Source organism: Mytilus galloprovincialis, chromosome 2 (genome assembly GCF_965363235.1).
Source record: "Mytilus galloprovincialis chromosome 2, xbMytGall1.hap1.1, whole genome shotgun sequence".
Classification (NCBI taxonomy): domain Eukaryota; kingdom Metazoa; phylum Mollusca; class Bivalvia; order Mytilida; family Mytilidae; genus Mytilus; species Mytilus galloprovincialis.
Window position 1 is genome coordinate 33,840,018 of NC_134839.1, and position 144,179 is coordinate 33,984,196.

Sequence of the window (144,179 nt, forward strand, 5' to 3'; positions counted from 1 at the left end):
CTATTTTCCATTTCAGTAATTAATTGGAACAAAGGTATTTAATTGTTTTATTTAAAAACAGGTATGAATGCAAGTTTAATTTACAAAGACAAAAAATTAAAGATTAACGGCATTTCAGTGTTACGGATAATAAACGTCACTATTACAAATTGAATATGAATAGAGCAACTAACACTTTACACTTTATTACTTTTTTCGAGCTATTTATTGACACGACTTTCGCTAGTTGAAACATGAATATAGATCAGCATAAATAAGTTATATAGTAACCAATATCACAGGGACTCGGTTTTAAGTAATGCAAATAGACAGGAAATGATAAAAAAAAATAGATTAAAAACATTGATTTACAAAATTTTAATCTGCTAACCGAGTCCCTGTGACCAATATGCCAACATAATGATAAAATCACGAAGGGTTTCAATTGTGAAGCTGGATGTGACTTAATTGCTTACTTCGCTAGAGCACATGATAGTCAACACATACAAAATATTGCTAGCACTATAAAACAGTCCATCTCATAACTTTAAACCTTTCTAAGGGGATGCTGATTATTTTTTAGCTGTAATTAAAAAAGAGTAATTATTTCATTTTCCTTTCAGTGTTCAATTATTTTCTTTTAGTATCAGTAAATATTGTTCATGAACTATTTGTAGCTGCACGTGTCGAGTGCACCCGGTGAAGCTTAAGCTTGATCCGCGTGTTGTGCGTTAACGTCGCAGTATTTCTTTACGTTTATCAGGTTATGTCGATGTTTTATCTTGGATTCATTAGTAAACATGACCATTTATTTACATTGTTGTGTTCTTTAATCTATTACAGGTTTATATATAGGATAATTTATTTAATCGACAATTCTACTGAAACATCCCTTTAGTATAACATCACCAGATCAGAGGGACCATACACACATAGACAACAAAAGTGTTCTTTTGATAAATAAACAACTGAAGCAGAATAAAGGTAGTAACATTGCAATACTGATATTTAAATGAAGAAATAAAACAAAAGTAAGTTAGAGCACATATTTTGCGCTCGAGTTGAATTATAGGTTGCATTTCTTTGATATAGACAATGCATTTCTCGTAGGCCTTGCCCTCCCTTTGCGGCTAAAAAATGAGTTATTGTAAAAAATATATATCCTAGTATGGAAAGCTGACATATGCGCAACTTTTATTTCAAGTTCAAAGCATAGGGCTGTGCGGAATATTTTCAACATTTATATACCCTGAACTTGTTAGAGTTTAAACTTATACTAAAATTCTGTACTACCCCTACCTCCACATTTTGTCTACTTCAGAAATCACTTTACACTGCAACAATGTGTGTATATACTGGTGACAGTCACAAATGCTGTCTCTATTAGATAAAACATAGAGATCATATCCGGGAACCAGAACGTAAATAAATCAAGTTATCTATGAATAGTTTCCCCAAAAGAGGCGTGGTTTGAGAAACAGCTGTATTGACAAAGTGCAACCTATATATAGTTCCTAAATTATACTTAATTTGTCTGACAAAATTTAAACTCATCTATAACAGATTAAGAAAATAAAAAAAACAACATACGAAAAATATTACACAGAAACTAAGATATTGAATAAATAAAACTAACCAAACTAAATAGCAAAATGAAACTTTGGTGTTTCAGTTCTTACTCCACCACCACTTGTGACAACCGTTATGAGACTCGTAAAGTAGACTTCGGGTGACATATAACGTATGACAATTATTTCATTATGTACGCTAGCGACAAAAACCTCTTGGAACCCAAATAAATCACATTTGTTGATGCCATGCACGAACAAAGATGACGGATTTTCGCCTGTGATGTAACTGTTGACATCTATGAAACATATTAATATATATTCACAAAGAGAAAACATTTGGAGTCCTTGTTGGCGTTCTTTCGAAAACAATCATATAAATGCTAACTACCCTGCGATGACCTATAGTTGTCCACATCTTTTTATTCTTAAGTTATTGTCTCGCCTCGTAACAAAATTTGCAGAATTAGAGAAACATACTCCATAAGGGACAAACGAGAGAACAGCGAATATAACAAGAGATTATTTAAAGAGTTCAGGGCGATTACAAGATACACTAAGCCCTGCTGAAATCCGATCCTGCGACTAAACAATTTAACCAAAGTATACAATGTGACAATACCTAGAGAAACTATAACTTACCAAGTAAAAACAAGAAAGCACATACAGACCAGTTGTGTCAAAATAAATACAACAATGTATTGACCTTCGGATCAGGATCATAACATATGGATTATTATTCCGTGGCGGCGGTGGCGGCGTTAACTATTTTGCATACAGCTTAAGAAGGTAGATGAGGCCAGGCCAATGGATTGTAACTCTTTGCTAGCGAAGATGGGTTATCGCAGACTTCTTTACACTTAAGCTGTTGGATGTGTTCTAATTTTAGTTTGAGAGAACATGGCTGTGTAGTTTGAAACGCTTTGAACTACGGTGGCATTCAGTTATTGAGACTACTCCGAGAAAGGAACGTTTTCTTTAAATTTATTTTGTTGCTTAGTACCGATTTGACAAGTCAACCTATGAATATACACTCAGTTGTTATGTTGTGTTGGTTCACCACTGTCCGAGATTTGGGGGTGAGTGATGTTATTACTCACAAAGGGGGACAAAAGATACCAGAGGGACAGTAAACAAACATAGATCCAATCTTCAAAAGTGCCTGTTACATTCAGGGGGGATGCAGTTGGTTGATTTCTGTCATATTCGTTGGTTACTCATTGGTGTAATTTAAATTTTGCTGGTGGTGCCCTCTGTTGAATTGATATTTACTTTTACAGGTCTGGGCCTTTCATAGCTTACTATACGGGTTCGGTTTAGATTGTTGTTGAAAACCGTAATGTGTATGACCACTAACTTTTCAAATCTTTTTTGTTCGGTATTATTGGGTTTTTGTCTCATTGGAAATCATATCACTTCTCTTAAGTTATTTTATTCGGTCTTTTGGGCATATTGTGGTTGCATTTTCACTTTGTTATTTTAACACTGATTATAAATTTTCTCTTTCTGCAAGAAAATATGATTAGAAGGAAAAACATAAAAGAGTAAAATAACTGTTTTATAGCAAATACATATTCAGTCTTACAAGTTATGAACATACTGAAAAAAGAATTGTAAAGAGAAGACAAATTTTTAAATCTCAATATACGTGTAACTCCGCAATGTGAACGTCCAAATATCCTATTGCTGTGATATTCGTGGAGATATGTTGAACTTTACACCCGCACGAGGCGATGACATTTTTGACAAAACGCTCATTTGACGTGATGGCGACTGGGAATTACGTAATCTGGAATATTTAGGCGCAACTACTCCTATCTTGAAAATGTTCTTAAAAGTCTCGTGACTAAGACTAACTTGAATGGCAATCTTTTGAAGTTTATATTTATCTAGTCTTAACTCATCTTCCAATCGGTGCGCATTGTGTCGGATATCCGCCAGATTAGAAAGCGATTGTATGTTGGAAGCATCTTTCAGAACAACAGAAAGCATGGTTTTATACATCAAAGACGTTTGGTGTTTCATGTCAACTATATGGGCTTCGCGCTCCAGTTCCTTTAATTTCTCACTGTGCACGTTGTCTACCTCGTTACAAAGTTTTTGTTCTAGATCATCTAATTGTTTGTTGATCTGAATACGGAACTCTTTGATGTTTTCTTTCTCCAAACTCACTTGTTTGTTCATGGTTTCAATATTGCTTAATATGTCCTGCCTCATCTTCTCTGTATGTGTCGATATGGATTCTAGTTTTCTTTTCAAGTTAGTAATCTCGCTGTGAGTTTTGATTGTTGATGTGTCGTGTTCGATCAGACAAGTGTTGCACATTCCGTGGAGTCGTTTGGAGCATATATTGCAACAAATGTTCCAATGGTCATTACAAAATAATTTCATGTCCTCTTTTTCATGATATTTACACTTCTTAGATGCAAATCCAATATCCGGGTTCTTAATTACTTCATCGACATCAAAGACGGGATGTCGGTTGCTAGTCAACGAAAGGTGGTATTCTAAATGTTCATCGCAGAGAGTCTGCGCACAATACGCACACCAGTTATCGGCCGTAGTATCACGTCCGTGTTGTTTGCAGCGTTTACACTTTTTCTGGAGTAAATCTTTCTTACTTAGAAGTGACGAAACTAACGTACTGACAGGTAAACTTTCCGCAAAGGTTTTTGTTTCGTCTGAAGCCCTTGGTACTGATATATGGTACTCACATGTTGGACATACCACGTGCATGTTGGTCGATTGCGCCTTTTCTTGTTTTATGTGCTTTGTAATACATGTTTCACAAAACGTATGAAGACAGGGCAAATGCTTCGGCGAGCACATGTCTTGCTTGCAAAGGTTACATACCACAAGGTCATTCACCTCTGCAGGATCCATGTTGTCACCTTCAGATGCAGTCGATTTCTTTCTCGAATCCTTTTTCTTTCCTTTCCCCAGATCTTGTGCTTTAGCTGATCCTTTTTCCAATTTAGTAGTCTTTGGCAACTTTTCACTCTGTTTGATAACGTCATTCTTCTTAACAGAAGACATCTTTCTGATGGCATTAATATAAACAGCCAGAAAATGCGTACTATTGAATACCAGTACTGTTATAAAATCACTATACTGCTTTGAAGTGAAAGTGATACATTACTTTGTCGCCAATGATTTACAAAGTATCTTAATACATTAATGTCTTTACTTAATACTTATGTATTGTTCTTAGCCATATACACTGGATGCCTCATTTCATTTGAATACACAATAAACAATAGACAACTTTCTGTGTATATAATGACTATAACAAAAGTAATGTATAGAAAGGTCATGGTGTCCTATCGGTTTTAAGCATTGACCGTGTCGTTAAACATGATGTATTCAATTGTTCCAAACAAGCCTTCTCTCGTCATTCATTATAAAAGAAAGAAATATTTGTTGAAATGTGAGATGCGTGAATAAGATTGATAAAGAATATATTAAAGTTCTTCTATTTAGGAATTATGTGTAAGAAACGTAATGTTCTAGTATTGCAATATAAGAAAATTAAATTAAAACGGCTCTTTCTTTTTTAGGTTTCACGTGAGTCTCTCTCAGACTAAACGAAATAATAAATTTCTAAATTTTATAAATAGTACAAGTTTTTGTTTGTCCTGTTTATATTGTGGATTTGACATGTTTAGTGGAAGCACCTGCAATCATTTCGTTTTTTTATGTCCTGTTTATATTGTGGATTTGACATGTATAGTGGATGCACCTGCAATCATTTTGGTTTTTTTTATGTCCTGTTTATATTGTGGATTTGACATGTATAGTGGATGCACCTGCAATCATTTCGTTTTTCTATGTCCTGTTTATATTGTGGATTTGACATGTATAGTGGATGCACCTGCAATCATTTCGTTTTTTTTATGTCCTGTTTATATTGTGGATTTGACATGTATAGGGACATTTCGTTTTTTTTTTGTCCTGTTTGAATTGTGGATTTGACATGTATAGTGGATGCACCTGCAATCATTTCGTTTTTTTTATGTCCTGTTTATATTTTGGATTTGACATGCATAATGGATGCACCTGCAATCATTTCGTTTTTTTATGTCCTGTTTATATTTTGGATTTGACATGTATAGTGGATGCACCTGCAATCATTTCGCTTTTTTTGTCCTGTTTGAATTGTGGATTTGACATGTATAGTGGATGCACCTGCAATCATTTCGTTTATTTTTTGTCCTGTTTGAATTGTGGATTTGACATGTATAGTGGATGCACCTGCAATCATTTCGGTTTTTTTTTTGTGTCCTGTTTGAATTGTGGATTTGACATGTATAGTGGATGCAATCATTTCGTTTTTTTTTATGGGATTCGTGTAGCTCAGTCTTTTCTTTTCAATGTTTTTTTGTCCTTTCGTCGTCTTTGGTTGTCTTTATATTATAGGTTTTATTATTTCTTTGATATCTTCCACCCGTTTCCTATATTAATCCTGTATGTAACTATGAATATTTTGTGAAGTGAAGTTGTCCTTGTTTATTTCTTGTCCTGTGGTCTTAGGTAGAAACAAATTAACTAAAATACCGAATTCCGAGGATAATTCGAAATGAAAAGTCCGTTATCAAACGGCAAAGTTGTCTTGTTTGCAGTCATATCATATCTCTTTGTTTACCAATTACCACATTTTTCATGTTATTTCGAAAAGACAATTTTTTTACAACATTCATGACTGCATGTACTTCATCGCTTCATACAAAATTAACGTACATTTGTCAAAAATGTTTTAACACATCAAAATACTGAAAGAAGCAATTCCTAAATAAAAGCAATATACATAGTTTTATTTGGATCTTATCTAACAAGCAAACATATCCTAGATCTACAGTTAAGAACAGCGATAAAAACTAACTTTTTAAAATTTTCAAACAAAATCAATTATTTATAACAAGAGACTGCAACACATCTTAGAAATGTTATAGCAATGTTATGGCATTATTTTCATATGACACGAACATCTTTCCAGCGTTCGGAATTAATGCAATTGGCTTCCGGAAATGTGGGTCCTCGGGTGTCATTATTTCTAACAGGTTTGCCTCGGGGGATACTTGATGAACATTGTTTGAATGAAATCCACAGACATACACGTGACCTTTAGAATCGATAGCAACACCCATAGGAAGTTTGAGATGTTTGTGTGAGTATTGGAAAATATTGACTCCGTCCATATTGACACAATTGAGAGTTCCGCGTTCGGATGAGTCGGTGTAGTAGATACGACTGTCGTCTGCCACGGCAACATACTTTACTTTATCTCCCTTTGTAGGTATTGACTTTTCGTGCATAAGTTTATGCTCTTCTGTGATATCCCATATGTCTAGCTTGGACTTGCAAGCCACGATTAACTTTGTTCCTGTACTTGCGAGACCATATCCTTTATCCGTTGTTTTATAGAAATGCTTTAACTGCTTTTCTAAGGAAATGTTTCCTATTTCAATAAGTTGAATTTGATTGTCCTTCGGAAAAGTAATAGCTACGACATCACGATTCTTCTTTTGGGGAAGTAGTGCCACGTCAAAAGGATTACCTGGAAGTGAAAATGTCAAAGTGGTGTCTCTCTTTCCGTATTCTGTATAGGAACGAAGTTCTTTTCCCCTGTTGTCAACCAAGAACAAGTTGGAATTTAAACTTATTCCTCCAGAAATGAAACTACATTGGAATTTCAGAGCTAAAAACTTGTTTCGTCTTTCTCTTTCAATTATTGTACTATGTGCAGTATGTACACTAACCTTGCTTTCTTCTTTGCCTTCGATTTTAGGTTTTGTTTGCCTCACTTTCACCTCGGCAAGCTGGGTGATATTACCTGTCACGTCGAGTGGAATTATATCCACCTCACTTTTGGAAAGCATTGATTTTTTATGGTAAACATGTTCATCTAATATTTTGACCTGCTCAATAAGTTTTTCTACTTGATGATAAGCTTGTGCATCGGTTGTCGATCTACCAACAGCTTCGGCTAGAATTTTGTAATGGTCGAGTGTTGCGTCTTTGTCTTTAAAACTTTTGATATCTTTATTCATATCTTCTATCTCAGCCGCATGTGCTTTACTAAGCTCTTCCTTCAGTGTAACCTCTAAACTGTCAAGATGTTGATTAATTACGTCTCGCAGTGTCTTGATCGCGGCCTCTTTTTGTGTCTTTTGATTGTTTAGATCTGTTATATTTTGCTCTCTATTCTTGATAATATTGGCTACTTCCATTTTCATCTTGTCAACTGCCGTGACACCGAATGTATTCTTCATTGCATCTACAGCATGTTTAATGTCTGCTACCCGACACTCACTATGGTGTAAAGAACGACAGTCACTACAGAGAAGTTTTTTATGATCCATGCAATATTTCTCCAATTTTTTACGTCCATGTTTTTGTTTGGTGCAAAAAGTTGGGGGATACACTAACGACGGGTCTTTCTCAATTTCCGAAATCGCGTTCACTTTGTGCGTATCACGTGGTGTCATTGCATTATGGCGGACAGCATGCTCCTCGCACATGGCCTCTGCACAATAAGCACACCATGATGCAGCGTCTGTCTTTTTATTGTTTATCTGGCAAGTTTTACAAACCTTTGTTTTCAGTACATCCTGTACCATTAATGCCGATATAAAGTGATCCGTGGGAAGTTTGTTGACCAAACTGTTGACATCCTTAGTACGAGCGTCAGGAAGTGGAGCTATACAGATAGGGCATTTCAGCTGCGCCGTAGAATCTGTATCTAAAGCTGATTTCAGATTCTTAATAATACAGTCTTCACAGTAGGAATGTAGGCATGGCAGCTGTTTCGGAGCTGTGTACGTGTTTTTGCAAAGATGACATTTGGTCAAGTCTACTCCCTGTCCTGCTTTTGACTTCGAACCATTCACAGAAACAGTAGTTGGTCTTGACACATCAGCTGCCATTTTGAAAATACCAGGTTCAAAATACAATTTGGTATTTTACCTAAGTCATTATATGAAGTTAAATTCTTCGTTGTAATTTAGTATATATACAATAACAATAGTTTAAACAATCAGCTCCCGTTTTATCTACGTCATCTTATACATTTTGAATACGTTTTGATTCAATATCATCTCCTTTATTGAGGGTCTATATGAGCCGATTCAATATATCAATGCAGGGCAGTACATAGTCGCCTAACTGTGTAAAGACTCATCATAGATACCAGGATTAAATTTTCTATCCTCGTCAAACGCGCGTTTCGTAGCTACTATTATAATAAGTTAATAAAAAGTAAAATTGCAAAAATACCTAACTCCGATGAAATTTTTTAATCATAGTTGATATAAATCAAGACAACAATAGTATACCGCTGTTCAAAAGTTATAAAACGATTGTGAGAGAAAAAAATACGGGTTACAATCTAAAACCGAGGGGAACACATGAACTATAAGAGGAAAACAACGAAATAATAAAACACAAAAGTGAAACAAAAACAAACAATAATGCAACTACCATTTACTTATTTGAAGGATTCATACAAATATTTTCAACGGTATTCCAATTGAATTTACTTAATCGATAAATCTGTATCGACATACAGATCCCCTCTAATGCAGCCAAGCCTGGAAGATATATAACAAACATTTGCCATGCAACAGTTATAGATGGAACCTTAACGGAGTATAGCATTGTTGATCTGTCATTCAGATCTTTAAATTTAAAGTACAGTTAATGTTGTGATGAGAAGATAGCATGTATTATTTTTGAAAGGCTTGGTAATATAATACCTATTGTATATACCATTAAAATGATTAAAATGTAGTTTGACAGACGACTAATCTTGTAAAAGGTCTATCGTGACTTCAATTCCCTCTAACCTTAAACATTTAAACATTTAATTTATATACAAATTTATATACTGGTCATAAACATAAATGTATTGTATTGTTTCATGAAAGAAAGATAAAAAACAACGTCTTATTGATTATTTCATAGTTTCTCACAATAAACAAAATATTTCATACCATACAGCATATTTTAATGTGAAAATGTCCCAAACAACTAATTAATCAATCATCGTGCACACTTTATTTTATCTTTGTTTATTATTTAAAAACAAATAAACTAAGAGATTAAGCATTAAGAAAACCCACAAAACACTTAAAATAAACTCATGTCCTTCGGAATTGTAGGTGATCCTAATCCACTTACTTTCAAGTGAAAAAGTCCCCAAGAACGAATTTTGCACATCCGTGGATTTATTTTTGTTTCTGTTATGGTTTCGTTTTGGATAATCTGTTTTGTGTTATAGTTTGTAGTTCAAATAATTATAAAATTTATTTTCCATGCTATCATTGTCATGAAAAATTTTTTGTACAAAAATTGTAAAATTAATTGTATAAAGTTCGAGATTGCATGTTAGTTATGTAAGCGCATACTGTTTTTGATATCCTGAGGTGTTTGTCGTTGGTGGAATATGTTCGTTGTTGTTCTGCAGTTTTCATGATGTTTCGACTATTATATATGATTTGTTTGTGCGCTTCTCTGTTATGAATGTTCTTGCGTGTGTTTGTGCTGTATTTCTGATACGTAGTGTTTCAGCAGTATGTTTTTAACATTGTCATAAAGCGGGAGGTTTGGCATGTCATTACACCAGGTTGAAACATCCTGTACCAAGTCAGGAGTATGGTAGTTGTTATCAAATTGGTCGTGTCTATGTGTGTTGGTGTTTGTTTTTGTTGCATTTCGATGTTTTTGTTCCATTAACCTCGGTTTTTGTTTGTAACCCGGATTTGTGTTTTTCTCAATCGATCTATGACTTTTGAACACCGGTATACTAGTACACCTTGCAAGTCTAGAGATCATAACTTTAATTGTCCTTGATGTGTTTATGGGGAATATGTTGACCCATCGTCTACACAAATTAGAAATCAGCTGACAGAACTATGGTTCAACAGCAACTATCGTGTTGTTATAAAGTTGATAGTTCTGCGATTAATTTATACTGTGAACTATAATAAGAGTTGTCTCATTTGCACTCATACCACATCTTCTTATATCTTTTTAACAATACCATACTCGTAGAATAAAAAAAGAACAATACACATTAATGAGCAACATCCAGGTGACGAGATAAAGTTTGTGGATTGTCCTATACTGTCAATTACCAACAGCTAAATATACCCACCAGAATATAACATCTATCACAAGGACACAAAGAAAGAGAAAACTAGATGTAAAGTCTTTATGACCATACACAACACATTTGTAAGCTCTGAAATACAGAACTAAACACCAGCTATGAACTAAACTGAACACAAATCCAACAAAAAAAGGTACATATGCTCATACGTAATCCCCCAAAAAAAAACAGAACAAAGAGAGTATCGCTGAATTCAAAACAGTGTCAGTAGAGCTTCACAAAACAATACATGCTTAATGATCGGGATGTCTTCAAACTAACATGATAGAATTGGACAAACAAAACAGTCTACCAAGGAACCAAACATGCAGAAGAATATTATATTCTTGGTGAAAATGGATTAACTCAATTAATACAAGAACGAACTAGAAATAAAAATGCATTGGACTTTCTTATTACTAACTGGCCAAGTAAAATGATGAGCTTATATGTCAAACCAAAAATTCAGACCATGATATACACCTCTCCTTGCCAACCTTTTCTTATATCATACGAGTCTACCATGATATGCACCTCTCCTTGCCAACCTTTTCTTATATCATACGAGTTTATTCCGACACTTGTCAAAAACAAGAAGATTAAAGAATTCAGATCATTTAATTTCACATTCTGATATATTGACGTTGTTCAATCCAAACTGTTCTGATTGGATTCCAATATCATGTCCTCCAGAATTAGAATTAAAGAAACAACAGACGACACCATCTGTCTCAATTTTAGACTTATACCTCGAATTTGACAGAAGCGGTCATCTCTACCAACATTTACGACATACGACATAGGAGACGATTTTAATTTTGAAATTATTAATATTCCCCACTTTAGTAGCAATATGCCAACTTTACCTGCATATGGGATATACATTTCCAACTCATTCAGTATTCAAGACCTTACAGCTGCTACTCGGACTTTGTAAAAGGTCTCCAGTTTTTGAGCAAAAAGTTGATGAACCAGTGTAATGTCAAAGAACGAGACGTCCTTTTTCTAAAAAGGTACATCGGAAGATAGCAAAACCTTGTTGTTAATTCCTTTTAACTTCACAAATAATACACGGTGGCATTGCAGTCTTGAGGTTCTGATGTTGTTTATCATCTTAATTACGTATTAAAGTGTTCTTTTATTTATTTTTGTAAATTAGTATTTTTACTTTTTAGTCTATTTTTGATTATATCCATTTGACGTGGCTCGGTAATTATGCATCGCGTCATTGTGTTATTGTGCTATGGTATATTTTTGTATTATTTTTTGCTAGTGTGCTTTTGTCTATATGCTTTGTTGGTTTTCTTTGTTGAGATATTTGTTTTGTTTTATAGTGATTAAGATTATAACACAATGTTGACTGCTGTATCCCTATTTTTGACACTTTTACCTATTATGTCTGGTTGTTTTGTTCACACATCGTTGTCAATATAATGGAATTTAATGCGACTGACATACAAGTGAGAGGTTTAGCTAGCTATAAAACTAGGTTTATTCCACCATTTGGTACATAAAGAAATGACCGTACCAAGTCATGAATATGACAGTTATATTCTATTCATTTGATGTGTTTGAGTTTTTGATTTTATAAATGACTCTCCGTTTTGAAGTTTACTTGAATCTCGGTATTTTTGTGGTTTTAGGTTTTACCGATGTAACTATTATATCGAATGAGAACAGAACAAATCATTGAAAAAAAGAAGAACAGTCTCAGTAAAAATTGATAACAAAAATAAATAGCAGTCAGAGTTTAAATCCAGTATTTCAACCATTAAAATACGTGAAGAATTTTTTGTTCTAGTAGTATATGAACTAGGTAAGTCCGAGTCTGAACATTCGTGGCTGCATGTAATGGATTTAGCTAACATATGAACTGAAGCATAACTGATGCAACAAACATAATATCCTTTCATTTAAACCAAGATACCTATACGCTTCGCCCTTCAAACCAAAACATTAAATTATTCACTTTCAGAGAAAAGTTGGACACACAATTTTAATGTATAATGAATGTAAGTTGAAAAGTTGGACACACAATTTTAATGTATAATGAATGTAAGTTTTCTAACTATTGGCAAATAGAAAGACGCTTCGAAGCAGATCTACACTCAAATTTATAACATGCATAACATTACCAAGCTGCAGACCAAATTCAAAAATCATTCCCTTTAAAAGAAGCCATGAAAACTTTGACGACAATTTTTCTACCCAAGGTCTTTCTGACGGACAGAATGGCAGAGTTTATAAAGAGTTTAGAGCTAACGGCGACGGTAATATCATGATATATGATGTACATCTATATATATATGCTTAGGTCTACACTTGATTTTGTAATCTTTTTATTTGAACATATATACACAGCACACCAATCGAGAGAGTACAGTATCAATGTAATGACGTAATTTTGTGTTTGTCATATGTCACAAAGATTTTACCATCTATTTCAATGAGAAATAATGGTTTATTAAAGTGCGAATCTTTAGGCGTTGTCACTTTCATAAGAACACCCTCGGGACTTATCAGATGTATATTATTTGAGTAGTATGCAGCGACATACACATTCCCACTTTGATCTAAGACTAGCCCCATTGGCATCCGCAGATTATGATGACTATAAGCAAATATATTGGTGCCATCTAAAGTTGTACAAACAACAGAACCTTTGTCTGCTGAATCAGAATAATAAATCCTGTTGTCTGCTGCACAGACGTAGTTCACGTGATCCCCTTTGGTCAAAATGCTTCTCTCGAACATCAAATTATAGTCCTCGTCCATTCGCCATATTTCTAGCTTTGTATGACATGCAACTATGATATATCCATCCATATAAGATATTCCGTAACATTTTCCATTGGTCTTGTAATAAGCTCCTTTTGTATTGTGGTCATCCCCGAATTCCAGAACTTGCAATCGATTTTTCAGAGGAATCGTGGCGATCACCATGATAGTCGAGCGTCGTGGTGGCAGAACCGTGACGTCAAACGGATTTCCTTCCTGTTCCGCTTTAAACGAGAAAACCTGTTTTTCTTCTCTGTGACCTTCTATTGAATAACCGCGTATTTCTTTCCCGCGATTATCAACCAGAAGAAGTGACGACTTCAATGAACACCCTCCTGTTATTTTACTGCTGGAATATCTTAGAACAAGAAAGGTACTGCCCTTTTCCCGCCGCGGATGGAGAAGTTTAGATCTTGGTGTTAGGATTCCGCTGTGTTTTGGTCTTGCTTCAAATGCTGGTGGAGGAGTAATAGGCCTTTGATTGATTTCTACCTCTGCGAGCTTTCCCATGTTTCCAGCTAAATTGTTGGAAACAACAACAAAATCTGTGCGTTTGAGTTTCGATATTCTATGATGCAAATTTTCGTCCAGGATTTTACACTGGTGTCTAATTTTAGCAAGCTCCGTCAACGCTAAGACATCTGATGAGTTCTTTAAGACACTCTCCAATAATAGCTTATAAAAGGAAACACTTTGTTGTTTATGTTCAAAAAGTTGGACTTCCTTTTCAATCTCTTTTGTCTTTTGACGATGAATTTTATCAAGATCATCCATCATGCTAGTCTCGAGTTTGTCCAGATGTTCATTTATTTGTTCGCGCATATTTTTAACAGCTTTTTTCTCTTCTGATTTCTGGTGCTCAAGATCATCTATATTTCTCCTCCTGTCTTGGAGAATATGTTCTGAATGTGATCCCATAATTTCTAAGTCCCCAATCAGCCTGGTTGTTTCGGGTTTGTTCTTTACGCTAGATGCGGCCAATTCCAAAGATTCGACATCGCATATCTCGTGACTTGATTTCCAACAGATCTCACAACAAGGATACTTATGATCTTGACAAAAATATTTAATTCTTTCGTATTCATGGACATTACATTTCCCGGAAGTTTCCGCTATCTGAGGATTTTTCTCAATTTGTGACATCTTAAACACATGATGTATTGAAGGTGACGTCAGAGCGTTGTGGTAAGACAAATGTTCAGGGCACAAAGTTTCTGCGCAGTAAGAGCACCATGAGTCGGCTGATGTTCTCTTCCCAGTATTGTTACAAGGTTTACATTGCTTTTGTTTTATCTGTTTCTGTACCAACAAAGACGAAATGAAAAGACTCGGTGGTAAACTTTCAGCAAAAACTTTGGCGTCAACGTTATTGCGCGAATTTGAAACCGGAATTTCGCAAACTGGACATCGAATTTGACAATGGGGATCCTCATCTTTTAAGTTAGCCACATTGGAGGAAATGCAACCCTCGCAAAACGCGTGAAGGCATGGAAATTGCTTTGGCGCAGTCATCTCCTTGTCACATATTGGACAAACCATTAAATCTGATTTTAAAACGTCGGCCATTGATTTTGCAGAAATTGGCCTCACTGGTCTGTTTGTCCTATTATCGTGTTGTGGACTGATACCTCCTATTGGATATGAAACTGATTTAGATCCATTTGGTGTCATTTTGTCGGGAGTGTGTCCTGGTTTCTCTTCAAATGATGGTTTTAAATCCATACTTCCTGTGGTTTCCCCTACACTTGTTGGCATGTTCGTTGCCGATCCTGTCTCATTCTGTTTCGTCCCATTAACAGACATAGTTCCATTTGTTTGGTTACTCATACTGTTCGTGCTATTTTCTGATGTCTTTAACACGTTCCCAGGATTCGCAGGGAAAGGCGCAGGACCACTAATTCCTGTCTTATCTGGAGGACGAATGCTGGCAGACATATTGGAACATGGAAACAGTAACTAATTGGCGATCAAATATGTGTGTACCTTAGATTGATTTTAAAGGCGACATTTGACAAATATATTGTCATACATAGAGCAAATTAGATTACTATCACGATGTATTGTTCTATACTTTAATCGTGATCAATCAAACCTGATCGTTCCGTTTGTACCAACGTTGATCCAATAACAATTAACAACGTAAAAGGAGACGAACAAAACACACACACACAAGCATATAAAAGCCATTTTATAGTATGAAAATACTGTGAATTTATTTTCGTGAATTGGAGAAAAATTGTTAAAATAGTAGATATTTGATTTTGTTGTTTTTTAAAAGTCTGCATACAAGAAATATTTTAATTCGTGGTTCAGCTAGACTCATGAAATACATTGAATTAAGTTAATTAATCTATCGGTATAATCTATCAGTGACCACTGTATTAAAAGAGGGACGAAAGATACCAAAGGGACAGTCAAACTCATAAATCTAAAACAAACTGACAACGCCATGGCTAAAAATGAAAAAGACAAACAGAAAAACAATAGTACACATGACACAACATAGAAAACTAAAGAATAAACAACACGAACCCCACCAAAAACTAGGGGTGATCTCAGGTGCTCCGGAAGGGTAAGCAGATCCTGCTCCACATGCGGCACCCGTCGTGTTGCTTATGTGATTACAAATCCGGTAAATAGTCTAATTAGGTAGGTCAAATTCATGAAAGGGAAGGGGATTGTAGTTACGACGTGAGGAACATATCCGATATCATTTGTGAAATGGTTATTCCATAACGGTCAACCAACTCGTGATGGCGTCCGTAAAATTTACGAAGGGATGATTTCAACTTCACCATTTGGAACTCTTGATTTAATAGCTTCCTTGTGAGCAGTAACCCTCTATCAAGAAAATCATGATAGGAAATGCAAGCACGGGAATATCGTATCAATTGAGAGATATATACCCCGTATGCAGGTGTTGCTGGAATGTTGCTACTTAGAAATGGAAAGTTCACAATTGGAAAGCTGAAATCATCTCTTTTGTCGTAAAGTTTTGTCTTCAACCGACCCTCATTGTCAATTTCTAGATGTAAGTCAAGATATGAAGCTGACTTAACTGTATCTGTAGTATCCTTTATCTCCAATTCGATGGGATAGATGCGTTCCACATAGTCACCAAATTTTGAATTGTTTAGTGAAAGAACGTCATCTATATAGCGGAAAGTAGAGTTAAAGGATATTGCTAACTTCTTATCTTTCTTCCTAAGAAGTTCCTGCATGAAGTCAGCCTCATAATAATAAAGAAACAAGTCAGCAAGTAGAGGGGCACAGTTTGTTCCCATTGGTATGCCGACAGTCTGTTGAAAAACACGTCCTCCGAACGTAACAAATATGTTGTCAATCAAGAAATCAAGCATCTTGATAATATCGATTTCAGAGAATTTTTTGTTTGATTCAGAGTGATTCTTTACAAAGTAGGATTTATCCCTCCCTAAGACAAGATACTTGTATCTACGTTGGCCATTCTTTTTTATGAAGCAAAGTAATACCAACTCTTTTAATTTGTCTTTAAGTTTGGAATGTGGAATACTTGTGTAAAGAGTAGAGAAGTCAAATGTTTTAATACTGTTACAAGATGAAAGAGAGTTAGATTGTATGTACTCTAAAAGATCTTTGGAATTTTTAAGTATCCACATCTGATTCACGCCACCTCTAGAATAGGCAGTTTCACAATAACTTTGAAGCCCGTCTTTGATTGCTGATAAAATGGATGTTAATAATTTAGAAAGAGGTTTTGTGGAGCATTTGGAAGACCCAGCAGTATACCGCTGTTTGTAAGGACACTTATGTAGTTTAGGTATCCAATACAGTGATGGAAGATCCAGTTCTTCATCTTTGGTTGAAATACCAAAGGAACAAAGAACAGACCTATGATTATCCAGGATTTCCTCTTTGTATTAAGTTAATTAATCTATCGGTATAATCTATCAGTGACCACTGTATTAAGTTAATTAATCTATCGGTATAATCTATCAGTGACCACTGTATTTAGTAAACTGGGAACCGGTAGTAAATAGTAAATACGTGTTATTTTATGTATATTTATGTTGATACATCACAGAAAAACGCAAAAATGAAGGAAAAAAAAAGAAAAAAAGGAAACAAAAATAAAAATATATAATGGATTTCGGGGAAAAAAATGAGGTATAGAAAAGTGTCAGGTCCCCAAAGCACCTATGTTTTACCCCAGTGAGCTGGCAGTAATCATATAGACTGAAATGAATAGATCATATCTAGATATTTCCAAGACAAAAAGGAAAGGCTAATTTGATTTGACTTCAGTTAACTTTCTTCATATGCTAGATAATGTCATTATTTCCGTTCTAAATAACTCTATTTAGAATATTTACGGCTTATTTATCGTGCACATTTTTATCCCCAAAGTCGATCTATTTTTTTTTAATTTAAAACGTGAGACCATCGTTAAGTTTGTCATTGGATACAAAATACAGATTGGACCTCTTTAAGCCAGATTGTGCAAATTAATCTAGATCATCATGTGTCTATTGTTTTGATATAATTCAATGTTACTGCGTATTACTAATCAAGATTTAAAATTTATAATAAAAGAAGTAATATATTTAACACTTGAAAAAAAATATATACTATAACTACCCTCTCTTGAATAAAACCATTCTCATAAGGCAATTTTAAATATAAAAAAAGAGAAAATTTTACTATTTCCTGTTTTTAAATGAAACTCGCTGTTGTAAGACTTCACAAATATATTTTTGTTTATTGTAAATTAATTCTTTAATTTTCAATTATTTTTTTTATTCTTGCTCATGTTTTAATATATATGGAAGTTTTTAACGACTTTGACGGGCTATACAGTGATTTTATCATTGTTTTCAGACTTTTATCAGGTAAGGAATAGAACAAAATGGTCACTTTTTAAAATTTATATTGGAGTTCAATCAGACAAAGAATGGAACATGAAGATGAATTTATCACCGTTATCGGAGTTTTATCAGAAAGATAATGGAACAAGACAATTAAAATCATCTTCCGTCTTGTCTTCGAAACATCGGACAAAGCACTATGTATCGAAAAGTCCTCGCAAATCGTCCCGAATATGTTTTAACTATTTTTCACTGGACGTTGAGCAAACAATAAACAACCCAACCCACTGTTCAGATAAATTCAAACAGACATGGAATTAAGACAAAAATGAACAGCAAACAGAGTATTACCATATCTTCTAACAAAATATAAATCATCGGAAAACGTTGTATTACCATATCTTTTGAAAAATTGCTATGCATTCACCAACTGTCATCCGAGTATAAAAAAATAATAAATTGCTTCGCTGAGCGCAGCTGGATACGACCGCAGAGCTCAAACCCTAAACATTTGTGGCAAAAATGGACACAATAATAGCACTTGATACAGGTCTTTATTTGTATTGTAATTAAATATTTGACACATAATAGGTTTCTGACACAGAATAACTGTAGTCAAAGAACTTAGAATTGAATTTATATTCAACTATTTGCTTTTGTGCACTACACTATGCCGTTTCAAATTGTTTCCCTCAAGTTATGGTCATATTACATAATCTCAAATTTCTAATGAAGTTTGCAACCATAAATACCCATTTAAATACATTGTACTTTAAATGAGATTGGATTACCTCCCTTAGACTGCTTTAACATTGTCTTGATTGTCCATTAACCAGGAAACCCTTGTTTCCCCCCTTTTTTGCCTCCAATTCCTAAATGGTTTGAGCCATATTCCCCCAAGGTCATTCCTAACCATCCCTTTGTGGTATGGAAACTTGTGGTATAATTTCAGAGAGATTCATACACTTAAACATAGATAAGACGTGGCACGGTACTTATCTATCCCAAATTCTTGTATTTGGTTTTGATGTTATATTTGTTATTCTCGTGGTGTTTTGTGTGTTGCTTTTCGGTGTTGTGTCGTTGTTCTCCTCTTATATTAAATGCGTTTCCCTCGGTTTTAGTTTGTTACCCCGATTTTGTTTTTTGTCCATGGATTTATGAGTTTTGAACAGCGGTATACTACTGTTGCCTTTATTAAACATAAGTTATTGTCTGGAAACTACTATAATGCTTATTTGGGCCCCTTTTTTGGTCCCCAATTCCTAAACTGCTGGGACAATAACCCCCAGATCAATCCCAACATTCCTTTTGAAGTTATGAACCTTGTGTTTAACAAATTAAATAAAGAAAATAAGTAAAAATGGTAAAAAAAAATTAAAGAATCCAGACCCTCATAAATTGTGTGTTTTTGTATAACCAGTGTGCTATATTATTTGATAATATTCAGTATAAAAAATGATTGAAGGTTATATCCAACCATTTCAGATGTGATAATAACTGGAACCCTGCTTTTAAGTAATAATTCTATTTATAGCAGTTTTGACATGTGACACATGGGTGAAAAAGGGGAGGGGGAGATGCTTGTGTGCCTTTTGAGCTGGTTAAATTCAACATATTTCTTGCCTATATAAAGTCATGCATACAGGAGCCCATTTTGTTTTTTAATATTTGACTTTCTTTATACATCCATTTCTGTGAGGAGCTGGTTATTATTTGGGGATGACAACTGTTGTACAACCTTTTTCTCGAGCCTGCAACTTTTCCTTGTCATTGATGCTGGCAGCATTCACAAATATTCACTCTGTGGTTAAACTTTCTTACTTAAACTGTTCTAGATTTTGGACAAACTTGGACAGAAGCTCTACCATACTCTGACAGAAGCTTATTTAGGATCATAAGATAGTATACAGAAGTAAATAGATTTCTACCATCTATCATACTGAAAACATAGACAACAGCAAAAGAAAGCAAGACACTGGGTTCCGTGGAACCCTTACAAATTTTCGTGTATTACTATCAGCTTATCAAATGTCTAAAACATTTAACTTCTTGTTAATATGAAGAAAAGAAAAGAAGGTACATAAAAAGAGAAAAAAAGACATTATAAATTTCATGTGGCTTATGGAACTGGTAGTAGGCCTTTCCTCCACACTGAACCACTGACTAATACTCATAGATGAAAAACAGCAATAAAAAACTTTTATGTTGCTTTTTGATACTGTCAAGTGCAGTAGAAATTTTGTGTCAAGACTAAATACGCTTTATTCTTTTCTTTTCCATTCAACCGGGAAAGTATTGATAAAAAGACATGAACTGTGTTTACATAATGTTTAATCATACTTAAGACAATTAATGACTGTATCTCATCAGTAATTAAAGACTTGAGTCCAACAATCTTGAAATAATGGTGACACAGTTACCAACATTTAGAAATAATGAATAATATCTGTGTTTGTTGAATAAGAAACAACATTTTTAGATATAAAGGAGATGAAATAACTTCCACTGATTCAATGTCTACACAGTTATCTCCCTTGGTTGAATTATAAACAAATCTGTCAATCCTCCTCTTCTGGCGCTAATCCACCAAAAACTTCTTTCAATCCTCCTCTTCTGGTGCTAATCCACCAAAAACTTCTGTCAATCCTCCTCTTCTGGTGCCAATCCACCAAAAACTTCTGTGGGTACATGTTGCACTTGTACTTCTGTTAAACAAAAGATAGTAGAAGCCTTCATTTTACATGTAGTTTATAAATAGACTTTGTCAAATAAAAGATAGTAGAAGCCTTTATCTTACATGTAGTTTATAAATAGACTGTAGAAGCCTTTATTTTACATGTAGTTTATAAATAGACTGTAGAAGCCTTTATTTTACATGTAGTTTATAAATAGATAGTAGAAGCCTTTATTTTACATGTATTTTATAAATAGATAGTAGAAGCCTTTATTTTACATGTAGTATATAAATAGACTGTAGAAGCCTTTATTTTACATGTATTTTATAAATAGATAGTAGAAGCCTTTATTTTACATGTAGTTTATAAATAGATAGTAGAAGCCTTTATTTTACATGTATTTTATAAATAGATAGTAGAAGCCTTCATCTTACATGTAGTTTATAAATAGATAGTAGAAGCCTTCATCTTACATGTAGTTTATAAATAGACTTTGTCAAATTTATGCTCTTAGATTAAAAATGAATTTCTAATGTCTCTTATCTAAACCTATATGGTAAAATGTATGCATAATTCAGTGGTTGTGGTTTGTTTTTGTGTTACATATTTGTTTTTCGTTCATTTTTTAATTTAAATAAGGCTGTTTGTTTTCTCATTTGAATTGTTTCACATTGTCATATCTGGGCCTTTTATAGCTGACTATGTGGTATGGGCCTTGCTCATTGTTAAAGGCCGTACGGTGACCTATAGTTGTTAATGTCTGTGTTGTTTTGGTCTCTTGTGGATAGTTGTCTCATTGGCAATCATACCACATCTTCTTTTTTATATGTAATTCAAACTATGATTATTGCAATCACTTAAAAATTCATAATTTATATTAAAAAATTATGTACAGAAAGTTGTAATTCTTTTACAAAGGTAAAGACAAAGAAAGCTGACGGTGGTACTAAACACTTGGACTTAAATAGATTTGGCTAGTTTAATTTTCATAAAAATTAATAACAAAATAATTACTTTCACCTGTTGACAAGAAATTTGAACTACACAATAAACAGAAATCATTTCAAAAGAAATATAGCAGTTTTTAACAAACAAAAAAATTGATCATTGAGAAGCTTGATTTCACTTTTGTTATAATATGTGATTATTCAAAATGTTCATCTGATTTTTACTTTAACACGGTTATTTTTTTCTTTTCTGCTTTGTATGAAGTTGTGTACAATAATAGTCTACCTTCAACATTTTCATCCTCATCACTAGAGAAATCAGAATCAATGTTGATTTCATCAGGATTTGTTGTTTTAGTCATCTCTCCTAACTCTTCGTCTGTAGTATTACTCCTAAGACACAAAAAACTTTCCAATTAATTGTGTTCCATTAAATAATTGACTAACAGGATTTCTCTTATAATATTTTAGTTGTTTTTGGTTTTAACTAACTGTCAGGAACTGAGAAATGCTTCTAGTCAATGGCAACTACATTGCAATATTGAATTTGGAATTTCAGGGATAATTCAGATTGAAATAAACAATTAATTTCCCAAAAGGCGACAATGGTAGCCTTTTTCGAGATACAGACTTTAGAAAGTAGATTTTTTTTAACGAAATCTTGCTAGAATCAAAGAAAAGTTATTAGGACAGTATTTTTTGGTCCAAAAAATATAGGTTCGGGTTGCTTTTCTTAGTGTATTTTGTACTTATTTCCCATGCCTATCAATTTTGCCCTTAAAAATATGTCTTGTCCTAGCGTTGAAAAGTCATCTCAGTGCCTTTAGGGCTACGGAATAATTTTTATTTTGCCTTTTGTATAAAGCAGAGTGCACAAAGTCTCTAATAATAATAAATAATGGGCGCACATATCGACCAATCAGGATTAGCCATACTCTTAATTCTGAATACCATGTTATGCTTATAAAATGGCTGTGCCCATAAAATCTAATGGTGTATTGTAACCTTCAAGTGCTTTAATTTAACATTGTACTAGACTTCAAGTACATGTTTAACATCAGAATAGGAATTTTTATTTAAGAATTGAATGCTTCTTTTTGTAACTTCATTGGGGTGTAAAAGCGTTGACCGAAGTACATTTTGTTTGAAGCGCAGAAGCGCTTCATTCAAAAAATGTGTGCACAGTCAACACTTTTACACCCCTTTGAAGTTACAAAAAGAAGCATTCAATACTTATAATTACATTATTTAGCTAGGATCATGAAAACACGATTTTTATCAATGTTTTATTTAATTTGCTTTATTGTGGGACCTCGTGTTATCATGAATGATAAGTTTTGTTGTGTAATGCAATAGCTTAAGGAATAACATGTGATGTGCAGATAGCTAATCAGAATAAAGTATTATAATGAAACATACATCTAATATAATTATTAATTGATAAAAAGTGTCTGATCTCTATCAGAGTTCTAAATGGGGGACAGAAAAACATGCTAATCTGGTTTTCATATACAAATCCCTGCTAATCTGTTTTCATATACAAATCCCTAAGTAGAATAATAATACCTGACAAATAGAATATTTTTATCTGGTTTGGGTTGATCTCGTAAGGATTCCTCTGCCAATTGTTTAGCTTTCTCTTCTAATCTCTTCATGTCATCTGTTGATTCTATAAATAGAAAAACACATGCCAATATCTGAATACCCATTGTATCACAAACTATCATGTGACAATATCTGAATACCCATAATATCACAAACTATCATGCGACAATATCTGAATACCCATTATATCACAAACTATCATGTGACAATATCTGAATACCCATTATATAACAAACTATCATGTGACAATATCTGAATACCCATTATATCACAAACTATCATGTGACAATATCTGAATACCCATTGTATCACAAACTATCATGCGACAATATCTGAATACCCATTATATCACAAACTATCATGTGACAATATCTGAATACCCATTATATAACAAACTATCATGTGACAATATCTGAATACCCATTATATAACAAACTATCATGCGACAATATCTGAATACCCATGTATCACAAACTATCATGTGACAATATCTGAATACCCATTATATAACAAACTATCATGCGACAATATCTGAATACCCATGTATCACAAACTATCATGTGACAATATCTGAATACCCATTATATAACAAACTATCATGTGACAATATCTGAATACCCATTATATCACAAACTATCATGTGACAATATCTGAATACCCATTATATAACAAACTATAACTATCATGTGACAATATCTGAATACCCATTATATAACAAACTATCATGTGACAATATCTGAATACCCATTGTATAACAAACTATCATGTGACAATATCTGAATACCCATTGTATCACAAACTATCATGTGACAATATCTGAATACCCATTGTATCACAAACTATCATGTGACAATATCTGAATACCCATTGTATCACAAACTATCATGTGACAATATCTGAATACCCATTGTATAACAAACTATCATGTGACAATATCTGAATACCCATTGTATCACAAACAGTTGTCTGTCTATCATGGTTAGTAAAGGGTATACTTAAGATTAAGTATCCTCCATTAGATACAAATTTTCCTTGATTTTGTGGTCAAATTTAGTTTTCTATGTTGGTTTCTTTAGCCATGTGATTGTCAGTCTATATTATGAGATATCCCTTTGGTATCTTTTTTCTCTCTTTTAAATGATCAACCAAGTACAAAATGTATGCTGTCTTTGGCAAAACTAACCTGGATTATCTCCCTTGGACCCTGCTGCTGCAGCTAACATCTGAGATGACATGAAGTTCACCTAAAAAATCATAGAATTATTATTAGATCATCTTTTAAACAATTTGTAAACAAGAATATGTAACACAAGAAATTATATTTATTTGCACTGTAATAAAGTTAACACAACAAATTTCATTTAATTACACTGTAATAAAGTTAACACAAACAATTATATTTAATTACAACACAAACAATTATATTTAATTACACTGTAATAAAGTTAACACAACAACAAAGAACCTAATACACCACTGCATCTTAGGTAGATTATGACAATGTCTCTTTGACAAAGTTTGTATGTTCAACTTTTGTGTAAAAGACAAATTGTCTTACTATTTACTAACCATGATTGATTTTATGCTGATAGTCCTTAAGATAAAGTTTTAATACAAGGATGAAAATGTGGACAAGGACAACAGACATATGACAGACAAAAAATTTGTAACATAAGGCATTGGTATACTAGATATGAAGCATCCAGGTCTTCTACCCTCTGAAAAGCTTAATAGAAATAGTTTATACAAATGCAAACAATGAACAAGAGTGCACACGCTGAAATGTCTCGCCTTCTATACTAATCATTGATATTATGTTGATAGTCCTAAGTATAAAGCTTAGTTTTATTACAACTGTCTCATAAACTTAACATTAACCAAGATAACTAAACAAAGACCAATGAACCTTGAAAATGAGGTCAAGGTCAAATGAACCATGCCAGGCAGACATGTACAATGCTTCTATACAACATATATAGTTGACCCATTACTTATAGTTTAAGAAAAATAGACCAAAACACAAAAACTTAACACTGTGCAATGAACCGTGAAAATGATGTCAAGGTCAAATAAAACCTGCGCGACTGACATAAAGATCATAAAATATTTCCATACACCAAATATAGTTGACCTATGGCATACAGTATTAGATAAAAAGACCAAAACTCAAAAACTTAACTTTGACCGCTGAACCATGAAAATGAGGTCAAGGTCACATGACATCTGCCCGCTAGACATGTACACCTTACAATCATTCCATACAACAAATATAGTATACCTATTGCATATAGTATGAGAAAAACAGACCAAAACACAAAAATTTAACTATAACCACTGAACCATGAAAATGAGGTCAAGGTCAGATGACACCTGCCAGTTGGACATGTACACCTTACAGTCCTTCCATACACCGAATATACTAGCCCTATTGCTTATAGTATCTGAGATATGGACTTGACCACCAAAACTTAACCTTGATCACTGATCCATGAAATGAGGTCGAGGTCAAGTGAAAACTGTCTGACAGACATGAGGACCTTGCAAGGTACTCACATACCAAATATAGTTATCCTATTACTTATAATAAGAGAGAATTCAACATTACAAAAAATTTGAACTTTTTTTTCAAGTGGTCACTGAACCATGAAAATGAGGTCAAGGACATTGGACATGTGACTGACGGAAACTTCGTAACATGAAGCATCTATATACAAAGTATGAAGCATCCAGGTCTTCCACCTTCTGAAATATAAAGCTTTTAAGAAGTGAGCTAACACCGCCGCCGTAGCCGCCGTAGCCGCCGCCGGATCACTATCCCTATGTCGAGCTTTCTGCAACAAAAGTTGCAGGCTCGACAAAAACGAAGTGATGTATTTTAATTTATCAGATATAATTTACAATCAGAGAGAACTTTTACATGCAAAATATCGGACGTCAAAAGTCATTAACTTCCGGTCAAAACAGAAACCTGAATAAACCAGCTCACCGTCTAAACCGGCCCTTTTTCATAGTCCCGTAGCCGGCCGGTTTATACAGGTTTTACTGTATTAAACCCATCACTCACCTGTGTATTATACATAGCTTACAAACTTCTCTTTATACGCAACATTTCCCTGACGGTATCTAACCTGTCTATTAAACACACCACTCACCTGTGTATTATACATAGCTTTTACACTTCTCTTTATACGTAACATTTCCCTGACCGTATCTAACCTGTCTATTAAACACATCACTTACCTGTGTATTATACATAGCTTGTACACTTCTTTTTATACGTAACATTTCCCTGACGGTATCTAACCTGTCTATTAAACCCATCACTCACCTGTGTATTATACATAGCTTGTACACTTCTTTTTATACGTAACATTTCCCTGACGGTATCTAACCTGTCTATTAAACCCATCACTCACCTGTGTATTATACATAGCTTGTACACTTCTTTTTATACGTAACATTTCCCTGACGGTATCTAACCTGTCTATTAAACCCATCACTCACCTGTGTATTATACATAGCTTTTACACTTCTCTTTATACGTAACATTTCCCTGACCGTATCTAACCTGTCTATTAAACACACCACTCACCTGTGTATTATACATAGCTTTTACACTTCTCTTTATACGTAACATTTCCCTGACCGTATCTAACCTGTCTATTAAACACATCACTTACCTGTGTATTATACATAGCTTGTACACTTCTTTTTATACGTAACATTTCCCTGACGGTATCTAACCTGTCTATTAAACCCATCACTCACCTGTGTATTATACATAGCTTGTACACTTCTCTTTATACGTAACATTTCCCTGACAGTATCTTCATTACCATGTTTAATCTCAAACTCTTTCCACACTTGCCAGAAGTTAGGAGCTACCTATAAAATACATAATTACAAACTAATAATATGAAATATCATGTATGAGAATAAATTGAAATAGCAAAACAAATGAAGTGTATACATTTTTTTGTTTTTGTTGTTTTATTATTTAATTTTTGTGTACTTGGATGTAAAGCAGAAAATTATCTTGTCTAATTTCAAGCCAATATTGAAAATTGTATTTCATAAATAAATTCGTTTTTTGTTGTTGTAAAAAGTTTATTTACTCAGAATACAAATTTCTAGCTATATTATAGTACTTACTCGAGGATCACAGATTTGTGATGCATGGGAATATATAGCTCTAGCTCTGTCAATCTCCCCTAACTTCCTCTCCAAATCAGCAAATCTTATACACATCTCTCTGTAAACAGTTAAATATAAAGTATATAATACCATATTACAAGTTACCACTTCACACTGTCTATCAATACAATGTGAAGATTTAAGAGGTGTGCAATGTTACTATAGATGCTTTCATAATCATAGTTACAAATGTCCAATATGTTAAGTCCTAAGTCCTGAAACTGGACATCAATGACGGGAACTATTGGATAACCATATTGCAGAAATTTTCACTATTTACAATGTAGAATTTTCTTATACTTTCCTTAAAAAAAGATACATTGTGTAATATTCTATTTACCATTTACATTACGTGATCACTCCATGTATATAGGAATAATTGTCACTTGCTTAAATTATAATGAAATTAGCACTGATTGCTTCCTATTACTAGTTTGTTAAAAGAATAAAATATTTCAATAGTCAATTTTTGATAACCTTTTTAACAAGAGATTAATCATTTTCAAATAAGAGAAACAATACAATATGCACAGCATAATTTGAATGATTTTAGTGTGGACTTATCAATTAAAGATAAAAAAACAACAGTTTTCAGGAAATTTTTCGTACAAAAAGGCTATCAAAAATTTAAAATGTGTGCTTTTTGTTTTTTGGAAACTTATCCCATTTGCAAATTTTGAAATAATAATAAAAGCATCACAAAAAAATCTGAATTTACAGAATTAAATCTTAAAATTAATTAATTCTTCGAGTGCAAAAAATAATTGATTATTAAAAACAATGTGCATGTAATATTCTTCCTGTTGAAGAGTTTAGAATATAGACCTGTTACTTACCTTGCTTGTTCATCAGGTAACACTTCCAAAGCTTTTTCATAAATAGGTCGTGTATAAGTTACACCATAAATCTCAGCTGCTCTTTTTATATACACATTAAACATCTATAAATAGAAATGTTATCATGTTTTAAAGGTAATGGTATATATTCTGCATAGTAAATACAAGTTTTAAATCATTAAAATGTCAAGTTATCTTGCTGTTTAAGACTCTTTCATTCCAATAGCCATGGATAGAAAAAATATTATTCAAGGATAAGGCTATGGTATAACAAAAATTATTGTAAATGCAAAATTTGTGCTTCAAACACCAAATACAGTATTTTGATTTTGTTGATTTCTGAGTGAGTAAGATAATCATGTGCACAAGGTTGAGTGGGGATGAAGAAAAGGTAAAGAAATTCTAATAGGCTTTCATTGGTTTTACATTTTAGTTTGAAGCCTATACATGTACCCTAGTTCAACCATGCTTAAACCAAGTATGACATTTTATCATTCCTTGCCAAAACTAAATTGATGAGTAAATGTCTTGTAGATCTTGTTACCTCATATCTTTCCTCTGGCAGTACAGCTTTTGTAGCTCTGTCATACACCGCCATTGCATGTCTGGCTAACCCGTGTTCCTCCTCTAACTTGGCATATAATAAAAAGATAGCTACAACGGGGAAAAAAAAGAAATAATCAATAGTGAAGACACAACACCATATATTGAGTATTTTTAAGGCTGTGTCTTAAATTTTATTCTTCTACAATTACTACGCCCATAGATTACCCAACTCTAAGCACATAAGACTTATAAAAAACCAAACTAAAGTTCAAATAGAATACCTACACGACAGTGCCATGTGCTGATTTTAATTGCACATTATGATACATAATATCATGTCGACAAAATATAGTCAAGTAATTTATAATTACTACTAAAAATCAAAACATTTCATATAACATCAAATAAATTCACATAAGCAAGATAAAAAATTTCAACTGAGGAACACATCTAGCTGAGACTGCCCTGTCGTGCTGAATGGCTATATCCCATGAAGCGCGGGAACACAAATAACGGTCTATGGGAGACAACCAGAAGAAATTAATTTCAATCTGATTCAGTTCCTTGAAATGGTTGAAATTACATGTATAGATGCCAGGCATATTTCAATGGGAAAAATGTACTTGTGGCAAATCCACCATCTCTGTTCATGGCATTGTTAATCTTTTGTAATTGTGAATTATAAACTCAGCTTAAAAATATGGCCTAAATATTTAATGTCAATATATGTCAATAAAAGCCTATACAAAAATAATCCAATGTATAGTATGATATTCCAATACACATCTGTACAAAAAAAACTCTGTATACTAATATATGTTTGTATTTCAGTACAGCAAAATTGATAAATTTTCTTGAAAATAATCAATTCTATTTATCAATAAAAAAGATGAAACATAAATCCATGAACAAACCAGATGCTCCCCAGGGCGCAGCTATATATGACCGCAGAGGTTGAACCCTGAACAGTTGGGGCAAGTATGGACACAACATTTAAGCTGGATTCAGCTCTAAATTTGGATTGTGATTAAATAGTTGACACAGCATAGGTTTCTGACACAGAATGAATGTGGTCTAATGAACTTAAAATATTTTTTTTGCCTTTGAGCAATTCACTATGCTGTTGAATATTAATCCTCTCAAAAAAATATTTGAAGAAATTTTCTTTTTATTTATGAAATCTGAAATGAGACCAGATGCTCCGCAGGGCGTAGCTTTATACGACCGCAGAGGTTGAACCCTGAACGGTTGGGGCAAGTATGGACACAACATTCAAGCTGGATTCAGCTCTAAATTTGGATTGTGATTAAATAGTTGACACAGCATAGGTTTCTGACACAGAATGAATGTGTTCTAATGAACTTAAAATTTTTGTTTTCTCTTAGACCAATTCACTTTGCTGTTGAATATTAATCCTCTCAAAAAAATGTTTGAAGAAATTTTCTTTTTTATTTATGAAATTTCAAATGAGAAAAATTGAACCCAATTTTTTTAATCACATCCCCCTTTCCCTTATTCCAAAACTAATCTCAATTAAAATTTCTAATGGAGTTTGCAACAATAACTACTCATTTAAATACATCATAAAATATTAAGATGTAAAAAAACTGCTTGTTATCACTGAATGGTAAAGATTATTTTAATTTATCAGTTGGTAGTAAAAAGTGAATATACATTGTATATTGTATATAACAAAGATTTAAGTTGATTCTGGACAAAGAAAGATAACTCCAATTAAAAAAAAATCTTGCTATTGCACAATATTTTGCAATTAGATATTTCTTGCTTACTATTCTGGACAAAGAAAGATAACTCTAATTAAAAAAAAATTTGCTATTTCACAATATTGTGCAATTAGATATTTCTTGCCATTGCGCAATACTGTGCAATTGAAAAGACTTGCTATTGCACAATACTTAATATAATAATTTTAGATCCTGATTTGGACCAACTTGAAAACTTGGCCCATAATAAAAAATCTAAGTACATTTGTGGATTCAGCATATCAAAGAACCCCAAGATTTCATTTTTGTTAAAATCCGACTAAGTATAATTTTGGACCCTTTGGACTTTAGTGTAGACCAATTTGAAAACAGGACCAAAAATGAAGAATCTACATACACAGTTAGATTTGGTATATCAAAGAACCCCATTTATTCAATTTTTGATGAAATCAAACAAAGTTTAATTTTGGACCCCGATTTGGACCAACTTGAAAACTGGGCCAATAATCAAGAATCTAAGTACATTTTTAGATTCAGCATATCAAAGAACCTAACTGATTCATTTTTTGTCAAAATCAAACTAAGTTTAATTTTGGACCCTTTGGACCTTAATGTAGACCAATTTGAAAACGGGACCAAAAGTTAAGAATCTACATACACAGTCATGACAGTTAGATTCGGCATATCAAAGAACCCCAATTATTCAATTTTGATGAAATCAAACAAAGTTTGGGCCCCTTATTCTGTTGGGACCAAAACTCCCAAAATCAATACCAACCTTCCTTTTATGGTCATAAACCTTGTGTTTAAATTTCATAGATTTCTATTTACTTATACTAACGTTATGGTCCGAAAACCAAGAAAAATGCTTATTTGGGTCCCTTTTTGGCCCCTTATTCCTAAACTGTTGGGACCTTAACTCCCAAAATCAATACCAACCTTTCTTTTGTAGTCATTAACATTGTGTTTAAATTTCATTGATTTCTATTTACTTAAACTAAAGTTATTGTGCGAAAACCAAGAATAATGCTTATTTGGGCCCTTTTTTGGCCCCTAATTCCTAAACTGTTGAAACCAAAACTCCCAAAATCAATCCCAACCGTTCTTTTGTGGTCATAAACCTTGTGTCAAAATTTCATAGATTTCTATTAACTTAAACTAAAGTTATAGTGCGAAAACCAAGAAAATGCTTATTTGGGCCCTTTTTGGCCCCCAATTCCTAAAATGTTGGGACCAAAACTCCCAAAATCAATACCAACCTTCCTTTTATGGTCATAAACCTTGTGTTAAAATTTCATAGATTTCCATTCACTTTTACTAAAGTTAGAGTGCGAAAACAAAGTATTCGGACGACGACGACGACGCAGACGACGACGACGACGACGCAGGCGACGACGCAGACGCAGGCGACGACGCAGACGACGACGCCAACGTGATAGCAATATACGACGAAAAATTTTTCAAATTTTGCGGTCGTATAAAAAATTTAACCCCCCCCCCATATTTTTTTTCCAAAACTGATCTCAATTCAAATTCCTAATGGAGTTTGCAACAATAACTACTCATTTAAATACATCATAAAATATTAAAATGTAAAATAAAGTGCTTGTTATCACTGAATGGTAAAGATTGTTTTAATTTATCAGTTGGTAGTAAATGTGAATATACATTGTATATTGTATAAAACAATGATTTAAGTTGATTCAACTACTATTCTGGACAAAGAAAGATAACTCCAATTGAAAATTTCTTGCTATTGCACAATATTGTGCAATTAGATATTTCTTGCTATTGCGCAATACTGTGCAATTGAAAATATTTGCTATTGCACAATACTGTGCAATTGAAGATTTCTTGCTATTGCGCAATACTGAGATATTGAAAATTGCTTGCTATTGCACAATACTGTGCAATTGAAGATTTCTTGCTATTGCTGAATACTTAATATAATAATTTTGGACCCCGATTTGGACCAACTTGAAAACTGGGCCAATAATCAAAAATCTAAGTACATTTTTAGATTCAGCATATCAAAGAACCCCAAGGATTCAATTTTTGTTAAAATCAAACTAAGTTTAATTTTGGACCCTTTGGACCTTAGTGTAGACCAATTTGAAAACGGGACCAAAAATTAAGAATCTACATACAGTTAGATTCTGCATATCAAAGAACCCCAATTATTCAATTTTTGTTGAAATCAAACAAAGTTAAATTTTGGACCCTTTGGGCCCCTTATTCCTAAACTGTTGGGACCAAACCTCCCAAAATCAAACCCAACCTTCCTTTTATGGTCATAAACCTTGTGTTTAAATTTCATAGATTTCTATTTACTTATACTAAAGTTATGGTGCGAAAACCAAGAATAATGCTTATTTGGGCCCCTTTTTGGCCCCTAACTCCTAAACTGTTAGGACCAAAACTCCAAAAATCAATCCCAACCTTCCTTTTGTGTTCATAAACCTTGTGTTTAAATTTCATTGATTTCTATTTACTTATACTAAAGTTATTGTACGAAAACCAAGAATAATGCTTATTTGGGCCCTTTTTTGGCCCCTAACTCCTAAACTGTTGGAACCAAAACTCCCAAAATCAATCCCAACCTTTCTTTTGTGGTCATAAACCTTGTGTCAAAATTTCATAGATTTCAATTTACTTAAACTAAAGTTATAGTGCGAAAACCAAGAAAATGCTTATTTGGGCCCTTTTTGGCCCCTAATTCCTAAAATATTGGGACCAAAACTCCCAGAATCAATCCCAACCTTCCTTCTGTGGTCATAAACCTTGTGTTAAAATTTCATAGATTTCTATTCACTGTTACTAAAGTTAGAGTGCGAAAACTAAAAGTATTCGGACGACGACAACGTGATAGCAATATACGACGAAAAATTAAATTTTTTGCGGTCGTATAAAAAGATGAAACATAAATCCATGAACAAACCAAATGCTCCCCAGGGCACAGCTTTATAGGACCACAGAGATCAAAACCTGAACAGTTGGGGCAAGTATAGACACAACATTCAAGCTTGATACAGCTCTGAATTTGGATTGTGATTAAAAAGTTGACACAGAAAAGGTTTCTTACACAGAATGAATTAGGTCTATTGAACTTAATTTTTTTTTTTTGCTTAATTTGAGGAATACACTTTGCTGTTGAATAATAATCCCCTAAAAAAAAAATCTTTTTAATTTCTGAAATCTGAACTGAGAAAAATTTTATTTGAAGACACTTGTGCCTCTTATTCCTAAACCGTTGGGACCATAACCCCAAAATTCCATCCCAACCTTACTTTTGCAGCTATAAACAGTGTGTTAAAATTTTATTGATTTCTATTTACTTATACTAAAGTTATTATCCGGAAACCATCCGTCTTCGGACGACGCAGACGCAGACGTGATACCATTATACGACAATTTTTTTTTTATTTTAGCGGTCGTTTAAAAGTGAAAGTCATCTAGGGGTCAACATTTATCTTTATTCTGATACAAGTGTCAGCACAATAGTCAAAGCTTTAAATCAAGTCTCAAAAAAGGTATATATATAAAGCAAGTATAGAATAGAATAGAATAGAATATTTACCAAATTAGGGCCTCAGGAGGGTATATAACATACAGACAATATTATTATAAACAATAACATATGCAATACACAAACAATAAAAAATATGTAACAAGTGTAGAATAACAACAAAGTAGTGGTTCATACCTTTAGCAAACTTCTCTGGACAGTTTTCCAAGCATTGTTCAAACAAATCTCGGGCTCTTTCTAATTTAGTTCCTCCCTAAAAAAAAAATGTATGAAATTCCAATGATTCTTTTATACTCTAGCTTCTGTTAAAAAAAAATTCTATAAAAAATACAATACATTTGTCTCTATACAAATACAAATGCAAAATAAACAAATCAGTCCATATTATTTATCATTTCAGTATAAAATATCATAAAAAAATCAACAAAATTATATTATTGTAATTTGTGAATAAACAAGTTGGCATTGAGTAACATAACATTGAGTAACATAATGTTATTTATATCATTATATTGTGAGTAAATGGATCAGTCAAAACAGTATTACCGTAACATGTCTTTCATGGTTGACAAAATTACTGCATGTGTCCTATTCGATTCAAAATAATTCATAGAAGCTGTAGAGAAGATTTTATGAGATTCAAGAACAGATGGGTCTGATGCAGTAACCCGGAAATTCTATGGAAAACTGTGACGTCCACAAATTGTCAACTTATATATGTCACTTAAAACATGTCACGTGCATCCATTTCTTATAAAGGTCATAGAAAGCATGGACTATTGTCAAATTGTTTAAATCTATAGTGAAGAACAAAATAAAGCATCAGTTTTTGTTTTTAAAAGCAGTGTAGTTAAGCATTGGTGCAATCTAGCTTCTCCTCATTTATACAGAATCTTTCTGGGATTAAGGATGGACTAAAAATGACAAATAGGTAAATAGTATACAATTTACAAACTAAACACATAATTGAAACTTTTGTCTGTTTCTTTAATAAAGGCAGTTAAAAAAACTGTCAAAATAGGTGTAATATGGGTACCCTCATGTTACATTCATTCCACTTATGTTTTTTTAAACCAGTCTTGGATGATTCTTTTAACATGATTTTGTGAAGACAACCTATATACCTGCAACAAACTAACATTGACTTACATATCGTTCTATAAACTTAACCAAGTAAGTGTTCCATATGTCGTACACATTTGGCCATTTAAATAGAGCAATTCCTTTCTCATAGCCTTTGAAAGCCTCTTCAAAATAATTATTTTCTTCTAAAAACAATCCATAGTTGATTATGATCTGTGGTGTGGCTATCCGTAGTTCTATAATTCTGTCATAAACAGCTTTACACGTCTGAAAAAATACACATACATATATTGTCAAGAAGAAAGATGTAATTATATACAGGTGACTCTCATTAACTCAAATCTGACGAGACAGTGACAAAAAATTTGAAGAAACTGAAGTTTGACTGGAGGGAATCTGGTTGGATATCATGGGGAGACAATATGAATTTTCACATAGTAAAACCATTATTGAGTACTGTGGATTCATTACTATTCATTGGATACCAATTTTTGTGGTTTTTGTGGGTACAGGTGAACAACAAAATTAAATGTTCAACAAATAACAGATTAAATTTAGGCTTATATGCAAATTTCAGCAAAACCAGGAATTTAAATATCCACATACATGCAAGTTATCCTCAATCCACAAAAATTGATATCCACAAAAATATATGCAACCACAGTATCCTGTTGATCTGATCTGTACAATATTCTAGTGGACATCCACTCAAATTATGTTTTTCATTTCAGGAGGCATTTTTTAAATTTGTTTTCAATATTTTGTAATTTGGTCAGAAGTCGGTATGACTCAGTAAGCTTTTGAAAGTGACTAATTCCCTTGTTACATATGGTTATTGAATCATTAGTTCTTTTCATGTAACTTGTTTATAAAAGTAATCTCTGATGTTAACGGGTTTTATTGTAACTGATCAAATTAACATAAGATAAGTACTTTTCCCGCACTTTTCTTTGACTTTTTTCATGAACTAATGTTGTTCCATTTCAGAAGATTAAAAGGATTTGGTTATTGAAGGAAGATCAGGGGTAACATGTGCCTGACTGAATTTGAAGTCTCATTGATGTCCGTGTTCAAGGTTATATCTTATAGTGTTTGTCCTCCAGGAAATGTCGTGTTTAAGGTAGATCTTTGATAGTCTCTTTAAATTCAGTCACAATTTTTTAAACTCTAGGCAAATAACAGTGAATGGTGTTGTATTTACCTTTCCCCTTTATAAATTTACCTTAAATGTACCAAAACTCTCCTCTAAATCAGCATATAATGACCAGACTTTCAAAGATTTATGTACTCTGTCTTGCACGGTTTCTGACTGAAAAATAAAATATTGTAAATAATTGAAAAACTTCTGATGTTGTTTCAATATATTGCAATGTTATGTAAATAATGTAAATATTGATCCACATTTACATATCTTAAGGAGGTACCCAACACTTTAACTAAAATTAATTTGGCTCGTTTAATTTTCATAAAATTTTGACAAAGTATTTAGTTTGACCCTTTGACATAAATATAAAAATTTTAAAAAATTTGAACTAACCGTTTTATCAGAAAAATTACACTGGTTATATAGCAGTTTGACAAACACTTATTTTGATCATTGAGAAGCTTAATATTCCCTTAACAACACAACGTAATTAAAATGTTTAGCTGATTTCACAGAGTTATCTCCCTGTAGTGTTAGGTACCACTTTAAATTGGAAGTTGACAATAGACAACCAAATCTACTTCAATGATCATGAAAATTCCCCTTTTTCAATGAAAAATACCATGTAACTCAGAAACATTAAAATTTAAAATTTATAAAAATCTTAAGGGAGCTCACTTCAATAAATATAAACAATTCACCAAAGTTTCATACAAATTGGTAAAGGCGTTTTTGAGTTATTGTCTGACAAGTTGATGACGACAGGACTAACGGACAACGGTATATCATTTTACTTCCTGTAAACAGATGTATAAAAATTAGGCTGAAAGATGTGTAATATGTGGAAACATTTTGAATACAGAAGTGATTACCTCGTCATGATAAGAAACTTTACGTGTAGGAGGTGCTGTTACTTTCTGCATCAACTTCAGTGCTTCATCAAAATGGCTGAAATAAAATAAAAAAGTTTCAAATTGAGATAACTATTTATTATTCTACATAGATATCCAGATATTATTTTGCAAAGTTTTGTGTTCCTTATATCTGTATTTAAAAACTTCATTGCATAAGTTAAAAATTTAAGATTGAAATCACTTTAAATATGCATTATTTAACAAATTCTCTAAAATTACCCAAAAAACCTCAATTTCTGACCCATTAAACTAGATTATATCCAAATATAAGGATATGGACTGAAATACAGAAAATAACGTTACCATTACCACCTATGGAGAAACAATTGTGCATATTGCCCCAGTTGTAACACCCAATACTAAAACCAGTCCTCAAACAAGGCTGTTGAAAATAATTTTAATGTGCCTTTACAGCTGTGTACTCTCAATCTTATAAATAGCCTAAATTATCTATGTGTTTGAATCAATGCAAGAATAAACAGGTTATACAAACATTTTAATGACTTACTCATGTCTGATTTCCATTTCGGCCCATTCACACCATACTGATGCTAAATCGTCCACATGTTTATACGGAACCTTTACTGCTTTATCAAATATAACTCTGGCCTAAAATGAGTCGTCAAAAGGTAAAATATTATATATCTATAAAAGTAATCACTGAAATCATTTCAAAAGTATCAAATCATTATATAGATCAGTTAAAAAAAAAAACCTGTTACATATTTTATTGTGGAAGGCATCACAAACTCCAGATAAGCAACAAACCATAAGTTTTGTACATCACATTATAGAGAATATTCATCCTTTATTTGATTAGATAAAAACATTTTTCATTAATCATTCACTCATGTTCTAATAATTTATGGAGAAAAATCTGCTCTTTTTCAATTTTCATTTTGTAAATCTGGGGCCATTTTAGGCCATTATAGTGCCTACTCATTAAAATAGTCACAAAAACATGCTCAGGATTAGTCCATTCATTTATATGCAATGTAAATATTGTTTCACTTAACTAAATATATAAAATATACTTACATCTTCAATTTGCCCAGCTTTTTCATAAAATTTAGCAAAATCCACCCACAAGGTATGTGGCTTCCCGGTGGCTAATTTTGGATCCACTGTCTGCACTGCCTCAGTGTAGGTGTTTATAATCTGTAAAAGTCAAATGATAAATATACTGAACTACAAAGAAACTAAAATAGAAAATCCTTCATCAAGTGACAAAATCAAAAACTGAAACACAACAAATGAAAGGAAAACAACTTTCCTATTCCTGACTTGTTACAGGCGTTTCATCAAACAGAATGATAACTCAACCTGATGTACTTTAGGTGTCAGACCACCAATTACTCCCTTCAATTTAGAATGTATACATGTGAAAGTAGCCCTACTCTGACACAAAATAGTGCTTTTGGTGTCCTTGTTTACTTAAACTAACCAACAAATTTGCAGAAATGAAACTTTTGGTGAAAGAGAAATATATCTAGATCATTTTGAGCCAAAATTTACTTGTCTATGAGTTTGCATTAAAAATTGAGGATTAATGCGCTCCATAGTATACTAATTATAGATTTCCAGAAAACCAGGTTTTTTTTTTTTGAGTACCTCCGTTTGAAGGTCAGTTATTTTGTTAGAGGGCTTTAAAGGTATGGTGAAAATTGGCATGTAGAAAGCTGATACATGTACAATTAAGGATATACCTGGTTTCTATGAAGTTAAACTTAAGGCAAAATATTTAGAAAGCTGTGAAAATTGCAAAATTTGGTTGAACAGATAGGGATTTTTAATTGGTGGTCTGACACCTTTAAATCATAAAAGCAATTCATTACGATTCAGAGTAATATTATTATGATAAAGAGGTTTTAATATGAGATAGATAATTAAAACGATAAAGAGGTTTTATGTGAATAAGTTAAATATACTTGCCTGATACATTTACATTATAGAATACGTTCCGCGTATTAGAATACTCTCATCGCAAACACCCGGTGATCCGGAATTTAAAATACCGTATCCGCTTCCGGGTGTAAACCCCACAAACTAACCTGAGTAGAATTCACCAGGTAAGAATTAGTTTTAATTTTTGCGTTGAATTGAACGGATGCTCTCATTCAAGTCTTAAAATTAGTAATAGTTTATAACTTCGTCGATATTCATTCGACTTTTGGGCTGTGTCTGTTGTTATTTCATATTTATATATCGTCGTTATGGATGGCGATGACTACAGGCTTGATTCTGACAGCAGAGAGGCGCCGGAATTTTCTTTTTTGACCGCCGATACTGCAGGTGGCAAACTCAAGAAATCTGGTAGTAAGTCCAGTGCTAGAACTTCCAGTTTGGATAAAGTAAGTAAAAAGAAACGTACATCAAAGAAAGATGCATTACAGGCAGTCTATGATGAGAAATTGACTAATATGGAAAATAACTTTAATGTGAAGTTGGATAGACTTTTTCAGTTATTTACCAATTCTGTTGACAATGATCAGAGTAGGGAAAGTTTTGCTTTGCCCGGATCTGGTGGTCACAGTGTGGATAACCTCCCATCTGGGGAGCGTAGACCACCACTTGTCAGTCTAGAACCAAACTTGGACCAAGATTTGGGGTCTCCACATGTTTCTAGAAACAGAGATCTAGATGTACGTTCAGAAATATCTATCAGTATAGGCGATAGAGAACGTAATGAATTAGACATTCATTCAGATGTAGATGATTATAGTGTGTCTGGAAACAGTCCAGTTAAAGGTAACACTAATCAAATGTCAAAAGGTGACAGATTTTTGAAACATGTAAATGTACGTAATGAACAGGTACAGGTACAAGATCTTGAACAAGTTAAGTCTGATGAGAGGCAGACAACAACATGAACAACTAATGTTTTGTCACAAATATTTAGTGAAGATCTGAGCAAAGAAAAGTCTTCAATAGGACTTATATTAGATCAAGCACAGGTTAATATATTAGAGAGTTCTTGGCGTTGTAAGATCCCAGAACATTTATCTGCTTACAAAGAGGAATACAAAAGTTGTTTTCCAATTAATGATGATTCAGCAAGCTTTTTACAGGTGCCCAAACTTGATGATTTGTTGGAGCCAATGATTAGACAAACTCATGGTCAAAAATTAATGAGGTCTTGGGATAATCATAGACAATTATATAGTCAACCTTATAAGCAAATTGAGAAACTTGGGTTTCAAGGTCAATTGGCATCAAGAATGAACATTAATTCTATAACATACATGCAACAGGCACTAGGCTCTTTATTGAAAGATCTAGAAGAAGATGATGTTGACAAAAGCACAGCATGTCAGACCGTCAAAGACATTTTTGCTATGTCAACTAAGTCATTAGACCAAGCTGGCCGATCTGGTGCATTTTTTCATCTTATACGCCGAAAAGCGGCTGCTCATGACTCAGGGCTATCAAACATTAAGGACTTGAGTTCAAGATGTCAGTATTTACCTTTGTCTGAAGAGGGAGTCTTCGGTAAAGGACTTGAAACTAGTTTAGAGAAAAGGAAAGAGCAGAAAGATCAATTAAGTGATCTCTTGCCCGAGTTTAGTAAAAAGAGGAAGTTTGAAGATTCTAGATCATCTTCAAACAAGTCAGCTAAATTTTCTGATCAAGGGGCTAGGCCTACACGTTTTCAGAATAATTCCAGCGGCTATAACTCTAGTAGCTATAGGAAACCTGTTTCAACTTACAATAGTTACAACAATGCCAAAGATAAAGCTGCAGGTTCTAACCGACAAGAGGGAAACAAGAAAGACTTTAAAGTCGGCAAGACCACTACTAAGAGTTCCTGGGGTTCATTTCGGATCCCCAAACGGAATGATAGTTGACTCAGAAGTAAGTCTAGTTATGTGTCCAGAAATTCCAGTAGGGGGTCGCTTAACAAAATTTCTTCAAAATTGGGAACAAATTACAACAGACAAATGGGTTCTTTCAATAATAAAAGAAGGGTACAAATTGGAATTTATTCAGAAACCGTCTTGGACGGGAATAAAGAAAACAATAATTTTTCAAGAAAATTTGGATATTTTCATGGAAGAAATAAATACTTTGCTGGAAAAAGATGTTATAGAAAAAGTACACAATCCTCAAACTCTAGGAGGTTTTTACAGTACATTATTTCTGGTTCCCAAGAAAAACGGGAAACTAAGAATGGTAACAAATTTAAAACCCCTCAACGGTTATTTGAAGAAAATACACTTCAAAATGGACACAATGCAAAAAGTGATAAACTTAGTGAAACTGAAAGATTGGGCAATTTCTCTCGATCTGTCAGATGCATATTTTCATCTCCCAATATTTCCAAATCACAGAAAATACATGAGATTTTATGTGCAAAATCAGAGTTATCAGTGGAAAGCAATGTGCTTTGGTCCAACTTGTGCTCCAAGAGTATTTACAAAAGTTGTATCAGTAGCGGCAGCTTATCTACGAACTCAAAACATCAGACTAGTGATTTATCTAGACGACTGGTTAATAGTAAATCAAGACAAGAATCAGTTGTTACAAGATCGACAGAAATGTCTAAATCTGATAGTTTCACTAGGTTTCATCATAAACAAAGAGAAATCAAATCTTATTCCAAGTCAGGAAATCACTTACCTCGGGGGAGTATTTCATTTGGACAAGGGTTTAGTATTCCCAACAAGGGAGAGAACACAAAATTTACATATGTTGATACAGAACATGTTTCAAGGTCAATCAACAGCTTTGGATTTTTTGAAAATTCTAGGCACAATGGCGTCCTGCATCGAATTGATTCCGAATGCTCGTCTTTACATGAGACCCATTCAGTTACATCTTTTGAGTTTTTGGAATCCAATGTGCAGGGATATGAATATAAAGATCCCATTTACACAACATCTAAAATCCCATCTTTTATGGTGGAAAAATTCAGCCAACACGCAGAAAGGCCAATTTTAAGTATGTCCAAATACCACTGCTACAATCACGACAGATGCTTCGAAAAGCGGTTTTGGGGGTTATATTTCCCAAGACCAGATTTTTCAAGGGGAATGGACAGCAACTCAAAAAACTTGGCACATAAATTGTTTAGAAATGAAAGCTGTGATTTTGACACTGAAACATTTTCTGAATCACCTGAAAAACAATTGGGTTTTAGTCAGATGCGACAATACCAGTGTAGTACAGTATATCAATCGCCAAGGGGGGACAAAGTCTCCAAATCTCTGCTATTTGACATGGGAATTATGGCAAATAGCAATCCAAAACAACATTGTTTTGAAAGCAGCCCACATTATGGGGAAGAAAAACATTTTGGCAGATCAGTTGAGTCGAGTAAGAATTCGACCAACAGAATGGACTTTGAACAACACAGTGGTGAATCAAATTTTTGTTCAATGGGGGAATCCTCTGATAGATCTCTTTGCATCATGGGAGAACAGACAGACGGAAATATTCTGTACATGGATTCCACATCCAAATGCTTTTGCAGTGGATGCTCTAACGATTTCATGGGAGAACATGTATGCCTACATATTTCCTCCAATTTGTCTGATACCGAAGATATTAAAATATATGAGGCAGTTCCGGTGTCAGATTATCCTAATTGCTCCCCAATGGCCAAGGAGGGTTTGGTATCCCGAGATTCTGGAATTATTGGTTGCACTTCCAATAAGATTACCAATGTTAGAAAATCTATTGAGTCAACCCAAAACAAAGATTTATCATCCAAATCCTCAGATGTTAAGTCTAAATGCATGGCTTCTCTCGACCGAAATTTCGAAACAGAGGGCTTTTCAAAGTCAGCTAGAACCCTGCTCAATGCATCTTGGCGAGCGGGAACGCAGAAAGATTATTCTGCCAAATTCGAAAAGTACTGTAGTTGGTGTGATACAAAACAAATTGATCCCTATACAGCTACTTTAAATCAGGTTGCTGATTTTTTAGCATTTTTATTTGAATCAGGGTTGCAATATCGTACAATATCTGGTTATCGGTCAATGTTGTCAGCCGTACTACCTCCAGTTCAAAATTGTCCAGTTGGTCAACATCCTTACATTTCTAGACTGATTAAGGGTGTTTTCCATTCTAGACCACCTAAAGTTAAATTATTTCCAGAATGGAATTTAGAAGTTGTTTTATTAGCTTTAGAAAAACAACCTTTTGAACCTCTGAATGATGTACCACTCAAATTTTTAACTTTGAAAACAGTCTTTCTTATTGCAATAACAACTTTCAGAAGGTGCAGTGATTTACAGAATCTTAGGATTGACCCAGAGTCAATGAATATACAAGATAAGGGTATCACTTTTATTAGACCTGGTTTAGCAAAACAGGATAGACAAAGTCATTTTGGGGCTAAAATTCATGTACCACATTTCAAAGATAGACCTTTATTAGATCCTAAAAGGTCCATTTCTGTATACTTAGAAAGAACAAAAGTTATTAGACAGAGATTACAATTAGCAGACAAAGTCAAACTTTTTATTGCTATGAAAGAACCTCACAAGCCAGTAGGTACAGCTACAATTTCTAGTTGGATTGTTCAAGCAATAAAAGAATCGTATTCAAATGAAAATTTAAAAGTTAATGCTCATTCTACTCGTGCAATTGCTCCAAGTTGGGCATTATACAAAGGGGCATCCACTCAATCTATTTTGGATGCTGCAGATTGGTCATCTGAATCTACTTTTGTTAAGTTTTATTTGAGGGATTTAGATACCCACAAATTTTTAGAATAAAATATATATGTTTTATTTCAGAATGATGATTAGTACAGTTGTAAATACCAATATTTGACTTGTATATATGTTAGTTACTGTTATGATGTTATTGGTAATGGATTTTAAAAAGTATAGAAGAAATTTATCCACCTTCCAAAGACCAGTCACTGCTTTGTAATCAGTGAGTATTCTATAATGTAAATGTATCAGGCAAGTATATTTAACTTATTCACATAAAATGGATATTTTTGAATATCAAGAAGAGATTTTATGTGAATATATTAGTTAAATATACTTGCCTGAATCCACCTCCACCCCTTCATAAATTTCTTGTGTTGTATGATTGATAATTTATATTATCAATTAAACGCAACATTAAAACTAATTCTTACCTGGTGATTTCTACTCAGGTTAGTTTGTGGGGTTTACACCCGGAAGCGGATACGGTATTTTAAATTCCGGATCACCCGGGTGTTTGCGATGAGAGTATTCTAATACGCGGAACGTATTCTATAATGTAAATGTATCAGGCAAGTATATTTAACTAATATATTCACATAAAATCTCTTCTTGATATTCAAAAATATCCATTTTAATATGAGATAGATAATTAAGACGATAAAGAGGTTTTAATATGAGATAGATAATTAAAACGATAAAGAGGTTTTAATTATGAGATAGATAATTAAAACGATAAAGAGATAGATAATTAAACGATAAAGAAGTTTTAATTATGAGATAGATAATTAAAACGATAAAGAGGTTTTAATATGAGATAGATAATAAAAACGATAAAGAGGTTTTAATATGAGATAGATAATAAAAACGATAAAGAGGTTTTAATATGAGATAGATAATAAAAACGATAAAGAGGTTTTAATATGAGATAGATAATTAAAACGATAAAGAGGTTTTAATATGAGATAGATAATTAAAACAATAAAGAGGTTCTAATTATGAGATAGATAATTAAAACGATAAAGAGGTTTTAATTATGAGATAAATAATTAAAACGATAAAGAGGTTTTAATATGAGATAGATAATTAAAACAATAAAGAGGTTTTAATATGAGATAGATAATTAAAACGATAAAGAGGTTTTAATATGAGATAGATAATTATAACGATAAAGAGGTTTTAATATGAGATAGATAATTAAAACAATAAAGAGGTTTTAATATGAGATAGATAATTAAAACAATAAAGAGGTTATAATATGAGATAGATAATTAAAACAATAAAGAGGTTTTAATATGAGATAGATAATTAAAACGATAAAGAGGTTTTAATATGAGATAGATAATTATAACGATAAAGAGGTTTTAATATGAGATAGATAATTAAAACGATAAAGAGGTTTTAATATGAGATAGATAATTAAAACGATAAAGAGGTTTTAATATGAGATAGATAATTAAAACGATAAAGAGGTTTTAATATGAGATAGATAATAAAAACGATAAAGAGGTTTTAATATGAGATAGATAATTAAAACGATAAAGAGGTTTTAATTATGAGATAAATAATTAAAACGATAAAGAGATAGATTATTAAACGATAAAGAAGTTTTATTATGAGATAGATAATTAAAACGATAAAGAGGTTTTAATATGAGATAGATAATTAAACGATAAAGAAGTTTTATTATGAGATAGATAATTAAAACGATAAAGAGGTTTTAATATGAGATAGATAATTAAAACGATAAAGAGGTTTTAATTATGAGATAAATAATTAAAACGATAAAGAGATAGATTATTAAACGATAAAGAAGTTTTATTATGAGATAGATAATTAAAACGATAAAGAGGTTTTAATATGAGATAGATAATTAAACGATAAAGAAGTTTTATTATGAGATAGATAATTAAAACGATAAAGAGGTTTTAATATGAGATAGATAATTAAAACGATAAAGAGGTTTTAATATGAGATAGATAATTAAAACGATAAAGAGGTTTTAAATATGAGATAGATTATTAAAACGATAAAGAGGTTTTAATATGAGATAGATTATTAAAACGATAAAGAGGTTTTAATTATGAGATAGATTATTAATAATAATAATAATAATAATAATTCTTTATTTAAAGAGGGTTACACAGTTAGCTGTAAAGCTAATCTTCCCTGAGGCCCTCATAAAATACAATGAAATATAACAAACAATTACGAAATATCAAACAGACACACATACATGAATAATGAAATAAAAAATTGTTATGAAATATACAATTTTCAAAACAGGTAAAAGTTACAAATTCATATATGACATGTATAGTATTGGCATTAACAATATCATAAGTTTGAGTAAGTGTGTGAAAATTATTATGCATATAAAAAATGCACAGCTTCTTAATGTTCCATCAAGTAATTTTTTAAATCTTTTTTGAATGAGCTTGTACTTGAGGTTGATTTTTTCAGGGATATTGGTAAGTTATTCCATAAAATAGATCCTGAATATATAAAAGATTTCTTATAAAGCTCTGTTTTGGCTTTTGGAACTTGTAAATGTTTGCAAGAGGCATTTCTCAAACAATATTGGTTTATTTCTGGCATTTCTTTAAACTTTTCAGTGAGATATACAGGGGCTTCATTCTTAAGGCATTTATGCATCAAAACTGATTTGTGGTATGAGATTCTGTTCTCTACTGTCATCCATCCAAGCTGTTTAAACAGTGGAGCTGATGATGAAAGTGGATCAGCATCTAAAATAAGTCTTGCAGCCCTTTTTTGCAATTTTATTATTCTGACTAGCTCATTTTTAGCACAACCACTCCAAATAATACAACAATAATCTATCAGTGGGAGAATATAACCATTATAAAATAATTTTCTTAGATCAATATTTAGAAATTTCTTGATTTTAGAGAGTAAAAAAATTCTTGATGAAATTGATGAACATAAGTAATTAATATGGCCTGTCCAGGACAGATTAGAGTCAATTCTAACACCTAAAAGTTTTTCAATTGATGATTTTTGAAGAATATTATTCTCAATAGTTAGAACTGGATCTGCTTGATTTAAACGCAGCCTTTGTCTTGTACCTATAACCATTCATTTCGTCTTATCTGAATTTATGAACATGCTATTTTCATGACACCATTTTTCAACACATTGGAGATCATCTTGTACTTTTAATTGCATGTCACCAATAGTCTTTCCTGATGTATACATAGTTGTGTCATCAGCATACAAGTCTGTATGGCAGTTTTTGATGTGTAATGGAAGGTCATTTATGAACAAAACAAACAAAATGGGACCAAGTATTGAGCCCTGTGGAACACCAAAATTTATAAACTTTTTATTAGAAAACTGATTATTTATATGGACTTGCTGTGCTCTTTCATTCAAATATGATTTTAAAAAATCAACAGTATCTTTATGGAAGCCATAAATTAGAAGTTTTTTACATAGAATTTCATGATCAACAACATCAAAAGCTTTCTTAAAATCCAAGAGGACTGCCAAATTGATATTTCCATTATTCATTTCGTGTAGCCATTTATCAATAATATTAATGAGGGCAGTTTGACATGAATGGTTGGGTCTAAAACCAGACTGGGAAGGGTGTAAAATATCAAACTTTGTCAAATATTTATACAGATGTTTTGATACATGTCTCTCAATTAATTTTGATAATGTTGGCAAAACGATAAAGAGGTTTTAATTATGAGATAGATTATTAAAACGATAAAGAGATTTTAATTATGAGATAGATAATTAAAACGATAAAGAGGTTTTAATATGAGATAGATAATTAAAACGATAAAGAGGTTTTAATATGAGATAGATAATTAAAACGATAAAGAGGTTTTAATTATGAGATAGATAATTAAAACGATAAAGAGGTTTTAATATGAGATAGATAATTAAAACATTAAAAAGGTTTTAATTATGAGAAAGATAATTAAAAGGATAAAAAGGTTTTAATTATGAGATAGATAATTGAAACGATAAAGAGGTTTTAATTTTAATATGAGATAGATAATAAAAACGATAAAGAGGTTTTAATATGAGATAGATAATTTAAACGATAAAGAGGTTTTAATATGAGATAGATAATTAAAACGATAAAAAGGTTTTAATTATGAGATAGATAATTAACACGATAAAGAGGTTTTAATATGAGATAGATAATTAAAACGATAAAAAGGTTTTAATTATGAGATAGATAATTAAAACGATAAAGAGGTTTTAATATGAGATAGATAATTAAAACGATAAAAAGGTTTTAATTATGAGATAGATAATTAAAACGATAAAGAGGTTTTAATTACGATATAGATAATTAAAACGATAAAGAGGTTTTAATTATGAGATAGATAATTATAACGATAAAGAGGTTTTAATATGAGATAGATAATTAAAACGATAAAGAGGTTTTAATATGAGATAGATAATTAAAACGATAAAAAGGTTTTAATTATGAGAAAGATAATTAAAATGATAAAGAGGTTTTAATATGAGATAGATAATTAAAACGATAAAAAGGTTTTAATATGAGATAGATAATTTAAACGATAAAGAGGTTTAATATGAGATAGATAATTAAAACGATAAAGAGGTTTTAATATGATATAGATAATAACCAGATGCTCCGCAGGGCGTAGCTTTATACGACCGCAGAGGTTGAACCCTGAACGGTTGGGGCAAGTATGGACACAACATTCAAGCTGGATTCAGCTCTAAATTTGGATTGTGATTAAATAGTTGACACAGCATAGGTTTCTGACACAGAATGAATGTGTTCAAATGAACTTAAAATTTTTGTTTTCTCTAAGAGCAATTCACTATGCTGTTGAATATTAATCCTCTCAAAAAAATGTTTGAAGAAATTTTCTTTTTTATTTTTGAAATTTCAAATGAGAACCAGATGCTCCGCAGGGCGCAGCTTTATACGACCGCAGAGGTTGAACCCTGAACGGTTGGGGCAAGTATGGACACAACATTCAAGCTGGATTCAGCTCTAAATTTGGATTGTGATTAAATAGTTGACACAGCATAGGTTTCTGACACAGAATGAATGTGGTCTAATGAACTTGAAAAAAAATGTTTGCCTTTGAGCAATTCACTATGCTGTTGAATATTAATCCTCTCAAAAAAATGTTTGAAGAAATTTTCTTTTTATTTATGAAATCTGAAATGAAAAAAAATTGACCCTCCAATTTTTTTTTCACATCCCCCTTTCCCTTATTTCAAAACTGATCTCAATTCAAATTTCTAATGAAGTTTGCAACAATAACTACTCATTTAAATACATCATAAAATATTAAAATGTAAAAAAAGTGCTTGTTATCACTGAATGGTAAAGATTGTTTTAATCTATCAGTTGGTAGTAAAAGTGAATATACATTGTATATTGTATAAAACAATGATTTAAGTTGATTCAACTACTATTCTGGACAAAGAAAGATAACTCCAATTGAAATCCAATTGGAATTTCTTGCTATTGCACAATATTGTGCAATTAGATATTTCTTGCTATTGTGGAACACTGTGCAATTGAAAATATTTGCTATTGCACAATACTGTGCAATTGAAGATTTCTTGCTATTGCACAATACTGTGCAATTGAAGATTTCTTGCTATTGCTGAATACTGTGCAATTGAAAATTTCTTGCTATTGCACAATACTTAATATAATAATTTTGGATCCTGATTTGGACCAAGTTGAAAACTGGGCCCATAATCAAAAATCTAAGTACATGTTTAGATTCAGCATATCACAGAGGCCCAATAATTCAATTTTTGTTAAAATCAAACTTAGTTTAATTTTGGACCCTTTGGACGTTAATGTAAACCAATTTTAAAACGGGACCAAAAATTAAGAATCTACATACACAGTTAGATTCGGCATATCAAAGAACCCCAATTATTCAATTTTTGATGAAATCAAACAAAGTTTAATTTTGAACCCTGATTTGGACCAACTTGAAAACTGGGCCAATAATAAAAAATCTAAGTACATTTTTAGATTCAGCATATCAAAGAACCCAAAGGATTCAATTTTTGTTAAAATCAAACTAAGTTTAATTTTGGACCCTTTGGACCTTTGTAAACCAATTTTAAAACGGGACCAAAAATTAAGAATCTACATACACAGTTAGATTTGGCATATCAAAGAACCCCAATTATTCAATTTTTGATGAAATCAAACAAAGTTTAATTTTGGACCCTGATTTGGACCAACTTGAAAACTGGGCCAATAATAAAAAATCTAAGTACATTTTTAGATTCAGCATATCAAAGAACCCAAAGGAACCCCAATTATTCAATTTTTGATAAAATCAAACAAAGTTTAAATCTGGACCCTTTGGGCCCTTTATTCCTAAACTGTTGGGACAAAAACTCCCAAAATCAATACCAACCTTCCTTTTATGGTCATAAACCTTGTGTTTAAATTTCATAGATTTCTATTTACTTATACTAAAGTTATGGTGCGAAAACCAAAAAAAATGCTTATTTGGGTCCCTTTTTGGCCCCTAATTCCTAAACTGTTGGGACCTAAACTCCCAAAATCAATATCAACCTTCCTTTTGTGGTCATAAACATTGTGTTTAAATTTCATTGATTTCTATTTACTTAAACTAAAGTTATTGTGTGAAAACCAAGAATAATGCTTATTTGGGCCCTTTTTTGGCCCCTAATTCCTAAACTGTTGGAACCAAAACTCCCAAAATCAATCCCAACCTTTCTTTTGTGGTCATAAACCTTATGTCAAAATTTCATAGATTTCTATTTACTTAAACTAAAGTTATAGTGCGAAAACCAAGAAAATGCTTATTTGGGCCCTTTTTGGCCCCTAATTCCTAAAATGTTGGGACTAAAACTCCCTTAATCAATCCCAACCTTCCTTTTGTGGTCATAAACCTTGTGTTAAAATTTCATAGATTTCTATTCACTTTTACTAAAGTTAGAGTGCGAAAACTAAAAGTATTCGGACGACGACGACGACGACGCAGACGCCAACGTGATAGCAATATACGACGAAAAATTTTTCAAATTTTGCGGTCGTATAAAAATTGAACCCAATTTTTTTAATCACATCCCCCTTTCCCTTATTCCAAAACTAATCTCAATTAAAATTTCTAATGGAGTTTGCAACAATAACTACTCATTTAAATAAATCATAAAATATTAAGATGTAAAAAAACTGCTTGTTATCACTGAATGGTAAAGATTATTCTAATTTATCAGTTGGTAGTAAAAAGTGAATATACATTGTATATAACAAAGATTTAAGTTGATTCTGGACAAAGAAAGATAACTCCAATTAAAAAAAAATCTTGCTATTGCACAATATTTTGCAATTAGATATTTCTTGCTTACTATTCTGGACAAAGAAAGATAACTCTAATTTAAAAAAAATTTGCTATTTCACAATATTGTGCAATTAGATATTTCTTGCCATTGCGCAATACTGTGCAATTGAAAAGACTTGCTATTGCACAATACTTAATATAATAATTTTAGATCCTGATTTGGACCAACTTGAAAACTGGGCCCATAATAAAAAATCTAAGTACATTTTTGGATTCAGCATATCAAAGAACCCCAAGATTTCAATTTTTGTTAAAATCAGACTAAGTTTAATTTTTTACCCTTTGGACTTTAGTGTAGACCAATTTGAAAACAGGACCAAAAATGAAGAATCTACATACACAGTTAGATTTGGTATATCAAAGAACCCCATTTATTCAATTTTTGATGAAATCAAACAAAGTTTAATTTTGGACCCCGATTTGGACCAACTTGAAAACTGGGCCAATAATCAAGAATCTAAGTACATTTTTAGATTCAGCATATCAAAGAACCTAACTGATTCATTTTTTGTCAAAATCAAACTAAGTTTAATTTTGGACCCTTTGGACCTTAATGTAGACCAATTTGAAAACGGGACCAAAAGTTAAGAATCTACATACACAGTCATGACAGTTAGATTAGGCATATCAAAGAACCCCAATTATTCAATTTTGATGAAATCAAACAAAGTTTAATTTTGGACCCTTTGGGCCCCTTATTCTGTTGGGACCAAAACTCCCAAAATCAATACCAACCTTCCTTTTATGGTCATAAACCTTGTGTTTAAATTTCATAGATTTCTATTTACTTATACTAACGTTATGGTGCGAAAACAAAGAAAAATGCTTATTTGGGTCCCTTTTTGGCCCCTAATTCCTAAACTGTTGGGACCTAAACTCCCAAAATCAATACCAACCTTCCTTTTGTAGTCATTAACATTGTGTTTAAATTTCATTGATTTCTATTTACTTAAACTAAAGTTATTGTGCGAAAACCAAGAATAATGCTTATTTGGGCCCTTTTTTGGCCCCTAATTCCTCAACTGTTGAAACCAAAACTCCCAAAATCAATCCCAACCGTTCTTTTGTGGTCATAAACCTTGTGTCAAAATTTCACAGATTTCTATTAACTTAAACTAAAGTTATAGTGCGAAAACCAAGAAAATGCTTATTTGGGCCCTTTTTGGCCACTAATTCCTAAAATGATGGGACCAAAACTCCCAAAATCAATACCAACCTTCCTTTTGTGGTCATAAACCTTGTGTTAAAATTTCATAGATTTCCATTCACTTTTACTAAAGTTAGAGTGCGAAAACTAAAAGTATTCGGACGACGACGCAGACGACAACGACGACGACGACGACGACGACGCAGACGACGACGCCAACGTGATAGCAATATACGACGAAAAATTTTTCAAATTTTGCGGTCGTATAAAAACGATAAAGAGGTTTTAATATGAGATAGATAATTAAAACGATAAAGAGGTTTTAATATGAGATAGATAATTAAAACGATAAAGAGGTTTTAATATGAGATAGATAATTAAAACGATAAAGAGGTTTTAATATGAGATAGATAATTATAACGATAAAAAGGTTTTAATTATGAGATAGATAATTAAAACGATAAAGAGGTTTTAATATGAGATAGATAATAAAAATGATAAAAAAGTTTTAATTACGAGATAGATAATTATAACGATAAAGAGGTTTTAATATGAGATAGATAATTAAACCGATAAAGAGGTTTTAATATGAGATAGATATTTAAAACGATAAAAAGGTTTTAATTATGAGATAGATAATTAAAACGATAAAGAGGTTTTAATATGAGATAGATAATTAAAACGATAAAATGGTTTTAATTATGAGATAGATAATTAAAACGATAAAGAGGTTTTAATATGAGATAGATAATAAAAACGATAAAGAGGTTTTAATATGAGATAGATAATTTAAACGATAAAGAGGTTTTAATATGAGATAGATAATTAAAACGATAAAGAGGTTTTAATATGAGATAGATAATTAAAACGATAAAAAGGTTTTAATTATGAGGTAGATAATTAAAACGATAAAAAGGTTTTAATTACGAGATAGATAATTATAACGATAAATAGGTTTTAATATGAGATAGATAATTAAACCGATAAAGAGGTTTTAATATGAGATAGATATTTAAAACGATAAAAAGGTTTAAATTATGAGATAGATAATTAAAACGATAAAGAGGTTTTAATATGAGATAGATAATTAAAACGATAAAAAGGTTTTAATTATGAGATAGATAATTAAAACGATAAAGAGGTTTTAATATGAGATAGATATTTAAAACGATAAAGAGGTTTTAATTATGAGATAGATAATTAAAACGATAAAGAGGTTTTAATTATGAGATAGATTATTAAAACGATAAAGAGGTTTTAATTATGAGATAGATAATTAAAACGATAAAGAGGTTTTAATATGAGATAGATAATTAAAACGATAAAAAGGTTTTAATTATGAGATAGATAATTAAAACGATAAAGAGGTTTTAATATGAGATAGATAATTAAAACGATAAAGAGGTTTTAATTATGAGATAGATAATTAAAACGATAAAGAGGTTTTAATATGAGATAGATAATTAAAACGATAAAGAGGTTTTAATATGAGATAGATAATTAAAACGATAAAGAGGTTTTAATTACGAGATAGATAAACGATAAAGAGGTTTTAATTACGAGATAGATAAACGATAAAGAATATTTATTGAGTTGTTTACCTCTCTTGGTTTGTCTTTAAATAAAGTTACTCTTTTGTGCCATTCATGTACATTATGTGGATTTTGTCGTAATAACACACTGTCAATAAAAAAACAGTATAAATATGAATAATATGGCTAGATTATATTGTAATATTTATGTACATTGCGTGGATCAAGTCTTAATAAAACATTGTTATTCATAAACAGATTTACTTGTAAATAAAATGACTTGCTTGTGCCATTTGTGTACAAAGTGTGGATTCTGTCTCATTAGCATACTATCGTTCATTTTGAAGTGTAAATTATGTTACTCTTTTGTGCTATTTCTATATTGTGATGGTTGTGTCTTCGTAACAGCTATTACTAGTTGCACTTATGTTACAATTAAGCATACACTGTTTGTTCAATGTAGTTTTTTGTGAAATACATCCAACATATTTTTTTTAACCACTAACTAATCAATGTTGTTCTTTTATATATTTCCCAATTGATACGATATTTCCCTTATATCTCCCAATTGATACAATATTTCCCTTATATCTCCCAATTGATACTATATTTCCCTTTTATATATCTCCCAATTGATACGATATTTCCGTGCTAGCATTTCCTATCATGATTTTCTTGATAGAGGGTTGCTGCTCATAAGGTAGCAAGAGTTCCAAATGGTGAAGTTGAAATCATCTCTTCGTAAATTTTACAGACGCCACAGAGTTGGTTGAGCGTTATGGAATAACTGTTTCTCAAATGATATTGAATATGTTCCTTATGACGTAACTACAATCCCCTTCCCTTTCATGAATGTTACCTATCGAATTAGACTATTTACCGGATTTGTTATAACATAAGCAACACGACGGGTGCCACATGTGGAGCAGGATCTGCTTACCCTTCCGGAGCACCTGAGATCACCCCTAGTTTTTGGTGGGTTTCCTGTTGCTTATTCTTTAGTTTTCTAAGTTGTGTCATGTGTACTAATTTTTGTCTGTTTGTCTTTTTCATTTTTAGCCAAGGCGTTGTAAATTTATTTTCGATTTATGAGTTTGACTGTCCCTCTGGTATCTTTTGTCCCTTTTTTATACATACACATATAAACTTGTGATTTTTGTTGTTGCTATTTATACCTATGAGAAATACACACAACAAAATAACTAGACTCACAGACAGAATTAGACCATCAAATTTAACTTTTTATTATTTCAACAACAACATGTTTTTCATGCAGTGTTTCTTTTCTGAAAACCATTAAACAGGCCAAAAAATAGATAAGAAGTAGATAAGCAAAAAACACCATACCTGTTTAATAGAAGTAATCGTCTGTCCATTAAATTTTCTAATCTTGCTAATCTAAGTTCAAGGTCAAGATCATCTGAAAATGAGAAACATCATTTGGTCAGAAGTATGTCATCCAATTCCCAATTATAATGTAAATACATATTAAATTTTCACATTAAAAATTATATTTGTGTGGAAAAATAATTGCAAAACTTGAAATCAGAATTGGTCTGGTACTAAATGAAGAAAAGACGAAAAGTTATGTGTTTAAAATATGTTACCATTTTATTGTTTCGAGTAAACCTGAGGATTTTGTTCCATTGACTTTTGATTGGATGAATCAAATTTATAAGAGATATGGTATATGGACCTTAAATTCATTTCCACTAACAGAACTAACAGGCAATAGATAAGATATAGTATCTGTTTATTCTATTCAAAGTATTTTTCTACTTGGGTGTACCTCAAATTCAAAATTCATTTACAATCGCTAATTGTAAGAAGACATACCTGTTATTAAACTTTTTTCAGACTTGAGACTCTTTAGAGCTTTACATACATTGATAAGGTACTGTTTAATGTTGAAGACTGTATGTTGATGTGTCTCGGTTAATATTGTTGCTAGTTGTTGCCTCTTTATGTATACCCAACATCTTTTCTAATTGATTTACATTATTGGAATATGATATGTATGGTAAATATAACCAGTGATCTATAGTTATTAACTTCTATGTGATTCAGTCTCTGGTGGAGAGTTGCCTCATTGGTAATCATACCACATCATCTTATTTTTATACAGCTGTAACAAATACCTTCCTCCGAAGCTCCAGTTTCTTCCATGGTCTGAATTTTAGCACCAATTACATTTTTCTCAAACTCTGCGTATGCATCAAAAACTTGTGTGAAATCTCTGACTGTTAAAACTGTCTCTATAGCTTCTTCATATATATCTCTAGCCTGTAATATTATCATTGATTAATTAATTGATGCATATTACAATATTATTAGATATGATAGTTACATACATTAAACTATAAAAATAAAAATGGATTACTTATCTCAATGACAGATCATTTTTTTATAGAGCTGAGCAATTAAGATGATGCAAATTCTGCAGACACCTGCCTATTGTTGAAGAAAGTAAGGTGACCCTCATGTCTTTTGGTTCATTTGTATGATTAGATTTTTATCATTTTGATGAGTATCTTCACTTTGATTCAACAGATTCATTATAGTATATGCCCTTATTTGGTAAGAATTATAGATTATAGATGGCCCTGAAATGAGATGTGGCAGAGAAACATCCTAGAGTTTGATGACCATTGATAATCTGTTTATTGCTATATTGCTTATGACATCGTTGATGTTAACATTGACAAGTTCACAAGTGCCTTTAGTTTCTGAGGATAATTTTCTATCTCAAGCAAGTAGCATGATATAAAAATTATCATAAAGAAAGATCAAAGGAAATCTACACATCTGCCATTTTCTACATTTGAAAATGCCTGTCAGGAATATGACAGTTCTTGTCCATTTGTTTTTGATGTGTTTTGATATTTGATTTTGCCATGTGATTATGGACTTTCCAAATTGATTTTCCTCTAAGTTCAGTATTTTTGTGATATTACTTTTTATACACGAAATAGCCATGACAACAACTATCATAGTTACCCTTTCAAAATGTCCTCCTCTAATGTAATAATCAGCCATAGAATTCCATAATACACCAATCTGATCAGTGTAGCGTTTCAATCCCTGTCTTATGATTGGTTCAATTTTCAATGATGTCACTTTGTCTGGATTCTTGGCAACCAGTTCACAGAGTTCATTCCAAAGCTGAAATAAATAAATAAACAAGTGAATCTGCGAGATACTGTTCACTGTCAAGCATTTGGAAAAAAAGTCTGTATAACTGTGATTTTCAACAATTTATCAAAATCCATAGCCCATAATTTCGTCAAAAATCAGCCGAGCGGAACAAAACTTAAACTTGATCTGTAACTCATCTTTGTTAACTCACATGCCAAAATTCATCCCAATATCTGAAAACGTTTAGAAAAAAAGTCCGTATAACTGTGATTTTCAACAATTTATCAAAGTCCAAAGCCCATAATTTCGGCAAAAATTAACGGAGCGGAACAAAACTTAAACTTGATCTGTAACTCATCATTGTTAACTCACATACCAAAAATCTGTTTAGAAAAAAACTCTGTATAATGGTTTGTTGCGGAATGACGGAATGACAGAATGACGGAATTTCTGAATGAAGAACAAGGGTAAAACTATATGGCACCGACAACTTCGTTGCGGGGCCATAATGCGGGGCCATAAAAACATTTTAACATAAAATTTTATTCAATAGATATAATAAGATGTGGTATGAGTGCCAATGAGACAACTTTCCTTCAAAGTCATGATAACTAAAAAGTAAAATATTATAAATTAAAGTATGGCGTTCAACTAGGAGCATTGGCTCACACTGAACACATAATAAACCAAGGCTACATGCAGAAAACCGTACTTTGACCAATAATGGTAAACTTTTACAAATTGTGACTGTTGTGTCTCAATTGCAGTCATATTACCTCTTCTTATATCTACTTATTTAATAAAATACAAAAATACCCAGATGGAGACAGGAAATGTAATTGATAGGTGCATGGCAGTTGATTCTGATAGTACAATAGAAATGGGCCCAGTCATAAATCTGATAGAATAATAAAGAATTTTTCTCAGTGACAATTCAGTATAATAGAAATTGGCCCCAGTGACATTTTTGATGACACTGACGTTAAAAACATACACCAATCAGAACTTGCTATGGTGGATATTTTATTATATCAACCCCAGATGTCTTTCCATCTTAAACATGTTTCTTTCTATGTACAGTCGACTCTCGTTATGTCGAAGTCAGCCGGACCAGAGAAATATTTCGAGATACACGTAGTTCGACTCAAACGAACACCGGAAGTTCGACAATCTAAGGGACACAACTCTTGCTTAGCTTGATAAAGCTAAAATAAATCCGGGTGAATATATGGCAAGGAGATCGATATTCTAGTATCAGATCGATGTATTTGTATGTCACAGTCTTTTATTATTATAATGACATAATTTTTACTTATTCAATTGTTTCAATTTAAAACAAATCCTATAGCTTTTCCAAGAGAGTAATTTCCAATCGATAGTTTCGTTATTCAGTTCGGTTTTCGCTGACAAAATTGTTTATTCTCGGATACAAGAGATTTAAGAAAATTTAGATTTCTATTCATTTTGTTTTATCTCACTTTTTCTTTTCAAAAGAAAATATGAAAAGATTAAAGACGCCGTTTGAGTAGTTTATAGGTGATCATCAACGGAAGCCATAATCCTCACTTTATACACACCCAAGCTCATTAGTGTAAATAACAAATTAATTGTTTTGTAAACATTTTAAATACTTTTTCATGAACATTAACAATGTATCACTAATTATTTATCAAAATTCTATAAAAGATAATCTTAGGTAAACACTCATGGAAATAGCATGTCATAAATCAATACAGTGGTCAGTGACCGGAAATTTAATTACACGTGCATTGTCAGATAAACTATTCAATCCATTTAAATCCCGGAGGTCATGTTTTGACATATGTGTATTAATTTCGAGATAAAAAATGAATTTTGAATGCTTTTGTTAACCTTGGGACCGTAAATTTAGTTCGACTCATCCAATTTCGACTCATCAGGAGTCGAATTACATACCTTTGTATGGAATAAAGTTCGGGACCACACGAAAACTTCGACTCATCCGAAATTTCGAGTCAACCGAGTTCGAGACAACGAGAGTTAACTGTATATGTGCTAGCTGTTTTATTTGGTTTATTCACTGAGAAGAAATTGTACATTTAATTTGTGTCCCGTTTTAAACATTCTGTCAGTTTTGTATTTTCTCAACTTATATAAACTGCAGCTGGTATCACTACTTGGACAGTAACTATAAACTTTCTGGATCCAATATGACCAGGTTTATAGAGTGGTTTAATGACGGAGACCACATTCAACTTACATTTACAAATAATTCTGCAACATCAAATAAATAAATGACAATGTTATACTGCACTTGCCAGCATAAGCATACAGAACAATTAGGCCAAAACAAAGATAGTGTCAAGCTGCATTGACGTAAGAAAACGGATATGTGTATTCACTCATCAACTAAAATGAAAAAATAATATTATAAACTAAAATTATACTTGAATGTTTTTGTTTAATTTAATCAACATAAATCTGGGTTAAGTTGTCCCTTATTAGAACTTTCGGTTTTCAATGCTTTCCAACTACATATTATGTCATAATTGATTGCCTTACACTTTTTTCAACTGATTTCATTCTTGACGAAACCCCATGTTTATCGTTCTAGATAGCAATGTTCTTGTTAAGGTACGCAAACACACCCCTGCATTCGATTGACACTTCCTAAACACTAGCTGAGTCTTGTTATCCTCCAAACTTTCCCTCAGCTACCGAAAAGAAGCTGAAAACATGCTTCTATTTAATATTTTTATCGGATATTTACTTTCGTTTCAATTCATTGTATGTTAAAATAAATCCTGAGCAATTCAAAAAAATATGACAACATGACAAACGCTAATTGGATAAACGCAGAGAAGATCGAAATGTTTTCATAAACACTTGTACCTTTTGAGTAACGGAAAATTCCAACAGGGATCCATTTCAGCCACCTGATGCAGGGCTCTATTTTTAGAAGGAAAGGACATTTCTAATAATAAATATTATAAAAAAATATTTATGCGACGACCGTGATCAAATAAGGGTAAATAACGCAAACGATAGCGAATCAAAGCGTGAAAAACTCATGGTTTTGGCATAGGGTTTTCCTTTGAATTACTTGGGTTTTTGAACCCTGCAATGGACAATTGCATTGGGTTTTTAATTATTTGTATTGCATGATCACGCAAATACGCAGCTTATCTGGAGCTCTGAAAATATCGCCCCTACCTGATCTAAAGGTTTTTCCCTCTGCCAGGTGTGCAGATTACCCTCTATCTGATTGAAGGAAAAAAAAATGGCACATGTGCAGATTATCTATAGCTGAGTTTTTTTTTCAACTGCCAGGTGTGCAGTTAATTATTCCCCCTACCAGATGTAAAGTTTTTTCCTCTCCCTAATGTAGATTGTTTGTCATACCTGATGTTTTGATTTTCCTTCTTTAGAGATGTAACTGTCATCGTCAATGATGTTAACTAATCGTTTAGCTGCCTCATCTAACCAGTCAATGGATTTTAAGTATTCTATATAATCTTCTGTATTCTCCTTTTGTAACTAAAAACAAAAAGAAATATATAAACAAAGCGTTAACAATCAAAGTGCTTGTGAGAACTGAAGAGAAAAGATTGCATTCATTCATTTTGCAATGGGATCTAAAACTAAACATTGCATTGTATTAAGTATTGGAAGCCAATTTTATGAATTGGAGGAACAATGCTAAATGTTCATGGTTCAACTACAATTATGGACATAAAAAAAAATCCCCCCCCCCCATTTGGAATATCACTTTTACAATGAAATCAATGATATTCAAAAAATATATTCTAGATTCATGCACCATGAGCTATTTATGTATATATTTTACAAGTATGGTCATACACAGCTCTTTTTAGCTTGTCTACTAACAGATTAAAATCTACGTACATTTTCTAAACAAATTTGGTCCAAATAAAAAATTATGTAAAACCAAAGGACCTATTTATACTAGTTGATTTCTTAAAAAATAAATGTTAAATAAATATACCTTTAAATTTCTCCTGTATATTCTTACTGCACTCTCTGGCAGATCATACATTTTTGCAAACTTCAAATATAAAGGCCAGATCCTGTAGTGTTGTGTTATGGGTAAAGCTCTGAGGGCTTTGTCACAAGTACGTCTTGTCTTAGTTATTCTACACTGGTCCATTAAAAACTGACAATAGTCCAACCATATTCTGGGCATCTGTAATGAAAAGTATGAACTTGTAAATATGGGAAAGATTTGAGGGTTGTCTCAAAGGTTAAACTATAGCTGGCCAATTAAAAACTGACAATAGTCCAACCATATTCTGGGCATCTGTAAATTCATGGCAGCTTTTATACATGTGTAATTATTATTATTAAATTGAACGACATCAGTCAATGATATATATGTAGTAAATTCAACAGAAAACAAGATCTATTTTGGTAGATGGATTAAAAAAAACATTTTGAAAGGAGCTAATAGTTTAACATTACTGTTTGTTCATCTTTCTACGAACATCAAAGTTACCAGTAAATTTTTAAAGTCTCAAATAAAAACTGGGATGAAAAATATTTATATACCACCATACAAAGCCCTGTTTGTTTTTGATGCAGTTGTAATTATCTGGATTTCACTGTGTAGGGAGATAATTGTGTCTTTACAATCTGATGAAGATTTGATTTAGCTTTTGAATGATCTGAGTTGACCTAATGTTTGTTTGATTGATTTATTGATTGATTGGTGTTCAACACAATTTTAAACTCTATTGTTCTATTTCTTGGTGGTCAGTTTTTATTGGCCGAGGAAGCCAGAGCACCCATAGAGAACTTGGGACCTTCAGAAGAAAATCCTAGTCAATTGAATGCACCTGCCATGTGTTCAATTCGAACTGACAAGCTCAGTGTTAGCTGACAGTGATACAGTAGTTCGACTTAGAACACTCGGTCATTGAGGCCATAAGTTTCTTTGAACCTTTTATATTGATTTATGAGTTGTTTGCAAAGACCTATCTTTTTCAACCGTTAAGTGTTTTGTTAGAACAAGAATGATTAGAACTGTCATTCAAATGTAAAATGAAATAAATAAATAATTGTCAAGGTCTAGGTCAGTGTGAACGTATATTCAGTTATTGATTGTTAAAAGTAAAATCACAAAAATACTGAGCTCCAAGGAAAATTCAAAATAGAAGTCCCTAATCAAATGCCAAAATCAAAAGCTCAACCACATCAAACGAATGCATATGGAGAACAGCTGTCACATACCCGACTTCGTACAGGCATTTTCTTAAGTAAAAAATGGTGGATTTAATCTGGTTTAAAGTTAGCTTAACCTCTCACATAAATTGTTTGCATGGTGTTGCATTCAGTAATTATCAAAGAATAAACTGCTTTGTTATTCTAATTTCATTGGCCTAATTTTACACAGCGATTTTAGGCATTTTGTAAAATGTCTATCACTTTTTCTAGACATTTTGTAAAATGCTGAAAACTATTTGTTAATTCATAAACATGATAAAAGCCTGAATCATACATGGAGGCATTTTTTTTCCCGTGGCATTTCACTAAATGCCCAAATTCATAAAATGCCAGTAACTTATAGATTCTTATATTGATATCAATAGATTATCAGATTTATCTAAGCGAGATAGTTAAATTATCAATTTTAAAGTCAAACCCTGGCGAGGACTTTAAACAGTGTTCTCCCCAGGCCGTTTTAGCGCCGCGATTTTCAGCGCTATTTCAATTTCCCGCTGTCCTATTGCACTTACCGCAGCGCTATCCCACTCAACCGCCTCGCTATATTTTTTTTCGCATTTTTTCAAATTTCCCGCTTATTTTACTCTTCGGATCACGTGATTGACTGGTTTACGATTTTTGAATGAATTATTTCTGTTGTATTAAAGTAACTCCGCTGGACCAGTCTAATAAAAATGGCGTCTTTGAAAGATCAAAATAAACAAAGATTTCGACATTGACATCTATTTTTTCAATTAAAAGAATATATAGAGGCATATATGAATGAAATGAGATGAAATGAATTGACCGCATTTCCCGACGACACTCACAAACTTGTTTTACGAACTTTGAACAAACGATGATTTTAAAAACGATCAAACACCGGGGTTTGTTACAAATTATTTGCCGGGGTTTACTATGCATACGAACCCCGAAAATGAGCAAGTCTTTGAAGTATTAATTATCACCTATTCAAACTTATAATTGTTTAGTCAGAAATTCTACCATTTGAAAACAATTGAGAGGATATGATTAGAAAAACAAACCCCAAGCTGATACGACTTGAGAAATTTCACTTTCTCGATGTTCAGCTTGGATGAGGCCATTTAAATATTATAAAACTTTAAGGTCAGACAAATGAGAAATCTTTATGCTAAAAAAATGTCAATTCCTGTCAAACGTCGTAAGGTAAACTGTACACTGCTACAGTGGGTTACAAAACCAAACAGAAGCTGACAATGACTTTATTGTTGGTCCTACATGTTCTGCAACATTACCTGTTAGTGCTAAGAAATCTTCACATAGGTAGTCTGGTGTAGACCCATCATGGAAAAAGACTTCTCCTTCAGTTTTATACACTGATAGTATGAGGATTTAATATATGAATTTACAATGGAGGAAAAAAAAGACTCTTCTTCTATATCATGTGTATCCAGACAAAAACATTAACAAACAAAGGGGTACATTGTAACTATCATGAGCATGATGAGGACATCATTACAAGAGAAAACATCAATAGCATAATATAATAAAAACACATCAAATCAATTACAAACAAAACGCGCGCCGCAATAAAGTTACTGAGAATTGTCGAAAATTACGCGCTTACCACAGCGCTATCCAAAAATCCTGGGGAGAACACTGCAGTTTAAAATTTATAATTTAACTATCAAGATTGGATATATCCAATAATCCACGAGTAACTATGTAAGAATCTTTTTCTCTAATGTTTAAAAAAATAATTTTCTTTTTTTGTTAAATAAAAATCCTCTTTGAGTGCTTTCTACATTCAATAAAGTTGTCAATTTCATTAACACCAGTTAGCATACCTTATGCATGAACACTAGCGCCCTCTCGTGGGCATTACATACATCCTCTACGGCTGGGTCATTTATACACTTCCCTTTCACTTGTCGTCTCCGTAGTTTTAAATAATTGTACCATAATTTGTAGCTACAATGTAAATAAACAATGACAAAGGTAGTCATAAAGAGTCATACAAATATCTGAAAAGCTAAACAATGAAGAGTATACAGTACATGTCAAATTGTCCATTTACAGTTATTTCTCAGTAACAAAATATCATAAGAGACTGTTACAACTGAATTTTTCTTGGGAGGTCTAATAAGTTGAAGTCTTGCTTAGAGATTATGTACTTTTTTTATAATTTTTAAGTAGATGAACAAAATAATTTATTCATTCTTTTTGCTAAGGAAAATATATCAAACTTCTTATTGAGAAATCAACCATCAAATTAGCTAAAAAAACGAATGAAAAAATTGCCTGTTATCCAAAATGATTTGGGTATGAAGTAAGATATATAAGTAATTAGTAATTAATGATATTATTAATTGTTAATCATTTACCTTCCTGGCAATTCTTTCAGAGCTCTTTCATATATCATATTAACAACATTTCTTGAAGCTAGTTTCTTAAACTCTAAGTAACGAAGCCAACATTTAACAGAATATGGGTTTCGTAAAATATCTTCTTCATATGGTAGATCATCTTCTTCCTAGAAAAAAAACCAAACTAAAACATTTGCAATTTTTGATATTATATTATCAGTCAGGGGACTTACTTAAATGAGTGATTTTCTAAATCACTGGTTCAAGTAACATTATTTCCATAAAGGTTGGAAGCAAGAGTTGTCTTTCTTTAATAATCACCTATTTAAGTAGTACAAAATAATCACTAGAAGAAGTGAATTAATTTTACTGTAGCTTTAAATATAGAATACTAATGATCCAGGGACTAATTATGTTTCTAAACTTATCAGAACAAACATCTGTGCTGTCTAGGATGATCAGGTCATTTCAGGTGATGACCTTGTACTGAATCTAGGATAATGACATAAAAATCATCTGTTTAAGTATCATACCTCAATTTTCTTCCCAAAAATCATATTTTGATAACCCCACTAATTTCAACACCTCTGAACAGTGAAATTTTTATCGCGAACAGTAGAATTTTATTACATAATCTGAAAGATGAAACCTTGAACTTTACAGGAAAAATACTCCCACTGCTGGGAAAAATCTGTTAAGAAAGTATCAGTTCATTATTTAAAGCAGTCATTATAGCATTTTTTTCAACTAAAATAGAATTTGCAACTAAATGATAGCATCAAAGGCATAAACCTTGCTACTAAAAAGAAGCAAAAAATTCATGTTTTTCAATTTTACTAATGAAAAGATATTATTTAAACCTATGTGTTAAAAATTTTGGTAAAACTACAAAATCACAATTTGTGACAAAATTTTGAATTTGCTACTCAAATAAGTGATTTAAAAATAAAAAAAAATTTTTATTCTGTTATTACACACTTTTTTGTATATATATTGTGTAAATGTATGCCTATCGTTGTGTCTGTTATAAAAGCTTTAATTTTAACACATTCGTGTGATGAGTCAACCAACTCTTTACGGATTACCCATGTAGATGTAGATGTCAAGGCTGTAGCGCCTGTCTATTTAAAGTGAGGCAAATCGCCTAGCGGAGCGAGGTGACCAATTTTTTTGCCTTTTTTAAGGGGCATTCTGGGTGCCTGAAACGGGAGAAGCTTATTTCAGCATTACTATTTATAATAAAAAAACAAAAAAAAAATAACAAAAATGCGGGTTTGTTTTATATTAGCTAGCCTAGTAAGTAACAAAACAAGTTTCAATATTAAAGTTAATCTATGTTGGTCAATCAAAACTTTCCGATTCTCCTGTGACCTGTACTATCGAAAAGCTTCAACACACGTTCTTATGTATATATATTTATTTATGTCCAACAGCAAGTTATAAGCTTCTAAAAGACTAGAACATGTTATAAGCATCAATTAGGATATATTTATTATACATAATCATTAACCATAAGAATAGGTAGAGAAGACTAGATCAACATTGTTACTTAACCGGATTTTTGACGTTCTAATGTCACAAGTGATCACAAGTTATCTGTAAACATTCCGCTGGAAGACATATCAACCTATATGTACATTTTAACCTGGCCACATTATTCTACCAATTTATAAGTCATTGGTTTGACCTACCGGGGTTTGAACCCACGACCTACCGCAGTAGCACGCTAGCAAACAACAAGACAATGCTGATCATAATCAGAAAAAGAACCACGAAAAAATATTTTCAAACAATACCAAAAATATATTTCATACTTTTATTAAAGATAAATAAAAATCATGAATTGCCTTATTCATTAAAGACTTCCATAGAAAACGTGCTTCATGATTTTGTTTAAATTAATTATAAATAATTATTATTTTTTTGGTCAATGAATTATTTTATCGATTAACATTTGTTGTTCAGTGAGTTGATAGTGTAAACATTGGTAACTATAGCTTTATCGATTCAAAAATAAACCAAGTAATAAGCCAGCATACTTATAGGGGGTGTTTATACTCATGAGTTACCCTTTTTATTTTTTTTTCTCTTTAAAGAACCCGTCTTCCAACAGTTTTGTAACAACATTAAAATTTGTTTCAATTTTTTTATTTTGATTTGTATTCGGAACACTTATTTTTTTTACCGTCACCGCTATGGTAAAAGCTGCAATCGCTGCTGCCGATTTGACACACTGTATGTAGTGTGCCAGTAGATAATTTGTAACTCGAAACTCGCATAGATAATGTAAAATACATAATTAAAAAAAAAGACACTTCTAAAGTTTGGTCGTCGTTTCAAAAGTGAGGCATTTGCCTCATTTGCCTCCATTACGCTACGGCCCTGGATGTAAAGAGGGTAAGTTAATGTTAGGTGACATGATGACTTTCAATAAAACTTTTGAACTGATTTATCACAAATGCAGAAATATAACACTTCAAAAAGAGAAAAATATATCCAAAGGCAAAGTTCTAGCGGTTGTACATTGCCAACAACCGCTTATAACTTGAAAAGGGTTATTTACAAAGAAAATATCTTTCTGTTTTTCCATCAGTACTGGCATCCTTTCTTTTAATGTCTTAAGTTGAATAATATTTTCTCAGTATTTCTTTTCTCTTAGGTTTTCATGGGCGCTGACATATTGGATCGTATAAAATGCGTTGTGTGAAATTTTAAAGGGGTGTATCAATTTGTGAGGCAAAATATTTAAAAAAAAATATCGAGACCAAATTGATATACAAGCAAATATTTGTTTAATAATGAAAACAAACTGTATCTTACAATTACATTTTCCTAATTCTAAAGATAAGCATTAAAATTAAGAATTTAATATAGGAACCTAGCCCCCCTTAGTATCATATGGAATATCCCATCTACATTAATCTCGTTTGTTACGAGAAATGATTAAACTTCCCTCCATCTAAACAATTCTGGAATAAAAGACTAAGAGGATTAGGAGATTGTCGGTAAAAATATAAATGGTAGGTATTTAGGTGTTGTCATTCCCAAATTGCAGATGTCTTTGTTTTTTATGTGTGTCACAATTTGACAGTTACGCTTCATTATAGTATATTTAATTTATAGATCAATATATATTGCAATTGATATTTTTGTCTGTTTTTTTGTTGTGAAATTGAAATCCAAATTTGCATACAGCTGCATTTTGATATCTGTGGGTTACAGTGATGACTGGCCCGATTGACAGAACAATGAACGAACCAAAATGAAAAAAACTATATGCTAATAACAAATTTGAAATATAATGATAATAAGTCAAAGATTCTCTCATAATTTTATACTTGAGAAAAAAATATAGAAGAAAAAAATAAATACATGCTTTTGAAAAAACATGACCTGACCAAAGCCGACAATAGAAATATTTACACTCATATACTAATTTGTCCCCCATTATGTAAAACCACACAGGTTCCCGTAAACTTTGACATCACAATTCAAAAGATTTGACGTCAAAATGTAATTTGGAGCAGATCTAAGCTTAATAAGCTTAAGCAGATCAGAGCACCTGAGATCACCCCTAGTTTTTGATGGGGTTTGTGTTGCTTATTCTTTAGTTTTCTATGTTGTGTCATGTACTCTATTGTTTGTCTTCTTTTATTTTAAGCAAGGCATAGTCAGTCCTATAACATATGACTTCTTATTCAAATTTTAACGTTTTTATACTGATATTTTCATATTTTTTTTTTAATGTGAAAAATATCAAAACAGTAAATAGAAATAGTAAATAATGCCCCAGAGGTCATATGTTATAGGACTAAGCCAGGCGTTGTCAGTTTATTTTCAATTTATGAGTTTGACTGTCCCTCTGGTATCTTTCTCCCTCTTCCTTAATATGGTCATTCGAAGACAAAATTTAGCTGAATACCAAAAGTGAAAATAAAGTTCTGACAGGACCAAATGAAAATGCTAACTTTTTTTGTATTTCAGAAAGGATTTGTCTCGAATTTAAAATCTAATAACTAGATTTCATCATTTAATACATAAACATAAGACTTATAAGAGAAAATACACAGTGGTCTCGTTAGCCCAAAATAGAAGGACGCCATGCCCTTGGTGCCCTAAGCCGTGCCCTGTGTGCCCTCAGTCGCGCCCTTCTGCCCTGACGCCGTTTTCTGAAAAACCCTTGTGCCGTTTTGGTAAAATTGCCTTTTGTTTCATCGATTTCTTATCAGAAGTTTTAAATTACATATATGACACCTGGTGATTGCCCCCAGGTAACGAGGTTAATCATGTCATTACAATCAATTATTGTGGATAAGACTTCAAAGGTGTTAATTACTAGGTAATTTAATTAAGACAATGTACCTTTTTGTCATAAATATGATGAATGTGTCGGCATTTTCTTTTCGATCTCCAAGTCACAATGGAAGAGTGTATGAATGAAGATTTTCATGAATTTAGAATTGAATTGAAGTAATCAACTTTGCCTTCACAGAAACATCATCCATCTCAACTTGTGAGCCACAAGAAGACGTAAACATGTTGGAAATTAATTTTGGAGTTACTTCCCCTGAAAAAGCTTATTACAAAATTGTGCTCCTAAAATAGTATTTAGCACTAAAAATAGGAAAAAATAACCAATTGAATACAAAATTATATAAGAATGTTACCTTAAGGATACTAACTGTCCTTGAACATACAAAAAAAATATATTGCAATTTATTTTTGATAATCATACTTTTGGCAATCCATGTTTTATACATTCTCAAGTAAGAAATATGTATTAATATAATGCATTGTTAGAATGGTGTCAAGCTATCAACTTACAAAAATGGAAGTGTGTAGTTAAACTCTCATCACAAATCAACATGATGAAGCTACACTAAATAATATATTCCTAAACACAAACATTAAAAAAAGGTTTGAGGGCCAAGCTCTAGATGAAAATTTTGAAATACAACTACTCTGTCATGTACATGTATGGTAAACTATGAGATGTTCAGTTTATGTTTTTTTTTTTTGGAAGGAGAGGGGGTGGGGGAGAATAGTAAGTTTATTTTGCCTCTTTTGGTTAATAGTATGAATGTGTATTGCCATGTTATATGAACATGTAGTATGAATGACTTTTCTTATGCAAATTTTATAGAATAAATAATCATAACAACAACTTATGCATTTTTATTGACAATATATACAGTAAAAAAATATGTGAACTCGTGATACACGCAGGGAAGTAGACAAAAGAAATGAGCAGTGCCTTCTCCTATCATAAAAAAGTGCCCTGGCCTCCACTGGCACCCTGCCCCTTTTGTATTCTAGCTAGAGCACTGATATAGAACCAACAATTCAAAAGCTTGTGAAAACAAGAGAATAAGGGTACATGTATATTAGATAGGGACAGAACTTTTGCTTTGCAACAGGCAATCTATAGCTACAGACCCCCTAATACAGACTAGGGGAATAGCTCTGGTAGCATGGACAGAGGCGATTACATACAGACACATAAAAACACATCTGCTTCCATTTCTACATTTTAATCAGGCAAAGATGATATCACAAACAAAAATACCCGGGTCCTCCACCATATTACAGACTAGGGGAATACTGTAGCTCTGGTAGCATGGATGGAGGCAATTACATCAGGACACATAAAAACAAATCTGCTTACATTTCTACATTTTAATCAGACAAAGATGACGTCACAAACAAAAATACAAATTACTGACAAAAGGGGAACAACTCTCTCTTACACACAGAAACATACTCTGACCATACATACTGATATATAACACCCCTCAAAGAGTTGTTGCAAGGGTTCTTAACGTGCAAAGAGCGTAGCACTCTCTTTGCACGAGACATCAGATTTAACATCCCAATTCTGACCGGACGTGGCTGCACAGCTAAACGGACGCCCCACTAATGACAGTGGCAAGCGTTATACTGCTGGTCGGAAGAAGACCAAGTGACCATATTTCCTATCCACAGTCACCCTTGGGGGCCAGAATAATTGGATGGTGCACATGTCTGTCATCACCTGACCTTGACCACCTTTTAATGGTTCATCAGCAAATTCATTGGTCAATGTGAAGTTTTCTTGGTTTGGTTTGTATCTTTGATACAATACACAAAAGAAAAAACTATATTAAGAGTATGGAATTATTGTAACCATGGTAACCTGTCTGTCTTTCATGGTTTATTTGACTTTGACCTTACTGTCATAGATCATTGATTATGTTAAGTTTATGTCATACTTGTAGTAAAACCTTTATTGTTTCTATTTTTCAACATTAAATTAATCTTGGTCAGTAAAGCTGGCTAGACACTTCCACTGGTGTACTCCTTATTGGGTCTACAAACCCCTTTTTCAGACAAGATGCAGCACTATTGTGTTCAATCTGCCCTTAAACCCTTGCTGTTTATTTTGTTGAATTTTTGTCTCATTGACTATTCCCAATTTCTAAATCACTCTAATCTACAGGACAGACAGACTGACTACACACATATACTGTGGATTCATTTATTTTTCCAGGGATACTAATTTTCCTGATTGAAAGAAAAATTGTAGTTTCGTGTATTATACACTTGTATATATTCATGTCTTCCCTAGAAATTTTTTGATGCATGGTGGGTCTAATGTGAATTTGCAATGTGGAGTGCAGCGTTGTTTTATAGAATTGTTATTTTACACTAGTGAAATGAATTTTGCATGTCAGTTTAAAAACTTAACCATAAATCTGCAACAGGAACAATAGTTAACCTTTTCTCCAAAGGCCAGCTTGGATCCCAAAAGTTTTTTCCAAGGCCCAGTAGACATTTTTTAGGCTCTACCAGGTTATTTTTACTACAGGTACATACTTATAAATAGTCTTGAATGTTTTAATAAAGGCAATGCTATATGTTTGAAATACCTTATACATGTAGCTTGTTTCTGATTATGATGGATATAATAAAGGAATTAATAAACCACATTGACAGCCCTCAAAGTAGCAGCTGAAATGAAGTTGCCAATTGGCCGCCAGACATGAAAATTTAGTGGCCAACTCAAAATTTCAGTCGCTAGGAAATGATTTCAGGTTGCCTACATTTTTTTGTCTAGCTAAATAACTCTTGTGAAATAAATGTTTTTGTTGTGTTTTTATGCTGCAACATATATATAACCACATGATTTATTTAATTTTTTTTTTATTATATTGTACATGTTTATTGACAATTTGTGACCTTTAGCGGTAGTCCGGAGCCCAAGTCAAGAAAAATTCTCATCACACTTGTGCAGAAGCACTGGTGATTGCCCCATCAGTCAACATGAACACCTGAAATCGTTAGCGAAATTGTTGCCGGTATTTTATTGAATCGTTGAGAACAAATTACAAAATTGTCGCCGACCTTGTTTTATCTGTTTATTGACCAAATCCAGAATGAAGCTCGGCAATGTGCTTTCAATAAACATAAGCTATAAATGACAATGGTCATGATGGTTTTCTTTCTAAGGCCAACTAAAATTAATTAGTAGATTTTCATCCAAATTTTTGAAAAAAAATGGGGCGGGTGGGAGGATTTTATTTTTTAAATTTTATTTCATATGAAACTCTCGTCACAAGTTCTTCATACCGCGGGGTATAAACTAGTGGAAAACAAGCTTGTATAATGTATATACATGCTGTATGAGGAATCCTACACTATTTTTTAAACTCTTAAATAAAAATCCCTGATTGGCAACCATTGTTATACATGTAATTGCCGCTTCAGAAACCTATTTATAGTATACATCAAAAAGTTGGACTATACCTACACCAAATTTATTTTGCTTTCTAAGCAATGGTTTGTAGTCCCCATAAAATCAATAAAATGTATTGGTACAATTGTATGCAACACAAGTATTATGAGTACAGAATAAAATGTAAACTCAGTATTGTAAAACATGAACTTAACCAAAAAGTAGTTGTTGTTTAATGACTAAATTGAGGGTATTGGGACAGTTGACAGTTACAGAGGGTGTTTGCTGTTTGTCAACAAAAACAACAGCCATGGGTATTATAATTAAAATGCGTGTTTGTTGACTTTTTTTTCTCAATATATGGTCATAAATCAAACAAGTTCGTGCTTGTGTCAATGTCTTTAATCCAGTCATGTTTTTTTGTACCAATTTGTTCTACGATTTTTGCGCTTTGGATATCATTCACAGTCCAAATTTCCTGACACAAAGTCATTGTATAAATACAGAAGAAACACGGTTTTCGAATCACTTGTGACTACCGCAATTTGCGTTCAAGGACAAGGCGTTTTACTCGTAACTCGAATATTTCATGCCCTTCTCGTTATCAATCTCTATTCTCGGTAGATGATGTTGTCATCATAGAGCTGCTCAGAATATGTTACCTTAATCATTTTCGTTAGATTACTGTGAAGGTACTTTAATTCGTGGGTATCAATTTTCGTGGTTTTAGCAATATTTATGATGTTCGTGTGTTTTTAAATTCGTGGATTTTCGTTTTCAAAAAACAATAATTGAAAAGTTATAGAAACGAAGGTTACAAATAGTCTGTATTGAAGGAAATTGCAAAGTAAACATTGGCCGTGTAAATCGTTGTGATAACACTAATTAATCAATGATAAAGTGATCAACAGATAAAAGACCCTCAAAGGTGTTAACTAGGCCATAAAAATGTCACCTTAAGAAAACAGTAACATAAACAAATGCTATAAACGTATCTTGAATTGTCAATTGATGTGGACAATGGTTGTTTAAACTATTTCGTTGGACACTTAAATTCGTGGATAGAGTCATCCACGAAAACCACGAAAATTGGTACCCCACGAATAAAAGTACTTTTACAGTACTCGAAGAAATACAAAAACGAAATTTGAAACAGGAAGTTTTGAATGAAAAGAAGTTATCGATGGTTCCCGGTAACGGACATGAAGAAAATCCGGAAATTGTATTTTTGTTAAATAAAAAAAATCGGGGCGGGACGATTTCAGAGGGGCGGGCGGGGATGAAAATCTAGCAATTAATTTTAATTGGCCTAACATCACTTAATAGTCATAGTTGTGACTGAGTAGGCTAAAACACAATGACAGATAGATCTGGGCCATTAGCTTTAATACAAATGACCTACAATTACCTGATGTAATAAAGCGCTGACAAGATCAAGCTTAAATATAAACGGCACTTGAAAAAGAATATAAATTTGTGTTACTGTTAAGTGCTTCACAATTTTTTTAAACCTGACTCAAGTCAGGGCAAAATTTCCACAAATTTACGGTCGCCAGGACTTCATTTTTCTTTTAGCCCAATTGGCGAACAGTTATGAATGTTAAGTCGCCAATCAGCTTTTAAAGTCGCCTAGGCGACCATTTCAGAAAGCTGCATTGAGGGCTGATTGAGCTTTTCAGAATTAAAATCCATATAACCATGTCTTTTCAGACTGGTTAACTTATAAATATATTTGTTATGTTATGGAAAAAATGTTTACATTTGGCTTTGCGAATGATGCATTTGGTAGTCTGGGGAGAGAAACTAATACATAATTGTGATATATATGTCAATTTGTCCCAAGAGTTCTCGTCCCATATTGAATATTACATTTTTTCCTTATAAACTTGATTTCAGCTAATTTTTGAACAGTATATATATGCACATATATTGACTTATATATATGCACATAAAAAGATTGCAAAGACAGTCTGTAGAAAGTTTTGTTGGGGGAAAATGAATTTTGTCCCAAAATTTTCTTATTTTCTTGTGCCCTGTAAGCCAACTTACAAATTTCAAATGGTCAAATTCGATACAAGTTTGTGATTTTCAAGACTTATAATATAACCAAAAAATGTTTTAGCAATTTTTTACTGGCAAAATTTAAAAAATAAATGTGTTATCAGAGCTTGCCAGAATTTTTGCCTTATCAATAATAAAATTATTTTTTACATTCTGGCTATTACATGTATTAGTCATGTTAGTAATACCATGATACATGTATTTTAGATTTATTTTAAAATATGTTTCTTCTATGCATTTTCAGAGTCATGGGTATTCTGATTACATGTATGCAAAAATACACAGTGCTATATATACATACTACTAGTGTATTCAATTGTTGTTTATGTCACATCAAAACTGGTCATATTCAACATACTCTACACACAAAATGAAACCGTGAATTTCACCAAGACTTCGGCAGATGATGCATGGACCTCTACCTTTTCAATGATGTAAATAAAAGAAAAATTAAACGAGAGGAAAATTTTTGTGTTATCAAGGTTACCCCCATAAAACAACAGATGATTTGATATATAATGCGAATATTCAGTGACCCATACATTTTTTGAACTCAGCTATAAGTTGACTAAAAACATGAAACATTTTTAAATTTTGACATCATACCGAAATCTGAATGAAACTGATTTTGTTTTAGCCAAAACAGAAAGATAATATCTTGTACACATTATGTTTTTCTGTCTTTATAAAATAAAAACAATGTCACTATTTAACATGTATATTAAAGGAAGTGCTATGAAAATATATAGACCATAGCAATCTATAATATTGATTGGTTCTTTGTAGGATATCTGAAATGACTGGAAGAGAACTAAACAAACAGGGATAGAGTCCATGGAATCTAAAATGGTAAGTGCTTTCTTTTACAAATAGATTGTAAAGGTTTCTTATTTTATCCAATAAGATTCATGCATTTATATTCAGAGATAATTTGGATCAAGATAGTGAAAAGAATCATTACAAATAACAAGCGGAAACTTATTTATACATGTATATAAGTAAAAGTGTTATCTGTATACATGTTATACTATATTGTATGAAAAAAATGATTCTGAAAGGACATCAAAAGTTTTTTTGCCAACCCAAATCATTGATTCCCCAATTGTTTCATCTTGGCAAAGGTCAGACAAGAATGATGTGGTGATTGTTGTACAGTACAGGTATACAAATATACTTGCTTCATACTGAAAAGATCATGTATCATCAAATCCAAATTTTTTTACACAGAAATTTTACACAATATATTACTATGTCCTTTAAGCACCTGCCCTTGGTGGCTCCTGTATTTGGATAACTACATATTAATCTTATTTATGTGCTTCAGCCACAAGGAGGACTATAATATAGTAATTCTTTTTTAAGTATTAGTTTATGCTTGTGTTGTAAAATGTTTAAATTTTTTAGATTTCTGTGAAGAGGCTTGAGTGTCCTTAAAGCACCTGCCCTTGGTGACTCCTGCATATGAACAACAATACTATTTGTTCATATGCATCAGCTACGAGGAAGGACTTAACTCAAAGTTTTTTTTTTTTTTTTGAGGTTTTGATATGTGACTACATGTATTATTAACTCAATTTATATTTCATGTTTTTTTGTCAAACGTATTTCTATTTTTATTTTTGTTTATTGTCTTAGACTCTATTGCAATTGTGTGATAAAAAATCAATGTACTGATTATGCCTGTAATGGGTCCTCTATTGGAAATAACATATATCTTATCTATCTATCTGTATGAACTTAGGATGATAGAAATCATCCTTATACATATATATGTTCATGTAGAAAACTGATTTTGGAACATTGAAATACAATATAAGGAATATTGGTCTGTTTGAAAATCTTATGATACTGACTGTTCATAACATGAGACAATTAAAAACTTATGATACTGACTGTTTATAACATGAGACAATTAAAAACTTATGATACTGACTGTTCATAACATGAGACAATTAAAAACTTATGATACTGACTGTTTATAACATTAAACAATTAAAAACGTATGATACTGACTGTTTATAACATGAGACAATTAAAAACTTATGATACTGACTGTTTATAACATGAGACAATTAAAAACTTATGATACTGACTGTTTATATAATACCAAAACCAAATTGTTTATTATAGTAACATGTGTTTAATGACAATATACAATATTTCAATAAGCAGTTGTAATTACATGTATCAACACCCGGGCCCTTTGGACTTATAAGTCACTTTATACATTTATACATAAAAAATAATAATCATTTAACAGCAGACAAAGTTAGACTTTATGTTTGATTGTTCCTATACAAAAAGTTTTTTCTTTTATTAAATGCATTGTTAAAAAATTTAGCAGTTTTTCTAGGATATTTGCAGATAAGCAGTTTAAATTATTCATCTTTAGAAATGTCTTCAAAAGAGTGTTCTATATCCAATATAAGTTGATTTCTTAGGTAAAAAGCACAGTCCATCAGGAAGTGGCGTTAATTTTTAACATCACGTGAGTCACACATTTTACAAATGCAGTCAGCTTCTGCTTCTCCAACAAACCGTCCAGTTTCGATCCTCAAAGGAAGTATGCCGCATCTAAATTGTGCCAGTATAGAACGCCCAGCACGAGTGAGGTTCAGTCCAACATATGTTTCACATGTATATTCTGATTTGAATGTTTTATATGTCTGCAATTTCGGAAAGTTTGTAATAGAGTTTTCCCATGCAGTGGAACACAACATGAAAAGTCTGTCTTTAACAAGAGAAATATCACAAGTTTGTTTTGGTGGAAATAATCTTCCAAGTCAATGTGTGACAAAATAAGTTTTATATCTGATGACCAATTGCTCAAACACCTTTCAAGATCCCAGTTGAAAACCTGTTTACATACGCGTGAATCGTCCATTCGAATAAGCTGGTTCCATAGTCTAATTTTATTGTACCAGTGTCTTTCTTTACATGGCAGCAATCCAACATCACCATTTGTAGCAACTTTCGGGGCAAATTTATGAACACCTAAGAAATAACGAATGGCTTTGTTTTGTACCAAGTTAACACATGCATAGTCTTTAAAACCCCAGACAGATGAGTTATTGTCTAAAATCGATACGACACAAGATGTAAACAGCTTTACAAATGTCTTTATTCCAAAATTCTTAAGATTATGAATTTTTGAAATAATTCCACCAAGTGCTCGCCCTCCAGCTTCCGATAATATCTCAGCATCATTTTTGTAGTCTCTAAATTCATGGAACATAACACCAAGATATTTGTACTTGTCGACAGTCTGTAATGAATTTCCTCCAATTTTAAACTTGTATTCTGATCGTTTTATACGAGATTGGCGCAAATGAACAACTTTCCATTTCTCAGTGTTGATAAGTACTCGCCATTGCTTACACCAGTCATGGACTTTGTTCAACATCGCTTGCATGTCATTTTCATTTGGTGAAATTAACACTATATCGTCAGCATACAACAGTATCGATACATTTGAGTTTCCTATGCTAACACAAAGGTCAAGGTCTTTAACTTCCTGCACTAAATCATAAATGAAAATGGAGAAAAGTGTCGGCGAAAGATTATCGCCTTGTCAAACACTGGAATTACAACTAAACCAATCCTTCAAAGTATTATTCAATCAAATACAAGCGGTAGTATTAACGTATATGCTTTTAGACTGTTAATAACATGGGACAATTTAAAGCTCATGATACTGACTATGACATGGGACAATTTTTAAAAAGCTCACAATACTGACTATGACATGGGACAATTTAAAACTTATAATAATGACAAAGGACAATTTATAACTTATTTTACTGACTGTTAATATCAAGGGGCAATTTAGAGCTTGACATATTGTTCAGTCAGCTGTTGATTGTTGAAGAATATTTGTTGATCTTTATGTTTGTTTGTGTCATCAGGTTGCCGTCATTGATAATTAATACCCGACATCTTTTATTCATATATAAAATACTAAAGAATATCTGGTTGACAACACAAAGGAAGCTTGATTCTCCCTGGAATGATTACGATTTAAATTTGATGTATGTGAACATGGTGAAGGGACTGTTATTGATTTTGCTGTCGCCAATTGATTAAAACAAACTCTACTAATGGAATCTTCATCTATTTCTGCAACAGTGTGTTCTTAAAGGCTTTTCGTTGTTTGACGATTTTGGAGATGTATTTACATTTTTGATATTAACATTTTGTGACGAACATCAGATTGTTGTAATTAAGCATACAGTCTAATTAAACAGTGGTATTGATTGGTTGACAGAGATTTTGGGGGGAACGAACAGCAATGGAATAAATTCTATACCAGATATGATTGCCTAATAAATCAATATCATCATCTTCTACGATGCAGGATTTTGGTTACTTATATGTCAGTCATGTAAGTTATTTTCTCTACAATATCTGCTTTATACTCGACATGCGACCATTTATCAATTTAAGGAATTTATCATCTTTGTATCTTTGTCTACTTTGAAAACTGTCTAGAACAACTGAGCAAATAGATGTTAAAAATGAAAAAAAATATTTCGAAAGCTACTTAAAAAAACCCAGATATTTATAAATGTCACAAGAAGCTTGTCTTTCAAGTCCCCAGTTCATAGGATAAAACATTTACTGAAAGTGGAACATGAAATCTTTAGCAGTGAGCTTAAATGTAAACTGCTTTGCTTTAGCATTCAATTCAATGTTTTTATTAACAGTGTTTAATATTTTTAATTATACATGATTTTCTAAAATTTAAAAAATGTTTAAAAAAATACAGATTTTTTTATTTATTTATTTTCACATTTTAAATTGGTTGCATAAACTCTAAGAAAAAGTGTTTTTGAAAAAACTTTAAATATCATGCTACAATATAAATTTTTGTTACAGTGTCAACACTCTTGTAGAGACCTTTTCATTATTCCTCCTTAAATATGGACTCATTAAATAATCAATTGAGTGGATTGTAAAAAGAATTTCAATGTGTTTTATTTTCTTTATAACAAATGGTTTTATCTCTTGTATAGTGATTTTGTGTACTGGTTTTGAAAGCTATAGTTTTATAAATGTTTACAGCACATAGAAAATAGAATCATTTTGATTGAGACCTAGCAGAATCAATCCCATGCTATAATATAGTGCTATATAAACTGTCTGACAAATAAATGAAATGTTTGATGTCCTTTGGTTGGTATTGTACTGTTCAATGTTCTCCCCAGAGTCTTTTATTATCATGGTAATGTGATGCTATGTGAAATGATTTTCTTATAGATTGTGTTATGGATGTGATGCTATAATTTTGAGAAACATGATGGTATTTCAAGTCTCATTTTTTACCAAGATGCTTTATGAAATGTCTAGTGAGTACACTGACTGTTAGATTGCTGTCACATAAACTTTAACCTGATATTTCCTTTTATAATACAGTCCTCTGAAGTGGAGGGGTTACTGGTTTACATTTTGCTCAGGCACTGTAAAGACCTTCCTGATATTTGGTAAGAAATATAAAACATGTATATGATATAGTTCTTATGTTATAATAACAGATTGACATTAGATTTCTTCGGCAGACTTTTGGATACAATATGATTGATGGAACAGATAAAAATTCTGTGAGGCCAATAGTTAATTGACTTTAATACAAAATTAGGATTAGTTTCATGTCATCTGTCTAACAAGAAAGTCAGATCAATACTCAGTCATAACACAGGAAATGGACATTTATAAAGATTGTTATACAATCTGTCCTCACTTTAAGTATGACACTATGCCAGATAAGATTCTAGATAAGAAAGTTCCACTCTCAAAGTGTTTATGCAATATTTTGGTCATTTGGGAATAAAAATAAATGTTGTAATGATTAATTTGGAAATTTATTTGTTTGGCTAACATTGGTTGATAAACCTCATAGAAGTGATGATTGATTCTATAGGAGTTGTTGCCCTTAAATGATGATTGATCCTATACATGAGTTATTGCCCCTAAATGATGATTGATCCTGTGGGGTTTAATGCCCTTAAATGATGATTGAACATGTAGGAGTTATTGTCCTTAAATGATAATTAATCCTAAAGGAGTTATTGTCCTTAAATGAATATGATGATTGATCCTATATATGAGTTATTGCCCCTAAAAATGATTGATCCTATAGGAGTTATTTCCCCTAAATGATAATTGATCCTATAGGAGTTATTGCCTATAAATGATGATTGATCCTATGGGAGTTATTGCCCTTAAATGATGATTGATCTTATGGGAGTTATTGCCCTTAAATGATGATTGATCCTATAGGAGTTATTGCCCCGAAATTATGATTGATCCTATAGGAGTTATTGCCCCGAAATAATGATTGATCCTATAGGAGTTATTGCCCTCAAATGTTGATCCTTATAGGAGTTATTGCCCTTAAATGATGATTGATACAATAATACACATATAAAGCAATATATATGGTGTATGAATAGAGGGTATACTTACTTCCAAATTGATCAGCTGATTATTCAAGATAAAATCAACTATTTCCCTTTAAACAAAGACAGAGTTCATCTGAGTAGGTAATTAATATTTGTTTATTTAGAATTGCAGTCTGAAATATTCCTCTGGGTATTTACTCTAAAAAGTAATCTCACTAACAAATGAAATATGTCTTTTTGATAAATGGAACAGAACAGAGCAAAGTAGTAGAATAGTCTAGATTCTGAAAAAAACAATAAATGAACAAAAATGTCCCAATGGACAAGCAGGAATTGTCATTGTCTGGGAAACTTTAATGGAATTTAGCAGTCATTTTATTGATGCAGTCTTTTTGAATTCAGTTAGAACAGATTGCTGTACATCATAAAATAATAGCTAATTTACATAACTGTAGTTATTGATTTTAAAGGCCAAGGCAACTTAGATTTCTGTTTCTATCAAAGTTATTGACAAATGATTGAGAGAAACTTAAAGGCCAAGAAAACCTAGACCTTTGGTTCTGAATGATTAATTATGGAAAATAGAGGCCAAGACTCCTTGCAAACATGATCAGGATCACCAATGTCTACTTTGATCTGAGGCATATCTTAACTAAATAGACGTTTCAAGTTAAATTCTGATGGTTTAGACATCAATGTGTACCGGATAACCCCCATATATTTGATTGTATAATCTGAACTTTCTTCTGATAAGATGGATCTTTCTTCCTTATTTCCTGAGTCCTGAGGTCCTTTTTAATGTGGAACCAATTGAGAGTTGTTGGTAATATACATTGCCATGGAGATGTTTTTTAGTAATCTCCCTTAATTTTTTTTTTTTCATGTGACTTGAAGTTCATTAACAACAAACAATTTAGTCATCCTAGAATGTTTGAAATGATCTAAACTTGCATATAAACGTGATGAAACAGATTTATAATTTTGTTGGGTTGGGTTGCTGTCTAAATTTTATTATGATGTGTATGTTCCTATATCCATATTATTTAAAAGTTTTTCTGTATCAAATTAGTCATACAAAAAATGGATATTAAAAAAAATTAATATTGTATGATATAATTCAAAAATTTTAAAAGTTTACAAAAAAAGCAATTTAGTTTTGAAATATCAGGAAATTCCAATAAAATATAAACAATTACAAGAACTTTGTACTTCATGAAAAGTTAAATATTAGGATTAAAATTTATACATAGGAAATAACAAACTGTATGCATTAAAATGTTAGATGCTGATTCAGACAGCAGCAGTGAAGAGGTATTTAATATTTACATGTTATGCCACAGTAAATCATAATATTTGTCTTTGCAAGAATAATATTCAGTTTCTAGGAAAATCTAATCATAAAGATATGTATCAGTTATCAGCATTTTTGATAAAAAAAGAAAGAGAAAACCTTGCTGAAGACACAATAATTTCTGAATTTATAGTATTTCTCTACTTTTGGAAAATGACTTTTGCTGAAAACTAAACATAAATTATAGGTAGCTGCATTTTTAAGTTTAAGAAAATGTATGTAGAATTTTGTTGAGTTTCAAAAGTGTACAAAATTCTATAACAAAGTTTGTTGATATCACATGCACTAGGGCTTGAATTATTTGTTGAAATCTCATATGTAAATTGAAATAAGGAAATAGATAAAATGGTTTTAGAGAGTTTATATATAAAAAGAATGGTCCATGTTATTGAAGGAGAAATCAGGCTGCTCTGTTCAATTGTTCCCTTGAAGGCCATGGCAGTCTCCTATGGTTGGTTACATGTTTGTCCTATAGTCTCTGGTGGAGAAATGTCTAATTGACAATCAAACAACATCTCCTTTTATATTTAAAATGCAAGACAATATGATAAATTTATAAATTCTACTCATACTACTTATACATTGTCATGAGCAGAATTGTGTGTTTATATATAATGAAACAGCAAACCAACAACTCAACCAAAAGTCTTAGGGTGGCTGGCATAATCTTTGATAGTCAATGATATTGATTTTTTATAACAAAAATAAACAAGTCAATTTATTTAATGAATAATATGATAAAAACTTTTATTGGAGTTTTGAAGTTCAATACTTCTTAGGAAATAACATATCTAATATAAATAGATAATTAGAACCTAAAGTTTTGTATTGATTGAAGTACTTAATTAAATGTATTTTATCAGGTGCACACTTTGGTATTGATTTAGTTACAGTTTTAATGATCATCTTAAGGTTTTGAAGTTTGCTGATGAGAATATATGTTTCCAGATTATAAAGGTATGATGATCAAAATTATTTAAAAAATTCTTCAGAATTGTAATTAAACTGAAAACTGAAAACTGATGTGGTCAACTGATTAATTGATTTGCTGCAATTTAATATGACATCAGAAGACCCGTAGACTGACTATAGGTGGGGTAATGTCAAACAAAATTTAAAGTTTAATTAAAATATTGAACAGAATTCCCAAGATGTTGCTTAAAGTTGTTACTGGAAACTATGTGAAAAATAAGAGAAAACGAAATTATCGTCTATTTTCATCTATATTTTTGTCGAGCCTGCAACTTTTGTTGCAGAAAGCTCGACATAGGGATAGTGATACGGCGGCGGCGGCAGTGTTAGGTCACTTCTTAAAAGCTTTATATTTTAGAAGGTGGAAGACCTGGATGCTTCATACTTTGTATATAGATGCTTCATGTTACGAAGTTTCCGTCAGTCACATGTCCAATGTCCTTGACCTCATTTTCATGGTTCAGTGACCACTTGAAAAAAAAGTTCAAATTTTTTGTAATGTTGAATTCTCTCTTATTATTAGTAATAGGATAACTATATTTGATATTTGCATACCTTGCAAGGTCCTCATGTCTGTCAGACAGTTTTCACTTGACCTCAACCTCGTTTCATGGATCAGTGAACAAGGTTAAGTTTTGGTGGTCAAGTCCATATCTCAGATACTATAAGCATTAGGGCTAGTATATTTGGTGTATGGAAGGACTGTAAGGTGCACATGTCCAACTGGCAGGAGTCATCTGACCTTAACCTCATTTTCATGGTTCAGTGGTTATAGTTAAATTTTTCTGTTTTGGTCTGTTTTTCTCATACTATATGCAATAGGTCTACTATATTTGTTGTTTGGAATGATTGTAAGGTGTACATGTCTAGCGGGCAGATGTCATGTAACCTTGACCTCATTTTCATGGTTCAGTGGTCAAAGTTAAGTTTTTGAGTTTTGGTCTTTTTATCTAATACTATATGCCATAGGTCAACTATATTTGGTGTATGGAAATATTTTATGATCTTTATGTCAGTTGCGCAGGTTTCATTTGACCGTGACCTCATTTTCACGGTTCATTGCACAGTGTTATGTTTTTGTGTTTTGGTCTATTTTTCTTAAACTATAAGTAAATGGTCAACTATATATGTTGTATAAAAGCATTGTTAGCTGAACATGTCTGCCTGGCATGGTTCATCTGACCTTGACCTCATTTTCAAGGTTCATTGGCCTTTGTTTAGTTATCTTGGTTAATGTTAAGTTTATGTGACAGTTGTAATAAAACTTAGCTTTACACTTAAGACTATCAACATAATATCAATGATTAGTATAGAAGGCGAGACATTTCAGCGTGTGCACTCTTGTAATTAGATTGTGATCGTTAGTGTGAGAAATATATTCAGAACACATGTCTATGATTGTGAACCTTAGATTTTTGATTATGGGCCCAGTTTTCAAGTTGGTTCAAATCAGGATCAAAAATTATTGTATTAAGTATTGTGCAATAGCAAGAAATTTTTAATTGAATAGTATTCCGCAATAGCAAGAAATCCTCAATTGCACAGTATTGTGCAATAGCAAGAAATTTTCAATTGCACAGTATTGTACAATAGCAAGAAATTTTCAATTGCACAGTATTGCCCAAAAGCAAGAAATCTTCAATTGCACAGTATTGTGCAATAGCAAGAAATCTCTAATTGCACAATATTGCGCAATAGCAAGAAATTTTCAATATCACAGTTTTGCGCAATAGTAAGAAATATTCAATTGTACAGTAGTGTCTTGTTTTCAAATTGGTCTATATTAAGGTCCAAAGGTACAAAAATTGAATATATGGGGTTCTTCAATATGCTGAATCCCATGTATTTAGATTTTTAATATTTGGGTCTGGTTATCAAATTGGTCCACATTGAGGTCTAAAGGGTTTAAAATTGAACTTTATTTTATTTCATCAAAAATTGAATTCTTGGGGTTCTATGATATGCTGAATCTTACCATGTATTTAGATTTTGGATATTGGACCATGATAAGTAAATGACCAATTTAAAATTTTTAAGTTTTTAAGTTTAAGTTCTTAGACCACCTTCATTCTGTGTCTGAAACCTATGTTGTGTCAACTATTTAATCACAATCCAAATTCAGAGCTGTATCAAGCTTAAATGTTGTGTCCATACTTGCCCCAACTGTTCAGGGTTCGACCTCTGCGGTCGTATAATGCTGTGCCCTGCGGAGCATCTGGTTTAAATATTAATTACTCCATATAAATCTTTCAATAGTCTGCGGCATAGGATGAGATTTTTGCTATAAAAATGACAGTAAACCCCATTGATTATATTACAGTATAACCCATTGATTGTATTAAACCCATTGATTATATTACAGTAAAACCCATTGATTGTATTAAACCCGTTGATTATATTACAGTAAAACCCATTGATTGTATTACAGTAAAACCTATTGATTGTATTACAGTAAACTCAATTAATTATATTATTATACGACCGCAAAATTTGAAAAATTTTTCGTCGTATATTGCTATCACGTTGGCGTCGTCGTCGTCGTCGTCGTCGTCCGAATACTTTTAGTTTTCGCACTCTAACTTGAGTAAAAGTGAATAGAAATCTATGAAATTTTAACACAAGGTTTATGACCACAAAAGGAAGGTTGGGATTGATTTTGGGAGTTTTGGTCCCAACATTTTAGGAATAAGGGGCCAAAAAGGGCCCAAATAAGCATTTTCTTGGTTATCGCACTATAACTTTAGTTTAAGTTAATAGAAATCTATGAAATTTTGACACAAGGTTTATGACCTTAAAAGAAAGGTTGGGATTGATTTTGGGAGTTTTGGTTCCAACAGTTTAGGAATTAGGGGCCAAAAAAGGGCCCAAATAAGCATTATTCTTGGTTTTCACACAATAACTTTAGTTTAACTAAATAGAAATCAATGAAATTTAAACACAATGTTTATGACCACAAAAGGAAGGTTGGTATTGATTTTGGGAGTTTAGGTCTCAACAGTTTAGGAATTAGGGGCCAAAAAGGGACCCAAATAAGCATTTTTCTTGGTTTTCGCACCATAACTTTAGTATAAGTAAATAGAAATCTATGAAATTTAAACACAAGGTTTATGACCATACAAGGAAGGTTGGTATTGATTTTGGGAGTTTTTGTCCCAACAGTTTAGGAATAAAGGGCCCAAAGGGTCCAAAATTAAACTTTGTTTGATTTCATCAAAAATTGAATAATTGGGGTTCTTTGATATGCCGAATCTAACTGTGTATGTAGATTCTGAATTTTTGGTCCCGTTTTCAAATTGGTCTACATTAAGGTCCAAAGGGTCCAAAATTAAACTTAGTTTGATTTTAACAAAAATTGAATCCTTGGGGTTCTTTGATATGCTGAATCTAAAAATGTACTTAGATTTTTTATTATTGGCCCAGTTTTCAAGTTGGTCCAAATCAGGATCCAAAATTATTATATTAAGTATTGTGCAATAGCAAGAAATTTTCAATTGCACAGTATTCAGCAATAGCAAGAAATCTTCAATTGCACAGTATTGTGCAATAGCAAGAAATCTTTAATTGCACAGTATTGTGCAATAGCAAATATTTTCAATTGCACAGTATTGCACAATAGCAAGAAATATCTAATCAATATTGTGCAATAGCAAGAAATTCTAATTGGATTTCAATTGGAGTTATCTTTCTTTGTCCAGAATAGTAGTTGAATCAACTTAAATCATTGTTTTATACAATATACAATGTATATTCACTTTTACTACCAACTGATAGATTAAAACAATCTTTACCATTCAGTGATAACAAGCACTTTTTTTACATTTTAATATTTTATGATGTATTTAAATGAGTAGTTATTGTTGCAAACTTCACAGGGGCGGATGCAGGAATTTTCGAAAGTGGGGGTGCTAACCCAGGGCAAAGGGGGGGGTGCAGGGGGGGTGCAAAAAATATGTCTCGATACAAATGCATTGATCGGCAAAAATAAAGGGGGGGTGCGCACCCCCGGAACCCCCCCCCCCTGGATCCGCCACTGCTTCATTAGAAATTTGAATTGAGATCAGTTTTGAAATAAGGGAAAGGGGGATGTGAAAAAAAAATTGGGGGGTCAATTTTTTTCATTTCAGATTTCATAAATAAAAAGAAAATTTCTTCAAACATTTTTGTGAGGGGATTAATATTCAACAGCATGAATTGCTCAAAGGCAAACATTTTTTTTTAAGTTCATTAGACCACATTCATTCTGTGTCAGAAACCTATTCTGTGTCAACTATTTAATCACAATCCAAATTTAGAGCTGAATCCAGCTTGAATGTTGTGTCCATACTTGCCCCAACCGTTCAGGGTTCAGCCTCTGCGGTCGTATAAAGCTACGCCCTGCGGAGCATCTGGTTTTGCAATTTACACCCATTTAACGTACTTATTTTGAGTGTAAATACCTGCTAATATTATTGAGAATTATTTGGATCAATTTGTATAATTGTTAATGGATCCATGACATCAACTACGAGTACATGTGATCTTTGGTCAGTGTTGTAGACATATATTCACTGTTTATTGCCTGTACATGTGAGTTCACATTTTAGTTTTGGTATTTTACATTTTCATTTTCACTAAGTAACTTACCAAGCTGTAAAAACACTCATGGGTAACATTTCCAAGTTTTGACTGAAATTGGTTTCGAAGGGATTAAATTTTGTAGATAGAAGTAATGTTATTTTTTAGGGGAGCAGGGCTATTTTGTGCATAATATATATAAAAATGAATAAAAATGAAAAAAAAAATTTTGGAATTATCTGAAGGATAATTATAAGTATTCAGATGGCTCATGTTTAGAACTTGTCCTCCTTCATTATATCAGAATGTTATGAGCAGATTATTTTCTGAAAGTAGACTGAAAGCTAAACCAACAAAACTTTGGAAGAATGTGAATGTATTGGTATGCACTAAAACTTGTGATGAAATCTTATCTAAATATTACATTACAATGCAAGGTCCATTACATAATAGATAAGTTTTGATTCTTAAGTGTGAAATTCAGTGAAATCTAAAAATCAAGAATTTAGAATTGATACTATGAAATGGTAGAGCATATGTTAAAGGGGCACTAGCTGTCAAAATTATGCAAATGCATATATACTAGATAATATATATCAGAATTTCGTGCTTATTTCAGTCTAGGCACCATCTAATTAACTATCAAGATGACCTACCAAAACTACCAACAGTCACATAGCGCAATATAAACATACACATGAATATAATAAATATCTTGTGCAATTGGATTTTTCTATGTCTATTTAATTTCATGTTATTTTAACATGAAAAAATAGTTAATTATAGTTTTTAATAGAAGGAGTTTTTATGGATCATGTCAGTCAATAAATGATTGCACAACAACAACAAAAATCACATTTTAAATTGTTTGTAATGATATCATAGCTAGTGCCCCTTTTAAGGAAATAAATAAGCTAAAAATAAAATATTATTGTTTGATTTATATTTTTATTCAAAATAGGAAATGTTTGTACTTCTGTTGCCAAAATCTGCCATAATGTTTTATTGCGACGAAATAGTATCTTATATATATTATTGAATTTTGAAGATGATATTTTTATGTAGATGTATCATGATTGTTATCCTTGAACAACCATGGAGATATTTCACTTTTGTGTTTTGTGTAAATATCAAAACTGTGTTTCATTATGTTTTGATATTGTATATAAAAGTCTCTTATAGTTCTTTAAGAATCACACATTCATTCTAAATTTTATATTGTGTATTATATGTCATATTGTGTTTATTTTTGTATGTTACATAGTGGTAAGATTAGAATAAACTTGAACTTGGTTATGGAGCTCCTTTTCGAGCTATTTTATTTTTTAAAAATAACTGGATAATTCAGACCTATACTGCAGTGTTCTTCCCTGAATTTTCAAATAGCACCCTGGAAATTCAAAAAATAACGCACCATGGCCCCTTTACATTCTATTATACTATCTTCCAAGATAGAACCACCTAAGGATGTACTTAGGTGAGGTTTGGTGAAAATTAATAAATCAAGAATTTAAAATTGAATATATTAGCTGTTAGAGCATTCTTTTAGGACAAGAATAAGCTAAAAATATTGATAGGTCATGGACCTCCTTTTCAAGATATTTGAGATTTAAAATATGGCAGGAAAAGGCTGACTCGGACTTTTATCTTATATTTGTATTGGTATTATTTGGGTCTCAAAACAAAAGAAAGAAAATCAAGAATCTTCTAAAATTTTGGTAAAGATCTTTCATGAGCTATTAAGTCTTATATGAAAAAATAAATGGGTGTTATGGGGCAAAATATTTTACCTTGTAATGTATGGAAAAACACCAATGAGTCTGAACATTTAACACGAATTCCAAAACCTCACCTAAGTACATCCTTAAGAGAATATAGCATCAGGGTACTTATGGTGTGTATAGCAGGGGATGCTTTCCCGATCAACACATCAAGTTTTTAGCTCACCGGGGCCCATGTGAGCTTATGCCATCACTTGGCATCCGTCTTCTGTTTTCCTCATAAGCTATTTCAAAAATCTTCTCCTGAAACTACTGGGCCAAATACCTTTAAACTTTAACTGAATGTTACTTATGGTATCTAGTTTATAAATTGTATCACAAGTTTTGATCCGTTTACAAACATGGCCGCCATGTCTAACGTTTATTAAAGGGGCATTAGCTTGCATATTTTAGTTTAGATGCCATCTAAATAACTAATGAGATGACCTCCTGAAGACTGCCTTAGGTGACAACCCAATATAAACATTTATAAGCATTAATATGAAAATAAAGCAACATCATGCAATTGGACTTTTCATTTCTGTTTGATTTCATGTTTTTGGTTAAAAAAAAAGCTAAGTAAATCATCATTTTTACCTGTATATGTACTATATTAGAATGAAATTTTATTGATGGAATTGGTAAACAAAATGGTCACCTTTATTTCACTTCCAATATTGACATGTTTTTCCTTTAAATGGCCGAACATGGAACATGACAAAAGCATGCATAACCAACCCCTAGCTAATAGGTTAAATTGAAGGTCATTTTGTGGTAGGTTTGTTTGTTATTCTGTATAAACTAATTTTCTGAATGCTATATTTGTTGTGTTAATTTTTACTTGCTTCTGTTTGAGGTTCAATTTTGCAAATTGATAAGATAATATTCTATTTTTATTAAAGGATATATTTCATTACATTTCAGTTCTTTGACCCTATTTATTTTGTGTCATGAACCTATTCTTTATCAAATATTCAATCCCAATCCCAATTCAGTGTTGTTTTACGCTTAGATGTTGTGTCCTTACTTGCTCAACTGTTCAGTGTTCATTACCTCTGCAGGAAATCTGGTTTTCTGTCTCTCTGACAGCCTCTTGTTGTCATTCATATCAACTACATGTAGACACTGGCACAGTCTTTTGCTTCACTTGTATCATCCATCATCTGGAAAGCTATATTAGTTGTTGTTTAGAAAAAAATAATTGATTGTGACTTTTTTCAAGTATGTTGGTGTCATAAAAGTCTTTCCTATTTAAATGATCTCGTAAAAGCCTTGATAACAGCTGTGACCTTTGTTCACATGATGTAAAGCCATCTAAATGGTGATAACAAAGGTATCGCAGAGTATGTGCAAAAAGTACAGGAGGACTGTAAAAAGGAAGAGGAGGAAAATTTAAGTTCTTGCACTGCTGGTGGTGCCTAAAATTTAGTTCTTGTGGAAAAAATGATGAATTTGAAATAAATTTAACCCATCACACTGTTATTAATTTCATTGCTGTGAAATAGTTGCCTTGATTCATGAAATTGAACACAGATATCTGGTTTTGATTTAACTGGATTTCTTTGACTGGAACAAGTTCTTTATCATCAATGCATTTGCTTAAAGCATAATAAATGATATCTAATGATGTCAAGTAATGTTTATGACTATAGAAGAAGGAAGCTAACATCAGCCATCCTGATAATGCATCTGATTGTGTTCCTATCACCAGATGACTGAGGTCACGTCTGTACTTGTAGTACTTCTCTTTGTTGTTTGATACAAGTTGGTTTTGTGACTTTTGTGGAACAATCTGGTGTGCCCTGGGCAGATGTATTGTAAATATATCTCGTGAAAGAACAGTTTTACAATGATGTAGCAAGTTATATAGCAGGCTATGATAATTAGAAAGGAAAACCCATTGTGGTGTTTCGTATATTATTCTAAAATTTCCTTTCATTAAATCAATTTTTTTAGTTGTCCTTTATAATCGTTCAGAGTCTGTGAATATTTAAAACACTGAGTTCCTTGTTTATATAAATTACTCAGGATTCCAATCAATTTGTCTTTGTTAGTCGTATTGAATCTTAAATAAAACAAATTATTGTGAGGCATGAAATAATGTAATAGTGTCTCATATTCAACACAGTATAATAGTCTCTTAAAATAAGCCATGAAGCATGGTATGATGTTGTCTGGTCTCCATATTGACTGGTCTGATTCTTCTGATATCCAAAACATCAAAGTTTTTAGAAAATAGGAACGCAATAAAGCTTTCAAATCCTCACATTTATCCACAATTTCTTTGAGCAAGATTTTCAATAAAGCATACCATAACAACTGGGTATGGCTGAAAGAAAATATGAGAAATTTTTCAGCTACCGAAAACGAAATTCTCCATTGCAGACTTTCATTGCAGGATCCTTTCAAGCCAATTGGAACAAATAATACACCACATGAGGTTATTTTTGAAATGATGTCTGCTGGTTGCCATGTTGTACGTGGTCTGTACATCCATGGCTGAGCTTCAGATATCCATTGGTTACATTTTAGGCAAAATGCAAGATCATACATATCCTTTTTGTCTGATAAATAAGGCCCATGAATTTTACATGGTACATGTACATTAAAAATAGACATTTTGTATAGTTCATTTGAAAGTAGACTTCCCTGAGATGTATCTTCTACCATTTTTTGGATTCCAGTATATTGCTCATAAATATTATTGAAAAGTCGTAACAATGTGAAACAGGATGTAGTGTCATCTGTATCCATAATCAGAGGAATGGTATTATGATTGGAACTAACCTCTCTATAATGTCTATCAGACTCGTAAACTTTAAAATCATTATCAACAAACATTATATCTAAATCACTGCCACTAAGATTAAGTCCTTCACCTTTACTACCACTAGTTATACAGTTCTCTGTTCCAATGTCTTGTATTATGTAAGCCAATCTCCTGACTTTTACATCCTCCTCAGATCCAATCTTTTGACAGAGGTACTTGTAGTAATTAGTTGATAGATTTTTATCTGTGGACATTTTTATTCTGAAATAGAAAAGTTTACTGACATTTAATTTTTTTTATACGACCGCAAAAATTTTAATTTTTCGGTCGTATATTGCTATCACGTTGGCGTCGTTGTCTGCGTCTGCGTCGTCGTCGTCGTCGTCGTCCGAATACTTTTAGTTTTCGCACTCTAACTTTAGTAAAAGTGAATAGAAATCAATGAAATTTTAACACAAGGTTTATGACCACAAAAGGAAGGTTGGGATTGATTTTGGGAGTTTTGGTCTCAACATTTTAGGAATTAGGGGCCAAAAAGGGCCCAAATAAGCATTTTCTTGGTTTTTCGCACTATAACTTTAGTTTAAGTAAATAGAAATCTATGAAATTTTGACACAAGGTTTATGACCACAAAAGGAAGGATGGGATTGATTTTGAGAGTTTTGGTTCCAACAGTTTAGGAATTAAGGGCCAAAAAAGGGCCCAAATAAGCATTATTTTTGGTTTTCGCACAATAACTTTAGTATAAGTAAATAGAAATCAATGAAATTTAAACACAAGGTTTATGATCATAAAAGGAAGGTTGGGTTTGATTTTGGGAGTTTTGGTCCTAACAGTTTAGGAATAAGGGTCCCTAAGGGTCCAAAATTGAACTTTGTGTGGTTTCATCAAAAATTGAATAATTGGGGTTCTTTGATATGACGAATCTAACTATGTATATAGATTCTTAATTTTTGGTCCCGTTTTCAAATTGGTCTACATTAAGGTCCAAAGGGTCCAAAATTAAACTTAGTTTGATTTTAACAAAAATTGAATCCTTGGGGTTCTTTGATATGCTGAATTTAAAAATGTACTTAGATTTTTAATTATTGGCCTAGTTTTCAAGTTGGTCCAAATGGGGGTCCAAAATTAAACTTTGTTTGATTTCATCAAAAATTGAATAAATGGGTTCTTTGATATGCCAAATCTAACTGTGTATGTAGATTCTTAATTTTTGGTCCAGTTTTCAAATTGGTCTACATTAAGGTCCAAAGGGTCCAAAATTAAACTAAGTTTGATTTTAACAAAAATTAAATTCTTGGGCTTATTTGATATGCTTTTTCTAAATATGTACTTTGATTTTTGATTATGGGCCCAGTTTTCAAGTTGGTCCAAATCAGGATTCCATATCAAGTATTGTGCAATAGCAAGACATTTTCAATTGCACAGTATTGCACAATAGCAAGAAATATCTAATTGCACAATATTGTGCAATAGCAATTAATTTTCAATTGGAGTTATCTTTCTTTGTATAGAATAGTAGTTAATAATATATGTTGGAAATTTGCCAGACATGACTATGATGTCATTTTCTATTTTTATTTGCCAATAACTTTATGTAAATAACTTCATTGGAAATTTGCCAATATAAAATGTTGCTGATGAAGCTTTTTTTCCTTATCTTATCTAAAATGTTTTTAGATAATGTATGTTGGACATTTGCCAGACATGACTATGATGTCATTTTCTATTTTTATTTGCCAATAACTTTATGTAAATAACTTCATTGGAAATTTGCCAATATAAAATGTTGCTGATGAAGTTTTTTTTATTGTTTTATACAATAAACAATGTATATTCACTTTTACTACCAACCAATCTTTACCATTCAGTGATAACAAGCACTTTATTTTACATTTTAATATTTTATGATGTATTTAAAAGAGTAGTTATTGTTGCAAACTCCATTAGAAATTTGAATTGATATCAGTTTTGGAAAAAGGGAAACGGGGATGTGAAAAAAAAGGGGGGGGGGGTTTAAATTTTTCTCATTTCAGATTTCATAAATAAAAAGAAAATTTCTTCAAATATTTTTTTGAGAGGATTAATATTCAACAGCATAGTGAATTGCTCAAAGGCAAAAAAAAACTTTTAAGTTCATTAGACCACATTCATTCTGTGTCAGAAACCTATGCTGTGTCAACTATTTAATTTTAGATTTAAAAAGTTTGAAGAAGAAATCTTTAATTGATTTGTAAAATCTTGACATTTGTTTTGTGTAAAAAAAAACCATGTAATGTCAAAAATTTGATCACAATCCAAATTCAGAGCTGTATCACGCTTGAATGTTTTTTTCCATACTTGCCCCAACTGTTCAGGGTTCGACCTCTGCTGTGGTATAAAGCTGCGCCCTGTGGAGCACCTGGTTTTACTTATGAACAAAGTGAGATTAAATAAGAGTATTCTTCAGTATGACACCAACCTAATGTCAATACACCAAAAACCAAGACATACAAGAGGACTTTTATTGTTAGTTCTCTGAGTTGGTTCCTTAAATACAACATCCAGTTAAAGATAAGATGAACTTTCAAATGCAGTCTTTTCAATCTACAAAAATGCCAATATATATGAAACCAAATATTTACCCCTTACTAGGGCAAAAATGCCATGCATGTGTCATGCATGTTCACATGTGTGGCATTTTTGTCAGTGTATAGTTTAAGTCCCTTTAGTGATGAAAAATAAAATAACAAAAATAACAAACTACTAGATAAACTGAAAGTTCCCAAGCAAATGGCATAATCAAAAGCTCAAACACATCAAATGAATAGATAACAACTGTCATATTCCTGACTTTGTACAGGCATTTTCTTATGTAGGAAATGGTGGACCTAACCTTGTTTTTATACGACCGCAAAATTCGAAAAATTTTTCGTCATATATTGCTATCACGTTGGCGTCGTCGTCTGCGTCGTCGTCGTAGTCGTCGTCGTCCGAATACTTTTAGTTTTCGCTCTCTAACTTTAGTAAAAGTGAATGGAAATCTATGAAATTTTAACACAAGGTTTATGACCACAAAAGGAAGGTTGGTATTGATTTTGGGAGTTTTGGTCCCAACATTTTAGGAATTAAGGGCCAAAAAGGGCCCAAATAAGCATTTTCTTGGTTTTCGCACTATAACTTTAGTTTAAGTGAATAGAAATCTATGAAATTTTGACACAAGGTTTATGACCACAAAAGAACGGTTGGGATTGATTTTGGGAGTTTTGGTTTCAACAGTTTAGGAATTAGGGGCCAAAAAAGGGCCCAAATAAGCATTATTCTTGGTTTTGGCACAATAACTTTAGTTTAAGTAAATAGAAATCAATGAAATTTAAACACAATGTTAATGACTACAAAAGGAAGGTTGGTATTGATTTTGAGAGTTTAGGTCCCAACAGTTTAGGAATTAGGGGCCAAAAAGGGACCCAAATAAGCATTTTTCTTGGTTTTCGCACCATAACTTTAGTATAAGTAAATAGAAATCTATGAAATTTAAACACAAGGTTTATGACCATAAAAGAAAGGTTGGTATTGATTTTGGGAGTATTGGTCCCAACAGAATAAGGGGCCCAAAGGGTCCAAAATTAAACTTTGTTTGATTTCATCAAAATTGAATAATTTGGGTTCTTTGATATGCCGAATCTAACTGTCATGAATGTATATGTAGATTCTTAACTTTTGGTCCCGTTTTCAAATTGGTCTACATTAAGGTCCAAAGGGTCCAAAATTAAACTTAGTTTGATTTTGACAAAAAATGAATCAGTTAGGTTCTTTGATATGCTGAATCTAAAAATGTACTTAGATTCTTGATTATTGGCCCAGTTTTCAAGTTGGTCCAAATCGGGGTCCAAAATTAAACTTTGTTTGATTTCATCAAAAATTGAATAAATGGGGTTCTTTGATATACCAAATCTAACTGTGTATGTAGATTCTTCATTTTTGGTCCTGTTTTCAAATTGGTCTACACTAAAGTCCAAAGGGTCCAAAATTAAACTTAGTCTGATTTTAACAAAAATTGAAATCTTGGGGTTCTTTGATATGCTGAATCCAAAAAATGTACATAGATTTTTTATTATGGGCCCAGTTTTCAAGTTGGTCCAAATCAGGGTCTAAAATTATTATATTAAGTATTGTGCAATAGCAAGTCTTTTCAATTGCACAGTATTGCGCAATGGCAAGAAATATCTAATTGCACAATATTGTGAAATAGCAAATTTTTTTTTAATTAGAGTTATCTTTCTTTGTCCAGAATAGTAAGCAAGAAATATCTAATTGCAAAATATTGTGCAATAGCAAGATTTTTTTTAAATTGGAGTTATCTTTCTTTGTCCAGAATTTACTTAAATCTTTGTTATATACAATATACAATGTATATTCACTTTTTACTACCAACTGATAAATTAAAATAATCTTTACCATTTAGTGATAACAAGCAGTTTTTTTACACCTTAATATTTTAAGATGTATTTAAATGAGTAGTTATTGTTGCAAACTCCATTAGAAATTTTAATTGAGATTAGTTTTGGAATAAGGGAAAGGGGGATGTGATTAAAAAAATTGAACCCAATTTTTATACGACCGCAAAATTTGAAAAATTTTTCGTCGTATATTGCTATCACGTTGGCGTCGGCGTCGTCGTCGTCCGGCGTCCGAATACTTTTAGTTTTCGCACTCTAACTTTAGTAAAAGTGAATGGAAATCTATGAAATTTTAACACAAGGTTTATGACCACAAAAGGAAGGTTGGTATTGATTTTGGGAGTTTTGGTCCCAACATTTTAGGAATTAGGGGCCAAAAAGGGCCCAAATAAGCATTTTCTTGGTTTTCGCACTATAACTTTAGTTTAAGTGAATAGAAATCTATGAAATTTTGACACAAGGTTTATGACCACAAAAGAACGGTTGGGTTGATTTTGGGAGTTTAGGTTTCAACAGTTTAGGAATTAGGGGCCAAAAAAGGGCCCAAATAAGCATTATTCTTGGTTTTCGCACAATAACTTTAGTTTAAGTAAATAGAAATCAATGAAATTTAAACACAATGTTAATGACTACAAAAGGAAGGTTGGTATTGATTTTGGGAGTTTAGGTCCCAACAGTTTAGGAATTAGGGGCCAAAAAGGGACCCAAATAAGCATTTTTCTTGGTTTTCGCACCATAACGTTAGTATAAGTAAATAGAAATCTATGAAATTTAAACACAAGGTTTATGACCATAGAAGGAAGGTTGGTATTGATTTTGGGAGTTTTGGTCCCAACAGAATAAGGGGCCCAAAGGGTCCAAAATTAAACTTTGTTTGATTTCATCAAAATTGAATAATTGGGGTTCTTTGATATGCCGAATCTAACTGTCATGACTGTGTATGTAGATTCTTAACTTTTGGTCCCGTTTTCAAATTGGTCCAAATCAGGATCTAAAATTATTATATTAAGTGTTGTGCAATAGCAAGTCTTTTCAATTGCACAGTATTGCGCAATGGCAAGAAATATCTAATTGCACAATATTGTGAAATAGCAAATTTTTTTTTAATTAGAGTTATCTTTCTTTGTCCAGAATAGTAAGCAAGAAATATCTAATTGCAAAATATTGCACAATAGCAAGATTTTTTTTTAATTGGAGTTATCTTTCTTTGTCCAGAATCAACTTAAATCTTTGTTATATACAATATACAATGTATATTCACTTTTTACTACCAACTGATAAATTATAATAAATAACATTCAGTGATAACAAGCAGTTTTTTTTACATCTTAATATTTTATGATGTATTTAAATGAGTAGTTATTGTTGCAAACTCCATTAGAAATTTTAATTGAGATTAGTTTTGGAATAAGGGAAAGGGGGATGTGATTAAAAAAATTGGGTTCAATTTTTCTCATTTGAAATTTCATAAATAAAGAAGAAAATTTCTTCAAACATTTTTATGCCCCACCTACGATAGTAGAGGGGCATTATGTTTTCTGGTCTGTGCGTCCGTCCGTCTGTCCGTTCGTTCGTCCGTCCGTTCGTCCGTCCGTCTGTCCCGCTTCAGGTTAAAGTTTTTGGTCAAGGTAGTTTTTGATGAAGTTTAAGTCCAATCGACTTCAAACTTAGTACACATGTCCCCTATGATATGATCTTTCTAATTTTAATGCCAAATTAGAGTTTTTACCCCAATTTCACGGTCCACTGAACATGGAAAATGATAGTGCGAGTGGGGCATTCGTGTACTGAGGACACATTCTTGTTTTGAGAGGATTAATATTCAACAGCATAGTGAATTGCTCTAAGAGAAAACAAAAATTTTAAGTTCATTAGAACACATTCATTCTGTGTCAGAAACCTATGCTGTGTCAACTATTTAATCACAATCCAAATTTAGAGCTGAATCCAGCTTGAATGTTGTGTCCATACTTGCCCCAACCGTTCAGGGTTCAACCTCTGCGGTCGTTACAAAAAAAGCTACGCCCTGCGGAGCATCTGGTTCTCATTTGAAATTTCATAAATAAAAAAGAAAATTTCTTCAAACATTTTTTTGAGAGGATTAATATTCAACAGCATAAATAAGTGCTCTAAAAGAAAACAAAAATTTTAAGTTCATTAGAACACATTCATTCTGTGTCAGAAACCTATGCTGTGTCAACTATTTAATCACAATCCAAATTTAGAGCTGAATCCAGCTTGAATGTTGTGTCCATACTTGCCCCAACCGTTTAGGGTTCAACCTCTGCGGTCGTATAAAGCTACGCCCTGCGGAGCATCTGGTTATAACTAGCTTAAAGCCTCTCTTAATGTTGAATAACATAAACTGACAATATCTGTGATCCAAAGGGATGGGGTGGAGGCTTTAAAGATTTTGTTTATCATTTTCCCCTTGAATTACCAGTAAACTTGATTATCAATATGGGTAATTATGTTTACCGGATTAACAATTCAGGCTTCATGTAGCCTTTATCAGTTTATACACACAAAATTTAATGTAGGACAAAGATATTGGAGAAATACAAGTCTCCTTTTGTTCCCATACAAATTTTTCTCAACTTTCCTGTACTGAGTTGTTGAAATATTTTTTCCCATTTTCCCATTTTATATTTCCATATACAGATATCATTGTGTGCATTAATTATTGCGATATTTTAAGAATGGTCACATACAATGCAAGATTAATTTTTGTGACTTCAGAAAAAGTGTCATACAGATATATGCAACAAATGTGAGAATGTGAGTTCTCGCCTAGTTGCATTTTTCGCATTACAAAAAACCTCGCAATAATTTCAGAACTTACAGTATTTTTTTTTTTTAATTTTCATTATGTACAATTCACTGTTGTTTACAGAAATATTTTTTGCAACCCTCCTATTTGTTCTTTGTTCCAATTTCTGTATATATAAGATACTAGCCCTGAAAAAAATCATCCTTTTCTTTAAGACAACAAAGTAATACATATTTCTCTAAAGTTTGTTATATATACATGATATAGAAATAAGGAGATGTGGTATGGTTGCCAATGAGACAACTATCCGACAGACACCATATGAAGTGGATGCAAGTAATTATACAGTAAGGAGATGTGGTATGGTTGGCAATGAGACAACTATCCACCAGACACCACATGAAGTGAATGTAAGTAATTATACAAGATCATTGTGTTGTCAAGAAGTGCTTGAATGTGAATAATGTAAAAGGATTCAGTTATAAATGTTAATTTTCACAAATTCTTCTTTTATAGATGGACTGTTCCTGTATGGAACTAGCCCTGGAGGGAGAGAGGCTATGTAAGGCTGGAGACTGTCAGACCGGGGTCCAGTTTTTCGAAGCAGCCGTCCAGGCAGGAACAGATGATCTGAAAACTCTCAGTGCCATATACAGTCAGCTTGGCAATGCTTATTTCTACCTCCAGGAGTATGGAAAGGCACTGGATTACCACAAATTAGATCTCACTTTAGCAAGGTAAGCCAGGAGTATGGAAAGGCACTGGATTACCACAAATTAGATCTCACTTTAGCAAGGTAAGCCAGGAGTATGGAAAGGCACTGGATTACCACAAATTAGATCTCACTTTGGCCATGTAAGTCAGGAGTATGGAAAGGCACTGGATTACTACAAATTAGATGTCACTTTGGCCAGGTAAGTCAAGAGTATGGAAAGGCACTGGATTACCACAAATTAGATCTCACTTTGGCCAGGTAAGTCAGGAGTATGGCAAGGCACTGGATTATCACAAATTAGATCTCACTTTGGCCAGGTAAGCGAAAGGTATAAAGTTGTATTTTGTAGGAGAGGATGAATTTGAGAAGAATTTCAGACAAATGAGCAACTGTCGTTAAGTGAGGGCAATAGCTCACACTTACCCTGTAGACCATGCAGGTACCTATAGCTAGAAATAGTAATATTACACTTACTAATTTTAGGGAACGCAAGGAAACTTGAAGGTCCTGCCAAAATGACATGTATTTACCAACGTATAATTCAAAACTGGGCATTAAACATGCAACAATCAATCAATCAATGAAAACATGTCAAGAAATGTGCAGACAAAAACAATGATAAGTGTATAATTTGGTAGATACATGGTACAATGTAGGCACATTAAGTGTATAATTTGGTAGAGACATGGTACAATGTAGGCACATTTAGTGTATAATTTGGTCGATACATGGTACAATGTAGGCACATTTAGTGTATCATTTGGTCGATACATGGTACAATGTAGGCACATTTAGTGTATAATTTGGTCGATACATGGTACAATGTAGGCACATTTAGTGTATAATTTGGTCGATACATGGTACAATGTAGGCACATTCAGTGTATAATTTGGTCGATACATGGTACAATGTAGGCACATTCAGTGTATAATTTGGTCGATACATGGTACAATGTAGACACATTCAGTGTATAATTTGGTCGATACATGATACATGGTACAATGTAGGCACATTCAGTGTATAATTTGGTCGATACATGGTACAGTGTAGGCACATTCAGTGTATAATTTGGTCGATACATGGTACAATGTAGGCACATTCAGTGTATGATTTGGTCGATACATGGTACAATGTAGGCACATTAAGTGTATAATTTGGTAGATACATGGTATAATGTAGGCACATTTAGTGTATAATTTGGTCGATACATGGTACAATGTAGGCACATTTAGTGTATAATTTGGTCGATACATGATACATGGTACAATGTAGGCACATTCAGTGTATAATTTGGTCGATACATGGTACAATGTAGACACATTCAGTGTATAATTTGGTCGATACATGGTACAATGTAGGCACATTCAGAGTATGATTTGGTCGATACATGGTACAATGTAGGCACATTAAGTGTATAATTTGGTCGATACATGGTACAATGTAGGCACATTCAGAGTATGATTTGGTCGATACATGGTACAATGTAGGCACATTAAGTGTATAATTTGGTCGATACATGGTACAATGTAGGCACATTCAGTGTATAATTTGGTCGATACATGGTACAATGTAGGCACAAACAGTGTATAATTTGGTCGATACATGGTACAATGTAGGCACATTTAGTGTATAATTTGGTCGATACATGGTACAATGAAGGCACATTTAGTGCATAATTTGGTCGATACATGGTACAATGTAGGCACATTCAGTGCATAATTTGGTCGATACATGGTACAATGTAGGCACATTCAGTGCATAATTTGGTCGATACATGGTACAATGTAGGCACATTCAGTGCATAATTTGGTCGATACATGGTACAATGTAGGCACATTCAGTGCATAATTTGGTCGATACATGGTACAATGTAGGCACATTCAGTGCATAATTTGGTCGATACATGGTACAATGTAGGCACATTCAGTGTATAATTTGGTCGATACATGGTACAATGTAGGCACAAACAGTGTATAATTTGGTCGATACATGGTACAATGTAGGCACAAACAGTGTATAATTTGGTAGATACATGGCTCAATGTAGGCACATTCAGTGTATAACTTGGTAGATACATGGTATAACGTAGGCACATTTAGATGATTGAACTATGTGGAACACATATCCTTGTCCCATTTCTGTGATCATATTTGTTTATAATAGAAAAGGTTGATCACATTGAATCTGTCAAGTAAGCAGATTTAAATCTTTTTAGTAATCTGTGATGCATAAAAAGAGTTTCTGAGAATAAGCCCTTGAAAGGGTACATATTGTTAAAAATGGATGACCTATAGATAAACATTATTAAGAAAATCACCAACAGAATTAATTAGCAAAAATATACTCAGTTTTCAATGAAAAGTTTGTCATTTTAAATATGCATGTTAGAAGTATGTAACAAACAATAAAAAGAGTAAAGCAAGCAGAAAGAAAAGAAGATAGCTATGAATAAGATTAATTTTGAATCTTTATGTGTGATTATGCCGTAATAAGTGATGTTCTACATATTATATCAGATACTGGTAGTTGAATAATGGAAAGGAAAAAAAATAACTATGAAATTTTATGCTAAAAAAAAGACCCAAATTCTTGGCCCCTGTCGTGACCCAGGCAGGGCATTAAGTTTAATCATTGTCTGTCTATATGGTGGTCTCAAAATTCATTTCCGTTCTCTTAACTTTAATTTGCCTTATCCATATGTTATGAAACTTATACACAATGCTTATTACCACAAATCACACAGATCAAGTTTGATTTTTGGTGGTGTCACTTATACATTCTGAAGTGATGCTCCTTTATAATGTTTTATGCAAGCCAGGCATCATATGTGAACACATTTATTTATTTTGAATCAACTGAAGGGCTCTTTGTTATTTTTAGAACCTTAGGAGATATGATTGGTGAGGCCAAAGCCAGTGGCAATTTAGGCAACACGCTCAAAGTTCTACAAAAGTTTGATGAAGCTATAGCATGCTGTAACAGGCACCTAGAAATATCCAGACAGCTTTTAGATAAGGTAAGTCTTATGAAGACATCACCTGCTGTAACAGACACTTAGAAATATCCAGACAGCTTTCAGATAAGGTAAGTCTTATGAAGACATCACCTGCTGTAACAGACACCTAGAAATATCCAGACAGCTTTCAGATAAGGTAAGTCTTATGAAGACATCACCTGCTGTAACAGACACCTAGAAATATCCAGACAGCTTTCAGATAAGGTAAGTCTTATGAAGACATCACCTGCTGTAACAGACACCTAGAAATATCCAGACAGCTTTCAGATAAGGTAAGTCTTATGAAGACATCACCTGCTGTAACAGACACCTAGAAATATCCAGACAGCTTTCAGATAAGGTAAGTCTTATGAAGACATCACCTGCTTAAACAGACACGAAATAACTTGACAATGATAATTCTATTGCAATGTTTTTGTATCAATAGATCTGATTGGATGACAATCATCAATCAATTTTCATGATATGCAATTTTTGTCAGGCTGCGACATTTATGTTGGGAAAGTAAGACATAGCTTAGATTCTGTCATTGGCTTCATGTTAAAGTTTAATTACACATCAATAACTTTGTCAAACCTTCATGGAATTTCATTAGATTTGGAAGAAAGCTTGTTTATAACCAAAATACTGAATAAGGAGAAATATTTTGAAATATTTTTTTTTGGTAATTTACTGATAAATGGACTTTTTTTTTTTCTTTTTTTTTTTTTTTTTAAAGTTTTTAACATTCAAATTCAGTCTGTGGTTTAAGTTTTTTTGTCATCAATAACTTTGTCCAACATCAGGGGATTTTATAAAATTTGGACAAGCTTTTATATGATCAAACGACAATAAGTAACTCGGCTGGTGATACCGTAATGTTTATCTAATTACAGGTAGGAGAAGCAAGGGCTTTGTACAACCTTGGTAATGTTTATCATGCAAAAGGCAAACATATGGGGAAGTGTGGAGATCAAGATCCAGGGGAATTCCCGCTAGAGGTCAAGGAAGCCTTACAAAAAGCTGCTGAATACTATGAGTAAATGAATTTTGACCTTTATTTTTTTTCTCACTTGTCACCATAGACTTGTGTAGGATTCTAACCTAGATGTGACCCAGTAAACTAATCCTATTATACAAATCAAGAAGTCATTTACTGTGCTTATACAAATAGCTTTGACTCTTCAGAATACAAATATGGTAAATTAGATCTACAGTAGTTTGTTAACACATGTTCAAATCTCATCCATAAGGAAGAGACAATGCATTGTAACAAAAAATATAGAAAATGAGTGAATTGCAAGAACTCTAAAAGGAGCAAAACCAGTTACATTGACAGGGTAAGCATCCTGCTCCATCACCCACATGCCATTTCACATTCTAGAGTTTTTCCCCTTTACAAATGGGAAAAATTGCTGAATTTTTCGTTTCCATTCTCTAACTTAAATTTTATACATCAACCAAATTTTATGCACAATGCTTATAAAAACAAAACAAAGATCAAGTGAAAATTTTGGTGGTGTCAATTAAACTGTTTTAGAGTGTAATGCCCTGTCTTAACATAGAAAATGCTGAATTATTTTGTTTCCATTCTCAAACTTAAGTTTGCCTCAACAAACTACATGTTATGTGTTATGTATCGACTACAAGTTATGTGCAAAATGTTTTTTTAAGGTTAACATTTCAGATTATGTATATCTATTTCAGAGAAAACCTACGGTTAGTTAAAGAACTTAGTGATAAAGCTGCTCAAGGTCGAGCATGTGGTAACCTTGGTAACACACATTACCTGCTGGGTAACTTTAAATTAGCAATCCGCTACCATGAAGAAGTAAGTATATGTATTTCTTGTTTTATAATTTTTTCATTCTGCGTGTCCGTTTGTTCATTTTTCTGTCTGTCTGTCCTGCTTCAGGTTTAAGTTTTTGGTCAAGGTAGTTTTTGATGAAGTTTAAGTCCAATCAACTTGAAACTTAGTACACATGTTTCCTATGATATGATCTTTCTAATTTTAATGCCAAATTAGAGTTATGACTTCAATTGACGGTCCATTGAACATAGAAAATGATAGTAAGAGTGGGGCATCCGTGTACTATAGACATTTTCTTGTTACTCAATATGTACACTAACAAATAAACAAATATGGTTTTGTGTGCAAGTTTGAATATTAGGTTCTCAACACTAATTAAACAAGCAATCACTGTATCGTTCCTAAATAGATATAGAAAACAAGAAATGATTGAACATATTTTAAATTCCTTGTATTTATCGTAACTATAACAATGACATGTTTCCCTATTTTCTTCCTTTCAATTTTTCAACTTTTAAAAAGCAATCAATTGAACGATTTCAGTATCTGCCAAGCTATTTAATTTGAAATGAAGAATTTGGCCAAAATAAAAATGGTGAAACTCCCTCCCCAAAAAAATACTTTTATACAACATAATCATAAATTGTGAATAAAGAGTGGTGTGGGGTTTACATCAATGATACAGAAACCAAACAACAAATAAACAAAAATATAAGAGATTGAGTCAGTTAACTAATTATATTCATTATTTAGCAAACTTAATATTTCAGAGATTGTCCATAGCTAAAGAGTTTGGAGACAAGTCTGCAGAGAGAAGGGCTTACAGTAATTTAGGAAATGCTCACATATTTCTCAATGAATTTGAGACTGCCTGCGATGATTATAGGTATAAGTAATTTATTTGTATGGGTACCAATTTTCGTGGATAGAATAGCATCTGAGTTATGATCATTATGTGTATTAATGAAAGGCATATAATTTGATACACCAGACATAAGACTCATCAGTGACGCTCAGATAAAAAAAAGTTAGAAATACAAAGATGAAGAGCATTGAGGACCTAAAATTCCAAAAAGTTGTGCCAAATCATAGCTATATTCAGGCATTTTTTTTCAATGATACAGCCAGTTAAGTGAAAACTTTCTAGCATTTAGACTACAGGAGAGTTATGTAGAATAACTATAAACCCATAATTGGACGAACAGGGGTAAAACAATATGCCACCTAACTTTAAGTTAGGGGAGCTTATATAATATTTAGTTAAAAGAGGTCCCTTTAAACAGCTTTCATTGTACTTTTCATTAAAGTAAAAAAAAATTGGATAAAAATGTTTTAACTAGTGCAACACTATCTATATATTTTGACTGATCTGTTGTGCCATTTTGCAACTTTTAAATGCTAACATCTAGATTATTAAACACAGTCTATCCTAAATTTGTTTCTACAACAAGAACACAAATCATTAGTTTTGAACCTTTATCTCAAAGAAACTATTGGACTTGTAAACTAATATATTTGAATATGTTTCAGGAAATCCTTACAGATAGCCAAACAATTAGGAGACAAAGCTTTAGAAGCCCAAGCTTGTTACAGTTTAGGCAATACTTATACATTACTAAGAGACTATGAAAAAGCTATTGAATATCATTTAAGACATTTAGAAATAGCACGCGAGTTAGAGGACAGAGTAGGAGAAGGTCGTGCATGCTGGAGTCTAGGGAATGCACACAAGGCATTGGGGCACCATGAGGAGGCATTACCATATGCAAATAAACACTTACAGATATCAAGGGAGGTAAGTCTAAAGTAGAAATAGCACGTGAGTTAGAGGACAGAGTAGGAGAAGGTCGTGCATGCTGGAGTCTTGGAAATGCACACAAGGCATTGGGGCACCATGAGGAGGCATTACCATATGCAAATAAACACTTACAGATATCAAGGGAGGTAAGTCTAAAGTAGAAATAGCACGCGAGTTAGAGGACAGAGTAGGAGAAGGTCGTGCATGCTGGAGTCTTGGAAATGCACACAAGGCATTGGGGCACCATGAGGAGGCATTACCATATGCAAATAAACACTTACAGATATCAAGGGAGGTAAGTCTAAAGTAGAAATAGCACGTGAGTTAGAGGACAGAGTAGGAGAAGGTCGTGCATGCTGGAGTCTAGGGAATGCACACAAGGCATTGGGGCACCATGAGGAGGCATTACCATATGCAAATAAACACTTACAGATATCAAGGGAGGTAAGTCTACAGTAGAAATAGCACGCGAGTTAGAGGACAAAGTAGGAGAAGGTCGTGCATGCTGGAGTCTAGGGAATGCACACAAGGCATTGGGGCACCATGAGGAGGCATTACCATATGCAAATAAACACTTACAGATATCAAGGGAGGTAAGTCTAAAGTAGAAATAGCACGCGAGCATTTGTTAGATTATTGATGAATGGTAATGAAATACAAAATTAATTAATATGTGTTCTGGTAATTTACATATTAATTTTGATGTTTAATTTAAAATATGAGTTTTTATACAATTAATGTCATTTTAATAGTGCAACAAAAAGATAATGACAAAAAATTTGTGAATTAAAAGGTTATGTACAATGATATGATTGTAGATAGGAGATGAAACTGGACAGTTAACAGCAGAAATGAATTTAGTTGACTTACAAACAGCTTTAGGTATCACTGATTTACATGATATGTGAGTGTTTACTTTACTAAAAGGATTCAGTTTAAAGCTATTTCAAATAAATAAAAAAAAAAAATACAAATCCACAATAAATACAGCAAAAACTGCATGAAGTGCAACAAATGGTGTATAGATTATACAAAGGATAATCTTTGTATATTGTATTACAAAGATAAGGTATTCAAAATCAGAAAAGCTTTTTTATAACTAAGATTAAGATTCATTGTATCCTGTTTTTAATGTAACTCTTTTAAAGGCTTTGATATTATAAAAAATAATCCTTTTCTCAAATTGATATTAAATATCTTTTATTTTTTTTATGCATTGTAAAGCGCTTAAGCGCTATATAAGCACTGTAAATAATAATGATAATATTAATAAGCATTCTAATGTAGCATAGTTAACCTCGAACATTTTTTTTAATTTTCCCCATGTTAAAATGAAGATTTTTCCCTTGCAAAAATTTCAAAATATCAAGTTTTTACCAGATCTTAAAGATAATAAACATTTCTTTGTCAGAATCTGCATTAGTCAGTTGCAAAGTGATGTAACACTAGTACTAGTAAATGTTTGAAAAAAAATCTGAGTTATCTCCCTTCAGCCTTTCAGATTATTTGGATGAATCAACATCAACAAGTTAGAAGTATAGATCTATCTGTTCATTTTTTACCACAGAATGATCTGATAAAAATGTTGTCTAGAAACAATCACCATACATTCTTGTCCCCTTACACTTCAATTATAATTAGTCTTTAAGTTTGTACTCCATCAGTCTGTCCATCCGTCAGTCCGGCAATTCAGTTTTCCACACTTTTTTCTTCATGCTTAGAGATTTTGATTTAAAAATGAGTATATAGTGTTATCATGCTAAGTTACAGATCAAGTGTGAATTTTTTTCCGGTCTGATGATTTTGTGTAGAATTATGGTCCTTGAACTTAAAAAATTCACTTAAATAATTAGTTTTCAATGCATTTTGTTGGTCATGCTTGAAGATATTGACTTGATAGTTTATGCTATAACATGTCATAGATCAAGTTTGAGTTTTGTTCCAATACAATTTATTTATTTATAACCAGTAGGGGACCATGTATTGCCATGCTGACAGAATTCTTGTTACATCACAGACTGTTCAGATACCAATGCCAAAACTAAATATTCTGAACTGCTATGACAAGACCATTTGTCACTATAGATTTTGTAGGTTGTGGGGGTTGAGGCAAGGATCATACCCTCTCCCCTCATATCATAGATACTAGAAATTAAGCAATTAAATGATCCTTCCCACCTATCGTCTATATTAGTAATATATTCCTACCCTAAATATGATATATGAATTATTTTTAGTTGCTACATAATACCTATCTAGGACTTAATGTGTTTGACCTTTCCTTCACTTAAGTGATGTCTAGAAATAAAAGGGATACACATGTTCTAGTCCTTAAATAGTTCCATTTAGTTTTTGTCGAGCCTGCAACTTTTGTTGCAGAAAGCTCGACATAGGGATAGTGATCCGGCGGCGGCGGCGGCGGCTACGGCGGCGGCGTTAGCTAATTTCTTAAAAGCTTTATATTTTAGAAGGTGGAAGACCTGGATGCTTCATACTTTGTATATAGATGCCTCATGTTACGAAGTTTCCGTCAGTCACATGTCCAATGTCCTTGACCTCATTTTCATGGTTCAGTGAACACTTGAAAAAAAAGTTCAAATTTTTTGTAATGTTGAATTCTCTCTTATTATAAGTAATAGGATAACTATATTTGATATGTGCGTACCTTGCAAGGTCCTCATGCCCGTCAGACAGTTTTCACTTGACCTCGACCTCATTTCATGGATCAGTGAACAAGGTTAAGTTTTGGTGGTCAAGTTCATATCTCAGATACTATAAGCAATAGGGCTAGTATATTCGGTGTATGGAAGGACTGTAAGGTGTACATGTCCAACTGGCAGGTGTCATCTGACCTTGACCTCATTTTCATGGTTCAGTGGTTATAGTTAAGTTTTTGTGTTTTGGTCTGTTGTTCTCATACTATATGCAATAGGTCTACTATATTTGTTGTATGGAATGATTGTAAGGTGTACATGTCTAGCGGGCAGATGTCATGTGACCTTGACCTCATTTTCATGGTTCAGTGGTCAAAGTTAAGTTTTTGAGTTTTGGTCTTTTTATCTAATACTATATGCCATAGGTCAACTATATTTGGTGTATGGAAATATTTAATGATCTTAATGTCAGTCGCGCAGGTTTTACTTGACCGTGACCTCATTTTCACGGTTCATTGCACAGTGTTAAGTGTTGTGTTTTGGTCTATTTTTCTTAAACTATAAGTAATAGGTCAACTATATATGTTGTATAGAAGCATTGTTAGCTGTACATGTCTGCCTGGCATGGTTCATCTGACCTTGACCTCATTTTCAAGGTTCATTGATCTTTGTTTAGTTATCTTGGTTAATGTTAAGTTTATGGTACAGTTGTTATAAAGCTTAGCTTTTTACTTAGGACTATCAACATAATATCAATGATTAGTATAGAAGGCGAGACATTTCAGCATGTGCACTCTTGTTAAATCTAGATTTAATTTTACTTAATTACATTTCTTATGAAGTGCAGAAGTGTTTCATTATAGAATGTGCACATGGTCAATGCTTTTGTAACTCTATGAAATTACTAAAGAAGCATTCAATACTTATTATTACATTTTTTCGCTACACGATTTCTATCAAATTTTTCTTTTATTTACCTGTGCACTTTACTGCAGAAGCTCATGTCATCATGAATGTTACAATTCATTTTGAAATGAAGATTTATTTAAGCAAGCCGTGAGATGCTGTTAACCAATCAGAATAACGTATTATAATACAATATACATCTAATGTAATTATAAACAAATGAATTAACGTAAACCAGTAATAATTTGCCTGTCAAGAAGCTGTTTAATATGTTTGCCATGATTTATACCTGTATAGGAGATTGAGTGATAGAGAAATAACCTAATTATCTTTTTTTCAGCAAACTACAAACCAAAGACGAAACAGACTTACCACTTTGTGAGTATTGTTCAACATTATTTTGATTTTGGATAAATATAAAGATTCCAAAATCTTCTAGGAAGTTGGTCTGTGTCTGGCAAGAACAAATTTGTTTTATTTCATTCTATCAAAGTTAAAATACTTTAATGAACTCAAAAAGTCAATATATGTATTTTTGTGCTACTTCAATGCTCAAACTATCTGACCCAAAGTTGGCAAACCTGGTAGAATTATTTGATTATTATGGCTATTACTTGACCAGACTTTAGGGTTAGTTTTATTTGACAATTTTTATGGAGTTATGGGTTTTGACCCATTTTTGTGGCCTCTTTTGAAAGCAGAAAAATATTGGCCCTGAAAAGTTGTACCATCCATTAGGAAAAGACATAAAGCTACATGCTTACTATAAAATGACATAAAATTGTGAAAAATTTATATGCTATACATATATTTACAGCAAGAAGGCCATTTAGACGACACAGTATGGAAAATATGGAGTTGATGAAATTGACTCCAGACAAGAAGGTGGGATTTAGATATTTTCCTTTATTTTCATATTTCTAGATGAAAAGTTCTCCAGAACTCTCTTCTATGAGTATGTTAAACTTAATGATATGGAATTGCTTTAAACAAAAGTCTTGCTGAACCTAGAGAGCTGTTACTGAGGTTAAATGAAACAGGCACATGATTGTTGAATACCCATTATTTCAAAAACAACTAACTAATTAAACTTAAAAGGCAATCATTTACTTGTAAAACTTACAAATATATGAAATCTGCAAGATCTGGGATCTTTTGAAAGATTTGTCTGACATGAGACAAAGGGGGGTAATCTGGTTTGTTATTGTCTGTTGAATACTTCCTAGGAAAATATAATAAAATGACAACCTACTCTTTAAAGGGGCACTAGCTGTCAAATTCATGGTCAATGATTTGACTTAAATTCTCATATTTGATTTATAACAATGTAAACCATTTATCCAAACTATCAAAAGTCTAAAATAAACAGTTTACAGAGCATGGGGTAGATAATATGTAGGTTCGTTTCATGTGTATTTTAGTCCAGACGCCATCTAATTACCTATCGATTTGACCTCAGATGACTATATAAGCGATGTAAACATAAATAAAGATATGAATAGATTAAACCAACACGTGCAATTGGATTTTTATAGGTCTGTTTGATTTTATTTTATAGATTAAAAATAGATGTTTCTCATTGCTTTTAATCATATAATAATGATTTTATGTGCATCAAATTAGTAATCAAATGATTTACCGTAGTTTCACTTTCATTGTTGACATTCTTTTTCTTTAAACAATCAGTACACGTACAATGCATGCGTTGTCAATCTCTAGCTAAGGGTTAAATTGAAGTTCACATGAATAAGGATTTAAAGAGGTTGACTCATTCACTTGCAAGTGAATAACTAATTTTTAATGTTTCTTAGCGCAATTTGACAAAATTTAACCTTTTTGGCTGCAAAAAGCTAATTGTTATTTCACTATTTCACTTTCATTATTGATAGAACAAAAAAAAATCAAACTTTATATCTTGTAGCTAGTGCCCCTTTAACATAAGTTACATCAAACTAATTTTATTCAATGACATATACTAACTTGATTTTCTTTTTAGGCGGAGTTAATGAATGGTGGAGCAAGACCAAAAGTCCCTAAATTTCAGAAGGCTGCAAGTGTAGCCACTGAGTCTGATTTGTCACTTAACAACAGAAATAAAGAGAAACTTCAGTCAATACAACAAGTAAGGCTTCCTAGTTATCTGACAAAAATAGACCATGTCTTTTATTTACTATCTGACAAAAATAGTCCATGTCTGATATTTACTGACAAAAATAGTCCATGTCTTTTATTTACTATCTGACAAAAATAGACCATGTCTGATATTTACTATCTGACAAAAATATCCCATGTCTGATATTTACTGACAAAAATAGTCCATGTCAATTTGAAGGATCATGAAAAGGCCTGTTGTATGGTAAAATTTAGGCTCTTACTGAAAGTTACCTCTTTTTAAAGAAGAAACTGAATATTCTCAAGTCAGCATCCTTGCTATTGACTTTATTATCAATGATTTGAGTATGCATGAAATAGCAGTGACAGTTAGCAAGCAAAATTCAAATAATCACTACAAAAAATGGATATGAGTACAAGATTCAAGTATGCATGAAATGTTTGCCGCTAAACAGTTAGCAAGCAAAATTGAAATAATCACTCCCCAATAAATGGATATGAGATCAATGCTTAGATAAAGCTACATTAGCTTTTTATCCATTACTACCACAGCCAATGAAAAGGACCCTCTGAGGTGGTATATTATTTTTACGAGTTTTCATTTTCTTCAGGTATCTTTTGATGATGAAAGTTTCTTTGATTTGTTGTCAAAATTCCAAAGCAGACGACTCGATGACCAACGATGTTCAATCCAAGTAGAACCTGTTACCCCGAGAACTGGTACAGATAACAGTAAACGTGTAACAGGTATGGTCTAAATAATTAGTACTAATATAAATATTATAAATAAATAGTATGGTAAAAAATATAAAGGTGGTGATAAATAAAGGCAACAGTATTATACTGCTGTTCAATAGTCATAATTTGATTATGCATAAACAAATCTGGGGGAATAAAGACTCTCTGCAATTTTTTATTAGTGCGAACAATGTCACAATAATAAATGCATATAGTTGTTAATACAAAATGATTTAAAAAAAAATTAGAATACAATTTTGTTAATGTGTCTAGATAATGACTATTGTAATAATTACTTCGTCGAATTTTTTTTTTTTATATTTCTCGTCTAGAAATGTTAAAACTAATAAGACAACTAAAAGGTAAAAATAAATGTTCCATTTAGATGTCACTCAAATTATTAACAAGTAATTGATGTAAAACCAAGCTTCCTTGACACTTGAACTTGTGTTCACAATACATGTAGAATATTTTCCTGCAATCAACTTCACAGTAGTTTCATATTGATATTCACAGCACTTATTCTAATATTAAGACGTTAATTTTATCAAGGTTCTGTTGTATAACCAAATAGTGTCGAGGGATAAAGGCAGCTAGTCACATATACACAATTTAAATATCAGCCTATCAGCTGTGGTCAGTTTGACCCTCGGTTTGGTCATATTCTCAGGTGTCACACCACCGATTCAAATCCTTATATATTTAATCAAACTTTTTCAATTTTCACAGCTCTCTAAGTCTTTCTTAATAAGTTTAACTTCTTGAGAATCATGTTTATAACTTGAATTGTACAATTTATACTTCTCTGGGCAAATTTTAAACCAATATTGAAAGTCTTTTAGCGAGACGAGACCTTATGGAAGTAACCTATGTCTAAAGATAGCACTTAAGTCTTAATCAGCATACTATGTACTACATCTACACTAAAATTGAAATGCTAATTCATGCACAGGTAAATTTTGGGTCAAGCTATATTTCTCTTTCAGCAAAAGCTTCATCATTCATATAAATTCATTCACTAATTAAAGTAAACAATCAAATAAAAAAAACTATTTGAATGCCACTGACGTTGGCAACAGGGGCATCAAAGTGCCCCTTGACTGTTCATTTGTCAGTTTTTCTTGTTTCTGCACTCTTAATTTAAATTTCCCTGGTCAAAATTTTATGAACCCATACTCAATGCCGAAAACCAAAACACACAGACAGGGTATAAAATTTGGCAGTAGGTCATTGATTTGTTCTAGTGTTCTGCCCCTTTATCAGTTTCAGAATTCTAACTGATTTTCTGATGTTTGTCTGTAACAAAATAAAATCTAAAATTTAGTGATAAAACACTTATTTTATAGAAATGTTAATTCAGGAAAGAAACTTTTCAAAATAAAATGAATTACTTTTAAAATGTTATTCTTAAATTGACATTTGATAAGAAAGAACAAGACAGGATAATAACTTTCCAGGCTGAAAAATAGAATTGCTTCTACGAAATTGATTTATAGACTCATTTTTTTAAATTGTTTTTATTGACTATGTTTATAGTGTCCTCACCTGGTGCTCAAGAGTTTTTAGATATGGTAGCTGGGATCCAGAGTTCTCGAATGGATGATCAGCGAGCAGATTTACGATTCCCAGGATTAAATTCTCAGGATGTGATTGATCAAATTCTACAACAAAAAGAAGAAAATGTCCCTGATGATAACTTCTTTGAAATGTTAATGCGATGTCAGGTAAATTTAAGTCATTAATTAAAATTTCAAAATGAAACAACACCTTTTGAAATTGTTAATGCGATATCAGGTAAATTTTAGTCATAAATTAAGATTTCAAAATAAAACAACACGTTTTGGAATTGTTAATGTGATATCTGGTAAATGTTAGTCATAAATTAAGATTTCAAAATAAAACAACACTTTTTGGAATTGTTAATGCGATATCAGGTAAATTTTAGTCATAAATTAAGATTTCAAAATAAAACAACACCTTTTGGAAATGTTGATGCAATATCAGGTAAATATTAGTCATAAATTAAGATTTCAAAATAAAACAACACCTTTTGGAAATGTTAATGCACTAATAGGTAAATATTAGTCATAAATTAAGATTTCAAAATAAAACAACACCTTTTGGAAATGTTAATGCACTTATAGGTAAAAAAAATTGCATTAAGAATTGAAAATTAAGACACCTCTCAGAAATGTTTATGCGATGTCATGTAAATTTAAGTCATAAATGAAGAATTCAAAATCAAATTGAAAACATACAGAAATGTAAATTTGATTTCAGGTCACAATTTAAGAGTCGATGGTTTCCAGAATAAGAATAATATTTAAATATATGAATATATCATAATAAGTTGTCAGTGTTCTATATCTCGGTGAGGAATTTGAAATTGAAGTTGTTATTTAGAGTACCCTATCAGAATAAAGAAATAGAAAACCCAGGATGTAATTACTTGAGTGACTAGAAAATCAAAGTACTGTCATCATGTATACTCTGTCAGAGTCGGTCAATAAGTCAGTGCATGAACAAATATATACAAATACTATTTATTAATTTAAATAGTCAATTCAAGGTGTACTACACAACTAAAAGGTTCAGCAACTGCCAAAGCCAATAATATACACAGTATTAAAGGAGCAGTTAATATTTTAAGCAAATACTAGAAATTGGAGATAAATTAAAAAAAATAATGTATACAATTTTGGCCTCTGTGAAAATGTTATTTTTGGGTTTGATAAAAATCATTGTAGCAATCTCATCAAAACTTAATTATTGTATCATAATATATAGCAATATGAAACTACAATCATAATATATAGCAATATGAAACTACAATCATAATATATAGCAATATGAATTACAATCATAACATATAGCAATATGAAATTACAATCATAACATATAGCAATATGAAATTACAATCACTACATATTTCTTAACAGGGAACTAGAATGGAGGATCAGAGAAGCTCAATCCCTGTTTCAAGGCCTGCTCCTACAGTACCAGATGAAGACTTTTTCAGTTTAATTCAGAAAGTACAATCCAGTAGATTAGACGAACAAAGGACTCAAGCACCAAAACAACCACCCGATCCAGGGAAGAAAAATAGGAAAAAATAATTTATTTTTATATGATTTGTTATCATCTCTTCATTTGTTATTTTGTTGATTTCATCTTTGAAAATGTATCATTGTAACAAGGGCTTTGATATACTTCAAGGTTCCTTTAACGAAGGTGGTATTCAGTGCTAGAAATAATCATGTATCATTGTATTATAATATTGTTCCAAATATTTTTAAAAGTAAACAAAGACCATGTCAAGACCTAGGAATATGTAACATTGTATCAAAAGCCTACATATTGTTCTGGATTTCTTTAAAAGTAAATGTAGGTCATGTTAAGACCTGGAAACATGGAACATTGTATCAAGGGCCTTCATAAATTTCTTGGTCCTCTAAAAGTAAACCATGGCCATATCAAGTGCTAGCATTTAATAAGACCAACATGATACACTAAGACATGTGCAGTATTGTAGCTAGCACATGGTCTCACAAAAGTTATTTAACATTTTAACTTGCAGTTCACCAATTACCAAAAAATAAAAATAAAAATAGTACCCTAGGAATGATTTTTCAGTGTTACATAGTTAGTTCTATTTTTAACCTGGGATGACTTTTCTAATTTTAAAAATGCTAGAAGTAAGGTTATGATTCTGCAACAACTGGAAGAAACCTATCAATTCCATTTTCTGTGTTTTAGATTGTTAGTGCTTTCTGCTTCAGGGTATGTAAAAGTTCTGTCTCATTAAGTAATATATAACACTTACATTTTACACAAGTACTTCAAGAAAAAGAATAAAAAACATTTACAAACTCATGAAGTGTATTGTAACTTTTGAAGATAATTTTTTAACTTTTACATTTTATTCCGAATTGTATAAAAAAGTGGACATTTTGTTTGTAGAATAAGTTGTAACATTGAGTATCTTGACATCTTGTGATTGGGTAAAAAAAAACAGTTTCCTGCTTTAATATCCAATCAAGGAGATTATTTGCTGCTTTTGCTTAAGAGGGTTAGTTGTGTTTGTTTAGAGATATAATGAATGTTTTGGGTTATCAGATGAGGGATTTTAAACACAAGAGGTCCTAATTATCTACCCTTGTCATTCGTGTACCTAATCAGAACATCCATGGTTTTCATTCAGTATGCATGTGTCTGAATGTGTTTGTACTATTCTGAATTCCTTTTTTTGAAATATTTAGTCTAAATAATTGAGTTTTATAAGGGTCAGGTCAACATCTCTCATTTGGGATATCCTCCATAGAGGGAAGTGTGCCAGATCTGACAATGTATTTCTACACAAATGAAAATTCTACAAATAAGGATTGAATCTCACAAATATATATGTATGAGGGTTGAGATCTCATAAACATGTTTAACCCCGCCGCATTTTTGCGCCTATCCCAAGTCAGGAGCCTCTGGCCTTTGTTAGTCTTGTATTTTTTTAATTTTAGTTTCTTGTGTACAATTTGGAAATTAGTATGGCGTTCATTATCACTGAACTAGCATATATTTGTTTAGGGGCCAGCTGAAGGACGCCTCCGGGTGCAGGAATGTCTCGCTACATTGAAGACCTGTTAGTGACTTTCTGCTGTTGTTTTTTCTATGGTCGGGTTGTTGTCTCTTTGACACATTCCCCATTTCCATTCTCAATTTTATGTAACAGGAAGGAATTGTTTTGTTCAATAAATCTATATCTATTTTGTATGTTTTAATAAGTACGTGATTGATAAGTAGTTATATAAATCTCTGCAACTCTCAACATGGCGATTAATAGTTGTATTGCTAAATCACAAGATACAGAAATGAAAAAAAAGTTAGTTAAATTAGTTTGAATTAGCATTAAAACTGCATGGTAAATTATGTTTGGATGTTTTATGTTTACTTGTTTATTTTATAACATTGATTTCACAGTTTGTATATTTTCACATGTATTAAATGTTAAGTCACAAAATATTAAATGTAGTCTTCATGGAAACACATATAATAAACTAGTAAAAATAGGATTTTAGATCATACTGTTCAGGATGTTGACAATCATTGTACATTAAGCAATAAGTTTTTAATTGATTTTTGAAACAGAGCTAAACTTTGACATTTAAAATCAAATGGAGGAACAAAATCACACTAATGACAATACTTAAGTTATGACAGGCACAATAATAAAATATCTGCTGCATGTTGTTTTTTTCTGTCTCTATATAAATACAGGTAATAATTTAAAATACTTGAGGGAGTTGTAAAAAAAAATAGATGTATCTTCTCTCAATTGATAAAATTAAGGTATCAAGTCAAATTAGATAATAAAAAAAATTCTCAAGTAGTGATGAATCTGAACGTTTATACAAGGATGAACTATATACTTTTAACACTTCAAATTACATTGTTGTATTTTGATTGCCTTTAGAACATTGTAACAATTGAATACTTTTGTTGATTCTCTTTATATAGAAATACTTACATGGTAATTTTAAAACCCCAGGAATTATAATGTAAGGGCTGTTTCATTAAAATACATGGTACCTAGGGAAGACACTATGAAAATGGGGTTGGAAATAAAACAGGCAATTTTATATTTCACTCGTATTTCTATTACCTGGTATTCAAAAAGAATTTGACATCTACCTATAAATAAAAGGACTTTCATGGATCACATGCATGATTTTATGGAACAGCCTTGGGCCTCTTTTAATATTTATATTGTTTAATATTATACACTCATCTTTGAATTTTTAAATGTTATATTTAAACATGTAATGATTGAAGATTAGAAAATAATAATTTATTGTTATCAAAATTCCAGGAAAGGAGTAATACTTAATAAAACTTTGTGTTCAGTACTTAAATTGAATTAATCATGTAAAACACTCTTATCAGTCAAAAGTTCATGTTATGTGCAATATTCACGGTAGAAATTTTTATGAATTGTAAATATGTATTTCCTACTTATTGTGTTAAGTAAGTAAAACAAAATAGACATTTTAGTGTTTTAGTGAATTATGACTTCAAGTAAACTTATTAGAGATCTGTTGCATACTCCCTTTTTTCTTTACATCTAGAATGATTGATTATTCAATGCATTCTGGTCAGAAAGCGTATTTAGAAATATATATAAATATATACTTTTATGTTTCCAAGCAATAAAATTCATGTACCAGTAATAGTGTGAATAATAAAATGAACCATATCCCCTTTCTAAATTGGGTAACCTTTGATGGTTTTGTTGTACTGTTTACCATGTTTGTTTGATAACAAACCAGTCAATTGGTGTGACGAATTGTCATCTCATTGCCCATTATAACGTGGTTTTATTGTTTAATTTTGAGACTACACGTGTGCTTCAGTTCTTTGCATGGATCACTCCCACAAGTTAAGTTTTTAACTAGGCTTGGGACACCATGAACTAGGACATATTTTTTATGTCAGAATATTTGGCCTGATTAGTAATTTTTGCAATGATCATAAAAGGCAGTGATGAAAAGGATGACTGGTTCTTAGCAAATACAATTTAAAACAAGAGACCAGATTATGAACCACAGGACCACAATTAACTTGGAACTATTAGTTTTTGTAGCATGTTGAAAATAAATAATTACAAAAAACTTCAAATTGTATGTCTGTACACCTAAATGAATACAGAAAAGATGTAGATATATTTGTTTATTTATCCTTCTGATTAGAAGGATATTGTAAAACTAAGAATTGTTTCATTGTTATAGTAGAAGTACATTATGTAAACAAACTACATAAAGATTTAAAACATTAATTTCTTGTTATCTGTTGAAGTTAGCCTTGTACGGTTTATAATCTGTGTAATTCTAATACACAGAGAATGTGTTGGAAGGGCCTCTTTTTTCTCTAAAAATATGTTTCCATAATTTATTTATTGAAAGATAACATGCATTATGTTATTGAGGAATGACACAAAAATGATAAAAGGGCTTATTGAGATCATGAAATTAACCAACATATTAAATGAGTGGTTCATCTAGACATATCTGACAAAATATTAAGAAGGTAATAAAATGGTTGATATTTTCAAACCAACTGTACGGTCTTCTGCTTATATATTCTGTTCAAAGGTTGGGGTCTAAGCCTTAGTCTTGAGTAATTGTTTGGGTTGCTACCCAATGAGAAGTTAAGCATGAGATTAAAGACGATTCAGCTACAAATACACACTAATGGACGACATCAAAAGTTAAATGTAGGATAAAAAAACTTAATTAATATAGTTTTCTCATTGACCTCCCCTACCCCCTCTTAAATTGATTAATTTTAGAAAAATTGATTGACCATTAAGGATATTTATAAAATTGATGTCAATTAAACAAAACTTGCAGCAATTTTGACCCCCCACCCCAAACTATTTGAATTAAGTTTTTTATCCTTCATTGATTTTTTTATGTCGACCCTTTAAATGTAAATCTTCCACACACTTAAAAGGCTGAAGATACTATGGGAAAATTCAAAACTCCATGACGTAGAACAAAAAGTAAAATAATAAAAATACTGAATTCCAAGGAAAATTAAAAACGGTTAAAAGTTCCTTTTAAAATGGCAAAATCAAAAGCTCAAAGTTATCATAGGAAGGAAAAACAACTGTCATATTCCTGAATTGCAAGGATTACAAAAAAGAAAATCAGTACACAGAAAACTAAAACTGCACTAGATGAATCCCACAAATGTGCTGGATTGATCTCGGGTGCTCCAGAAGGGTAAGCAGATCCTGCTCCACTACAGATTTTCCTAGAGTGCTTATTTGACTCAAAAATTATTTCTACAATCTTCCAAGAATGTTATTGTCTAAATATCCTCTGCAATGTCAAAATGATATATAAAAAAACAATTGACATCACATGAAAAATTCTACATCTAATGTGTGGTAAAATAAGTTCTTTACCAAGGCCTTTGATAAATAAATAAAGTCCCATTCAAATCTATACCTGTTGCAATATCATTTTTAATGACGGTTTTTTTCTTATATTTGAAATTTATTAGAAAGATCTCAATATCAAGTCATGTTTTCATAAAATTCAAGAATTAATTTTAAAGCAGCACTAACCCAAAATTTCATACTAAAATCTCATACTAGTAATACAAGTACTGTACTTTATACTCAAAGACTCATAATATTTGGAGAACAAATGTCTGAATTAAGTGTACAACAATGTTCCAATTTATGAATAAATAAAGACAACAAACAAACTGAGGAAATAACATGAATCCAAAAAGGATGGAGTCCAATTGTGTATAAATCTAAGTTAAGATTAAGTAATTCAATAATTTTGGATATAGTAAAGAATAACATTTTCAAAGATTTTAAAGGAACATGTTGATGTCACTTTCCAACTCATTTTACTTGAAAGGAAAAAAAGAGATTTTCATCAATACAGGTACCTCAATCCTTTCAGGGAATCAAAATAATAATAATAAAATGTACACAAACAAATAAAAAACTAAAGACTGAGTAGATCGTGCTCCTGCTAAAAGACAACATTACATAACGGGAATAAAGTACAAGTTTGACAGTTTAAAACAAGCTTGTTATTTATAACTTACATTCTGAATTGAAATTATCTAGCATCACAAGCAAAACAACAAAAACAAAGCTATATCGGGGTACTATTTAAAGTTTGTGTACATTTTGTTTTGATTTTAACAATTCGTAAAACACGACCACATATGAAACTAATACAATTAAAAAATATAAGGAAGATTTTTCTTACTTAACGTATCTAGTAACTTTCCTCTTTATAAGCACGTTATTATTTATTTATAGATATCTATTTATCTATATTTTTATTGATTGTTTCATAGGTCATATAGAAGTGCTTTACTACGAAAGGAATGTTTTTTCATTCAATCATTAAAAAGTCTGTCTTTTGAATTACTTCACATGTGCGCGCTAGTCATTGGTTCTATTCAGGACTTTGTGGTTGCTTAGTAACATAATGAACGTGACAACAGACAAATGTACAAATAAATTTCCATAGTCTCGAAATCATCATATGTAAAAATGACAAAACCAATTAAAAATGAAAAACCCAAGCTATGTAGAAAAAAAAAACATTTGAAGTTTGATACAACACAAAATAATAAAAAAAAAAGATATGGTTGGTTAATGGTTATATTTGTGACTTAATGCATATTCCTTTTAAGTACCCAACATGGTGGTTGAAACACTGCTGTAGAGCTTCATCATTTATCAACACACCTATTTAGCAACAGAGAATATTTCTGAAATAATTCCTAGTTTTGACATGAATTTCAAATATTTTGTCATTTTTATAGATTGAGTGTTTGCAAAAGTATAAATTATTAGAAAAACCAAAGATTTCTTATCCCAGGTATAGATAACCTTAGCTGTATTTAGGAATTTTGGGTCCTCAATACTCCTTAACTGAATACTTATTTGCCTTTTTAACTATGTTGAGCTGGGCGTCACTGATGGGTCTCAAATTATAAACCTGTTAACTATTTACACAACTGGGTCAATACCACTGCTGGTTAACGTTTCGTCCCCGAGGGTATCACCAACCCAGTAGTCAGCCCTAACGTGATGACATGAATATAAATTACATGGTCATTTTTATAAATTAACTGTTTGCAAAAGTACATGGGAGGGACGAAAGAAACGTGAGGGACAACCAAATTCATAGATCGAAAATAAACAGAAACGCCATTGCTAAAAAAGAAAAAAGACAAACAGACAAATAATAGTACACAAGGCACAACATAGAAAACTTAAGACTAAGCAACACAAACCCCGCTTGGGGTGATCTCAGGTGCTCCGATAGGGTAATCAAAACCTGATCCACATGTGGCACCAGTCGTGTTGGATCATATTATTACAAACCCGGTAAATTGGCTTATTAGTAGGTCACATTCGTGAAAAGGAAAGGGGATTGTAGTTACGACATAAGGAACATATCCGATATAATCTGTGAAACGGACATTACATAACGGCCAACCAACTCGTGATGGCGTCCGTAAAATTTACGAAGGAATTATTTCAACTTCACCTTTTTGGAACTCTTGGTTTAATAGCTTGCTAGCAAGTAGCAACCCTCTATCAAGGAAATCATGATATGACAAACAAGCCCGGTAATATCGTATCAATTGGGAGATATATACTTCATATGAAAGCGCTGCTGGAACATGCTACATAAAAATGGAAAGTTCACGATTGGGAACCTAAATTCATTTCTTTTGTGGTAAAGTTTTGATTTAAACCGACCCTCAGTTAGGAGATAACGGTATTGTATTTTAAGCTCCGACGGCATCAATTGGGGATTTGATGGTCGCAAATTAAGTTTACTGGCTACGCGTTAGCGGAGACAGTAAACGGTATTTGCGACCATCAAATCCCAAATTGATGCCGTCGGAGCTTAAAATACAATATTGTTATCTCCATTCTAATGAAACTGACAGAAAACAACGTTAAAACATGTACATTGTATTTAAAATCTGTCATATGCCGTCTGCGCTTGTGCGTACGTCCCATAGCATCAATTGTCAATTGATGCCATGTAAGAAAGTGACGATATCAAATCAAAATGAACGTTACAAACGTTGTTGCATTAGAATGTCAATTTCCAGATGTCAGTCAAGATTGAGGTAGACTTTCCTGTAACTGTTGTATCCATTATCTCTTGTTCGATGGGATAGATGAGTTCAACATAGTCACCAAATTTTGAATTTTTAATGAGAGAACATCATCTATATAGCGGGAAGTAAAGTTAAATGATACTGCTGATTTCTTACCTTTCTTCCTAAGAAGTTCCTTTATGAAGTCATTCCCATGAGAATACCGATGTTGAAAAACACGTCCAAACGTAACAAATATGTTGTCAATCCAGAAATCATTATTTTGATAATGTCAGTTTTAGAGATGTTTTTGTTTGAATCAGAGTGATTCTTGTCCTCCCTCGGACAAGATACTTGTATCTACGTTGGCTACTCATTTTTTGAAACAAAGCAATAGCAACTCTTTCAATTTGTCTTTTAGTTTGGAACGGGGGAATACTTGTGTAAAGTGTAGAAAAGTTTTTCTTGAGATTTGGGTCCTCAATTGTCTATCTTTATACTTGTTATGGTTTTTCAACTATTTTAATCTGAACGTCATTGGTGAGTCTTGTGTAGACGAAACGCGCGTCTGACTAATCAAATTATAAGCCTGATACCTGTGATACCTATATACGTAATATTACTGTCGATGAATAACTGGCTGCAAGATACGTATTTAATATGATAAACATATCCTAACAATAGCACGTCAAACATTTCAATATTCCCCAAAAAATATATTAAAAAATATTATTTGATGAAATAAAATTAATATCACAAAAATAATGAACTCCGAGGTAAATTCAAAACAGAAAGTTACTAATCAGATGGCAAAATCAAAAGCTCAAACGAATTAATAACAACTATCATATTCCTGACTAAGTACAGACATTTTCTAATGTAGGAAATGGTAGATTGAACCTATTTTTATAGCTAGCTAAATCTTCCACTTGTTTGACAGTTAAATCAAATGTCATTATATTGACAACGATGACTGAATTAAAAACAAACAAACATGATAGGTAAAAATGTCACAAATAGGGATCTAGCAGTCACCATTGTGTTATTATCTAAATCACTATAAAAACAAATCAGTATCAAAAAGACCGTTGGTTTTCCCGTTTGAATGGTTTTACGCTTGTAATTTTGGGGCCCTTTATAGCTTTTGTTCGGTGTTAGCCACGGCTCTGTGTTATTTGGATGGTTGTCTCATTGGCACTCACAACACATTTTCCTATACATATATATATATCCAAAAACTGGATGATTTCATCAGACATGCAAACAACGCCCACCATTCAATTAAATTTACGTATGAAATTTCCGACTCTAAGATATTTTTCTTAGACACAACCACATCTATAAAGGACGGTGTCATATCAACAGACCTCTACTGTTAACCCACAGACAAACATCAATACCTTTCTCCCCAAAGCTGTCACCCCAAACACTGTACAAAAAGTATCCCGTACAGTCAAGCTCTCAGAGTCAAGCGGATTTGCTCCTCTGAGGAGGCTGTCACGAAACGGTTACAGGAACTTCGCGGATTTTTGACAAAACGAGGTTATAAGAAATTGGACATAGATAAGGGGTTTGCGCGCGCTAACAATAACAGCCGCAATGACCTCTTACAGTACAAACGGAAGAGACGCAGCAAAATAGTCCCGTTTGTTCTTACATACAATCCAGCCTTTAATAACCTTTCACGTTTGATCCGTGCCAATTGGCAAACTATTGCCAAACACCCTAAATTATCCAAGACCTTTCCCAATCCTCCTGTCTTAGCTTTTCGGAGACCAGCAAGTCTGAAAGACTTATTTGTTAGAGCTGACGTCTCCTCAAATAAAAGCTGTTCAATTGCAGGATGGTGCAAGTCATGTGGTAACAGACGTTGCCTGACTTGTCAACAAATACTGAATACTCAAACATTCACTTGCCACTCGACTGGGTCTGTGTACACTATATATTGCAATGTAACTTGCAAAACCCAGAATGTTGTATACATCCTTCAGTGTCGATGTGGCATGCAGTATGTTGGCGAGACAGAGCAGCCATTCAACAAACGCATGAATGGTCATCGAAGTGACTACACTTGCAAGCCCGACCTACCAGTAAGTCGTCATTTGAGATCACCTGGACACACACAAGCTGATCTCAAAAACCTTACCATCACAATCATAGACCACAACGAGGGTTGGTCGAAGGTCGACAGAGTCGCTCGGGAAAGATTTTGGATCAGAAAGTTACGGACAGTTTCCCCAGAGGGCATAAATGAAAAAAACATAGAACGAGTCCCTCATTTTCCTGTGACCACCTGATTCAAACAACGCCGGATTTAGTACTGGCTTTACAGTTCGAAATTATTTTTAAAAATAACAGTTTAAATTGCAGGTTTCCATTGATTCGGGATGATGTATAAGAACGTTGCCACGTTCAATTATTTTACTTCATTATATAAAACTTATTTTTTCAATCATTATTAGACTGCTATTCGTTTGGAAGGCTTAAATATGTAGTTTCTGTTGTAATTGCCCTACCGTTGTCTAATTTATACCATCCTGGATCGGTTAGGACATTTTTGATTTTTTTGTTTGAGGACTGCCCTCAATGCAGTTATAACATCTCAACTGTCACAACCTTTGGAAATCTGACAGCTTTGTTCTGATGATTTCCTAAACTGATGAATAACCAGTCTGTGATCGTCTGTCTGTCTGTTATACAGAATAACTAATATCTAATATTTGTATATTTAATAGTTATTCAATGGTGATGTTGTACCCTTTTTGACCTGTTATATATTATATTTTGTAGTGTACAGAATCATATTACATGATCCATCGCCCTGTAAGATTGATCGTTGACTATTTATTCAGTCATTTTATATATATATATATATATATATATATATATATATATATATATATATATATATATATAAGTGCCTATAAAGCAGCTAACAGAACACCCCTTGTACTCACTTACCATCCTGATTTTAAAAATGTGTCATCCATTGTTCAGAAGCATTGGAAAATTATAGAAAATGATTTAAATCTAAAAAAAGTATTTTCTTCACCACCAGTCATGGCCTTCAGAAGACCTAAAAACATCCGTGACAAATTAGTGACATATGCATTAACCAAGCAGCCTAATCCATCGCCCGGTTGCTACAAACAATGTGGTCGAAGGAATTGTTTGTGTTGTAAAGCTGCCAATACAAGCAGTTCTTTCATCAGCTCCGTTACTAAACAAAATTATACCATCTACTCTAATTCCAACTGTAAAACGGAGAACTCAATTTATATATTAACATGTGACACTTGTGGCATTCAGTATGTGGGAGAAACAATGGACAAATTTAATATTCGGCTCAATAACCATCGTTCATCGTACAAAACCAACAAAAACTGTCCTCTCACAAGACATCTTCGTTCAACGAAACATCCTTTTGATAATGTCACTTTCCAAATTATAGAAGTCAACACCGAATGGGACACCACGGCGAGAAGGAGAAGAGAAAACTTTTGGATCCACCAACTCCACACTTTAGAACCTGATGGTCTTAACGAAAAAGACGAAAAAAGATACAGGAAAGATAAAGAATAATTTAAAACAAAGCATCGTCCTTTTTATCCCGTAATATTGGCCAATGGACGTTGCTAACTTCGACTACCAATTATGTATTTTTAAGGTAGCTAAATCCAAGTGCAACATGTACATTGAGCTGCTAAATTTTCTTATTTTCAAAGCAGCTAAATGCAAGAGGTCATATACATTGAGCTGCAAAATTTTCTTATTTTGAAGGCAGTTCAGTGCAACACAGACGTTGAGCTGCAAAAGTTTCTTATCATCTACATCCGATTTCACCTGGATAGATGCACGCTTGATAAAGCTAGTTGGTCTAGCGAAATATTGCGTTTATTTTCATCATTTTGTAAATATTTTAAACATTCTTATATTTACATACTAAATAGTGTGTTAAAATTACATTGTTAGGCAATCTATATATATATATATATATATATATATATATATATATATATATATATATATATATATTCATTAAATAAAATAATAAAATAAGTAAAAAGTTAACAGTTCCATTCAATAGATTTCATCCTTCCATTGGGACTCTTCAGGATAACTGATGTAGTGTCGCTATAGGTACCGCTATATATAAACCTCCTTAACGACGTCGCCTATAGCGACACTACATCAGTTATCCTGAAGAGTACCAATGGAAGGATGAAATCTATAGAATGGAACTGTTAACTTTTTACTTATTTTATTATTTTATTTAATGAATATATATATCTGCACATGTGAAAATTATTTTTTACGCCTATATATATACAACTCGTCTAAACATCAACCCAACAATGTTAGATCTGTAAATTTGCTTTCGCAAATTTTTGGTTCTTCCCTCGCCGGGATTCGAACCCATGCTACTGTGATATCGTGACACCAAATCGCCTGCACTGCAGCCGTCCCGCTAGACCACACGACCACCTGGGCTCTCAATAAAAGAGCTTTCGCTGGCCGTGTGTTACCTTTCCACGTCAGTTTTAATCTAGCGGCGTACTACAGTACATGATATATAAGGCATGAAGATGTTATTGTTACAGATCAGCAGTTTATATATATATATATCAAACGTCTGAATAATAGTCAACGATTTTTCCCACGTGGGAGCTGGATCGTTACAAGTAACGATACATATACACAATAAAATAAATTATATAAACGCCTAAAAAGTGTACATAACAACACCAATGATATAAAAAGGAACTATAAATGTAATTATTTATAAATATTTCGGATAACAGATATCCTTCGTCAGTCAGATTCTGATGTTAAATGAATCATCTTTAAGTCTTCTTAGATTAAACTTTTACTAAATCTTGAAATTTATACAATAAAAAAGGCAAACCGAACATCAGTTAAGACGCTTGCACCATTCTAAAAATTTGTTGAATATGACATAGGTTATATATAAACAAGTCTAACTTGAAAACTACGTTCAAACCTATGATTGCGTTGGATAAAAACCGCAATTTTTATACGTGTGCATGTAAAACAAATTTCGTTGTAGAAGGGTCTAAATACAGCACAAACAACATTTTCCAAAAGACCAAAAAAAGTGAAAAAGTATATTTAAACAAAACGCATTTGACTAACAGGTCGAACAACTGATGTTCTTTAAGCCTGCTGACTGCCATTGGCGAATGCCAAATAATATTGATCACAAGATGTAACAAAATGGATCTTAATTTAAATTTAATACTAAACAGAAAAATATAAACTTGTGTCCAAGATGTTATGCCACAAACGTAAGGTGTCAATATCTTTTTTGTACACCAGATCCGGATTTCGACAATAAATGTCTCTTCAGTGATGTTAGGGATCGAAACGGTATTTGGAAGGCCATGTAATTTACCCTCAATTTTAGATAGACTCTTGAATTTTAAGGGTCAATTTAGGATGAACGGATCATATAAATCGGAGAGAAAATATGATACAAGCCCAAACGAAAAAATATAAACAAGTCTAAATTGAAAACTACGTTCAAACCTATGATTGCGTTGGATAAAAACCGCAATTGTTATACGTGTGCATGTAAAACAAATTTCGTTGTAGAAGGGTATATATATAGACATTAGCAAAAATGAAAGACAAGAATACAAAAAATTATATAAGTAACCAATAAAAAAAAGTTAATAAATAAAGGCAGCAGTAGTGTACCACTGTTCGAAATTCATAAATCGATTGAGAAAAAAACAAATCCGGGTTACAAACTAAAACTGAGCGAAACACATCAAATATAAAAGGAACTACGACACAACAAAAACTCAACATTAAAATATAACACACATAGAAACGGACTTTAATATAACAATGGACATTTTCCTGACTTGGAACAGGACATTTTAATTAAAAAAAAATATGGGTGGTTGAACCTGGTTTTGGGGCATGCCAAACCTCCCGCTTTTATGGAAATGTTAAATATAACATTAAAATGACAACATTACAATACAAATAAATGGGAGAACATATAGGACAGAGAAACACACGAATAATAGCTAACAAAAGGTGCTAGGTTTAAAATTACTAAACCACCTGATTATGCCTGTTCACATTCCCATTTCGTGTATAATCCTGCTGGCCATGTAATTTCTGGAGACCTAAACATAGTCAATAACTACAAGTTGAGACAACTGTTGTCCAAGGGTCCGAAATACAGAGAGCCACAGCCAATCAATTGGAAGCAGAACTTCAAACTATTAATGGATTCTGTTGAGGGTTATGCGAAAGACTGGGCGAAAAGAGAAAAGGTTGAGGTTGACACTCTTTCGGAGTGGGTAAAATCAGTGAGGTCATTGATTCAGATAAGAGTAAGTAAGCTTAAAGGGTCAATGAGCACCAAAGCTCCTTCCATATTTAAAGACCCTCAGGTCATAGAGGAGTTGTCTTGCCTCCATGACAAATATGTTGTCGTTCCAGCTGACTAAGCCTCAAACAATATTGTTTTTGTTTGCAAGAAACACCACATTAACTGCCTGATTAAGGAACTGGGGATAAATAACACACTTGGAAATCCTACATATACACTAAGTACGGGTACGAAGCAGGATATCCTGGAAAACCACAAATCGGTTCTAATCTCCTTTGGTGTTAATCCAAAGGATGAAAACCAGGATCTTCCATCCTTATATTTGATTCCTAAGCTTCACAATAATCCTTATAAGAAAAGGTTTATTGCAGGTTCTTCCAAGTGTTCCACTAAACCCCTTTCTAAAGTTCTAACTGCCATACTCACTGCAGTCAAAGAACGACTTCAGAAATATTCCGAAACGGAATATTCAAGAAGTGGTGTTAATCAGATGTGGATACTGAAAAATTCAAAAGAGTTATTGGTGAATTTACAATCTCAATTATTAAAACATTGTACCAACATTAAAACCTTTGATTTTTCAACTCTTTATACCACTTTTCCGCATACTAAACTTAAAACTCGACTGAAAGAACTAGTCAGCTTATGTTTCTTTACTAAAAAGGGCACTAGACGTTTTAAATGTCTAGTTTTGGGCTGGAATTCAACTTACATTGTGAAAAATCATACAGATTTTATTGTTATGCGTTTACTTTTCTACATTGGCTAGAGGTATAGGGGGAGGGTTGAGATCTCACAAACATGTTTAACCCTGTCGCATTTTTGCGCCTGTCCCAAGTCAGGAGCCTCTGGCCTTTGTTAGTCTTGTATTATTTTAATTTTAGTTTCTTGTGTACAATTTGGAAATTAGTATGGCGTTCATTATCACTGGACTAGTAAATAAAATTGAGAATGGAAATGAGGAATGTGTCAAAGAGACAACAACCCGACCAAATAAAAAACAACAGCAGAGGGTCACCAACAGGTCTTCAATGTAGCGAGAAATTCCCGCATCCGGAGGCGTCCTTCAGCTGGCCCCTAAACAAATATATACTAGTCCAGTGATAATGAACGCCATACTAATTTCCAAATTGTACACAAGAAACTAAAATTAAAATAATACAAGACTAACAAAGGCCAGAGGCTCCTGACTTGGGACAGGCGCAAAAATGCGGCGGGGTTAAATATGTTTGTGAGATCTCAACCCTCCCCCTATACCTCTAACCAATGTAGTAAAGAAAACGCATAACAATACGCTCATTAAAATTCAGTTCAAGAGAAATCCGAGTCTGATGTCAGAAGATGTAACCAAAGAAAATAAACAAAATGACAATAATACATAAACAACAACAGACTACTAGCAGTTAACTGACATGCCAGCTCCAGACTTCAATTAAACAGGCACAATCCTTCCCGTTAGGGGTCTAGTATCATACCATCATAACATATATGAGAATTACATAACCCGTGTCATGCCAACAACTGTTTTAAAAAATAATGTGTTTAGTTCCGATGCAAAGACCCTATAAGTGAATCAATATTAACGCCAAAATATGCAATCTTTAATGACTTGACAACAGTATCGTAATTATATCCCTTCTTAATAAGTCTATTCAAAGGTTTTGTAAGTTTCTGAAGTGAATACTGACACCTTTGTGCTTTATAAAGAATATTACCATAAAAAATTGGATGTGAAATACCTGAACGTATTAGAAGTCTGCATGTTGAGCTATATTTACGAATGATGTCTTTATACCAATGATAAAATTTAGTAAATGTTTTGACTAGTTTGTGATATCGAAAACCCTGGTGTAATAATTTTTCAGTAATATATAAATTTCTCTCGTTAAAATCTAAAACATTGTTACATACACGAGCGAATCGTACAAGTTGAGATATATAAACACCGTAGGATGGTGACAAGGGAACGTTACCATCTAAAAACGGATAATTAACGATAGGAAATAAAAAATCATCCCTTTTATCATAAATTTTAGTATTCAGCTTTCCATTAGTGATATAGATATCAAGATCGAGAAAAGGGCAGTGGTCATTGTTAGTATTAGCTTTATTTAAAGTAAGTTCAACAGGATAAATTTCATTAATATACATACTGAAGTCGTCATTATTGAGAGCCAAAATGTCATCCAAATATCTAAAAGTATTATTAAATTTGTTTATCAGATGTTGTTTCGATGGGTCTTTGCTTATTTTTGTCATAAATTGTAACTCATAACAATACAAAAACAGGTCCGCAATAAGTGGTGCACAGTTAGTCCCCATTGGAATTCCGATAATCTGACGATATACGGAATCCCCAAAGCGAACAAAAATGTTATCTAGTAAAAATTCAAGGGCGTATATAGTATCAAAGCATGTCCAATTAACATAGTTTTTTTGTTTATTGCTACTAAAAAATGACCTAAAAGAGTTTGAACATATATATTCACATTCTGATTTTTTGAACGCCCATTTAATTAGTTGTGTGATTTTTTTCTTAATGAGAATGTGAGGCAATGTGGTATACAGGGTAGAAAAATCGAAACTTTGAACAGATTCAAAATCACCAATATAAGCATGCAATTTATCAAGTACTTCCAACGAGTTCTTGACACTCCAAAAGTAATTTATTCCACTATTTTCGAAGGCCTTATTTGAACAATTTATTATCAGGTTTTAAATTGTACCAAGTGTGCTGGTAAGAAGAATAGACAATTTAGTAGTTGAACAATGGCTTGAAGAAGAAATAAATCTATATTTGTAAGGGGTTTTGTGTAGCTTCGGAAGCCAATACATAGTTGGGTCAATACATAGTATATATTTGTTTAGGGGCCAGCTGAAGGACGCCTCCGGGTGCGGGAATTTCTCGCTACATTGAAGACCTGTTGGTGACCCTCTGCTGTTGTATTTTATTTGGTCGGGTTGTTGTCTCTTTGACACATTCCCCAATTCCATTCTCAATTTTAGAGTCAGGGAACAAATATACCGACGAGGATATCACTGCCATGCTGGACTTTCTAATTGACAACATATTTGTTGAATTTGGAGGTTTGGTCTTCCAACAGACTATTGGAATCACAATGGGTACCAATTGCGCTCCTCTACTTGCAGATTTGTTTTTATATTCCTATGAAGCAGAATTTATCCATGGGCTTGTACAGAAAGGATAAAAGAAATTAGCCCAGTCTTTTAATTTCACCTTTCAGTATATTTATGATGTACTGTCTCTTAATAATAATAGATTCAGTGATCACTTACATTTGATATATTCAAGTGAACTTGAAATTAAAGATACTACCGACACATATAAATCTGCTTCATATTTAGACCTTTTTCTCAAAATAACTACTGATGGTAGGTTGAATACCAAAATTTATGACAAACGCGATGATTTTAATTTTCCTATAGTCAACTTTTCATTTCTGTGTAGCAACATCCCAGCGGTACCAGTATATGGAGTCTCAATGGATACGTTACTCTAGAGCTAGCTCATAACACGCTGATTTTGTTGAACGAGGAATACTGCTTTCTCAATGGTTGCTTAGACAGGGCTATGAATCAATCAAATTAAGGTAATCACTCAAGTAATTTTACGGTCGCCATCATGAGCTGATTGGCCATTATGACAAAAGTGTGTCAGAAATCATATCTGATATTCTTCCTCAGTCATAATAACCTTCAATCTTTACCGGACTGAACAAAGAAATAACACGACGGCTGCCGTATACGGTGCAGGAAATGCTCATCCTTCCGGAGCACCTGATTTCACTCCCGGTTTTTAGTGGAGTTCGTGTTGTTTCTTAATTATTATTTATAACTGTTGATGTAAATGTCCTTTGGTTTTAGTTTTTGTTTACTCCTTGGTTTTGATTGTTACTGTCTTAATACGCCAGACGCACGTTTCGTCCACATCAGACTAACCATTGATGCTCTGATGAAAAATATTCGAAAGTAAAAAAAAGTAAGAAGTTGACGAGCATTGAGGACCAAAAGTTCTAAAAAGTTGTGCCAAATACGGTTAGGGTTTTCTGCCTGGGATAAGAACATCCTTATCATTTAGAATAATTCATACTTTTGCAAACAGTAAATTTTTATAAATGACTATATGATATATATAAATGATAAAACCGGTGACTAACTACAAAATAAAAATAGATAGATAAATAACCTAACCCAGCATATAAAAATTCACAGCCACGTTAGCCAAATCGATAAACGCAGAAAATTTAAGTGACGTCACATTTGAATTTCTAAAAATTTCCCCTAAAAAAGGGATAGCACTAGGATAGAATTCAAGATTAGGTTTGTAATGTTATTATTACATTTATTAATAACAATGAAAATTACATATCAAATTGTGGTAGTAATTAGATAATTAATTTATTATCTAGCTATGTCGGTTTTTCTTCTAAATCAAACTGTAAACCAAATATATCGTATAGATTTAGTTGAACCAAACTAAAATCTAATAATTGAACTGGAATCGATGATTTATTTTTCCTACCATAACACACGAATACAACAGAAACAAAATAAGATTTACAACTACAAACGATAAGACATTTGACAAAATCCGATGAGAATAACAAATATTACCTCAAAACTAAATACAGGAATTTCGGATAGAAAAGTACCGTGACACGTCCGTTTTTATGAGTGTCATTTTTAGTCTGTCCTTCTCATAAATTTGTTGCAGCAGTTTCTGTGTTAGGAGCACACTCCTGTATATGAAGTCCGTATAGTGTGAACATACACGACCATAACGTATCAATTGAGATATGTAGACACCATACGAAAGGACAGAGGGTATGTTACTGCTGAGAAATGGGATACCGTTTACTTGTCTGATGAAGCATATTTCAGGTCAGAAAATACAGATTCATTAAAGTTTTTGCTAAATATATATAACTTACATTCTGAATTCATAAGCACCACAAGCAAAACAAATCTAACACTAGTGGCTACGTCAGGTTTATATAAAGTTGATGTAACTGGGATTTCTGTAAAATTACTTGAATTCATACAATTCCGAGAATACTCCCACATATGAAACTCATACAATGTAAGCTGGAAAAAATTCTTTTACTTGTAAGTCAATCACAAAAATAAAAGATTTTATCTAGTAACTTTCCTCTTAATGGAACATTGATTTTTATGTATAGATATACATATTTATGTGTTAGTCATTGTTTCATATCAAATATAAAAACTGTGTTTTACGTATATAAATTTCCTTCTGCCATCACATTTAATAGTCTTTCGTCTGGAGTCCTTATCAGTATATTTACTTCGTTTTTGTTTTGGCCTTCAAATGTTTAATATGAGTGCTACTGATGAGTTAAATGTAGACGAATCGCGTGTCTGATGCACTTTATAAGCCTGGTATTGTTGATGAAGGTGTACCTGACAATCGCGAGATTACCATTTATATGCAATTGTATAACCTTGTAGGTGCCTAGCGAAACACGAAATTTGCCAAAAGAAAAAATGAATTAATTCTTATATATCTGATATGCAAAAAAAGTTCCAACATATAAACAAAAGAAATAAGAAAATAAAAAATCCCCAAAAATAGTAGAAAAAAACTATATTTCATATTTGATACGACTCAAAATTATACTAATTGAAAAATAAAATATCAAAAGTATCGTTTTCATTGTAGTCTAAAATATCTGAGCCATTAACATGTATCTTGAAAATTAAAATCACAAAAATACTGAACTCCGAGGAAAATTAAAAACGGAAAGTCCACAATCAAATGGCAAAATCAATAGCACGAACACATCAAAGGAATGGAAAACAACTGTCCTTTCCTGACTTGCACAGACATTTTCTTATGTAGAAAATGACTGCTTTTATAGCGCCAAACGTTTCACTTGTATGAAAGTCCCATCAAATTCCACTGTATTGACAACGATGTGAGAACAAAACAAACAGACATTATAGGTAAAAATATCAAACATAGGGGTACAGCAGTCAACATTGTGTTATAATCTTAATCAATTTAAAAACAAACAAATATGTAACAAAGAAGCACAAAATGGCATATAGAACCCGCTAAAAAGCACATTTCAGGTCTGAAAATGCAGATTCATGCAAGCTTTGCTAATTATATATAACTTACATTCTATTCAAAAGTTCCACAAGCAAAACAACATTGGAGGCTACGTCAGGATTATATTGAGTTGATGTAACTGGGGTTTTCTTCAAAATGAATTGAATTCATACAATTCCAAGAATACTCCCACATATGAAACTCATAACATTTAAACTGGAAGTTTTTCCCTTACTTGTTAGTCCATCACAACAATAAAAAAAAAATATCTAGTAACTTTCCTCTTAATGGCACATTGATTTTTATATATAGATATACATATTTATATGCTTAGATCATTTTTTCATATCTAATACTTAGTATGAAAAAGTGTTATACGCACAGAAATTTCTGTCATCACATTTAAAAGTCTGTTGTCTGGAGTCCTAATCAGTTTATTTTTTGAGTCATTTGGTTCTAAGAGCTTTTCACCATCAAATTTGTTTTGACCTTAAATGTTTAATATGAGAGCCACTCATGAGTTAAATGTTTAATATGAGTGCCACTGATGAGTTAAATGTTTAATATGAGTGCCACTGATGAGTTAAATGTTTAATATGAGTGCCACTGATGAGTTAAATGTTTAATATGAGTGCCACTGATGAGTTAAATGTTTAATATGAGTGCCACTGATGAGTTAAATGTAGACGAATCGCGTGTCTGATGCACTTTATAAGCCTGGTATCGTTGATGAGTGTTATACATGACATTCGCAAAATTATCATTAGGTCCTTTTATGACTTTGTAGGTGCTCAGCGAAATACGAACTCATTTTTTGGCTAATCTTTATAGAATTTTGGTCCTCAATGCTCTTCAACTTCGTACTTAATTGGCCTTTTCCACTTTTTTGGATTCGAGCGTCACTGATGAGTCTTTTGTAAACGAAACGCGCGGCTGGCGTAAATTAAAAATTTTAATCCTGGTATTTATGATCAGTTTATTTTTATATATGCGATCTGCAAAATTTTTACCACATATACACCCCCAAAAAAATGCAGATTTGATACAACTCAAAATAAAAAAAAAAAAAACAAATTACAACATACAAAAATAACGATACAAGTACAAGAATATAGAACGCAAGGAAAAATTCAATACGGAAAGTCAATCATCAAGGGCAAACTCAAAATCAAAACACATTAAACGAATTTATATAATATGTCAATTCTAACATGAAGTTCATGAACTCAACATGGACTACCGACATATCGAAACAGAAGGAAGAAAGGATTTATAACATGAAGAACAACAATGATGAAAATTGTGAACCTCTTTCGGGGAAAAACTATCTTTATTTTAAAAACTCAAACAGAAAAACTCACATGATATTTTTATTTACAATTGATGCATGAAATAATACAACTATTAATTTTTTGCTTTAGTTTCAGAGATTCAAGTCAAAAACTGCATTTTTCACAAGGCGCTATTTTTAGCCAAGTCTGCCATGTTAGTTGGCAGGTAGTGTCATAGGACACATTTTTAAAAATACATACTCGAATGCTTATTTGTGGTCAGGTTTGGTTAATTTTGTCTCAGATGATTTAGGAAAAGATGAACTCCTTATGGGGTCAATTGGTCATTTTGGTTTTGTGACTTATTTGTAAATCTTTATTTGCTGAACACTATTGCTGTTTACTAATTATCTATAATAATATTCAACATAATAACAAAAAGCAACAAAATTTCCGTAAAACTACTAATTCAGGGGAAGAAACCTTTCAGCAGTTTGTCTGATTCGTCTGTAAGCCTAAACATTTTTATTCACGTCAAATTTGCTATTAACGCATTATTTCAGAGATATAAGTAAAAAACTGCATTTTACCCCTATGTTTTATTTTTGGCTATGTCGGTCATGTTGGTTGGCAGTTGAGTTCATCGGACAGATTTTTTAAACTACATACCCTAATAATGACTGTGACCAAGTTTGGTTAAATTGGTCTCAGTAGTTTCAAAGGAAAAAAAATTGTCAGATTACAAAATTTACAAAAAATTGTTAAAAATATACTATAAAGGACAACAACAACTCAGGTCAATTGACCATTTTGGTCATGTTGACTAATTTGCAGATCTTACATTGCTGAGCATTGTTGCTGTAAAAGTTGATCTCTATTTATAATAATATTCAAGATAAGAACAAAAAACTGCAAAATTTCCTTAAAATTAATAATAAAGGGGTAGCAAGCCAACAACAGATTGTCCGATTCGTCTGAAAGTTTGAGGACAAATAGATCTTGACCTGATAAACAATTTTACCCTTTGAAAGATTTGCGATAAATGCTTTGGTTTTAGAGATATAAGCCAAAAGCCAAAATTATTCCATTTTTAGCAATGGTGGCTATCTTGGTTGATTGGCCGGGTCATCGGACACCTTTTTTAAAAACGAGATACCCCAATGATGATTTTGGGCGAGTTTGGTTAAAATTGGCCCTGTAGTTTTAGAGGAGAATTTTTTTGTAAAAGTTCACGATGATGGACGACGACGACGGACGCCAAGTGATTAGAAAGTCAGGAGCCTGTAATTCAGTGGTTGTCGTTTGTTTATGTGTTACATATTTGTTTTTAATTCATTTTTTTATATATAAATAAGGCCGTTAGTTTTCTCGTTTGAATTGTTTTACATTGTCTTATCGGGGCCTTTTTTTGCTGACTATGCGGTATGGGCTTTGTTCATTGTTGAAGGTCATACGGTGACCTATAGTTGTTAATGTCTGTGTCATTTTGGTCTCTTGTGGACAGTTGTCTCATTGGCAATCATACCACATCTTTATATCTTTTTATATTAGCCCTTTGGTACAAGTGAGCTAAAAACTCAGGAAAACGCTATAAAGAATATTGATATGTACATAATAAAGATCTAATAAATAATGTCTAATTCATGCTAGAATCAACGATTTTTATGTTAAGAAAGGTTTGTATAGTAATAAGAAGGATTTGTATAGTAAGATTTTTTTACTTTACAAATCACAAAAGAATTGAATTGACCAGTAAGTGATGACACTCACGTCTTTGTAAAAAAGTAAACAGCCACGAATATTTAAGTCGAAGAGAATCAGACGATAACAAGGAAAATTTGATATATACCTTTTTGCTTTGTTCACGCATTGTTGTCATTATAATAGTTTGATGCTACTGTCATACAAGTCAGAGGTTTAGCTAGCTATAAAAAGCAGGTTCAATACACTTTTTTTCTACATAAGAAATTAATTTCACTTTTCGTGAAATATTGCACAACTTACCTCTCAATTTTTGTTGGATTTGGAAATAATATATTATTTTATAGAAGGGTCATATAATCTTCTCGAAAATTTAACGGCACAAGAACTAGAAATAGCTTTATGATTAAAAATCGCAAAAAATGGAATGTTCATTCATGAATTTTGACCTAGATTTAAAAGAAAATGCATCGTACGATTCTTTTACAACCGGGCAAAACAGAAAGTAGCGATAATAAGCTTTCGAATGATATATAATACAGCCGTATGTTAGGTGGGTGCATTTAAGTCGTTAACTAAGTGTCTTTTTGTAAAATGTCACTCGCTTTTTAGTTTATATCAGGGGAATATTATGATTGAAGTGTTTTCAAAATTGCTGCAATTCTTAGAAAGATTTCTAACTGCTTATTACTTTCTACAAATGGAATGATCGATTAATTTCATCCTGATATTATCGGTAAGGATGGTTATCTTTCGATTTTGTCACAATATGATGTTACTAACCTGAATGTTAAACATTTTTTTCATTAGAACGATTAGAGATTATACCAAAGATTGCTTTACTTTGGAGGAATCATTTTATCACGTTGTGTGCTTCCCTGAATGTGAGCACCTTCATATATATGTTTAACCCTCTAGATATTTTTCTATGCGCATGTGCAAAGTCATGAACCTTTTTATTCAGGGTTGTCGTTAGCTGTTGTCTGTTATATTTTTATTCATTTACATCTTATTTTACTGTTTGAGTTTTGAAAGTGTTGAAAGTCGTACTATGGCCTAACATGTTTGCATTTACGATATTTAGTCTCTGGTGAGTAGTTGTCTCATTGTCATCCATATCACATATTATGATTTTATAATGTAGTTTAATAACGGCCTTCCGTTAAATATGATATTTGAATACGTTTGTAAGTCAGTTAATGCATCAATGACTAACTGTTTCAGCAGCGGCAGGTTAATCAGGATCTAATGTTACATGTGGTGCTCAAAATAAAAATAATTAAAAAAAAACTGTAATTTAAAGAAATTCAGTAAGTTTAACATGGGCTTAGAGTATGATATCGTCTTTCGGGTTTTTATAAAAACGATATCGGTGTATCCCCCGACCTGATATTTCATAGCCAACAATCAGCTGTACGACATTACTTTTTATTACATCTCAGCTCTTCTAAAGCGATAGTATAAAGATAAAGGCAACATTAGTATACCGCTGTTCAAAATTCATAAATCGAGAGAGAAAAAACAAATCCGGGTTACAAACTAAAACTGAGGGAAACGTATCAAATATAAGAGAACTACGACACAACAGAGACACAACACCAAAATGTAACACACACAAAAACGAACTATAATGTTACAATGGCCATTTTCATGACTTGGTACAGGGCATTTTATGAAAAAATGGTGGGTTGAACCTGGTTTTGTGGCATGCCAAACCTCCCGCTTTGATGGCAGTGTTAGTTATAACATTAAAATGACAAATTTCCACGACAGGGTAACAATAAATAAACAGATAAATGGGAGAAAATATAGGACAGAGAAACAAACGAATAATAGCCGTCAAAAGGTAACAGGTTAAAACATATTTGTATACGACAGACGCGCGCTACGTCCACACAAAACTTTGCTCGCAATGATGTAGGCTGTACGTTTATATGTTGGTCCCCTGTCCCTGTTTTGTATCCGGAACTGCTCCTAAATCGCCTGACAGTATGAAACTTTTTCATCTAATGCTCATAACATATTTGACACTTGCATCTTTTGAATTTCTTCATTGTAATTATATTTGGGTTTACTCTTGAATAAAATAGAATATTTTGAATGAACCAATTTGAAATCTGCAACTCCTTCAAAACCCTTCATATCAAGTTATTGAAATTGTTTTTAAGAATCTTAACCATATAATAGCATTTTTCCCTTCCTATGATTTTTTCTAAATCATAACCATTTTAGAATTGTCCTTACCAAAACAAAACACGTAGATTTCCATTGATTTGTATCCGCAACTACGACTTACCCGTTTTTAAAATTAATTGCAATTGTCTTGCAATCATAAGCATAGTGTGTTATTTACCGGATTTGTTAAAATATGAGCAACACGACGGGTGCCAAATGTGGAGCAGAATCTGCTTACCCTTCCGGAGCATCTGAGATCATCCCTAGTTTTAAGTGGAGTTGTTGTTGCTTATTTTCTAGTTTTCTATGTCTGTTTGTCTTTTTTATTTTTAGCTATGGCGTTGTCAGTTTATTTTCAATTTATGAGTTTGACTGTCCCTCTGGTATCTTTCGTCCCTCCTTTATTGTGAACCTTCTTTTTTAATTTTTAATCAGAGATATATTGGCAGTCATTTTGAGGACATCATCTCAAACCTACATAAGTCTTTTAGGACGTCTTTAAATTGAGCAACTATCCACCAAAGACTATAGAAAGAAAACTATTAGAAAGCAAACATCTCCATATTACGGTTCGAACCTTAACAATGAAAAAAGCTATTCTCCGCGTTTTTTTCTACAAATACGTATGAGTGACGCACGAAAAATAACCAACCCGAACTGGCCAAATCAAAAACAAAGTTAAAGAGCAATGAGGACAAAAATTCCTTCAAAATCAGATACTGAATCATATTTTATATTTGTTTTGAAATTCTTTATACATAAAATATTTTACAATATCGTTGCTTTTGCATATCATTTTAAACATTATTTTACTTGAAATACAATGTATTGGTAACTATTAAAAGCAGGTGTGGTATAATTGCCAATGCGCAAAGCCCATACCGCATAGTCAACAGCATTAAATAGTGTTGTTACAATCTAAAATGTCATCTTGCGTAACTGTCACTTCACGTAGAGGTTGAAATATAGGCCTCATTTCGATATTATTTGTAAGTTTAGAATTGCGTATTAAAATCTTTATGACGATGGTGCAACAGCAGATCTAGAAACACAAAATAGAAAAGCTTTGTTTTACTATATTGTAATTGGTTTACTTGTTAATGTTATATCAAGTCGAACGACGAACGCAATTGTGTATGTGTTGGAACATCAAAAGCAGTTACACCAATTTCAGTATCTCCAAATACATATTCTAGCATAATGTCTCTTTTTCCGCCATTTTGTGCAAGTAATTGTATTTTTACTGTTCCAAGATAAGAACAATTTTCTTCATTGGTGTATTTTGGAGATTTTTCGGTTGATGAGTATAACTTTAATTTCAACTCTGTTTGTTCTGGATCCACTATCAAATGATAAGAAGTAAACTTCTGACCAGTTTCTACTTCTTGGTCCTTTTCAGCAATCTTTGAAAATATGTTTGGGAATTCGTTAGTTTTTCGGCTTGGATCATCAACGTTTGTTTCGTGATATTTCTGGTCAAAGATCTTAATTTCTCCAAACCCATAAGAAAATCTTAACATACGCGATCGGACATAGTCTTGTCTGTAACCAAATAAAACTGACCCCTTCAAGATAAAAAGATCTGCTTCTTCTGAAATGATGACGAGTTTATCTGGAAACTGCTCAATGAAGGAATCTCGAATCAACTGACATTTTGATAATGCACCGACAAGAAGAATCGTTGAAACTCCAGAAGTTTCATCATTCTTCAAAATGTGTTTAATAAGGGACACGGTGCTTTCGATACATTTTCTAAAGAGAGACTGAATGATACAATCATTAATCCGTATTTTATCTCTTATAAGGTCTAAGTATTTTCCGTAAATTGATGAACAAACGCGATCTTGGAGATTCTCTCCGGATATTGCAGTACAAAGTTCAGAAAGACAAGCGAGAGGTATACTTATTAACACTCTCGATTTCTCTTTGTAGCTAACGGTTCTCTTGATGGCCTCAAAACTTCGTATCAAATCAAAATACTCAGACAGATATTTTTCTTTTAAATTTTGGATACTTTCGTCCCCAAAAATTTCTCCCAGCATCTGCAAGAACCTGTCATCCATAATACTACCTCCACACCCATTTCCTGTAGCTCCAGCTAGTTATTTAAGTTGTCCGTTTGCCAACTTTTCATGGACATTTACATCAACTGTACCTCCTGCAATTTCAATAACCAGTTTAAGATACAATAAATTTCATTGAGCAATATTATATTTGCATGACATCTTGCTTAGAACGTAGACATACTGACAATTTCCTGAAGTATCTCTGTTTGTTTTCTAAAATTAAGCGGATTACAACATTACGTAGATATTAACAAATAGGATTGTTAGATTGTTGTAATTTTTCGTTTTTTCTGTCTTAGTTGATATGTGTATTAATGTGCCACCTTTTTTCACTACCCCGACTTTGGAAAGAAATCTCATCATGTGGCGATATAACAAGTGGTCTATCACTTGTGGACAGTTGTCACATTGGCAATTATACCACATCTTCTTTTTATATTTATCAACAAAAC

At 32.4% G+C, this 144,179-nt stretch overlaps 3 protein-coding genes across 6 annotated transcripts; 1 reads left to right on the forward strand and 2 right to left on the reverse strand.

Annotated features, from left to right (window-relative positions):
* Positions 1–6,337: 6,337 nt before the first annotated feature.
* Positions 6,338–8,510, reverse strand: LOC143063433 (uncharacterized). The gene has a single exon (XM_076235582.1). It carries the CDS (start codon positions 8,468–8,470, stop codon positions 6,491–6,493), a length of 1,980 nt encoding a protein of 659 aa, XP_076091697.1. The 5' UTR covers positions 8,471–8,510; the 3' UTR covers positions 6,338–6,490.
* A 12,120-nt stretch (positions 8,511–20,630) lies between these two features.
* On the reverse strand, positions 20,631–67,591 carry LOC143063434 (pre-mRNA-splicing factor SYF1-like). 4 transcript variants are annotated; one of them, XM_076235587.1, is made up of 25 exons: positions 67,459–67,591; positions 64,914–65,062; positions 64,377–64,500; positions 61,334–61,531; positions 60,730–60,864; positions 57,211–57,375; positions 56,352–56,496; positions 55,561–55,633; positions 54,283–54,361; positions 38,550–38,669; positions 38,020–38,120; positions 37,470–37,545; positions 36,676–36,762; positions 35,520–35,720; positions 34,548–34,623; positions 29,119–29,228; positions 28,575–28,678; positions 27,697–27,796; positions 27,313–27,429; positions 24,728–24,788; positions 23,506–23,608; positions 22,226–22,332; positions 21,001–21,022; positions 20,913–20,959; positions 20,631–20,871 (listed from the first exon to the last, which is right to left on the reverse strand). In XM_076235587.1, the coding sequence occupies exons 1-24, from the start codon at positions 67,495–67,497 to the stop codon at positions 20,917–20,919; spliced, it is 2,535 nt and encodes an 844-aa protein (XP_076091702.1). In that variant the 5' UTR covers positions 67,498–67,591; the 3' UTR covers positions 20,631–20,871; positions 20,913–20,916. The 4 variants fall into 4 exon arrangements, with proteins under 4 accessions (XP_076091702.1, XP_076091700.1, XP_076091701.1 ...); XM_076235585.1 differs by having other exon boundaries at positions 20,913–20,938; positions 20,980–21,022; XM_076235586.1 differs by having other exon boundaries at positions 20,631–20,959.
* A 209-nt stretch (positions 67,592–67,800) lies between these two features.
* LOC143063435 (G-protein-signaling modulator 2-like) lies at positions 67,801–120,232 on the forward strand. The gene is made up of 15 exons (XM_076235588.1): positions 67,801–67,915; positions 75,454–75,516; positions 100,198–100,418; positions 103,277–103,412; positions 104,288–104,430; positions 105,099–105,222; positions 105,972–106,087; positions 106,732–106,996; positions 107,818–107,903; positions 110,900–110,937; positions 111,377–111,444; positions 112,556–112,681; positions 113,283–113,418; positions 114,946–115,133; positions 116,349–120,232. Exons 2-15 carry the CDS (start codon positions 75,502–75,504, stop codon positions 116,523–116,525), a joined length of 1,839 nt encoding a protein of 612 aa, XP_076091703.1. The 5' UTR covers positions 67,801–67,915; positions 75,454–75,501; the 3' UTR covers positions 116,526–120,232.
* The last annotated feature ends 23,947 nt before the right edge of the window (positions 120,233–144,179 follow it).

Excerpts from the sequence above, each read along its gene's own strand:
- LOC143063433 (XM_076235582.1), bottom strand. The coding sequence starts at position 8,470 with ATGGCAGCTGATGTGTCAAGACCAACTACTGTTTCTGTGAATGGTTCG.
- LOC143063434 (XM_076235587.1), bottom strand. The coding sequence starts at position 67,497 with ATGCCAGTACTGATGGAAAAACAGAAAGATATTTTCTTT. Across the intron at positions 60,865-61,333 it reads TATACAGGAGAAATTTAAAG|TTACAAAAGGAGAATACAGA; the intron begins GTATATTTATTT and ends TTTTGTTTTTAG. Across the intron at positions 37,546-38,019 it reads GAAATGGAAATCAGACATGA|CCATTTTGATGAAGCACTGA; the intron begins GTAAGTCATTAA and ends ATTTTATTTCAG.
- LOC143063435 (XM_076235588.1), top strand. Across the intron at positions 112,682-113,282 it reads AACTTCAGTCAATACAACAA|GTATCTTTTGATGATGAAAG; the intron begins GTAAGGCTTCCT and ends CATTTTCTTCAG. Across the intron at positions 113,419-114,945 it reads TAACAGTAAACGTGTAACAG|TGTCCTCACCTGGTGCTCAA; the intron begins GTATGGTCTAAA and ends CTATGTTTATAG.